Below are 144,179 nucleotides of genomic sequence, written 5' to 3'. Positions count from 1 at the left end.
AGTGAAAACAACACGGGCTTCAAATTCAGGTGTGTGATTAAATCCAGGCTTCCTCACTTCTACAAGGGTAGCCTAGGTAAGTTACTTCTTTGAACTCTTAATTACTTTATTTGCAAAATTAAGGAAATAATGGTATGTATCTCCCATGACTGAGGAATGTAATTGAGATCATATAAAGAAATGCTGGCATACTGCCATTGCTCAACAAATGGTAATTCTTTTTCTCTACAGTGTTGTGTGTAGGTTTGCTTTGAATTTCTGAAAACACGGGTACCGACAGGCTTTGGAAATTCCCAATTGTTCCTCTGCTTCAGACCTGCTGTTCTTTATCATAAAATGCTGGATTCTCTAAAATAATTGTCTTCTCCTTCCCGTATGAGCAAGCAAAAACAAGACTACTAAGGCAACAAAATGAGGGAAACTCTCAATAAGTTTCAAACCTCCACATCCAAGACCCAGAATCCTTCTTACATGGCCTTCAGTTCTGTCCAAATGAGGAATTTCTTTTCTTTCATTAAAATGCAATTTTGGTTAACTCTAAAATCCTTTAGCTGATGGATCTGGGTGAAAAAGCTCCCCTGATAACCAGGGGACAGGCCAATTCTCTTAAGTCCAAAGGCATTCAGGTTCCTACTTTGCAAACCTGTGTCTTTGAGCCAGCAGAAGAATGCACGCCCCCCCACCCCGCTTGGCAGTGCCCTTTCTCCAGTGGAAGTGCTCACTGTAGACTTTAACCCAAAGGGCCTCACAGGTGGCTGTGGGAAAACCTCTTGGACGGCCAGATGGATCGGCTCTGTCGTCATTTATTCCTTTGCCTTTCAGTTTAGCACTCCCTCTTCAGCAGTCACTACAGAGCGGCTTTGCTGAAGTGGACTCATGCTACTAGAAATGGTCCGGAGACCCATAACTCATTTCACGGCAGCTGCCAAGGAGCTGTCAGACAGTGGTTCTTATGGCCACGGGTCAGATCTGAAGCTGTGACTTCAAAGAAGCGCTCGTGCTTCACATCCATTAAAAGGAGCCTGGGCTACACAGTGGCCCCCGTGGAGTCCATCAGCTTTGTTTCGGTTCCTGAGCCACAGCTGTGTTCAGAGAACAAAAGTTGTAGCCTTTCTTAAAAACTGGGATTTCGCTCCTAATATTTTTCCCACTCAGCAAGCACTCCTCCATTTACTTCTACAAGTCAGAAAAATTACAGTTCTCACTCTACAATGCAACCTAAAAAATGTAAGCCAAAGTCAACCCAAGAGGCAAGTCAACAAGTCCTCAGGAACGGCCGTGTGGAACAATACCATGAGAAGACTAAAATTAGGAAGGGGCTGGTCAATTAGCAATGTCTTCTATAGATGCAGGACTGGGAAAAGACAGCAGTTATGCCATCTGTTTACCGACTCCAGTCTGTGAATATCTTTTTTCTGAGCTATTGTCACTGCCTCCACATCAGCTTTCCTACCTGCAGGTCTCCACACTCCAGTGCATGTCTCCATTTTGCCACCATAGTCAATCATCAACCACCCACGTCGAACCACATCATTCCCACAGTCCTTAGTGTGTTGTTTAATGCTACATAACATGGCTCCAGCCCATCTCTCATTTTTCCTCACCACAACATGGTGCCCCCATTACCCCAAAGATTCTCCCTTTCCCTGAAATGTCCCTCCTCTTTTCATATGTCATCCTCCTTTTACCCATACTTCCAAGCTCAATTCAAATGTCCCTCCTTTCCATCCAACATGCCCCAAGAACTTCTGTTCCTATAACCATGATTTTACTCTTTACATCATAGTCTTACTGATGAGGACTCTCATTCCAAGTGATAGAAACCAAACTGGAGAGTAAGACTTAAGAAAAATACCAGTTCTTTTAGAAAAGGATTATACTATTGCCTCACATTAACAGAAAATTTGAAGATAAGGTCTTGAGATATGACTGGACTGAGGTGCTCAAGTTCATCTTCACAGCTGATCCCTCCATTTCTAGGCATTCTTCTTTGCGTTGACCTAACTCCAAGTGCTTTGTTTCCTGTGGGGGGTTGCTCCAGCTCCAAGCCTACATATGGCAAGCTTTCTACAAGTTTCAGTAAAAGGCCCAGAATTGAGTCTTATTGCCCTGTCTTAGATCATATGCCTACCCCTAGACAAATCCTTGTGGTTGAAAGGACAGAGTTTGCCGACTTTTCAAGTCTGGGTCACATTCCACCCATGAAGCAGGAGGGGTAAATCAATTCGACCTGAACTATATAGATTGATGGCAGCAAAGACTGGGTTCATCAAAAGGAGATGGCAGTGTTATTTCCAGGAAAAGGAGGCATCATTGGTAGTTAGAGAAAAATTAACAACTGTACACTCACAGTGATAAATTTTGGGTTTATATGTCCCTCTTCCCCAAAGAGAGGAGTCTATCTCACCCATTCATGGTACCCAGTGGCAGAGCTTCAAGGACAATATAAGGATAAGCACTTTTCCGTAACTCTTTGGGACACTATGGGAGCTCCATTTCAGTCTCTCAGGAGCATGATTATTAATTGTCTGTATTTACTGAATATTTCCTCTATGAAGCAATTTAGGAGTCTTGGTGCAGCTTGCAGGACAAGCATTTCTCGAGTCCTTGCTTGACAAGCACAGAAGGGAATTTATGTGAAGTGTTGTGTGATATGTATTATATTTACTTGCTAATGAAATTTATTCCAGTTTTTGTATTTATTTATAGCACACAGATTCAGAAATGATGCAGTCATTAAAAATGGCTTATATGTGACCAAGTTAAAATATTTAAAATCTCTTATTTTACCAAAAGACAAAGGAGTTAAAATGAGTTAAGAGAAGCTTTTGCTAATGGCAAAAGACAAAATAGGAAATGAGAAATCTCTAGTGAATATAGATATCTATGCATTGTCCTGGACCTTTATTTGAAATTATATTTGCTTTTTAAGTCTCACTACACAAAGAAAATCCCTGATCACTCAAGAGTAATCCCTGCAAAGTCTAAGAAGCTTGCATGAATATTAGCCTTACAGTTATTATCTTTAGTGGGTTTTTTTTTTCCTAACTCCCTGAAGTGTCCCATTCTGTGCCTGATATAGGAAACACACTGGCTTTCCAGTTTTAAGACCTCCATTTAAATTCCAGCCTGCCATACACTGGCTTTATTATCAAGAAAAAGCAACTTGCTCAAAAGTATTCCCCCCTCAATTATAAAGTATACAATGACATTGATACAAAGTGGCAATACTGCAACTCAGACACATTGATCTAATGGCAAGAAGCACATTATATTTACAAACATGTCTAGCACTCATTTTGTGCCAGGCATTTTTATAGGTACCTCAAATACTTGTTCACTCATTTAATCCTCACAACCTTTGACATAGGTACTAATATTATTCCCGTTGTATAGGTGAGGAAAGTGACACGAGGCACCTAAGTAGCTTGCCTAGGATTTCAGTCAATAAAGTGGTAGGTCTATCAATTGGATGTGGGCACCTGACACAGCAGTCCATGCTTTTGACCATGTAGTAATTGCTTCTTACTATGCTATCCTGTATCCTTTATCTCCAGCAAAGTGGCTTTGGAAGGAGGCAAGCCTAGGGTCAAATTCCATCTCTCTTACCTACTAACTAGTTAGTGACTGTTTCAAGTTATGATCTGACCCTAGATCTTCATCTGTTATAGGATGATAGTAAAGTCACAATGTAAATCCCTTAGCACCATGCCTTGCGCTCAAATGTTAGCCTTCTTCCTGCAGTCTCAAGTATGCTAATTGCAAACAGGCTTTAGTGCCTAACTATAGCCGCTACGGGCATATGGCCTTTAGGAACATATTCAAAGGAAGGTACGTGGCTAGAAATCACCTAGTGAGTTCAGATAGGACAGAAGGGGTTGGGTTGGGGGACAGTATTTCAGGCTTGATGCTCAAAATCAAGTTTTGGCATTAAACCATCTGATCCATTTTGGGAGTGTCAAGCCAGCTTGTAAAGAGCTGCCAGTGGTCCACAAGTCTTAGGATTTGGGGAAAGAACCAGGCTCTTGATCTTCACATTCAAGAAATATCAAAGTTGATTCAGTGTTCCCTGAAACATAGTAAGTGAAAAAGCACTGCCAAAATGATCCCCACAATCATACATGTGAAAACCTTCCACAACAGACAGGCCATAACCAAAGGAAATATTTGGCTCCAGTCACCACTCAGCTAGTGTTTTCTGACAACTTATTAACCAAAATCAATCACCTACACAACCAATCTACCTAAATGTATTGAACTGAAGCGTCAAGGTGGCAAAACAACACAAACAAAAACTATCCAGGTGATCTAGGGCTCATTTCTATGTCCTTACAAAACTCCAAGAATCAAGGTAAATCAGTGCAGAAAAAAAGCTTAACTTTTTTGTTTCCAAACAATCGGCTACTATATGACCTATAGACACGGGGTCGTAGGTAATCAGAGTTCACCCTAGCTGACCCAAATATAAAGATATTCATCTCCATAGCAACAACTTATTGAGCAACTACTTGCAAGGCACTGGGCTAAGCACATAAGGTGCACTCAATAATAAAATATCCCCAACTATATTTCAATGCACCCTGTGTAACTATTATCTACATTACAGATTAAGAATGTGGCTCAAAGACAAAAGTTAGCTTTCCCAAGTCCACAAGCTGCTTAATTGGATATTTTCATCTACAAATAGAAGAAACATAAGTTTCTTTATTATTTTTTTATTATTCCACATAACAGGAAGGTCAGAGGCAGTGTGAGCTCTGCAGATGACTGATTCACTTGACAGCCTAACAGAGCTATCAGAGCCTAAACCTCCTTTATTGCTCCCAACTCCACCACCCATAGTCGACAGCAGTTCTGGGTGTCTTATCCAGAGTCACTTCCAGTAGATTTCTCTTATAAGACAAATTTTCCTCAGAAGTACATCCTCATGCTCCCCGACTCCCTATACTTTTCACTGGCTGGAAATTTATCACATACAATCCAGGAACAAATTACTTAGGAAAAGGAATGGCGTTACCTTTAATTGGGGACGTGAAGGCAGATTGGCACTGAAAAATATTGGATTGTGAATACTGGATAGGAACCATTGGATAGGAAAACAAAGAGCAGACTGGATGTTGGCTAAAAATGAGCAGCAAGGATCAATGCAACTGATGAAGGTCAATAAAAGACGACCAGGGGTGCTGTCCAAAGCTGGTGCTCTTCCCTAGCACACTAGTTTATGTAGAGTTAGAGCCCGCTGTTCGGATGCCTTCATCCCAATGCTACCAGACCACAAAGGACTAAACTCCCGTTGACTAGTCATCTTGGGAGACAGCATTTTTGGACACACACCCTGCTGCAATTGCCCAAACTGAACTACTCACTCCTGTCCTGTTTCCGTCCCGCCTGTTTCTCCTGACAGCCCAGATAATCTCACTGAAATTTAAGCCTGGTCAAGCCACTCTCCCTGTTAAAATCCTTCCATGGCTGTCCATACTTAATAGGATAAAGACCAAAACCCTGAATGTGGCCCAAGACCATGCATATTTTGCTGCACCCCACCCCACCCCACCCCACCCCCGCAACCTGCCTCTCCAGCCAGCTCCCCTTCCTTCTCTGCTCTAGTCACACTCGTTTCTCTCATATCCTCTTCCCATAGGATTTCTACATGCTGGTCTCTTCTCTTTGCAGTTCTTTTTCCTCTACTCTTAACCAAATTTACTCATTCTTCCTGTCTCTTCTTCAAAGAAGCCTTCCCTGACTCTTTATGTTGCCAAACCTCACTTAGACTTTCTCATAGCACCATGTACCTTGTTTCCAGAACACTCACCCATTTCATGTTGCATTTATCTGAGAGGTTAAGTGATTAACTGCATCTTGCTCATTAGCCTGTGTCCTAGTCAACTTGGGATTCTGTAATAAGAGAGAATAGTTTACACATTTAGTTCTCACAGTTCTGGAGGGTAAGAAGTCCAACGTCAAGGCAATGGCAAGTTGATGTCCAGTGAGTCCTGCTGCCTTCTTCACAGGCAACCAGCTTCTCACTGTGTCTTCACATGGCCAAAGGCACAAAAGAGCTCTCTGGGGTCCTCTTTTATAATGGTACTAACCACATTCATGAGGACACCACTCTCGTGACCTATTCACCTCCCTAAGGTCACACCTCCTAACATGATCACTCTGGGGATTAAATTTCAAATATATGAATTTGGGGAAGGACATAAACATTCAGGCTCTAGCCACTATAAGGTCCATGAAGATTGGGATACTGTGCTGGCTGATTTGTAGCTCTGGTGTCTAGCACACTTTATGGCACATGACAGGTGCTTAGAAAAAAAATGGATGAATGTAAAAACAAATTAGAGATCCCAAGAGTTCCACTCTCCTTTCTCTTAACCTCTACACTACTGAAATTCCTAAGTAGATTCACACCTTGACCAATTTCCTCCTGATTGCCAGTCTCTGTCTCCTTTGGCTCCACAAACTCCAAGGAGTTGATCTCAGCCCCAGGATCTTTGTAATTCATGCATGGTGTCACCTGGGCTGGATCTAGGAAACAACTAAAGTTTTCTCAAATCCTTAATTTTGTACTGTAAATAATGAATAAGCAAACAAGTAAATAAATTGGCAGCACAGGATATGATTAAGAGCTCAAGCTCTGCAATATACAAATAGTATGATGTTCCTATTATTAGAATGTGTACCTGGGTTGGTTACATAACTTGAGCATCCGTTGTTTTACCACAAAATGGGGATAATGATACTGATCTCCTAAGATTTTTGTACATTTTCAATAAGCTAATATATGCGAAACATTTAGCCCAGAAATGGGAGCTATTGACAAATTCCTTTAACTACAGAAATGTTCTCAAAGTTGTCTTTATGATAAGCCGAACTCTTCAATAAAATGATAGTATGACTTTAGGTAAAAGAAGACCTATTGCTATAGGGATCCCAGGCAGAGGACGTAGTTAATATGAATAATTCATGTGGCAAAGTGCTTGACTTTTTGAACTCAGTCTATATGGTGCTCAGAGTTCCAACAGAACTTTCAGGTCCAAAACAGTAGCGAAATCGAGGTCAATTCTTCTGTTTCACAGAGTCCAGTCATGGATTAGATTCCTTCCATTAAAATCTTTCTGTTAGTGCAATAAGTCAGATGGATAAAGGCAAATACTGCATGATTTCCCTTGTATGTGAAATCTTGAAAAGCTGAACTCAGAGGAACAGAGAGTAGAATGGTAGTTGCCAGGGACTGGGTGATACGGAAATGGGGAGATAAGGACCAAAGAGTACAAACTTCTAGTTACAAGATGAGGAAGTTTTGGGGATCCAATGGACAGCATAGTGATAATAGTTAATAAGAGTTAATAATACCCTTTTAAATACTTCAAAGTTGTTAAGACAGTGGATCTTAAATGTTCTCACTACACAAAAGAAATGGTTAGTAAGTTATTTGATGCACATGTTAGTTAATGCTGTGGGGTAATCATTTTGCAATATATAAGGGTATCGAATCGACACATTATATGCCTTAACCTCTGCAATGTAGTATGTCAATCATACCTCAATAACACTGGGGGTAGGTGGGGGGAAACTTTGTTACATTGAGTAACTCACTCCCTTTGTTAAACTTGATATTACACTTAGTTTTGACAACAAACAGCAATGTAAATAGCAGAATTCTGCAGAGCTCTCCCATTAGCTTTATATCACAAGTCAAAAACAACATTTCCAATGTCTGTGCAAGACTCTGTGGCCCATGAACGTTCACCAGCACCTCACATTCATGCAGACATTACTAATCAGAGTGTTCTTTCCTACTAAAACCCACGTGGGGTTTCTTAATCCTTCTCAACACAAAGCTCCAGAAGTTATCACACCCCCTTGGTCACAGCAGATGTGTGAAATATAACCTAAGGAAATGTTCTGTAAGAGACCAGAAAGCACATTATCATAACTAGAAACACAAGTGTGAACCTTAAGAGGCACCACCCATAATGACTAGTCTTAGAATGTTATTGCAACCAAAGAATTACAGTCCAGAAGCAGAAGTATTAATTTTAAATTAACTCAAGGTCTTAACTTGCATTCTAAAATGCCCTGAGTGGGTATATACTGAACTCAAGAATAATTTAAATTTTCACTTTCATTTCCCTCCACTTCCTTCATATTCAACTTCTTCCATGGCCTATTTGTTCAACTCTTCAAAATATTTGTCACCCCGATCTGCAACAGGCCCTTCTCACCCACCTTGTCCTCCCAATTTCCTCCCATTTTGCATTACCAAAATGCAGAAAGCCAGTCTGGAACGACTTACAAGGGGAAGTACTGAAAAGGGTGAAAAACAGTATCATCTTTAACAGCAGGAGGAGAGAAGAAATGTAAATTCTCACACTTTATAAATTTTTTGATAGCTCTAACATACGATTTTGGACCATTACTTCACCACTCCTCCATTTTCAGAATCAACATTTTCCATTATCAGTGCTGGAGTTTGCAAAAGGGTCCCAACAAGCCAAATCTAAAAGCAACTTTGGCATAAGGAATGGCTTTTTTTGAAGCTAATGCTCAAAATCCCCCCACAGAGTCGGGGGGGGGGGGGACAGCCACTTCAGATGATAAGAGCTCATTTCTGCCTGTATAGGTACTTCTCTCTCATTTCTTCTTCATGTAATAGAAAATGTGGAGGGAGAGAAGGAGACAGACTACCTCAGAGAGACAGCCTTGATTTCACTCACTAAAGGCACCAAAAATTCAGAACAAGTAAAAATTCCATTGGCTTTTACCTCACCTCAAAACAGAAAGGCTCTGAGTAATGAAAAATTCCATAAAAACAAGAAAAAGGACTGATAGAAAATACAAACCACAGCCATTATTTCCCTAATTTTAATCCTCCCAAGATGATCTTGATCTTTCCACTGATATACAGAATTTTTCATCCAATTTTGGAAAACAAAAACTTCCATACTGACATCCTTTTTTTTTTTTTTTTTAAATTCTTAAACCTTTCTAGGATATGTACCCTACACAGCTTCGAACCTCAGGAAAACACATCCTCCAGGATAGCTCTTTCTCTAGTTCAGGGCACAAAGCACCACATTCTGATGCTATGAGCGAAGAGTAAGACAAAAGTCTAATGTGGCACCAGAAAAACTCACACAAGGTCAGACACCTTAGAGTTGGGAAGAATGTGCAGAGATTGTGAAGTCCACCAGACCTACTTGGCAAGAGACACAGTCAAATCAGCAATGTGCTCAATAGAGGTCTCCTCACCCAAAGTTGTAGGCGTGCAACAAAAGACCAATGGCTGCACTCCAGCATTTCAGGCGCTAGCTCTCAGCTCCCCTGTAGCCTCCATCCTGAACCAGCTTGCTGTTTTGTTATCTTCAGTTTCTATCCCATTATCTCATATGTGTTTTAAGTTTACTCCATGAAAGGAGGTACAAATTTTACTCCACAAAGTCCATTTTTTATAGCTCTTTATCAGGTGGCTATGTTGGTAATGGGAAATTCAATTTAGTAAAGCTGAATGGAGTCCCTTCCCTCCCTCATATGCTCGATGACATGGGTAGTTCAGAATATTTGGAGAAGGACTCTTCAAGTGTCCACTAATTTGCAATGTTAAGTCCATTAGAAGTATTTTCAGTGTCTCTTGAGTGTAAATGGCACTGTAGCTCCGCTGTGAAACTGGAGCATAGGATGTTTGCTAAGAGATGGACCCCTGAGTCCTAGTGACCAGACTCACGGGTAAACTAAAAACTGTCTCCTCTGTTTTCCCCTAGGGAGCTGACAGTGACCTACTGCTCTCCACAGTGGCAATTATCTCTCCATTTATAAAACATTTACAGTGTCAAAAATGCCTTCAGAATGTTCCATGCTAGAAAAGTAAAGAAGTTACTGAAACAGAAGACCAAAGTCGTTCTCTTTCATCTATCAAAATGTGGTCTGATTCCCCAACCCACATTAGTTCTCCAGGCTCTGCACAAGGAAGAGGTAGAATAAGGTAGGAGTAAAGATGGCGCCATTTTCCTTGTCTGCATTTTCAGGAAAACCCCATCAAAATGGAAAGAGAGAGAAAAGAGCATAAATAAAGGAGACGAAGCTCTGTGACTGCCCTCTAAGTATGAATTAAAGGAAAATGACATCGCTTCAGCATCAAATTACGATAGACGTTAGGGCAGAAGGGTGGAAAGGGGAAGAAAAGACTGCTAGCTAATTTCAACAGTGTTCCTAAAAGGGAAGCACTAGACACTCCCCGGAAGACCGTAAGTGTATCATAAAAAGGTGTTCACCTAAGGATAGCCACTAGACCAAAATTCTAGACCTTCCTAAATGCCAAAAGATAGGAGGGGGGAAAAAAGCAAATAAGAAAAAGCAAGCAAAGCCCACTGTTAAGTACTATATACGGACCCACACATCACATTATGTCACATCACACCACATAAAATGGGACACACTGAGGTGAAGCACTTCAGTGAATGTAAATGGACTTAACACACATACACAGTATTTTCAGATTGGCTAACAAAGCAAACTCAATACATCCCTGAGACATACCCAAAGGAAACACATTAGGACATGTTTTAAGTAAAATGATGGACATATGAGCAAAAATCCTATTAGAAAGACACAATGGAAGGGAAAACCTCATTTTATAAGAGCAATAATGATATCATCACCATAGTAACAATAATACCTCGGCAAAATCCACAGGAGAAAAATTTAAATATTTCTGAAAGACACAAAAGTCAAGTTAAGCAAATAGAAAGACTTTCCATATTCTTGGTTAGGGAGAGCCAACATCATAAGGTTGTCAATCCTCCTAAATTTAATTTTTATACTTAATGAGCTCAAATTAAATGCCATCAGGTTTTTCTTTTCCTGGCGGTAATGTTGATTACAAAGCTCAATTGGGAAAACTATGAAAAACATGAGAAATAGGCGAATATGGAGGGATGAGTTTGATACAACATTTATTTAACCTGTAAAAAATGTTAGATGTTCTATTGGTACCGGAATAGACAAAAAGACAAATGGGACAAATAAAAAATTCAGAGGCCACCATTTAAGACCTAATCACATATGGAAATTAAGCATTTAATAATTTATGTAACTGAACTTTTTCACTAATTCAAATTCAGCATATCAAATGAACTGGCAAAGTACAAATGGCTAAGTGCTACTGGAATAACTTGTGAAGTGTATGGAAAAAGGTAAAATTGGATCCATTCTTTACTCCATATGCCAATACAAATTTCAGTGGGTCAGAGATTTAAAGGTAAGAATACTATGTAAGCAAGAAAAGAAAATAGAGATGAATTCCTCTAAACCTCGAAGTAGAAAACACTTTTATAGGACTCAAAATCTAGATGTAATAATGGTAAAGTTTGATATATTTGACCTGAAAAAAATTAAGAAATAAAAACCGTATGGCACAAACTCTATAATTAAAAATAAAAAATGACAACCTGGAGAAAACCATTTGTCACTTTCTGCCAGGATAATGGGTCCACATTTTAAAGATAAAGAAGAAATAGATCAATAAATTACAGAAAAATGAGCAAGAGATATGGACAGTTCACAAAGTAATGTAGATTGCTCTTAACCCTGGACGAAAAGAAGCTCCATCTTGCTCGTAATAAAAGTAAAGCAAATTAAGACTATACTTAATCACTCACTCAAAGTGACAAAAATCTCAAAGTTCGACAAACTACTCCTGCAAGATTGGAAGAAATAGGCCTTCTCATATATTGCTGGTTTAAAGTAGAATGAACCCATGGAGCAGAAATCGGCAGGATCTAGAAAAATTCATAGGCCTTTACCCTTCAGGCACTTCTAGAACTTCATCCCAGTGGCAAAAATAGCAAAGATGTACACGACTATATTGCAGTGTCACTTATTTCAGTAAAAGTCTACAAACAGACCAAATAGCTATCAAGCAGTAACGGACTCAGGGGTGAGCAAACTACAACCCTCGGGCCAATCCACGAGTCTGTTATTGTACAGTCTTTAGGTTAAGAGTGGTTTTATACTTTTAAAGGGTTTGGAGGGGGGTGAAGGGGAGAGGGGACAAATAAGATTCTATCTTGTCCTTACAGAAAAAGTTTGCTGCAACCCTGAGTGAATGAATCATCATGGTACATCCACGCAGTGAAGTTCCACACTAACAAAGAACAATGAGGACTAAATGCAATAACCACAATAGATGGAACCATAGAGAATGTGTCTCAAAACATAGGTTGATAATAACATTAAAGAAACCAAAAAGAAAACCATGCATCGGTCACTTTGTGAGGATACGGTTACAGACTGAACGTTTGTGTCCCCCCAGGATTCATATGTTGAACTCCTAACCCCCAATGTTCCTACATTTGGCAATAGGGCCTTCAGGAAAAAATTAGGGTAAGTGAGGTCATGAAGGTAAGTCCTGCTCCAATAGGAACAATGTTTTTATAAGAAGAGATACCGGAGAGCTCTCTTCCTCCATGCCCAGTATCAAGGAAAGGCTGTGTGAGCACACTGCCCAAAGGCACCACCTGCATGGTGAACAGGAGCGTCTCACCAAAATCTGAACCCTGCTGGCACTTTATCTTAGACTTAACCTTGACCTCAGGAACTGTGAGAAAATCAGTTTCTGGGGGCACCTGGGTGGTTCAGTCTTTAAGCATCTGCCTTCAGCTCAGGTCATGATCCCAGGGTCCTGGGATCGAGCCCTACATCGGGCTCCCTGCTTCCCGGGAAGCCTGCTTCTCCCTCTCCCACTACCCCTGCTTGTGTTGTCTCTCTGTCAAATAAATAAACAAAATCTTTAAAAAAAAAAAAAATCAGTTCCTGTTATTTAAGCCACCCAGTTTATGGTGTTGTGCTATGGCAGCCCATGCTAATACCGATGCCAAAGAGCCAACTTATTTTCTAAAAGGAAAATGAAAGGAAAAAAAAAGCATTTAACCTGGTTCTCCTGAGTAATCAAATAATGTTATAGAAATACCCCAGCTAATAAATGAAGAAATGATAAAATTTAGTATCACGATTTCTGTCATCCCTAATAAAATGCTGTCTCTAGGCCATTATCCTTAGTGGCTGCTACCATTACAAAAAGGAACAAGACATCATATGCCTCCAGATTTAAAAAAACAATAATAATAAGTAATACACACACACACACACAAAAGCCTTAATCTGATTAAACCTTTAAATGTGGTAATTAATTTGTAGAAAGCACAGGGGACAGAAAAGTGCTTTTAATCACACTACAGAAATAAACTCAGTAAAACTCAGACTGTGGGAATTTCTACTGAAAAAAGTGACCAGATTTTTCAAAAAATGAATAGCCAAGAAGATACAGAGAAGGAGCGCCTGGGTGGCACAGCGGTTAAGCGTCTGCCTTCGGCTCAGGGCGTGATCCCGGCGTTATGGGATCGAGCCCCACATTAGGCTCCTCCGCTATGAGCCTGCTTCTTCCTCTCCCACTCCCCCTGCTTGTGTTCCCTCTCTCACTGGCTGTCTCTATCTCTGTCAAATAAATAAATTAAAATCTTTAAATAAATAAATAAATAAATAAATAAATAAAAGATAGAGAAAACCTAGAGATCAAAACAGATTTAAAAGACCTATAAATCAATTAAAGGACATGGGCCCTGTCTAGATCCAAAGTCAAATCAATTGTGAAAACCATTTCTGAAGCAACTGAGGAAACGTAACGTTTAAAATTATGAAATCAACGCCTGTCAGAATGGCTAAAACTGACAACACAGGAACAACAGGTGTTGGTGAGGATGTGGGGAAGGGAAACCCTCTTGCACTGTTGGTGGGAATGCAAGCTGGTGCAGCCACTCTGGAAAACAGTATGGGGGTTTTTCAAAAAGTTAAAAATATAACTACACTACAATCCGGCAATCACACTACTAGGTATTTACTGAAAGGATACAAAAGTACTATTTCAAGGGGATACATGCACCCTGATGTTTAAAGCAGCATTATCGACAGTAACCACACTATGGAAATAGCCCAAATGTCCATCCACTAAAGAATGGATAAAGAAAATGTCATACACACACAATGGAGTATGATTCAGCCATCAAAAAGAACAAAATTTTGCCGTTTGCAATGATGTGGCTAGAGCTGGAGGATATTGTACTAAGGAAAATAAGTCAATCAGAGAAAGACAAATACCTCATGATTTCACTCACATGTGAATCTAAGAAACAAAACAGATGAACATAAGCTAAGGGGAAAAAAAGAGGGAAGCAAACCAGAAGAGACTCTTAAGAATTGAGAACTGAGGGCTGATGGAGCGAGATGGGCAGGAGGATGGGCTAGATGAGTGATGGGTATTAAGGAGGTCACTTGTTATGATGACCACTGGGTGTTGTATGTGATGAATCACTAAATAAAATTATTAGCTGCTGCTTGGTACTTTTAAAATGGTTTTTTTGTTTAGTTAAAATGTTTTTTGTTAATTTTTTATTAAAAATGATATTTTCTAGCCCCCCTCAAAAAAAAATCGTGTTAGCATCATGATGGGATGATGGTATTGATAGTATGTTTTTTAAAGAGTCCTCATTTTTACAGATTGAAATATTTATGGCAGAAGTGAGGTCCCGTCTTTTTTTTTTTTTTTTTTCAAAATCTACAAGTTGGGTGGCAGTAAGTTAGAGTAGAAAGGAATAAAATCACCATGAACCAATCATTGTTGAGTCTGGATAATGGATATATAGGCATTCACCCTGCTATTTTACTTCCATTTATAATCAAAATTCTTCATACGAAAATGAAACCAGAAAAAAAGGAAAACTGGAGCATCACCACCACTCCCCTCAGGCACTGGGGATGAAGTATGAATTGTGAATTTTCAAATTGGTAACCACCTATGGTTTCATTAACAATTAATCACCGAGCACGAACATTGCTCTGAAAATTCTGTTCTTCTTGGAGCTCAAGTTGTACATCATCCACAAAGATCCCCCTTTCTAAAGTCACCGTGCCTTACATCCCACAGACTTTTCCATAAACCACTGGCTCCCAAATTTGGTTATGAAGCAAAGTCACCTCAACAGTCTTTTTTTTTTTCCCCAAAAAATATAGATTTTAGCCCCATCCCAGCTCTACTGAATCAGAAACTCCGTGGGTGGTGTTCTTCAACCTCTATTTTTAACAAGTTTCCAATAATTCTCATGGAGTTGCACAGAACTTACTCTTGCACTAAAATTTAAACCAATATTGCTCAAGCTTTTACCATCCATGTCCCCTTTTGATAACCATGAAGATCTTATATCTACCTTTAATGTTATTAATACAAGTATAAAAATTTAGAGAACTTAAGAACTTTTATTTAGGAGTGTGTGTGTCTACATATGCCACATCACATGTCCAAAATTCACCATCCAACCCTTGAGTGGATCCTCAAATTATTTCTTTAATATTAAGACAAGATAGTTTAAGTCATCTTCAAACAAGTACTATCCCGTATCTCTTTCATCAGCTTCTTCATCGCCATTAGCTTCACCATTTGGCAGCGTAATTAATTCTCTCATTCAAGAACCATATCCTAAATACCTAATTTATGCCAGGCATTGCGCTAAGGATACCACAGTATATAAGACACAGTCCTTGCCCTTGGGAAACCTGCATCCTAGCACAAATGAGACAGCTAATAAGATAAGTCAAAGTGGTGATGACTTCTTTGAAGATAACATGATAGAGTGATGTAATTGGCTGATTTTTGAAGGGATCTCTACTTTAGAAAGGGTATTCTGGAAAGATTCCTATGAAGAAATTAACGTTTCATCAGCAACTCTACACATTGAGAAGCAACTCAGTTATGAACTGGTAGAGAGAAGTTCCAAGTAGAGGAAATGGCAAACATAATGTCCTGAAGTAAGTTCTGTATTCAGGAACAGAAGGATGATGGGTCAGACTTCAGCATGGGAAGCATGGAACTGGGTGACATTTTGAGGCATTAATTTCTAATTGATTGCTGTAGGAAAATGTGAAGAGTAAATGCCATTTTTTTTTCTCACAAACATCAAGAAGGGAACAAAGTGTTGAGATTTTTTTTTTTTTTTGCCCTAAAGGATGACCAACAATTTTTGTCTTTCAGAAACTAAAATAAAAGTTGCCAGATTCTTCAAAAACACTTTCCTGCCTTGCCTCAGGCTGTTATACTTGGGGGTGGGCAGGGAGGGTGGTCAAACCAACAACAGGAAGACTTCTCAGCCGAGGGAAATAGAGAACATAAGTTGTAGTCTGGGGAACCATGGCCAGAGACCTTCAAACCCAAACTGAACTAAAAAGATGGACAGGCACCTACCTTCATGGGCCAAGAAGGGCCTGGACAAGTTCATCCGTGGGGCAGAGTCGGCAGAGGCTTAGAGAGCTTTCTCCAATTGCACAGAACTGCTAAGATCTACAGAGACTTTTCACACCCTTGGAAGGGTTAGAAGTCTTTAGAATATAACCGAAATTGAGTATCTCTCCTAGAAAAATACAGAGATCAGAAAAGGCAGTATAGGGATGTACTGTATGGTGACTAACATAATATAATAAAAAATTATTATAAAAAATTATTAAATAAAAAAAGAAAAGGCAGTATAAATCAGAGAAATAAAGAGATGTGACTTTTCCTGCACTTGAGAATTATGCAAGACAATTCATAGCAACCACAGTAAGTCGGAACTACCATTAAACCCACAACAAAACAAGAATACCATGTGCTTGGTGCTTTCTAGGTATCATTTCTAGCTTTTACAATCATCCCATGAGTCAAGGGTCTTTACTCCTCCCCCCTTACCCCCAGTTTGAAGAGGGGGCCACTGAGACTCACGTGAAGACGTTTGATAAGGTCATAGCTAATAAACTATAAAGCCACTTACGTACTAGCACTAAGGACAGCGCTAGGCACATCGTTGGTACTAGTACATTTATTTCATTAATTACCTAATTGGCCAGTTGAAGAATGTCTGACTCAAGAAGTTCTGAACTAATTAGTTGGCTGGTTTACTATGAGCCACTGACGTGTTCAGTAGGTATGATTCAGGACTCTACTATGTAGGAGATGCTATAATGTTAAGAACCATAAAATAAGACAGATACTGTTCTGAGCAAGCAACAGTCTATCAGGAGATAAGAGCACACGGACAAGTACAAGAAATCAAGAAAGACTGAAAGTCTCTGGGAAACTGGAAGGGAGGAAAGATCACTTTTGCTTTGGGACACCAAAGAGAACTCTCAGAAGAGGCATGAGACAAAGAATTAATTTTAGATTCCCAGTGACAGAACCACCCAAATCTTGCTCACACTTTGATGAGAATGCCTAAGCAATCATCTTGTGTATCTGAGTACCGTAAACTAACCTAATTAATGCAAAACATCCCAACCTTCTCTCTCAGCGGTGGATTTCTTCCTGAATTATAGGGATATCTTCATTAATTCTAGTCTTTATACAGCTCACTGAACCCTATTTTTCCCCCAAAAAAGGAAATAATCAATATCCATAGACATTGCCCTACTCCGGACAATACTGATTCCAAACCAATATAAAATTATGTAAGATTACTTATATATGAATACACAATTACCTTGTGACTGCCTGTCCTTTGACTTATTCTTTTTCTGCCAAATCCACCCCACCCATTGGAGCTGTGGACAGGATAGAGGCCTGAAATTATGTCCATATTACGCGACCCTACCGCCGCTGATTAGACCCAGACTAGTAGCTTCTTTTGGAATCTCAAAGAAGATGGACATTTGGGAATTATGAAATGCCTTATTCTGGCATGAACATATGAAAACAAACAATTGGCTGGGAGAGAGAAAAAGTCAACAAATCTGAAGAAACAACCAAAAACATAAATCCATGTAACCCACAAGAGATGGAATTACCAAGAGAGTAACTGCCTTGGCGCCTGATGATTTTTCTGCTCCTGGATCTAGTCCCTGAGATTCTTATCACAAATTGTCCCTTGTTTGCTTCAGCTAGTTAGACCGTTTCTGCTACCTGCAGCTGGAAGAGCACGGATATTTACATGGGGCCAAAAGAAAAGAATGTGTGACGCAGACTGAACATGGGAGAAATCACTTTGTTCCATCTGGTGAAGCAAACAAAAGCAATTCCATCGAAAGGCAAGAGTTCCTTTGATGGCATGTTTCGGTACCTGACAGCAGGGCCCGTGAGCTTTTATGCGGGCTAGGACTGCCTGTGCCCCAGCTAGGACTGGGAAGGCGCTGTGTCTTTCACACCCTTGTGATCACAGCAATTTGAGAGCAGAGACTAATGAATCCCGCAGTTGGGGTTGGGAAGCTTTTGCCTCCTTCAGCACTGGAGAAAGCCCAGCTGGCTTCTTCACCGAGCCATGGTGGGGGTGGGGGGGAGTACACAGGAGGAAGCTGGTTTCCCAGGTCAAAACAATTACTGGAGAAGTCTATGCAGGAGCCATGTCCAAAACACAATGTGCATGGTAGGCAGGGAACAGGGAGCTGTGAGCAAAAACTTATGTTTATGTGTCCCCCTCGGAGGACAAATTTTATTTCTACTGGGTCAAAATCTTTCCCCCTTTCGTTAGCGTCTGCTTCCGTGACACGGCCCTCTATCCTGTCTCTTGTCTGAATTTTCTGGGCTACAGACCATGCTGTTTTGTCCTCTTTCTCCCGGAAGTTACACATTCTGAGCAGGTCAATTTCGTTTCCTCATTTTCCAAATTGCGTAGCATAGTGCCTCACACAGAAAACATGTTCAAGAACACAGGCTCTGCCACTTACTGCCTGTGTGATCTTGGAAAATTTTCTTAACTTCCCCAACCTTGATTTTCTTTACCCTTATAACAGAGATAATAGCCCCTCGCTCCTGGATTATGCCTAAGCGACCACTAAGACATAGGTCAAGTACACTACATGGATAAGCTCACTACCGGTACTAGGCATTATTAGCAAGCCCTGGCCTAAGCAGTGACTGAACCAAACTGCAAGCCCTTCTCTCCTGCACATTGTCATCACTGTCCTACCTGCTATTTTAACTCCACAAGCGCCCCAGCACCAATGACTCATCCATTCTACCAGTAGGGGGAACCAGGCTAGGTAGAAAGCACGAGATAACCACGGTAGTAAGTACAGGGTCAATGACTGTCTTGTGCCCAGCTTTGAACTGTGCAAAAATTATACCTGCTTATGCCAAATTAGAAACGGCTTCTAAGTGCCTGGTGCTACATTCATCACTGTGTCCCAGAAAGATGCTGACTGAAGGTTTTCAAAAACTTCAAAAGACTCTCGAAATAATTGCATATTCATTAGGCAAATCAGTTCTAGATTATTTTTAAAACCATAACTTGGGGGGGAAAAAAGATCAACAAAAAATTCAATAGAATTATGCAGGAGTTGTGTTTAGAATACAAAAATGTAGAATACTATTCATTCTTTTTGAAAGCATTAAATGATTTTTTGAGAAAAAAAAAAACAGAAGAGGGAGAAAGGAAACTAAAAATAAAAAGCCACATAGAGGAAAAAAAAAATCTCATTATGAAATTCAGACCTTGGGAAGTATACAGAATTTCTCTATCAGTTTGGGTTATAGGAAAACATGCGTGTTGCCACCTCTGATGGGAAATATCATTGTGAAAATAAGAGCAACTCTCATCATAACATTACATAGGCTGAAGTAGGTGATTAACACAGTCTGACCCCTTAAAAAAGTGTCTGCTGTGATCTTGTTCATGGAAGAGCCACAATCTGGTGTAATAGACTAGGCTACATTTTTTTAGATTCCATTATTCCAAAAATAAGCAGCTACCACTTCACCCGCACGTGTTAAAAAGGTGGAGAGTCAGGAAAAGCAAAGCTACCAATGTGGCATCAGGTGGCTCACAGCTTCCTGCCTTAAAGTACATTACAAAATGGAAAAACAAGGCCCAGAACACGGGCTTAGGCAGGACTCTTCATGACAGGAGCAGCAAGGAGTGCAGACGCTGGTGTTCACCACGTGGGAAGGTTAAATGATGCACTCCACTCCTGAAGCCACATGTGGACAGTATTAAGGTATAAACTGAAGAGCCCAGCAGTAGTTCCGGTTACTTGCCAGTACCCACAGAGGTTGATCATTTCACCATATGCAAAGAGCTGGCTGTCTTTCACCTGGCAGAGAAATCAAGAGGTTCGTTCCAAAATCAACCCCATCTTCCCTGATTATAAGCACAAAGCTACACTATGGGGCTACTAGAGGAGGTAGAAATTGAAAAAATGATCAGAGAATTAAATTTATAATTACAAACCACAGCTAGTGCTCTGGAGTTAAAAAAAAAAAAACCAAAGCCACAAAGAAAACTAAAGGGGGAGGGGGGTGAACAGGCAGAGAAGACCAGCATTTTTTGGAAGTATAGTATACTGGTTAAGAACCCGGACACAGGTGACCAAAAGATTTCCCCTTAAATCCAAAACTATCCCCTTTCCAGCTCTGTGACTTTGACTTTGGGTAGGTCATTTCCCTCTCCAAGTTCCACTTCCCTCATTTGCAAAGGTGGGAATAAGAATACCTAGATAATACCTAAAGGTATCACGGTGTTCTCTATCTTACCTCTGGTGTTTAAAAGCGCTTATTCAGTACAATTGTCATTTTCAGACAGGAGAGTCTAAAGCAGATCACGCTGGTGTAATAGTTTGCTTAAAGCTATCGCGTAAATACCACAGACACGGTGGCTTCAACGAGAGACACTTTTCGCACAGCTCTGGGGCTTGTAAGTCCAAGATGAAGATGTTGGCAGGGTTGGCTTTCCCTGGGGCTTTGCTCCTTGACCTGCCGATGACCACAGTGGGAAGGTGGCAGTCTCTCTCCTGTGGACAGACACATCCCTGGGGTCCGCATATCCAAATTTCCTCTTCTTAGAAGGACACCAGTGAGATTGGGTTAGAGCCCATTCTAGTGGCCTCACTTTAACTTAATCACCTCTCTACAGGTCCTATTTCCAAATAGTCACTTTCGGAGATACTAGGAGTTAGGTCTATACTAATTTGTATGGTGGACAATTCAACCTGTAACCACGGGTTGACCACGGAAGCTAATGGACCAGAAAAGATGCCGCTTAACCCCCATCTAGTCAGAGCAAATGCTGATTGTATAGAATCAGCACAGAGAACTGACACAAACAGGTTATTGTTCCTGTTATGATTATGACCATTCAGTGAATTTTATTAACACTGCCTTTACTCAGGGACATGCCGGCTTTTCAGGCAGAGCAATCCAATGTTTCTTAGAGGCCAGATTCCTGGAAGCCAAGCACTCCTCAGCCAATGTCAAGTTCTACATCCTGCCTGCCCCTGGAATTAGGGACATTACCTGCAGGCTTTCTAAGTTACCTAGTGAGAAGAGGCAGGGCAACAACAGTTGCATGGTAAAGGAGAAGGAGACCTAAGGAAAACTGGTATTTGAAGACAAAGACTAAGAAGAAGTGGAGGGAAGGAAACCACCATGAAAAGGGCTAAGACAGCCCGGGTGCAGGACACTTCAGGAGGTTCACGTCCAGCTTTGGTTTCCATCCAGGGTTCAGAAGTCAGAACTCTCCCGTGGTCAAGGAGGACTCCCCGCACACCTTATTCACATCCTGCTAAAAGAGATTCTTCCTTTTCCTCTGAACCCAAATGGCCTCTTTTGTTTTCCCACTGTGTGGTGTCAGAGTGAAGAAACCATATCACCATCTTCTGTGGTATCTTCTTATTTGTCTCCTTCTCCTGGGTCAGCCTTTATTCTGTTCTGCCCATGTGCCGCATTGCATCTCTCGTTTACACCTTCATTTCATCCCCGTGCCCTCAACAGCTCTGCTATTTTACAAGTAATATTTAGTGAGTTGCAAAGGGTCACACTACAAAGTAAGTACAGAGCTAGGACATGAGACCAGATCACAGTTTCAAATCTGTGCTCTGAAGCACTGTGATCTCCAGTAACAGTACAGCCAGGACAGAACAGGTGTCAGAGGACCAAGCCTGGGGCCAGGTAGTGAGCAGCAACAACAGGTAGAGGACAGACTGTAGCCATGGGGGCTGTCAGCACCACAGGGGCACAAACAGGACCATGGAGCCTGAGGTCAATACCGAGATTTGAGGTAATGGTGGTATTAGGAAGAACTGAGGACGCGGGAAAGCTTCCAAGTGTAAGAGCAAGGCTGAGATACAAGGTTAGGCTGTTCATCTTGATTTCCTCCTCCCTCTCATTCTCCACATCCAATTCATCCCAAAATATTTGTCTCACCTCCCACATAGTTGTCATTCTTTGGCCTCTCTTCATCCCAACTACCGCCCACCTCATCCAGATGTCTCAGTTGGTCTCTCTGCTCCCAGTTTTGCCCCACTAGTACTTTCACCCTCCTGCCACCTTTTTACATGTGTTCTGTCGTGTAAATCTGATTCTAGCACTTTCCATCCCATAGGTCTTCCGTAGCTCCCCATGGTCCTTAAGAGATGAAGGTGTTGGATGGAACGCTTCCAAGGCTTTCTGTGGTTAAACCCTTTCCAACCCCATCTCTCACCTGTGCCCTGTTTCCACTCTTCCATATCTCTGAAGTCATCCAGAATGTTCTCTCTAGTCTCCAGGTCTTTGGCAAGGTTCTGCCTACTGTCTAGAGCACATTTCCTGTCACCATGCCTCACGTCTCAGCTTGGACAGCACTTCTTGGAAGCCTTCTCTACAACAGAATTGGGAAGACAAACTTCGTCACATTGGAAGCTCCCCCACCACCATTTCTTTCTACCCTCAACAGTTACTACCAAGGCAACTATAATTGTATGATCTCACATCCATTTCATGAGTGTTATGAAAAACCACGGGTGTAGAGATGGAAGTTATGCATATGAATCAAAAGAATAAAGAGACAGAGACCGGATAACAATTACCTATAATAAATATTAAGTAATTATCACTGGAAAAGACGAGAAGAGGTTTTGCATATGGAGAAGGACAGAACTCATAAAGGGAAACAGATCTGCTCTTCACAGAGCAGTATCACTGGATCACCTTGAAGAGGAATCAAAAAACTTGAAAATCCTCCACACCCCTGCCCCTGCCAGCTTCTGTCTCAGAATTCTGAGCAATCTCCTCTGGGCTTTTCTGTGGAAGAACCCAGAAGAGCTGCTTGATTTCTCTGGTCACACTGGTCCCTGATATAACCATTCTTTGAAAATCCTTAGCCATTAGTTTTCTAAGTTCAATGCGAACGGACAGCATGGAGATATCTAACTTTTTAAACAAGCCAAACTCATTTCTGCCTTTGTTCTTTTCCATGAGGTAAAAGTAGCCATCAATGAGAAAAATACACATTTAAGCCCACCCACTCTACCTCCCTCCAAGCCTGATTAAGTGCCCCCTAGCCTCCTGTGGTTAGCCTACACAATTGCCTCATGAATACCCCCACATACCTGGGACTAAGTTCTCGGAGAGTGGGAGCCATGTCGGAGTTATTCACTTGTTAAATCCACTACCTAGCATGGCGCCCGTGAATGGTGTGTTCCACGGGTGGTTTTGAATATGTGTTTATGCCATCAACAGCCCACACATGGCCATCACTGTTCAGCAGTGAGACATCGATACCTGAAGTATTTTCCCCTCACTGCTCCCCCCCCACCACAAACTGGCAACAAAAGCTAAATGCGGGGAGGGTCTTCCCTCAGGCACACCTAGAGACATCCTCCTCAACTGCTTTAGGGACAAAAGAAAAAAAAAAAGGCTTAACTAGAAGTGAAAAAGCTGTGAAATGGAGAATTCATTTAGGGCTGGTTTGGACATTTTTTTAAATAACATCTAGACAAATTTTTAAACGCACTTGAGGTCCAATTCGTGAAATGGGAAGTAGAACATGGGCTCAGAACACCAATTACTTGCCTCTTTGTCTCCCCCATTTCTTTGAGAAAATTTAGTAAGCTAACTCCTAGCATGCCAATATAATAAAGTACCCAACATTTGGGTAAATTATAGATTAGCTACATCAATTGTTCAGCTTTTAAAAAGAAATTTCCAAATAAAAAGTTTTTTTAAATTTTAGTGCATTTTGTTCAATGTCCTACAGTTTTGAAAAACACATCATAATAGAACTGAAATTGTCTCATGGCATTTTAACCACACTTGGTCTAATTTTCCTAATGTTTTTCCCGTCTGCTCTATTAAAGCAGGACAAATTGTCACCTTGAGATGAAAACAAAGTGAAGTAATAAAATAACTATTTTTTTTCAAATATTCACTCAGACCTAGAGGTATTAAATGACAACCAAGCACAGAGCCAGGTTTAATTGGAAAGGAGGTGTCCCCACTGGTTATCACCACTGCAGAGCTGCTGTTATTTCATAAGCTGGTTGTGTCACCAGGACAGCTCTTCTGGGGCTGGGGCTACAGGGTCTTCGGACCTCTGAGCCTCCCAGCCGATTTAAAAGAAAAGTGTACAAGACATGAGGTTAGGGGCACCTGGGTGGCTCAGGCAGTTAAGCATCTGCCTTCGGCTCAGGTCATGATCCCAGGGTCCTGGGATCAAGCCCCATATCCTGCTCCTTGCTCAGTGGGGAGTCTGCTTCTTCCTCTGCCCCTGCCCCTCCACCCACCCACTTGTGCTCTCTCACTCACTCTCTCACTCTCTCAAATAAATATTTAAAAAAAAAAAAAAAGACACGAGGTCAGGCTTAGCTGCGCCATTTGCTGGCTGCATAGTCCTAAAAAGCCCATTGTCAGAAAACAATCAGAGAAACCCGAACAGAGAGACCTCCTACAAAACAATTGGCCCAGCCTCTTCAACATGTCAATGTCATGCAAGTCAAGGAAAGGCCAAGGAACTATTCTAAAGAAAAGACAACTAAAGAGACATGACAACTAAACTCAAGGTGTGATCCTCGACTAGAATCCCCGATCAGGGGAGAAAAAAACATGCCATAAAGAACAATGGCAAGGCAACTGACAAAATTGCCATTCTTCTGCTGATTTGTTTCCTTTTCACATTTTTTCCCTCCCAGGAAAAACTCCATAAAGAGAATAACATTAAAGGTGTCTGCTTATGCATCACCAGCATTTAAGTGACCTTCACTGATGTCTACGAACGGATGAATGAATGTCTGAGTGTGATCAGCTCTGCCAACCCCACCATTTTCCACAAACTACCACGACTTCTTAATGCAGTACTTTACACTCAGTTATTTCTTTTCGTTCCCTTCAAATCAATAAATCAAGCGAAAGAGGGGCTATCGGCTCCGTTTTTCAGATTCATCATCACACCATCTCACCCAGGTCCCTAACGCCACTGATAAAACCGAGATTGCAATGAAGTTCTGGCTCCACAGGCTTTGTCCTTTCATCATATGGAACAGCCCCACCAGGAAAGCAGGCACGTTCAGTCTTCCCCTCTGATCCAACGCCTCGCAGCAGCATCCGGAAACTGCATGTGTGAAGACTTGACAAGGCTTCATTTTCCTCTGCTGCTTATCTTTGACACAACGCCTTCAGCGGCTGAGGGTGATGGGAAGGCTTTTAACCTGGTGAATCAATAGCTGATCCCTGTCCACCTCCATCACTGGAGTGACACGTGGCAGCCTCAGAGACATCCCAGGTCTTTAAGGCATCTTGTTTGTTGCCCTTGAGTCCCACTTTGGCAATTTTCACAACATTAGCTGTCCTCTGGATAGGAGATGAAACCCTCAGTAATCACACAGGGCGTGACTTGTGTCAACAGCGATGGTAGCTGCGTTTTTGTCCTTGCTCCAGCAAAGTACAAAGCAAGCACCGCAATTTTCTAAGGAAGTCCTGGTCAAGTATTTATTAAGTTACCTATGAAATTCCAGGTACCGCTTACAAGGAGTTTGCAGTCCAGTGGGGGAAACAGGCAATCGAACAGTTAAATGAATGCCTTCAGAAGCAAAGGACAGGATACCATGGGAAGGGGGAAGAAATCAATAAAAAGCCTTTCCATAGAAAAAGACACCTCTACTGGCATCTGAAGGATATGGGAGAGTTACCCAGAAGAAAGAGGGCTAAGTTCTCAGTGTCCTTAGCAGGAGGAATAGCGCATTCAACTGTCTGAAGGTGACAGAGCAGGGAACACCAGAAGAACCTAAAAGAGTTCCCCGTGCCAAGAACTTAAGGTGCAAGCTAGGCACAGCAAGAGATGTAGCTTTAAAAGCAGGCAGGGCCCGAGCACTTAGACTTTATCCTGACGGCAATGAGAAGCCAGTATTAGCCCTCCAGCGGGATGGTTTTTCTTCAGGCTTACTTGGAACGATCACTGGACAATACAAGTAGACTGGGACTGCTTCTATAGGGGTCTACTATCAAAGCTATCTTCATGGAAAGAATTATTAGTCAAATGTTGGAAAAACAAAGACCAAAAGGAGACAGGGAGCTATCAACATAGTAACTGCCAGACACAGTTGCCATTTCAAGGGCCACAGAAGCAAAGAAGCTGGAATTACCAAGACATGTAAGCTGAGGAGAGGGGCACAGTAGAGTTCAGCCCAACTCTGAGGAGAGGGTGCTGCCCGGTTGCAAGCTGCAAAGATCCAGCAGACTGGGATTTAAATTTCCAAAGCAAAGCTGGCTGGGAGGTACAGAGGTTTCCGAGAGGCCACCATGAGAGGGGCTGTGCCAGTGTTAGACCGAAAGACTGGAACCAGCTCTCAGTAGCAAGGTGAGGAAACACTGTTGTGTTACATGAAAAGGTGAGAGCAAGGGCCTTCTTCCTCCTCCAGCTTCACACCTCCTTGGCTCCCCTCCCCCACTGGTAGAGCCTCCCAAGAAACCATGTGACAAAAGCGGTCAGCAGAGTCCCAGCCCCAGTATCACCAAGCTGAGCAACATGGGCACTCCCAGAGCTAAGGGACAATAGCTTATGGACCGCCACCTCCAAGGTCTTCAGGCTTCTGTTTCCAAGGAAAGGGGAGCAAAAGAAGGAAATGAAACTCATCCTCGTGGGCTAAAATACGGGGGAGGAATCTGGGCATTGGGAGAATCATGGCGGCCCTACTTCCATGGACCGCAAGGGTTCAGTTTCATGAGGCTCATCTGAAGGCCACATACTGCCACAGGCAGTTTACCCTAGGGGCCCTTCAATTTCACCTGTAACCCCCACTCCAGATGCTCTCCTGAAACTCCATCTTCCCCCAACAATGGCTCTGTCATACAGGTGGAATCCAGAACTTCCGTTCCCCTCCGGGAATCCACCTCTTCTGACTGCACTTACTGTGAAATACCAGCTCAGTCTAGCAGAGAAGCACCTGCCACAGGCCTGAGCGCATCAGAACGCCACCTTCTCCCGGCCACTGTGAGTGCTTCAGGAGGTTCCGGGGTCCAATTCAGCCCCGTGAGACTAAGAAACAGGCTCTGCTCTGCCGTATGAAGTCGGGAACTGGTGCAGCCACAGAACCACCACAGGTGGAAAGCCTATTTGAACATGGGACTACAGCATCAAAATCCAAAGCCCAGCACCCAGAAATGGATCCTGGTGACATGAATGGAGCCTTGAGCTACAACTGCAGCCAAATCTGCTGTCTGGAATTTTCAGCTAGGTAAACGATTAAATGTCCTTTTTTTACTTATGCCTTTTGAAGCAAGGTTTCCTTTCACTTGCTACCAAAAATAAAATAAAATACAACATACTAACGTAACACCAGTGTCTTCCATCTGTCTCTCGACTTCTCTCCATTTGCAAATAATCTTTTCCTGTCCTCCTTCTGAATCAGTACCAGCAGGAAAACGTCTTCATACAATCCAAAACACTATTAAAGCGAAACTTGTTTAATTTCACTAGTAAACAAAGAAATGCAAATTACAAGGAGGATGAAGTCTTCTTAAATTGCCCCTTAAAAACAAAAAACAAAACAAAAAAAAACCTTTAGAGGCACCTGGGTGGCTCAGTCAGTTGAGAGTCTGCCTTTGGCTCCGGTCATGATGTCAGGGTCCTGGGATGGGGGCCCTGCGTCGGGCTCCCTGCTCAGTGGGGAGTCGCTTCTCCGTCTCCCTGTGTGCTCATGCTCGCTCGCTCGCTCTCTCTCAAAAAATAATAATCTTAAAAAAAAAAAAAAACTTAAAAAATGACAATAACAACCCTAACAAAGTTATGATAAAACACGTGCATTTATGGAGTGCACATGACTGGGTAAACTGGCATAGCTATTTGGACAGCACATTGCACTTGTATTAATGGTCTCAAAGTGCTCAGAAGCTTTGACCTAGTAATCATACGCTCATACATTTAGCCTAAGAAAGTCATTGCAGAGACAATGCTCTATCTGGCTGGACCCTCCTGATAGACCTCTAGTTCATTCATGTCCTATCTGAAGACATTACTTGAACTGTACACCACGTTCAACATGTAGATTACAGTGTTCCTGCCCGTTTTAAGGATGCTGCATGGGATTTCTGTCTGTCCTAATGAAGCATGGGTTAACTTTCCTTCTGGAGTTTCTACTAATCTCGCTAAATCTCTTTCACATGTAACAGTTACTCATATCCTGAGTCGTGAGTCCTTTGCATGTTTGTAACTCCTTTCTCCAAGAAGACTCGAAGTTCCTTCAAGTCTTCACTCTCCTCTTTATAACCATCCAACATTCCAGTGAACAAACGCTTGGCACGTACCTACTACATAGCACAAGCTGCATGGTAGCCAGCACAGAACCAGGCACAGTTGGGAATGGATCAGGAGACTATGTGCAAGGTCTTTCTGGGAATATTTGCACTCAAAAAAGGGCAAAAATAGAGCCAAGTCAAATCCCAAATGCATCAATCCTAATAGAATTCCCAGCAGCTTCAGAAATTACCTCAGACTCCTGGGTTTCTCTCCTGGTACTAAAACCTTAACACAACGATGACCAATGACTGCGTGTATTCAGTTTTCCCTTTGTGGAGCCCCAGGATAACCAGAATACAGACGGGCTCTGCGGGAGCTCAGGCTCCTTGGACTGCAGGAGTTCTTAAGGACTGAAATTTCCTCATACTTCATGCTATTTTATAACTCTGTGTCTTTCAATATTTTCCTCTCGGTCTAGAATAACCTTCCTCACCCTGGCTACCTGATGAATGCATTCATCAAGGCCTAACAGCAGTGAGGCCTGCTCTGTGCTGTTTGCTCTAAACCTCTCCTTCCCAGGATGCGGAAAAATGCTGTTCCCTGCATTTATTATTATTATTTGTGATGACATAGCATGGCCTCCAATTACTTCTTTACCTGGCTACAGTTTCCAGAATACCATGAACTCTTTGTCTTTTATCCTTGTATTCCAACATTCACTGTAGTACAAACACACAGTATGCCCAATACTTGCTTGTTTAATTAGCAAATGTATTTTACAATGATTGCACCTGAATGTTTTTGAGAGTTCTAGCTGTTGGGGTAAAAATGTTTCTATGTACTCTGGCCCAGCCAGTTCTTCAAGTCTGTAAGCACACAGACACAGACATACATGCCCAAGCCCCAAGGCCTCAGGTATACGCTCCAGGTGTTCCACCACGAGCAAAGGGAGTACTTGACCAGCCGGAGACTCACCCCTGAATAGCACCATGCATCAATCACAGGAGTTCGGGCTGACGCTTCAAGAGGTAAAAATGTTCAGTGTTTTCACCCAAAGCATGACATTTTGTCTAATTATGTTAATTTTGCACCATTAACACTTTATACTACCAAGAAAAAAAAAAAAAAGGAAATGCGTGTCAGGTCAACAGTTACAAATGGCTAAGGAGAGACAGATTAATTCCTGCAACAGTGAGTTCGAATTACCCAGAAGACAAGTATTTAAAAAACAATTTGACACAGATTAATTAGCTCTGTGTCTTTATAAAGCAAAATCTTCCATTTGGCTTGAAATAACACTCTAATCTGCGTGGAGTGTTAAGTATACAGCTATGGTTTACTCTACTCAGTCTTTACCTCAATTTTCATTCTGAGTTTTCCACTCTCAGAGCTTTACCCCACAGTTACATAATGCCTCCATTAATGAGCATGTTTTCACTTGTAGGTGGCTGGTTACCAACCCTTTTTTCAGAAGCAACCATTTGGCCAGAGGAAATGCAGGGGGACCTCACTTGAAGACATTCATGAGGCAGCTGCCTCACACTCCAGATGTATTAAAAAAAAAAAAAAAAAACCCTACTTGTCAAAATCGTTCCCCATAAATTCCTTAAATTACTGTATATACTCATGTTGATCTTTACATACCAGTTTGAGAAATCATACCTAACCAAGCCATCATAGAGGTGTGCATGTATCTTCGAGTTGCTTTTTTGTAAAAGTATTCACAGTAGAAAAAAAAAAATGAACCAATTTTTTCTTACATAGAATTGGAGTATTCAAGTACTCCAACACTATTTAGCCTTTACAAGTAATATTTCAAGAGAACACAGGATCATTGGGAAGATGTTCTTGATTCAGTGATAGGAGAGAATTAAAAAAAAAAAGTCATGAGCAATATTTGGAGGCAGCAAAAACTGTGATTAAGGGCATGGATTCTGCAGCGCCTGGGTGGCACAGCGGTTAAGCGTCTGCCTTCGGCTCAGGGCGTGATCCTGGCGTTCTGGGATCGAGCCCCACATCAGGCTCTTCCGCTGGGGGTCTGCCTCTTCCTCTCCCACTCCCCCTGCTTGTGTTCCCTCTCTCGCTCACTGTCTCTCTGTCAAATAAATAAATAAAATCTTAAAAAAAAAAGAGCACGGATTCTGGAGCCCAACTGCCTTGGCTCAACACCCAGTTCTAGCACTCACTAGCTGGAGGGCTTCAGCCGAATTACTTCACTTCCTGGTGCCTCAGTTTCCTCCTGTGAAATGAGGTAATACTAGCACTTCCATCAAGTGTTGCACCATATAAATAAGGATAAATAAGGCACTTAGAAGAGAGCTTTTCACATAGCAAGTGCAACATCAACACTGGCTCTTCTTAACGTTTAGAGTAGGTTTGTTTTTAAATACAATGAAAATATTACAAGAAAAAAACTTGACCGAGTATGTCCCCAAATATTAGCAATGAATAAGTCAATGGTGTTAAGGGCAATTTTTAGCGGTTTTTTTTTTCTTTTTTTAACTCTCCTAGAATAAAGCTAGCACTTTTTTGTTACTTTAAATGTTTGTAATTTTTAATTAAAATCACCTTTCCATCTATGCTTTTGCTATTAATAAAACACCATTTTTCTAAAACTAGCACATTAGAATGTAATGGATCTGCAGATTTTACTTGAAATTAAGCACGAATCCATTGTACAAGAATTTGAAGTCTATGGTATAAAGTAAGGTATGACTGTGGTTTTAATGTTTTATTCCCTGTTACCAATTATTCCTACATGGCACTCAAAAATGTCACTCATTTATTCACTTAATTATTTTAAGTATCTACTCTGAGAATAGAATACACAAAAACCCTTGCCCTCAGGTATTTTACATTCTCTTGGGGCGGGGGGGGGGGGGGGACTGAAACAAAGTATCGGTAAAATTTGTAGAAAATTAGTAGATAATAATTGGGTCTGCCAGCAACAAAGCAGAACTCCAAGGCTAGGGCAGAGTGGAAGGAACCAAAGAGAGAGCCACAGTTTTAAAAAGGGGAGAGTCCCTAAGCTCACCAAGAAGTCGCCAGAACGGATGAATACTTTTCTGGCAAGTACAAATATTCATTCCATCATTCCACCAAAAGTTACTGAGCACTCTGTCGATGTCAGGTCCTGGGCTGGGAGCAAAAGGATCCATCGTGTCCGAGCGGTCGCGGGAGCTGCCCGACCCAACTAAGTCTAAACGGTCACAATACAATCTGGCCCTTTACAGGAGGATTTTCTTGACCCCCCTGCTCTTAACCATGATCTCATTGGAAAAACTCATTTGAGGATTTGGGGAAAATCATCCTAATGGCAGTCCATTTAAATAAGAACATTCACAGTGAGTTGGGAAATGCAGACTGTGCCTTTAAGGTTTAATACATTTAATGCTTGAGAGGAATTACAAGAAGACATTTTGTGACATTTGAAGCTGTTTCGATTTCAGCTGCCAGTTATCTGACACTCCAAAATAAAAATCACTAAGAATTTGCAGCCTACTTTACTTCTAAGTTCACACAGCAGACCTGTGATTCTCCCGATGCCCCTCAAACCCTCAAACGCAAAGATCCTTTAAAAAAAAAAAAAAATGTGGTTTGCGAGGCAATGAAAAATTGTAATTTCAGGACTTTGGGTATTACTAACTAAAAATAGTATCCACACCTTTTCGCAAGCTCAAACGCAGAAATCTCCATTTTAAATCTAAAGGAAATTTAGGTTTCAATTACATTCCACAAAATCTCAAGTATTCACTCATTTCAAACTTTTTACTCAAAACCTACTAGGTGCCCAGCATTGCCACGGCTTTCAGATCAGTTACATTTCAGCCATCTGCAGTCTGTTTAGTATCACATACCCCTCACCAATGCTATTTTCACTTTTTTAATTTTAAAGTTTTTTTTTTTATTTTTTAGTCATCCCTACACCCAATGTGGAGCTCGAACTCACAGCCTCAAGATCAAGAGTCACATGCTCCTCTAACTGAGCCAGTCAGGCAACGCAAGATTTTCATTTTTAAGTGAGATGAAACAAGTATGTCCCTATTATCTGGGAATTTCTTAGTATACTCAGTAACAGAGAAGTCACAGATATAAATAATTCTAGCATTTAAATTGTACAGAATGTGTGAAGAAGGTTCTAGAGAATAAGAGGACATCTCAATCTTATTTGAAGACTAAGAAAGCTTCTTGAAGGAGGTGGCATCTGTGATGGGAACAAGATGGGCAGGGTCAAGCCAAGTAAATTATACGGGGAATAGTGCCCTTGTCCCTTGTCCCAACATGTACATACTGAAATGCTGATTTGGCTAAACTGGGACCAGGACAGAGTATTTAACATACTTCAGCTGGACATTACAATTTTACCCTTCTCCTTCAAACATGAACTTACCAATAGTTCAACTGAAGCTGGAAAAACAGCCAACACATCCACTGGCCCAGAAAATGGCAAATCCTAGATCAGCCTCAGCTGGGCTCAATGGCCAAAGCTTTTCATTGCCCCGTAGTGCACCTGTTCCCAGCTGCTCGACCCTAAGGAAGCTGGCCTGGCTTGCAAACACTGCCTAGCTCCCATTTCAGTTCATGGGACACTGGACTACTCGAAGAAGAAACCAATTTCAGAGCCATAGGAGTTTACTTTAAGATTTCCAAATGCAAAGAGAAGAAAATGTCAAAAGCTGTCATTTAAGCTCAACCCCATACTCTCTACAACTCGGGCAGCCCACTCACCCCGCCCTCATTAACACAGCTGCTTCATGAATTCCTTTTCTGGCAAGAAAACTTAACCACCAATTCTTTGGACTCTTGGACATTCTGAAAACAGATACTGGTGTTTATGAAATGCCATCTCCCCTTTACCTGCTTTCCTGGTCCTGACACTACTTCTCCCTTGCCAGGGATGCAATACGGAGCTCGGGAAGCGGAGTGCAGGATCTGCAACTTCCGCAACCACCCAAGTAGAAAGCCGTTTTCCCTTTACAGCAAACACATACGCGGAAAGACACAGCCACACATCTATTCATGGTCATTTAATTCCCACTTGACAGTGGAGGAAAAAAATGATTTGAGAGGAGCGATGTGACCTCCACAACTCTGATGGTTATTTAGAGGATGTTTCTTAAGCATCAATGGTAGCCAGAGGTTTTTCTAACCATCAACAGGGCCCCCAACTTTCCCTCACTTCTCAACATGAATCTGAAATGATTCTGGAAGCAACAGAACTGGATTCAAATCCCCAATCTTGCACACATTGGCTGTGTGACCTTGGGAAACCGAAGTGGTAAAGCTAAGCCTCAGTTTACTCATGCCACATGCTCAAAAAATATTTACTTTCCTGTATCCCCTTCGATTGATATTCCACCGGTTTTCATAAACAGGGCAATAGGGATTTTAAAAATACTAGATTTATCTGTCGTTTTACTCAAGAGCAACTACCTTGAGCTTTCCAAGGAACACCCCTCCCAGTATCCCCCAATCTCTCCATAATCCAGCAACAAAAGGCTAACTCACACATCTGGGACCTCTAAGACCCCACAGCTGGTATCCTTTCTGATTCGTTGATGCCTGAGACATTCAAAGTGGCCTCAAAGTATCTTGCTTCCAGGGATCCCCAAGAGTTAGCCATGCTTCCCCTATGTACTCCTCCAGGCCGCAGGATCCCTTGCCATCATGATGCAACCATACAGGGCAGCCAATCCACTATGCTCCCATAGGCCAGAATGTGTCCTGACTGCCACAGTGGGTAGGTATGCCTTTAGAGGCGCCGTAACCACTGTAACCCAGGTGAGCAAGCCCCCCATGCCTATCTGGCCCTCGAAGGCTTTGACTCCCCACCTTGGGATGATATTCCCTACAATGATCTCTGTGGCCACTTGTGGGTATTTCAGCCACTGTCAGCCAGGTTCTGAGAAAACCAGAAAAGGATGGGTAGAGCAGATGGTCAGGCCAGGAGATAAGAGTCACTGCAGGCTCGGACCAATGGCAAGAAGTTCCAACTGGGTGGCTCACACTGCCCGGGGAATATAGCCAAGACCAAATATAAACCTGGTCATCTCAAGACAGAGGGTGAAAGCTTAACCTTCACACTGCACCACCTCTAATTTGCCCTTAAGTTTATTTTCAATTTAATTAAACATGACATTCTAGTAAACGATTTTCCTGGCTTAGTTAACACGACAGATTTGGCCATCTAAAAATCTTAAGCAACATTTTAAAATCTAGAAAAAAATTTTAATGTAATTGCTTAGTTCAGCAGAAGCTTAAAGAGGACCTTAAACAGTATTACTGATTTTAAAAAGAAATTCTGTACTTTACTGCAACTCACCTAATGACTACCAGTCGAACAAAACATATCCACTCAAAAAAAAAAAAAAAAAAAAAAGAGTGGATACAAGACTTGGATGTAATACCCTGTCAAACCACAAGGTGTCATTTAGGACGTGACGGCCTATGCCACCAGAAGAGCACACCAATGTCTGAAAAAATTTTCTAAAAAATCCTCACAGGATCAGTGAATTGTTATTTTAATGAACTATGTGTGTTACAATTTCTTTCTTGGTAAGTTTTTTGACTTCGGAAATTTAAAAAGAACACGTTTAATTTTTTTATGTATACCGTGCTTTATACATTAACTGTATTACTGTAATGCTTAAGTATTTTTACATCCCACCACTGCATTTACTTTCCGAAACAGTGTGTAAGTGAGTCAGCTAGCAAAATTATCATCTGAGTCGTTCCTCAAGCACCACTTTGCGCAATACAGGCCTCCGTGTCTGCGAGTCCCGCAGACCACTCCTTGTCTATGGCTGAGAGCAAAGCTGTGCACCATTAGGACTACCCGATCAAGGTCAAGGAAACTGATAGATGGACGCTTTTTTTGTTGTTTTGGGTGTGGGAGGGGATACTCCCAGCATTCCTCCTTAGGGGGATCAACTCTCCCATACTTCATGTAGTCCAGCCAGAATTCATCAGGATACTTTCTGTGGCCTACAGTCTGAGTTGAACAGCATTAAAAAAAAAATTTTTTTTAAGCAGCCTCATACCACAGTACGAAAGTCAGAATTTAGTAACATCAATCTTACAACTTAAGAATGCAAAAGGGAAAGCAGTTCAATCCCATCAAGGTATCCCATTCTTGAAAGACCTAAGAACCTTTCCACAGTAATTCCCACCTCCAGCAGGCTTCCGTTTTGTCTTGTTGGCCAGAACTGAGCTACACACACCTTCTAAGCCAACCGCTCATGTGAGGGAAGAAAGGGTCTCAATGACGTCATTCGGGATACTCCCTACAATCCAGAGCACCCCTAAGGCAACTTCAGCCAGAAGTCTAAGGATAGCTCTTAGACTTGAGTTCTACATTCATTACACAAATTCGTCAAGGTAGAGCTTAAGAATGCAAATCATTTAATAGATTGATATATATATTTCTGTTTCTGTCAAAAGACAGCAGATACTGTAAAATAAACCAACCACTCACCTTTCAACCCTGGCAAAAATGTATACTAACTATGCAAATGCGAAGCTGGGTCCAAACTGTGGGCAAGATTCACCCTTCCTTTACTTTCCACGCCGTACCTGCTGGCCATCAAGTAACAAGTGGGTTAAGCCTTTGGAAGAAGTCAAATTACCAAGCAAACAACCTATTCAGAGCAGACAATTACATATACTACTTGCATCTGATTAGGCGGGTCTTTTTAATGCAAATTGTTATAACACAGGCTAAATGACTTCAAAAATCCACCCGGGGTAGGCTTTCAAGGAAACCTGTGGATTCATCCTCTCCATGGACTCTTGGCATCTCATCTTCTCTTAGCTTTTCCTCCAGGGGGGAGAACTGCATCATCAGACTCCATATGGTAGACATGCCATCTGTATAATCAACAGCTCAAACTTCACTCTTAACGACAAAATGGTTACCTCAGATTTAGACCCCACATCCTATCATCAATGATCTGTGGAAAACAGTGAGTCAGTTCATAGCACATAGCCGGGTCTTGGGACCTTCTGTTGTCCAGAGCAGACGTATTTGGCTAAACTTAAATTAGTAAGTGCAACCGAGGGGAAGACTACGAAGGTTGGCATGGGTTAGTCATAGTGTATCTTCTCCTCTGTCAGTGGGATCAGTCCCACCCCCCAGCCACACTTAAGTGGGTATGATCAGAATATAGTCCAAGGAAGGGAGGAAAAAGTCATGGTTATTGGCCCGGCAAACAACAAATGCTCCTCCACATCTGAGTTTGTACTTCCTTAAAGGAATTTTTCCAGCAAGCCTCCAATTTCCAGGACTATTTCAGAGCTACACTGTACCGACTACATGACTCATTTTATTCATTCAACTTAAGACAAAAAAAAATTATTAAAAATCATGGCATGTTGTAATTAAAAAGGACCCAGAATCAAACTCAACATACCGGAGGCATCTTCCTCAGTTGGTTTGTGAAGTTTTGTGGCTACAGCTCTCACAGATGAAACGTCATGTCAAAATGGTTTCTGGATTCATGCTCCCTGTGCTACAAGCATCCCTAATCAAGCTTGGAAATTTCATTGCTGGCATTACACACAAAGATATGAAACAAAAATTGGGCTAAGGGATGACATGCCAGCCCAAATTAGCACATGGATCATTTTCACGAGTCACACTCTGAACACGGTGGTCAACCAGGAGAAAATTCCAACACCTGCATCTATCCATCCAGCTCCCAGCTGCAGCCTAGACACAAAGCAAGAAATACAGAGGGAATCCTCAAGGATCTACCAAGCAAGGAGATGAAAAATGAGGAAACCATGACCTGTGGCCCCAATAGGATGTTCCTATTCCACCATCTCAAGTCCCCAACAATCGATGAGCGGCAGTGGGTTGCACTCTGAACACACCTGGGATTGGAGTCTGAAGACTTCTTTGACAAATTACTTTGCTACTCGGTAATTCATTAGGTATCTCTAAGTCAATTTCCTCTTCTATAAAATGGGAGCAATATGATGAAATCGGTTACTTTTGAAGCACTTGTGTAATTCACAATTACTCCCTCTTCACTACCCCCCCTGTATAGAGGAGCCATATTGTGAATAATTGCCCCAACAACCGTTTTCATAATTGTTGCAGATGATTGGACCAGAAGTAAAATCTGGCCAATTCTGAGCCACCTGTATCTGTCTCCCACATAGTATATAGAATTAGACCTGAAAGGAAACAATTAGGCTCCTTGAGAGTGGTGGGACCAGGAACATGGAACCTCATGCTGTCATCAGGCAGAGTTCACCACTTGTACAAACCAGCAGAGAAAAACAGTCTATGCAAGAAGATTTGAAAAGACACACAAAAATGCTGAAAGGAAGTCAAGAGAGTCCCAACTGCTTTCTAGGCCCTTGCAAGAAGCCCAGCTACAGTCCTGCCTAAGTGTTCCGTGGCAAATCTCTTAATCTTACATCAATCCTCCTCAATACCCTGCTCTTGTTTAAGACATTTAAGTTGGTTCCTGTTACTTTCAAGCAGAGAATTTTTAAGAATTCCTCGTGTCTCACTCACTAGCCAACTGAGAACTAAGTGAGATAATGATTTGTAATATACAACCTACTATAAAAAGGATGATCCATTTCATGACTGAAAAATAGGACAAAAAATGTATAGTTTAATGAAAAACAAATTATTCGGCAGAAAAGAATTTGTTAACATATAAAGATGTTTAAGATTTGTCATTAAGGTGATCATCAGATTACCAAAATAGAATTTTGTACTAGGAGTCAAACTTTTTCTATAAAGAGCCAAAGAGCACATGAGTATTTCAGGCTTTTTGGGCCACATGATCTCTGTCCTAACTACCCTGCTGAATCAAGAAAGCAGCCATAGGTAATATGCCAACAGACAGACATGGTTGTATTCCAGAAATACTATTTATGGACAACGAAATGTGAATTTCATATAAGTTTCACAGGTCACATACTTGTATTCTTCTGATTTTTTTTTCAGCCATTAAAAGATATGAAAGTAAATTCTTAGCTGTGAGCTGTAGACGCATACTAACACACACAGCTTTGAAAATAGTACTTCCCAGGGCACCTGGGTGGCTCAGTCGGTAAGTGCTCGACTCGATCTCAGCTCAGGTCATGGTCTCAGAGTTGTGAAATCAAGCTTCCCACCCCCACCCCGCAGGCTCTGTGCTGGGTGTGAGATATTCTCAGCTAGGCTTGAGATATTCTCTCTCCTCTCTCTCCTCTCTCCCTCATTTTGCCCCTCCCCCCACCCCACCACCCCACCCCACTCACCCGTGCACATGCTCGCTCTCTCACTTGCTCTTTTAAAAAAAATAAAAATATTCATTTCACAATGTTAGTCTACATTAAAGTGCTGGGTTTCAGAGAAACTTATTTTCTTTTTGATCACATATGTTTTCTATTTTCCTAGCATAGGCATGTATACTTAAATTAGTTTTAGTTACATTTAAGAAAAAAAAAAAGGAAAGTGAGGTCATGAAATATCATTCAAAGAAAAGGAGAAGGAAGAAAAATGTCAAGGATGGAATGTGCAAGCCCTTCTGCACCCCCCGGAATGCTAGCATCTTCCTGGGGGCTGGGCCAGACTGAAGTGTCACTGAAAACCGGGACTACACCCCTCGGGAATGCAGGAAATCCTGTCTGAAATGAGCTTCCCACAGGAACACAGAGACACCTTACCCAGCGCACAGCTTCAGCTATCCCAGCCTCCAGTTCCAGAGGTTCTATTAAAAACCCACAGCCTAGAACCACACAGTTTCCAAACTGTGGAGCCACATGATGAGGGAGTAGTTGCTTTTCCTTTTAGAAGGTCGCTCAAGGGAGCATCCACGCTAACTAACCAAGACCCACAGAGCAGCTCTTTCCGATTCTCCCCCAGCCAGGACCAGGAGGAACTTGAGCACGCCCCGAGTCAGCATCGGGCCTTACCTCCCGTGTGCCAGGCTCTATGCTAGGGGCTATTCAAAAGACGCACTCCCTCCAGCAAGAGAGCGGCACGACATGTTCTCCACATCCTTCTCCTTAGGGCTCACTTTAATAAGTATGAAGTTAAAATCGCGCTAACAGTAATGGTGCAAGGTCTCGTTTCAAGCCTTCACTTGACCTTTGAGGTATAATCGCCCCAGTTGGGACAAAGAGGCTCAGAAAGGCAGTGATTCACCCCAGCCAGCAAAAGGTCAAGTCAGGATTCAAAGAGATCTTCAAGTCACTAAGCATCCATGGCCTAGGGCCTGCGACAAACACATATTTGCAGGCCCCACCCACAGCCCTGACTGTGAATCTGCATTTTGACAATCCCCAAGTGCAGGTGTCATGTGCCCAATAAAGTCACTGTCCTAAGAAACTTCTCCAGATTACGAGGAGAGGAAAGAAACAGGCTGTACTAAGTGCCTGTGGGCTGGGCATTGTGCCACTTGAATAGATTTTTCTTTTAATCACAAAATAACCCCCATTTCATACCTATTACGTTACTATATAGGTCAGGACCTGGAGGCTCAGGGAAGTACTTGTCCACAGTCACAGCCTGTGAGGAGTAGGGCCAGGATTTGACCCCAAGGACCCCAAGACCTCTCCATTTGCCCTTCTTGCTCTCGGGTCTGGGGCCCACGGGAGGTGGAGGACCACACAGCCAATTTGGAAGATGGCTCAGGTGACCTTCGGGAATTGAGTTTACAAATGATGTTGGGAATGGAGTCATTTCTTTTTTTTTTTTTTTTTTTTTTAAGATTTTATTTATTTATTCGACAGAGATAGAGACAGCCAGCGAGAGAGGGAACACAAGCAGGGGGAGTGGGAGAGGAAGAAGCAGGCTCCCAGTGGAAGAGCCTGATGTGGGGCTCGATCCCAGAACGCCGGGATCACGCCCTGAGCCGAAGGCAGACGCTTAACAACTGCACTACCCAGGCACCCCTGGAGTCATTTCTATTTTATACATTTAAATTTTTAATAGGCTACACTAGGGCACAAGAGGTTTCAGATACTTAATTTTGTCCATCAGAAATTTTTTTTAACCTCCTCTAATTAAGGATGTATAGCATCCTTATGAGGTTTGTCCAAAAGATGCTGAAATGGCAGCCTTTGGTATGGTCAAGTTCCTCATCTGTAATAAAAGTGGAAACAAATTAGTCTCAGGACAACTATTCAACCTTCGGTCAGCTAAAGAGAAATGGCTCTGAATGAGCACGGAGAAGTGTTGGATCTTTTCAAAACAAGGAAAGACTGAACTATTTTCAAATCAAGTCAGGGGGATCGGGGGGGGGGGGGAGGACTTGCAGGATAGTTTATGTTGGGTGTTGTCCTGACTCAAATCTTAACGGGTATCGCAAACGGAATGGTAGGAGTGGAAAAGGCTATCACAGGCAAGCAGAAGAGAGACTTCACATACCCTGCACATCTTTGTTCTGTTCAAGGTTTTACTCCTTTCACCTCAAAATAAGACTGGCACATCGTAAACATTCAGTCAACTGTTGACAAGTAAATGAGTAAGTGGTATCAGGCAATGATAACTAAATACATGTAACATTGCCCCAGGCAATCCAGGGGGTTCCACAGGGGTGTCTCTAGAGAATGCGGAGGGATCTTGGGTGGACAGAACAAGCCCCACATCCAACTACAGCGTCACCTCTTTTATGTACCTGGCTTGTAATTAAGATTTACCCTGAAGGGTCTCCTCACTATCAAGTCACTAAAATGTTGGAAATCCTGGTACAAGAAAACAAGATGAAGCAGGAAAGAAAAGGATTCTAACTCTGACGATTAGCTGTGGAACCCTGAGCAAGTGGCTTCACTTCCCTGGGCCCCAGGTTCATCCTTCATAAAAGAGTTGGAGTCTGGTTACATTATTTTTAAGGTCCTTCTAGTTCTAATGTAGTTTTATTTCATCATGTTAATCACCATCCAATTTCATTTTTCTTCTTTTCTTTTGCTTTATTTTCTTTACAAGAAGCCTTTATTCTTTTGTAGGAAGACTTATTTTCAAAGACATATAAATTAAATTAAACTAAAAAAATCCCTCCCAAGTATTCCCTGAATTTGCATTGCTTTTAACAAAAGCTAGCAGAGATGTTTTCCACGTTCTCGCCTGGGGAGAAGAGAATTTAAAGTCAAGCTGTAGGGAGAGCTGGAGCCTTCAAAAGCAAGTAATGCTTAATCTGTTCTATTTCTGAAGCACAAAATAAAACCAAACAAAAAAGAGAAATAAGCTACCGTTTCGCCAGTGCCAAGTTTCCTCATGCATAAATAGAGATCCATCCAGAAAAACAGCCTTCTCAGTCGGGTGGGACAAATCCTTGTGTGCTTTTGTGGAAAATTCCCCAAACTGGCATCAAGGACACGGTCTACAGCTGTCGCCATGTAGGGCCAGAAAACCACACAGAAGTTGTGAGATGTCATGGGTTCTGCTGGGGCAAGTGAAAGGAAAGGCTGCTCCATCCCTTGATTCCACGGAGTGAACATGGGTGACAGTTCTTGAGCTGACTCCAAGACCATACTGAGCAAACCTTGTGTAAGACAGGTCTGATATTAGACCTCCAGTTGCCATTTTTGTGTGTATGTGTCTTTTCTTGGCCCACCAATGCCCTTCCCACACCTATCCGACCCACCATGAATTTGAGTGGTTAGTGCTGCTTCCCCACGGACCAGCCAGGCTAGTCCTGACCACCAATCTCCAGTAGATATCGAGTCAGGTACCAGCACAAAGTCCGGCCATACATTCTTGTACTTTAATTACCTGCATAGCTCTTGTCCTTGATTTTTTTTTCTTATTTGGTGCTTTAAGTCTCAGAGTGATGTTAAAATGCAAAATCCAAGAACTTCCCCATTGTTCACCATAGTTTATGTCAAACACTGCCTCGCACACAGTGAGATCTCAATAAATAGGCACTGAGTGAATGGATGGTCTTGACTCGCCCCTTGTGGAACCACACTGACTTGGTGGGGGCCCCACTCCCAAAGCGCTTGGGAACCTCTTTCTCATCTTCAAGGGCAAGTCAAGACTTTCTCCCTCTCTACATTTCTTTTTAATGTAATACTGCTGTAACATTAAAAGTATTTTGAAAACATAAAAAGGCAACCCATAATACCATCATCATAGCAAAGCACTTCTGTTCACACATATATTATTTCCTTTCAGTTTTTATTCATAAGCAGACAGTTTTTACAAAATTACAGCCAAAGAATGTACACTATTTTACTGGGTTGCTTTTTATACTTACTCTTATAAACATTTTCTAGGCTACTGTTTATATTTATAATATTAATGATAGCTAACATTTCAGAGTTTGTCAGGCATTGTTCAAAGCCCTGGTATTATCTTGTTTTATCTGCACAATAACTTAAAGGTGGGTAGTATTACTTCCATTTTGTAGATTCCCCTTCTAGACAAGGCCCTTACACATGCACACTGTAGTTATCAACCAATTTCCGTAGGCCATTCTTTTTAAGAATGACTGGCTACGACTTAGATCCATCAATGGCATGTGTCAATCAACGATGATGCAGCTCGTCTGTAGGGATTCTACCTCTTCTAAAAATAATTACTTAGAAATACATAAGATAGGTTCAAAGTAAGCCAAGTAGAAAAAAATGTAGATGTACAAACAAAAACATGGAAGAGAAAAAAAGGATCCCATTAAGACTTATTTTAAAAAGTCATGCAGAGATAAAACCACATATTGTTTAATTCCATTCACACAAAACCACAATGGCGGAAATTTTAGGAGTGGTTGCCAGAGGTGCAGGGAAAAGGAGAAATGAAGACTGACTACTAACAGACACAAGGTTTCTTTTCAGAGTGATAAAAATGTTCTGGAAGTGGACACTGGGAAGGATTGTGTAATTTGAAAACACCCTTATAAAGCACTGAACTGTACACTTGAAAATGGTGAGGACTTCTTGCTATGGGAGTGATATTACAATGAAGAACATATTTAAGAAGTAACTGAAGAAGTGGTATAATACATACATACATAATTAAAAATCAAGAAAAGGGATAAAAGGATGCACAGAACATGGTTCGTGGTAGAGGAAGGAACTGGAAGCAATAACAGGAAGAATTTCTTCCCCTCTAGTTCTACATTTTCTCCACGGCTTTAACATAATACTACACTAAAAATATACACACACAGGTGCTGCCAGCTGTCCAATAGATCACACTGAACCAGAAGGGTAAGGAATATTGAAGTTCCTGGACAGCCAAGAACAAATCTAACACTGGTGTATCTTCCTACTTTCATCTCACTCAAAAACACAAAATAAAATGCTCAAAATCCATGAGTGAGAAAGTGGACAAAGTGGAGGCTTTTTGTGTCAATTACCTATGATCATCTACTTAGAAAAACCAACATAATCTAGAGACAAACTATGAGAATAAATGAGAGCTCTGCAGCGCTGCTAATACATGACTGACCTACAAAGATCAATCTTATTACTCAACATCGGTAATAACCAGTTAGAAAATATAGTATGAGAACGAACAAAAATAGAAGGCATTTAGGAATTAAGTTGAGCAATAAAACAAAATACCTCTCTAGAAAATAATTTTAAAATCTAATGAAGGACAAAGATGGTCATTTCAAAGATGGGAATTTCAACAGTTTTTTTTTTTTTTACATGTAAATTCTGCCATCACTAATCTGTAAATCCCCAAATTTCAACATCTACGTTTGAGAAATAGTATTTATTTAAAATTCACATAGAAGAAAGACGCATAGGCCCATGTATAGCTCAGTCAACTTTAAAATAGAAAGTTGAAAAGCTGGCAAGCAGATGCTAAAACACACTATAAAGTCATAATAAAATAAACAAATGGAGCAGAATAAATATCTTAGAAACCCTTACGTGTATATGAAAACCTCTTATGTGACAAAATCCAAGTAAATAAGAGAAGTGTTGTTTAAAAGAAGGTGTTGAGAAAATTTGTTCACTACATGGAGGAAAAAAAAAATAAAGCTATAAAAACATCGTAACACCATATAAATAGGGAGACTCTGGATAGGCTTGAGACACAAAAGCAACAGAACTATGGTGTTAACTGAAAAAAAAATTCTTGAGCTTCATAAACAAAACCAATAAAATAAAAACATACACAGGGAGCCTGGCTGGCTCAGTCGGTGGACTAAGTAACTGTTCATCTTGGGGTCATGAGTTTGAGTCCCACGCTGTGAGTAGAAATAACTGAAGCAAACTTAGGTTTAAAAAAAAAAAAAAAAAACACCTACTAGTCGGGAAAAGAGGGAAAACAAGGTTGATTTGGTCGCATCACCACCGGGGGGGGGGGGGGGGGGGGGGCGAGGACAAGGACAGCATTTGAATCAGAATCACTGCACGATTTTCCTGCAGCACACAGATTAACTGGAAGAACTAACAGAACCACAGACAACTCAAGACTTCGGCTTTACTACGAGATCAACAACAGTAGCTCCGCCAGCCAGCTTTTGTGGAAAGTGACAGGAACCCCGAAAAACCGGGGAAGGACAGACAAGCGAGTACTGGCCCTAACCACAGAGGGCAGGCGGAGAGGGGAGGAGGCAGGCACGAGCCCCTCCACACTCGTGGGGGACAGAGCTAACAAACGAGAGAACTCACCTAGGAAGCTTCTCTTAGACGCTGCCAGACGGAGAACTCCACCCCCAACTGCCCCATCTGGAGAGTTTATAAAGCGGCCCTAAGCGGGTTCCGCTGCGAACACCACACAGATGTCCTCAATGGCGCAGAGCGCTCCACACTGCGCCCTTGGAAACAGCTTCAGCTGCGGGAAAGCTGGGAGGAAGGGCGGAACCTCCCACTGCCAGGGTTCCAGCCCAAGGGTCAACCAAAGGTCACGACCTCTTGATGACCTCCTCCAGCAGGGTGTAGTTGCCGAAGGTTGAATTAAAAGCACTTCCAGAAAGAAAAAGTCCGTACTAATTGTGACAAAACTTAATAAGAAGAAAAGACTACAGAAAAGAGGGTTAAAGGTGTGCAGGACTTAAGGTGGCAGCCTCAGAAAGGTACAACATCTGAAGGGAGAAGAAACACTTTAGAGTCTGGGTTGGTAAGGAAAAGAGGAAGCATGTGGAGGAAAGCCGGTATCCTATGAGACAAAAATACATTAATTGGAGAATACCTGGCAATTTTCCTGCTATGATAGATAGATAGATAGATAGATAGATAGATAGATAGATAGATAGATAGATAGATAGATAGATAGATAGATTGCATCTCACTTCACGGACATAAAAGGAAGTTCCTGAAATAAACACTTGTAGTCTTCCCGAACCTGATCCACAAAACAGACTCTACGACGATCTACGTTTATACGAACTTGGAAGTATAAACCTGAAACTTAAAATTGAAACATTTAAACTGGTGAAAAGTCTCCCACACCACCCCCAAAACCACAGCAAAGCAGAAGAAACTATATAGCACAATGCTCCAGGTCCGGTGTTTTCAAGCAAGCACCTGGGACTATGAAGAACACCTGAATCAGATTATCAACATCTAAGGAACCAGAATGGACATAAAACAGGAAGAAATAAAGTAAAAGTGGATGAAATGAAATGGAAGAAAAAAAAGTCATCTCAGGAACCAAAAATTAAATTGCAATTTGCCCTACGAAGTTTAGAGTCGAATGAACATTTAATACATAGAAAGGAAACAGAAAACCAAACAAGAAATAAATATAAGATAAAAACATAAGAAAAGGTCAAAAAGAAAGTAGTCTAAATAGAAGATGAACAAAGGAGAACCAATTACACATAAAAACAAAACAATGCAGGGGCACCTGCCTAGCTTGGTCGGTAAAGCCAGCAAGTCTTGTGATTTGATTGGAATTTGGAGCCCCACATTTGGTGTCAAGATTACTTAAAAATAAAATCTTAAAAAAACAACAATAGGGGCGCCTGGGTGGCTCAGTCAGTTAAGCGTCTGACTCTTGATTTCCGCTCAGGTCATGATCTCAGGGTTATGAGATGAGCCCGGCATTGGTCTCCCCGCTCAGCAGGAAGTGTACTTAAGATTCTGCCCCCTGCCCCTTCCCCCCAACTGCTTGCACACACACGCTCTCTCTCTCTCTTAAAAAAATTATAAATTTAAAAAAATTTTTAAAAACACAATGCAATAGAACTAATATTTTAAAATATAATCCATGAAAAGATTCAGGAAATAATAGAAAATCTAAAATCCACATACTAAACAGGCCCACCAGGTACCTGCGAAAATTAGCCCAGAATAATCAACCCTCAGATATATCCTAACAAAACCATTAGACTTGAGAGATGAAGAAAAAAACCGGAAGCCTCCACTCAGGCAAAAAGAACTAGAAATTTTAAAAGAGCAAGAAAATTCACCTGGGATCACACTTCCCAAGAGCAACATACAAACCAAGGCAGGAAGCAAGCAATATTTGCAAGAATTCAAGAGGGAAACGCAAAACAAGGCTCTTCTATCCAGCTAGGCTGCTCTTCAATAACAAGGCCATAAATACACAGTAACTTAAAAGACATTTTTCCACACCCAAGAATTTGGGGAATATTGGATTCAGGAGTCCTTGAAGAATCTGCTAAGGGATGCATTTCATCCAACCAAGTTATGACTAAGGAAGTTTAGGCAAAAGGAGTGACAGTAAGGATTTAATACATCTAATTTTAGATTTAGAGCTAAAATAAAAATGGACATAAGAGTAGAATAATATACAATGCCATCTATTCCAACAAAGGCAATATAAGGTGAAGAAAAAGTGAAAGAGAAGGGAGAAGTAGAAAAGAGAATGAATTCACAGACATTGCCTAGTACTTCTCGAACTTTTGTCGTCTGAAATCCTTTACATTTCTCAAATTTTTGAGAACTTCAGAAGGTTTTTGCTTATTAAATTTTTTAATTTAAATTCAATTAGCCAAGGTATAATACATCATTAGTTTTTGATATAATGTTCAACGATTCATTAGTTGAATATAATTAATTATAGGTAGCAATATTTTCCATATTAGCAGTTAAACCTGCGAAGTTATTTATTTACTTAGAAATAACAATAATAAACCTGTCACATGGTAACATCAATAACATTTTTATGAAAAATAATACTTTTCCCCCCAAATACAGTGAGAACAGTGGCGTCATCTACGTTTTTTTGCAAATCCCTTTAAGATCTGGCTTAACAGAAGATAGCTGGGTTTTCATAGTGCTTCACACATTTCATTAGCCATCAGGGTGATAACATCATCAGGCATCATGTAGCCTCTGGAAAGCGTTCATGGAAATTCATGAGAAAATGTGAGCAGGAAAGCAAAATGATGTCTTGGTGTTATTAGGAAAATGGCTGGACTCACAGACCCCCTGAAAGGCTTTCAGAGGCCTCAGGGGATAACAGTTTGAGAACATTCATTGTGCGCATAAAAGGGAAGAGTCAGAGGCTACATTAGAAACTGACAAATTAGGGGCGCCTGGCTGGCTCAGTAGGTAGAACATGTGACTCTTGTTCTCCAGGTTGTGAGTTCAAGCCCCACACTGGGTGTAGAGGTTACTTAAATATTAAAATCTTAAAATAAAAAAGAAACTGACTAATCAGATAATGAAGGTTAAGGAAATAGTGGAGAAGGGCATTTAAAAAGGTGTAAATACAAAGGTTATCACCGAAACACCTAATCCTTGTCCCAAAGAAAATTTAAAAATTAAAAAGCAAAACAAACGTGTCAAGTAGAGAAACAGAAAATACAACACATACGGTAATTACAACTGAAATAAAATGAAAGAGTAGAGAATGTAACAAGCATTTCAGTAAATGTGAATTGGCTTAAATCATCTTTCAAAATAAAAATATTTCCAAAACGACTCACAAAGAAATAGCAAATCTACGATGTATATAAGAGTTACACCTGAAAACCAGCGAATCGCAAAGACTAAAGGCAAAGGGATGGATACAGACACAACAGGCAAAGGAAACCAGTAAGAAAACAGTGTTTGCAACGCTGATATCAAAGTAGAATGCAAGCCAAAGACAAATTAATGAAACAAAAAGACCACTATTAATACTAACAGCTGCAATTCAAAACAGAGATATAACATTTAGAAATATCTATAAACCAAATAACACAGCAACCATCTACAAAAGCAAATACAAATACACAAAAGCACACTGATAACATACTTGAGCAAACTACTCTCATTGTAACATAGATCAAGGGGACAAAAAATTAATGGGGCTAGAGAAGGCCTAAATAACATTCTCAGTAAAACAGATCTTACAGAAGCACCTGGGCGGCTCAGTCACTTAAGTGTCTGCCTCCAGCTCAGGTCATGATCCTGGGGTCCTGGGATGGAGGTCCCGGTCGGGCTGCCTGCTCAGGGGGATGTCTGCTTCTCCCTCCCCATTACTTGTGTTCTCTGGCTCGCTCTCTCTCTCTCAAATAGATAAATAAAATCTTAAAAAAAAAAAAAAAAGATCTTACAGAAACATATCGAACATTAAACCCCCCAAATAGAAAATACATTCTCCTCTCAAACCCACATGGAACATTTACAAAATGGATCAACTATTAGGTCACAAAGAAAGCATCAGTAAGTCACACACAGAATAAATAGTATAAACAACACTCTCTAATTATAATGCAACAAGGAATTGATAACACTATTTAAAAATAAGAAAACATTTCACCTGGGAATTAAAAATGTTCTCTTAAATATTAGGTGAAAAAGCAAACACGGGATGCCGGGGTGGCTCCGTCAGTTAAGCGTTTGCCTTCAGCTCAGGTCATGGTCCCAGGGTCCTGGGATCTAGCCCCACCTCAGACTCCCTGCTCAGCGGGGAGCCCGCTTCTCCCTCTGCCTGCTGCTTTTTACTTGTGCTCTCACTCTCTCTCTCTGACAAATAAATAAATAAAATCTTAAAAAAAAAAAAAAAGCAAACACAACCCCAAATTTCAAATTCTCTAAAATGTAATGATAATGGAAATACTGCATGTCAGAATCTATGGAATACATTCAAGCAATAATCAGGAAAAAAATTATTGACCCATATAATTATATCAATTAAAATAAAATAATAAAAATTAATGAATTAAGTTTCAAACTAAAAGTACATTTTTTAAACTCCAGGGGGACCAAGTCATGGCAAGGGAGGCCCATAATACTCTTAGGGTTACTTCCAGAAAATGTTTTTTAAAAGAACGACCAAGTTCACTAAAATAAAGCATAAAGAACAAAATAATAGTTAAAAGTAAAAATTAATATAGTAGAAAAGAGAAATACATGAAATCTAATTAATAAATCAAAATCCTGGTTCTTTGAAGAGTATTAATGAAGTGGGCATATCACTAGTTAGCCTAACCAAAAAAAAAAGGAAAGAAAACACAAATATATAAATAAATAAGAAATGGCCACTGAGATAAAAGAAAACTTTAAAAATCATGAGATTACTTTGCATATCTCTATGTAAATAAATTTAAAAGCCCATATCAAATTAATAATTGTTAAAGACATACAGTTTAGTTGGGGGGAAATGCAAGCTGGTGCAGCCACTCTGGAAAACAGTGTGGAGGTTCCTCAAAAAGTTGAAAATAGAGCTACCCTATGACCCAGAAATTGCAGTACTGGGTGTTTACCCCAAAGATACAAATGTAGTGATATGAAGGGGCACCTGTGCCCTGATGTTTATAGCAGCAATGTTCATAATAGTCAAACTATGGAAAGAGCCCAGATGTCCATCAATAGATGAATGGATAAAGAAGATGTGATACACACACACACACACACACACACACACACACACACAATGGAATATTATGCAGTCATCAAAAAATGAAATCTTACCATTTGCAACAACATAGATGGAACTAGAGGGTATTATGCTAAGCGAAATAAGTCAGAGAAAGACAATTATCCTATGATCTCACTGATATGTGGAATTTGAGAAATAAGGCAGAGGATCATAGGGGAAGAGAGGAAAAAATGAAACAAGAAGAAACAAGAGAGGGAGACAAACCATAAGAGACTCTTAGGAAACAAACTGAAGGTTGCTGGAGTGGAGGCGGGTGGGAGGGATGGGGTGGCCAGGTGACAGACATTGGGGAGGGCATGTGTTGTGGTGAGCACTGTGTATTGTGTAAGACTGATGAATCACAGACCTCTACCCCTGAAACAAACAATACATTATATGCTAATAGGAAAAAAAACAACAACACAGTTTACCTAAATTCTTTAAGTATAGTTAGAAAGCTTTAATGGGGGCGCCTGGGTGGCACAGTCGTTAAGCATCTGCCTTCAGCTCAGGGCCTGATCCCAGGGTCCTGGGATCGAGCCTTGTGTCAGGCTCCTCTGCTGGGAGCCTGCTTCTCCTCTCCCACTCCCCCTGCCAGTGTTCCCTCTCTGCTGGCTGTCTCTCTCTCTGTCTGATAAATAAATAAAAAATCTTTAAAAAAAAAAAAAAAGAAAGAAAGAAAGCTTAAATGGGCTAATTTTCATAGAAAAAAAAATAGAGAAATGTATCAAGTCTATAGAGCACCAGGCTCACAGGTTTCACAATGAAATTTTACCAAACTATCAATAACCAGATAGTCCCAATGTAACAAAACTTGTCCCTAAGCACAGAACAGAAAAGTACAATTTTTGAAATCATTTTACAAAGATAATGTTGATAGCCAAATATGACATAGTCCAAATTTTTTAAAGATTTGTTTATTTGAGGGGGGGTACATAAGCAGGGGGAGGGACAGGCAGAGGGAGAAGCAGACTCCCTGCTGAGCAGGGAGCCCAATGCGGGGCTTGATCCCAGGACCCTGAGATCATGACCTGAGCCAAAGGCAGATGCTTAACAGAAGGAGCCACCCAGGTGCCCCAACATAGTCCAAATTTTTAAAAATAAAATTACCAACTATAATTTGTGACTATTGATTCAAAAATATTCAATATTTATTAGCAAACAGAATCAATCACCACACTGTGAAAATAATATGCAATAACCAAGCAGGATTTGTTGTAGGCACTCCAAGTACACTCAATATGGGAATTGTATTAGCAGAAAATACCATAAATCTGAGGAGAAAAATCATGTTATGATCTTCATAAATGATGTAAACTTCTTTTTAAAAATTCAACACCCATTTCCAATAAACACACGTACACCATGATTCCAAAACTCTACCTTATGTAGTGTAAAAACACTACAGATATGTGCAAGATGTGTACCTCCAAGATGGCCTTCATGATCACCATACCCATGAACTCACCTCTTTGTATAGACCTCTCCCACACTGAATAGTGCTCGTCTGTGCACCGGATACACAAACCACAGAAACGATGTTGCGTGACATCCAAGGCTCAGCTATAAAAAACAACTGTAGTTTCCACCTCGTTCTTTCATTGGATCATTTGTCTGGTGAAAGCTCCCTGCCGTGTTTGGAGGACACTCAAGCAGCCCTATGCAGAGGACCACACGGTGAAAAACTGTGGCCTCCCAACAGCCAGCACCAACTTGCCAGCCACGTGAGCGAGCGTCTTAGAAGCAACAGCTTAGCCTCAGCTATCTGCAGCCCTGGCCACCATCCTGACGACTACTTCACGAGACACCCGAAAGCCAGAATCACCCAGCAAGGCCACTCCTGAATTCCTGACCCACAGACAATGTGTGGGCTAATAAATGCTTATTACCGCATTCAGCCGCCAAGTGCAGACATAATTCGTTACGCAGCAAGAGATAACTAATACAACCTGTATACGAAAACCTTAAAAACACCCCTGAAAGACACAAAATCAGACGTGAACAAATGGAAAGGTGGCCCTCGTTCTTGGACAGGACAGCTCAGCATCATAAAAAAATGACTTCTCCCTGCACTAATTTATAAACTTGAGGCAATAACAATAAAAATACCTAACGGGTTTTTTACGAAGCTAGGTAAGTTGCAACAAAAGTTCACAAGGAAAAATAAACAGGCATGAATAGCTAGCTATTGCAAGCTATGAAAAGGGACTAGCCCTATCAGATACTAAAACGGTCTATGAAGTAGGGGTGCCAAGTGGCTCAGTCAGTTAAGTGTCTGCCTTTGGCTCAGGTCATGAGCCCAGAGTCCTGGGATCGAGCCCCGCATCAGGCTCCTTGCTCAGCAGGGAGCCTGTGTCTCCCTCTCATCCTTGCTTGTACTCTCTCAGTATCTTTCTCTCTCTCTCTCTCTCAAATAAATAAAATCTTTTTTAAAAAGTCTATAAAGGTTCTATCATTAAAATGGTGTAACAGTACCGCCACATGAACAAGCAGGCAGACTGGTGCAAAAGCAGAGAGCAGGATGTCCACAGAAGGACCCACGTACCTGTGGAAATGTTACATATGATAAAGGAGGCTCTCAAACCCCTGCGCAAAGACGAACTTTTTTACAAAATGATACTGACGCGACCGGAGAGTCTTTTGGAAAAGATGCAATTAAATGCATTCCTTTCATCATACGTAAAAATAAACTCCACAAGGATCCCGAGATACAAAATGTAAAATTTATTTATGCAGATATACAGATAAAAAATAAAACTGTACAAGTCCTAGAAGACAACATGGTTGAATTTATCTATAACATGAATATAAGAAAAGTTTCTAAAGAAGACTTAAAATCCAGTTGAAAAAACTTCTTAAAAGATAAATGTGACTATATAAAAATCAAAAAAAATTTTAATGGAAAAAACCCACAGCCGAAGTAACATGACAAATGACAAGCTGGGGAAGAATATTTGCATCACAATAGATCACAGATAAAAAGGTATTATCCTTAATACTTGAAAACTCATAAAGGGGAAAAATGACCAAAACCTCAATAGAACGATGAATTAAAGGCACAAACAAGTCATAAAAAAAAAATGTACAATGGTCCTTAGTCACATGACACTATTTTGATTTTACTCATAATAAGAGAAAAGCAAATAAAATTACACTGAGAGACCATTCCTCTTCTCACGGGTTGGCAAAAACTTCAAAAGCTTGGCACCATATTGGGCTGGCAAGGCTGTGAGGCACTCTCTCTCATTGCTGGTGGGAAGGCGGATGATAGAACCCTCGCCCTGGGGAAATCGGCAATCTCTAACAAAATTACATATGCATTTCCTTTCCATTTAGCTATCCCAGTTCTTGGAATTTGCCCTGAAGATACACCTCTAACAGTAAGAAAAACGCATGTGCATTAGGTCCCCCAATGGAACATTATTTGTAAATGCAAACTATTGGTAATGACCTGAATGTCTCTACATAGGGCATTGGTAAAATCAATGATGATCCATACACACAATGGGGTGCTTTATAATAAAGAATAAAAAAAGATCTCTATGAACTAATATAAAGTGAGTTCAGCACATATTGATGTGACGAATGCAAAATGCAGCTATATTCATATTCCCTTATTTTCCCATAGACACAAAGTGTCGATGTAAAAGTAGCTAGTTACAAAGGGAAAAAAATGGTCATTGGCAGAGTCAGCTTAATTAAGGTTTCATCAAATTCTCAAAGAGGTGCAAGATCCCACCAAAATGTCAGGAATCTCTGAGCCAGGGGTGAAAAACCTCAGAACATCAGGGATGGAAACAGAACGTGGGTTGGTTAAATAACATAATAGACAATTTTTATCTGACACAGTTGGGATTGACAGTTGGCTAGTTAACCAAGAAAGTGAGAAATTTTATCCAAAAGTGAGAAGACATTAAAAAAAATAGTACTCATACATTTACAATATTTTATTTCAATTTATAATAAATGAAAATACATGTATTTGCCTTTTCCAATCTTCTGGTGTGGAGCCAGGGACTTTCCTTTGTGAATGAGTGCACTGACTAGATTTCTACATTGTATTTCTTCCATAAATCAAAACCATAAAGCTTTTTCTGGTTTCCAGTGAGTTCTCTAAGTGGAGCAAGAACATAAAGACACTTCTTCTTTTTTTTTTTTTTAAAGATTATATTTATTTATTTGACAAAGAGAGAGACAGCCAGCGAGAGAGGGAACACAAGCAGGGGGAGTGGCAGAGGAAGAAGCAGGCTCCCAGCAGAGGAGCCTGATGTGGGGATCGATCCCAGAACCTGGGATCATGCCCTGAGCCGAAGGCAGATGCTTAACGACTGAGCCACCCAGGTGCCCCATGAGCCACCCAGGTGCCCCCATAAAGACACTTCTGAAGCAGTCTAAGTGTGGAATCCTCATAGACTTTCCCAATTTTGCCAAAATGTTACAGCTATCTAACCCACATGTAATTCAAAAACAATTATTTTCACTGTAACTTTGCAAAGCAAGAAACTGGATTCCATAAAAATATCCTCTCCCTCTTCTCTCAAATATCAACAGATGTGGGGGGCAAAACAAATGCCACCCACAGGTGTCCATGCTCTAATCCTCAGACTCTATGAACATCTTACTTTGCAGGACAAAAGGGACTTTGGAAATGTGATTAAATTAGTAATCTTGAAATGGGGAGATCATGCTGGATTATTTGGTGAGCCCAACGTAAGCATAAAGGTCCTTGTGAAAGAGAGAGATGGAAAGCCAGACAGAAACTGAAAATACTTCGCTACTGGCTGAAGATGGAGAAAGGAGCCAACCACAAGTCAAGGAATGTAGGTGGCATCTAGAAGCTAGAAAAGAAAGGGAACAGATTCCCACCTAGAGCCTCGGGAAGAAACGCAGCATCTTGCCTCTAGTTCAGTGAAACCCATTTCAGACTAAACCCCAGTAAGATAATAAATTTGTATTGTTTTAAGCCACTAGGTTTGTCCTTATTTATTAAAGCAGCAATAGGAGACCAATACACAGTTTACATAACAGTTAATTAAATGATTATAAATGAGCATAAACTGATTTATGATGCAAACAACCCTTGCAAAACATGTAATTCCATGAGTGAGACCAGAAGTGTACAAACATGAATGAGATAAACCAGCAATGATTATTCAAGATCATGTGGGCATCAATTAGCACGTTCTTGGGAAAATGGTGAACATTCAGCAATCCAGCCAACCAAGCTCTTAATCCTCAGACAGACTATTTTACTGGCTCTTTTTGAAGTGGTCATTATATGTCAGGCCCTGTGCTAATCACTTTACAACAATTCTATAAATATACACTAATTTCAATTTTTTTTCACCAATGAGGAAGCTTAAATTCAGACTTTAAATGACTTGCCTCAGACCTCATAGCTAGTAAATGGCAGACTTACTAGCCAACACTTGCTCTGTGACCCATCTGATTCAAAAGCATAGGCTCTTAAGGCCCCTTCCAAACCTGAGTTTTTAGAATTCCCACATGCTAACTCCAACACCTCAATTTATAGATGAAAAATATTGCAATTAGTCTAACCATTTCTAGCTCTATCACCATAGCAGTCAAGATCACAGCAAGAAACGGAATAACTAAACACGATAATTTGAAAGGAGGTGTATAAAGGACTTTTCACAAAACATGTTTTACAAACACTCACATCAAGTGAGGGGTGCCTGGGTGGCTCAGTCAGTTAAGCGCTGGACTCTCAGTTTTCGTTCAGGTCATGATCTCAGGGTCGTGGGATCAAGGCCGGTGGCGGGCTATGCGCTCAGCATGCAGCTGCCCTCAGATTCCCTCTCCCTCTCCCTGGGCCCCTCCCCCAACTCTCTCAAGAAAGGAAGGGAGGGAGGGAGGAAGAAAGAATCAAAATGGAGTTTACTCCACCTCAAGGAAAGAGTGCAAATGAGATCACATGACAAGAACTTGACATGGTGTAAGTAATATAGTTTGTAATCAGGAAATATAAACTAAGAGCTATATAGACATTTTCTTCAATGTATCTAGCATTACACAGCATTACTATGAAATTTCATTTGAGGTTTGATAAATATGTGGCCACACAAGGACTGCAGTTCAGCCACTTACTCCCTGTGTCCCTTAACCCACAGTTGTAGCCTTTGGTTCCTCATCTGTAAATTGTCTCCTACCGTCTTCACAGGGTTGCTTCAAAAACTAAGTAAGATAATGGATATGGAAGTGCTTAGTAAAGAAACCAAAAGGTCCCCTACAGATAAGAGAGACAAAGATCAGCATAACCAACTATGTCATGAGATGAAAGCAGTCTACTAAGGGCTCCCTCTAAAGTGAACAGAATTTTAGTTCATCAGAAAAATGCTGGGTTTTGTTTAAAACCTTGCTGATGTTACAGGCTTGTCACCCAGGACCTCTCATCATGGCCTCTGATGTCTGGGAAATGCAAATTAAGTATCATTTTAAAATAAAACAAGATGACAAATTAAAGTCCAGACAGGTTCCTTTGAAATCACAGCCTAACACTGCAACTGGTTCTTGCTAAAATGGTTTCATTAAATCCACCTGTTCAATTCCCTTTTGCAATGTGTGGGATTTACTGTTGCTATACAGTCAGGACACACATGCATTATAAAATTAAAATGCCAAAATCACAAGCACTTCGGCCTTTGTTTTTTAGGTTTTACTCAAGTTCTTTCGAGTATAAACAATATAATGATGACTGGGCTGCTCAGATTTCTTTTTCGAGGAAAGTGTTTTTGTTTGAATGTATGAACTGATGAGTCAGAATAGATGCTAAGTGAATTGTGAAAAGGATTATCTTAACTTTTTATCTCTCATACTCCTGAGCAAAATAATTGTTAAATAAGCACTAGAAAGGAGAGGGTGCCAGGGGGGCGAGCAACTGATGCAAAGAGGCAATTCACAAAATATATGTAAATGATCAATAATTCTAAAAAAAACAAAAAACAAAAAACCTTCAACAACAAACTCCATGAGAACTTGGGCTTTGTTTGGTGAACTGTTCTATATCTACAGCCTCCCACAGAGGGTGGCACATAGTAGATACTCAATATTTACTGACAGGATAAATGAACTTTCCTGATATTCAAATCATTACAAAATAAAACTGTAGTTAAATTGTCATTATTTATCTAACAGATAACCAGAATTTATTTTGCTTTTCATGATGAAACCCGATGTTGACAGGGCACAGAAAGAGAAAATTTCAGCATGATTCTATTTTGGAAATTATTTGGGAGGTGGAGAGAAAAGAGAATGAATGAGGGAGAAAGAAGGAAAAAAGGTAGAGATTGAGGGTCTTTAAACTCATCTATTCCAGCTGCCTCATTCTGCAAATGACAATGTCACTCATTTGTTCAAGGTGGGACCAACTCCTGCCCTCAAGAAGCTTACAGTCATACGGAGGAGCAAGACAGTGAACAATGTTATTGCAAGGAGAAACGCAAAGAGCTGCGGAGGAGCGTAATGGGCCACCCAGCCTAGTGTGCAGAGTGAGGAGAGGTTCCTGTAAGTGACACCTCGGTGAAGACTTAAAAGAAAGATGGACTTAAGTGGAGAAAGAAGCCCAAAGACTCTGGACTTTAAGCAGTCAGTGGTGGTACAACTAAAACTCCTAGACATTATATTTGAAACGACGTAAGATGACTAAGAAAAGTGGAGCAAGGAAGGTAGCCCATCTAGGGAACATGAGATCCAACGAACAACACTGCAATGAGTTTACTGGGGTTTTGTTTTGCTTCACGTATGTGAGACTGAGTGCTGGAGAAGCCAGCAACCTAGAAATGCCTTTTTTGAGAAAAATACAACAGCAACAACAACACTCTGCTCTCTCCAGGCAAAGTAGCAGAAAAGGGGTCACACCCAGCAAGATAGAAAACATTTAGAAGACAGTCACGGTACTCCATGCCATAAAAAATACTACGGCTGCTACCCCAACCCACGTCAGCAAAGGCCAAGTGAGGAGCCCAGACTTCCACTCTCACTGGACTTTAACAGAGGTTCCCGATTCCCTTGCCAGGGTGATGTGAGAGAAGACTGAATAGGGAGCTGGGACTTTCATCCCCACCAAGTGGTAATGAATACCCTCCCATCCCCTCGGTGGAGACTATGTGAGAGGCCTGAACTTCTACCTCTACTTGGCAGGAAGGAGGTACTCCCCCCCCTCTCTGCGGAGGGGGTGTCAGGGGAGACCCAGGGGAGAGTTAGGTATTCATCAATTCCATAGTATCAGTGGAGATGAGATGGGGAGCAGTAATGAAGTACTCTTACCCCTCCTAGCCAGGAAGATATCAGTGGGGACTAGTAGAGAGCCAGAATCCCCAAACCCACCACACTGTAACAGGAAAGGTCTCCCCTCTACCTCAGATGTCTGTGGAGACTGGGCGGGGAACTTTTACCCCATGTGGCAGTTAATAAGGCAGTACTCACCCTTTCCCCTGCTGGAGTGGTATCACAGTAAGCCAACTAAAACAGACTGTCTAAACAAGACCCAGCATCTCCTAACATAATACCCCAAATACCCAGATTTCAATCAAAAATCGTTCATCAAATTACAAATCAGAAAGCTCTCCAAACAAAAGCGAAAGATAATCACTAGATGCCAACACCAAAATGAAAGAGACATTAGAATTATCTAGCAAATATTTTCAAGTATCATAAAAGTGCTTCAGTGAACAGCTACAAACACATACGACACAAATAACAAAATAGTCTATGAAAACAAAGTAAGACTAGAAAGAACCAATTAGAAATGTTAGAACTATAAAACATAATAATCAAAGTAAAAAGCTCCATGGATGAGGCAAAAGGAGAATGGAGGAGACCAAAAAAAAAAAAAAGAACTTGTAAACTGAAAGACACGGTAATAGAAATTACCCTATCTGAACAACAGAGAAAAAATAAAATGAAGGAACAAAAATAAACAGAGGTTCAGGGACCTATGTGACAATAAGAAAACATCTAACACTCATGTCATCATAGTTCCAGAGGAGAGGAGAAAGAGACTGGGAAGTACTAAAAAGAGTACTTAAAGAAATGACTGAAAACTTTACAAATTTGGCAAAAGACATAAATCAACAGGTTGAAGAAACTGAGCAAACACCAAACAGGTTAAACCCAAAGAAATCCACATCAAAACACAATGCAGCCAAACTTTAGAAAATTAAAGACAAAAAAGAAAAAAAATCTTGAAAGCAGTAGAGGGAAATGACAACAAGGAAAAAAAACAGAACAAAGGAAGAAAAAAAAAACAGAACAAACAGAGATAAAAAAATAAAATGGAAGACTTAAGCCCTTACATATCAATAATTACTATTAAATGTAAATGGTCTAAGTCAGAGATTAAAAGAGATTGGCATAGTGCTTTAAAACAATGACCAAACTGTATGCAAGAAACTCACTTCAAATGTAACCATACAGGCAAATTAAAAGAAAAATAATTGAAAAGCTATATTTTACAAATACTAATAAAAAGAAATATATGAATTCCTACTAAAGGCACTCCAGCTAAAGGAGACTTCATGGCAGTGAAAAATACCAGGGATGGAGGATGATATTATATACATAATGATAAAAGGGTTAAGCCAAAGATATCTCAAACCTGAATGTGTACGTACTGAACACAGCTGCAAAACATGTGAAGCAAAATTCAATAGAAATAAAAGGAGATGTAGACAAATCTACAATTGTAGATGGAGACCTCAACATCTTAACAATTTATAACACAAGACAGAAGATATGTATATGTAAATTTTGACACTACCATCAATGAACAGGATCCAATCAACATCTGTAGAATGTTACACCCAACAGCAGAAGATCCATTCTTTTTCAAACACCCTTGAAACATACACCAAGGTAGAATACACCTCTTGGGCCAGAAAACAAGCCTCACATTTTTAAAGAAATGAAATTTTACAGGCGTGTTCTCCAACCAGAGTGGAATCAAAGAGCAGAAAGTGAAATGAATAGCAGAAAGACAGCTGGAAAATCTCCAAACAATTGGAAAGTAAACAACACATGCCTAAATAATTCAGGGGTAAAAGATAAAGTCCCAAGGGATATTTTAAAAACACATTGAATGGAATAAAAATGAAAATACACCATATCCAATGTTGTGGAACACAGTTAAAGCAGTGCTAGGAGGGCAATTTATAGCACTAATATATACATTAGAAAAGTGAAAAAGTCTCAAAACAATAATCTAACCCCCCACCTGAAGACCTAGAAAAAGAACAGAAAAATAGATCCGAATCAAGCAGAAGACAGAAATAATAAAAAGCAGAAATCTATAAAACACACCAGTAAAGCAATAGAGAAAATCAATGAAAAGGAGAGCTCGTTCTTTGAAAAGATCAATAAAACTGACAAACACCTAGCAACTGACAAAGAAAAAAGCGAAGACACAAATTACTAGTATCCGGAATAAAACAGAGCCTATTATTAAAGACCAAGAAGGCATCGAAAGGTTAATATGAAAATCTATAAACAATCCTACACATGTAAATTGGACAATTTAGATAAAATGGATCAATTCCTCAAAAACACAAATGACCACAACTCACCCAAAAGAAATACCACATTTGTAATTAAAAATCTCCCTCGAACAGAAATCTTAAGCTCTAAATGGTTTCACTGGAGAATTCTACCAAACATTTAAAGAACACCAACTCAACACAATCTCTTCCAGAGACTGTGGAGTGTTTACCATGTGCTAGGCACTGTTCCATCAGTTTTTACATGTCTTGAGCTCATGTAATCCTTTCAACAACCCTACAATAGAGGCCCTATTATTACTCCCTCCCATATGAACAAAACAAAGGATACCACATAACCAGAACTCCAACTTAGGTTTCTGTGATACATTTGAACAAATCAATGCTCAGATTTCTTGTATTTTAGTCTTCATCTATCACCCAATACATAGTCAAATTTCACTTTTGGAAAGGAAAATTCAGATCTGACGAGGACGTGTTCTTTCAACAAAGAACTTGGGACACTACCATAGTTGGCATTCTCAATAGAAATATGTGTTTTGTAAATAAAAGTAAAGGTTATTCCTGCTGGCAACTGCCGTACAATTTCCATCTAGATGACAGTTAAAACGTATCTGAGAGAATACAACCAGAAAAGAGGTTTATTATTGGAAATGGTAAAAAGCTTTGCTATAGGAGAACCAGCCCCACCACTATAATTACAAGAATCAAGAATCAAAACACTGCTTCATTAATTTTTTCCTTGTGTTTGTTATTTTACCCCATCAAGACTAATTATACCCCTTCCCGTGGCTTTTAACGAGCACCGTAGACCGAGCGCTTAGAAAAGCTGCGGTACATAGGTGTATCTGAACTGCCTCCATTTAGGGACAAAACCGTATGTCAAACACATTATACTGACAAATAAAATTTGCCCGACTAGTGTTTTCACAAAAGAGGAAACACGACTACCTTCCCACAGACGACAGAAAAATAACTTAAGCTTTAATATTTAAGAAATACTCTTCGTACTTACATACCTCCTTCTCGACAACGAAGAGTTGTACGTTCACTCGGCCCTCAAAATAATCCGTGACGCCCCCGATGGCAAGGCTCGCCCGGGTTTAGAGGATATTTGCCCCATTCTGTGTCACAAGATACTGGCAGGCGAGGGCCGTGCTGCTGGGATGCAAGGCCGCCTCTGGGGGACACGGGAAGTCTGGGAGTTCCGGGGACTGGGGTGGCCTACAGCGGGGCTTCCCAAACTTTTCCAAAGAGGAACCTGACTCCCGCTAGCAGAAGAGAGCCCTGGGCATCTGGGATGTGCTAACTGCCAAGTGCTGGCGGCAGGCCGAAGAATGTGTAATGACCGCTCTTCGGTATTTCCAATAGACTGAACCTCGTGCCGCACCTGCCATGTTCTAGGCAGCACGTGAAGCAGTGCTCCAAGCAAAAGGACTTTAAGGCTTCTGCTTTTTTTCTAAGTTAAGGCTCCATTCCAATTTTACATTCTACGAAGTTAGATGTTTAATATAAAAACAATGTTTCCTACTAATCTTTGAGAAAAAGGAATGCTTTAAGAAGAGCATCTGCCCATCTACCTTCATGGTAGAGGACTTCAGACATCCCTCACAGAGATGACTGTATATTCCCAAGGGTACAAAAACCCCGTTTTGAAAATTACAGGTGACACTCCCCAGGAAGAGGTTTCCAAGGCAGAACGGGGAGAAATGAAAGCCTGGCTGACACTCTACTCCTCCCCAATTCTTCTCTGCAAAATCCTTGCCTTATTAAGGCCCCAAAACATTGTTAGCACTTATTTTTTCCAGGAGAAATAGTTCTCATAGCACTTGACAGAACAATTAACACCTAAGGAAACAAGTTATAAAGCTAGCTTCTGACTTCGCACATACAAAAAGACTACTTTCCATACTGGAATAGTTCCAATTGTAATCTGATGCTTCGTTTAATCCAATTTAAAACTGTAATTAAAAACTGTAGTCATGAAGTTCCTCAAACGTGACTCCAAGTTTTCCAAAGTCTTTAGATCCAATCATGAAGACACCAGGAGAAAGCTGCATTCAACTTTTTTTTTCTTCTGTGTCTGTGAATATGCACGGAGAAAGGAAGACATGAACTGAGGCTCCAGATCTCCATGGTATGTCCTCCAATTCTCTGAAATGTCATTTGTGCAAGAAAGTACCAGACAACCAAGATCTCCTCATGGTCACCCTAACCTACTCAGTGACAGGTACAACCTTGATAGTTTTTTTTCCCCTTTCTCTCTCCCCCTCTCCTTGTCCCATAGCCCGTTTGCAGCAACAAAGACCAGACTCTGGGGTAATGCATTCATTAAATTCCTTCTGGGTGCTTTAGGTAAGCTTCCTATCCTGGAGACCAGGGCAACTTTTTTTTTTTTTTTTTGACAGAGTGACAAGAATGACTTTGGTTTTGACGAGATTAATGACTACATCCCTAAACACAAATAACAGAGGAGCTTCAGTCCAGAAAGTAATTTCCCCCAAACCTCTAAAGAAAATCGACAATGCGGTAATTTCCAAGTTGGTGCAATTGATGGACTTCTGAATTTAGGGGGACATCTAAACTCACAGTAAGAAAACAAAAACATGCAAGTGAACAGTTCACATTTTCTCCTTTGTCGTCGGATCTAAAAGTCCAGCCTGGCACCAACACAAAGAAGGAATGATTCCATCAGCAGCGTAACAGATGGCAGGCACGAAATGGCTGTAACCTTCTTTGAGCACGCTGGCGAATAGCTCCATGGAGTTTAATATACCAGGATGGGGTCTGCTATTTTCTGCCTGGCGCCTCCTGCACGGCAGGCCTGGCCCCAGCTTGGAGAGCTGCGTCTTAGGGTCCAGCCGTGCAGGTTCCCAGGTTAACCCTTCGAGACAAGCAAGGGTCTTGAGTTACTACGGCATCCTTCTTCTGCACTGGATTCTCTTCCAACAAATGCAACCCAAACTTCTGATCATAACAAAGCCAACTGCACACGGTGGAGTATTTTTAGGATCGCTTTTCTTCTACTAGCACTGAAGAGACACGGGAGCACTTTTTTCTTGGACAGTAAATCACATTTTTCCGAAGGCCTAGAGGCAAAATTGACCCAAAGGGAGAGGTCTCCTATTGCCAACTCCCTCCTCCAGCTAGCTACGTAAGGGTTCCCACTTATGGAAGAGCAGACATTATTTCTGAAGGTGGTAGGAATTTCCACCCGTGGCTTCTGGATCAGCCGGGGAGCGTTACACGCTCCTGATGCCAGGGCTGCGACCTAGAATCTCTGGGGCGGGGACACAAGCATCAGTAGGTTTTAAATCTACCCAGGGGGTTCTGACTGGCCATCAAGGTATGCAAGAAATACTGCATTTAAATTTTTAAATATTGCATTTTATATTTCTAGAAATTGTTGCAACAAGTTAATATAATTTCTATTCTGAGCCCCCATCACACTGGGCTTGTCATTGTTAGGATTCTTTCTCTATGTGCCAACCTCTCCAATGCTTGTGTGAAGGTTCTCTGGGGCTTGCAGAATTAATCCACACTAGTTAGCATGCCCCACCCAGACGTCAGGGAAATACTACCCTGCAGCCAAGGAATGCCCTTGGACTGGGCTGTGATGAACAGAACAGTCTGAAAGTAAGGATGTTTCTGCCTGAATATCCTGTACAAGCATTATGCGAAGTTCCTACGTGGCTCGGATGAGGAGGCGGTCTCCTGCGGGGCAGCTCCCCCTTTTTATACATAAGGCTGATCCTACAGACAACTGGTTGTCTTCCAAAAGGTATGATGTGCCCCTCACTAATTCAGACAGGATCATCCACACCGTGCAATCTGCTGGTGAGGCTTCAGGGCCACCAAGCTATACGTGTTGATCTCTCCACTATGTGTCCTGGGCTGATTTTTTTCGGCATCCTTTAAATAAGCAACCACTGTCTGATTTACTCAGGAGGTTCGTGCATCTGGTCTTCCCATCAACTGGTGCCCACCGTTGCCATCTGTCCGTAGAACGTCAGTGCAGGCCTCCTAGAAACCCCTGGATCAAGTCAAAACAGAAGATAAAGGCTGCCTTTTCTTGAATACAACAGGTGCTCCACAAATGCTGGCTGAACTAAGGTGTCTACCTCTAAGGGCACCGGGGCTCTAATAAAAGAAAAGCATCGACAGGGCCTGGACAGGGCATTCTGGAAGCAAGGCACAGAAAGCCACTCAAGTTCATCTAAGTGAAAGGCAGACAGGTGAAAGGATCGCGTGCAAATCTCACAGAAACAAAGTACAGAAAGCAGGGGCTGGGGGCGCCTGGGTGGCACAGCAGTTAAGCGTCTGCCGTCGGCTCAGGGCGTGATCCTGGCGTTGTGGGATCGAGCCCCACATCAGGCTCCTCCGCTATGAGCCTGCTTCTTCCTTTCCCACTCCCCCTGCTTGTGTTCCCTCTCTCGCTGGCTGTCTCTATCTCTGTCAAATAAATAAATAAAATCTTAAAAAAAAAAAAAAAAAAAAGAAAGCAGGGGCTGTGTCTCCCACGCTCTAGGGGGTCACATGATTTCACGCTGCTGTGTCTGCACTGTGCTTCATTCCTTCTCTCCTGGCCCACCCTGGACCTTTGCTCCATTTGCACACGGCCCACTCAGATCACTCAAAGGAGCCTCTGCTTGTTTCCGGGAGAAGTGCAACAGCTCACCTTGGGGGACACGGGGAGCTAACATCATCTGGCTGGTGTAACACTCGCAACTGGGGCTGCTGTAAAGGACTGGGGTCATCACTACCAACCATGGACACAAGCTCTGCTGGGTGACGTGATACCCCAAGAAACTAAAGATCATGCATAAGAACTAGTCATAACACCTTTATTTCAGAATGTCTACAGGATCGAATCTCATAGCCATACAACTAATTTATAGCTCCAAATCACAATAATACTGAATCAAAAATACTATGATTACACAAAAATGTGGCCGAGAGATGTTCGTTTGAATTTAATGTACTTAACGTTTCACACCATACAACTCCACATACAAAAACACAAACACGGCTGCGGGAGACAATGGCTTCTAGGTCAAAAGACATCACTTTCAGCAACATCTCACTTACCTTGAGGTCAAAGATTTGACAAGTGTAGCTGAGAAATCAGGAAGGTACAGGAAAAGAGTACAATATTGTCACCAGGTCAATGCAGCAACGTTCGTTCGTTTTACTGTTCTCAGAAAAGCCCTTCGAATCCTGTTTACTGTTACTTGAGACGTACAGCATGCAGTGACATGAGTTCCCAACCCCAGACAGAACGAGAGGAAGCTTCCCAGGGGCAGGCGACAGTAACCACTGCAGAGCTCAAAGAGCAGAGCCATTTGGTGGAGGGGCTTTAACAAACCCAAAGAGGGCCTGAAACAATGAAAAACATAAAGGATGACCTTAACATTTTTTCATTATTTCTACGAGATTGTACACAAAAGCAGGGAAATGTATACTAAGAGTTACAATGTAAATGGTTCAAATAAAGGAAAAAAGATGTGTGACTTAAAAGAACCACCTTGACTTGTCTATACCACGAACCCTACAATGTCTGACAAATGGGATATTATTACCACATATATACTGCTTATAAAATACACAAAGCAATTTATATAAAAAGAATACAGCGCCTTTTTTATCCACATATGATTGAAGCCATAAAAGCACCTTCATGGTAAAAGCACCTCAATCATGAAGGGACAGCCTCAGTCAGCTTACGTCTGCATTAAGAACTTTATATTGCGTCCTGAGCGGTCAAGTCTATTGATCGGTGGGCCCAAATGACCGCAAAACCTTTTTACATGCTACGAAGGCAAGAACACGGCCCCGAAATCAGTGTTTCTCAAAATATGGTCTGTGGAACAGCACAACTGAATCTCCTGGTGAATTCGCTTTAAAATGTAGATCCCCCGGTCCCAAATGCAGTTTCATGAATCCTAATCTCTGAGGGAGGGTCTGGGAGCCTACAGTTTAGCACTCTTCCCCGAGGATTTCTGGGACAAGTAGAAGTGTGGCCATCACTCTACAAAATCATCTTGAAGTGTAGGCTCAACGGCACCGGGGTGGCTCAGTCGGTTAAGGGTATGACTCTTGATCTCAGCTCAGGTCCTGATCCCAGGGTTGTGAGTTCAAGCCCTCGTTGGGCTCCAGGCTGGGCTTTTTTTTTTTTTTTTTTCCCTAAATGAAGTGTAGGCTAGGCCGCCCAGTCAGGAGGCAACTGGCCGGTCTGTGAATTAACCCCTTCCCACACTTATTCCTAATATGCCCAGTAGGGTGGAACTCCTGGTTTTGACATTTCTCACAGGAAAAGGATTCTGACATAAAATAAAAATAAACTCTAACAAGGGGCGCCTGGGTGGCACAGCGGTTGGGCGTCTGCCTTCGGCTCAGGGCGTGATCCCCGCGTTAGGGGATCAAGCCCCACATCAGGCTCCTCCGCTATGAGCCTGCTTCTTCCTCTCCCACTCCTCCTGCTTGTGTTCCCTCTCTCACTGGCTGTCTCTGTCAAATAAATAAATAAAATCTTTAAAAAAAAAATAAAAAAAAAAATAAACTCTAACAAGCTCTAATTAATTTTAAAAAGAGCATAAGATTTCTAAGCCATATATGTGAAGCTCAAAGCAATGGATGCCTGCAGAGTATTAAAAAAGAAATACTGAGTGACCAGAAGTTTTCTGGGAATGGGAAGAAAATACATCTCAAAGCTGTCCTGCAGAAGAGGCAGAATGCAGCTGACATCCAGAATGGGGAAATCTATTAAAAATTGGCTGGGGTGTTTAAGCCAGGTCTTAACACTTTTGAGGCAGAGGCTGAAAACTACTGGCAAACACGTTTTGTATGGCCGGCACAATGTTTTAAACAATTGTGAATTATCGCCAACCTGTAAAAACTGGGAGAATTCTTCTCTTTCAAATAATCTGTCTTTTCCTACCAAACTGGAAATTGGAATCACTTGAAAAGCCAGCTACACGGTTACAGTGTGGGGGAGCCGGGCAGCAGCTGCCCACCTTTACACAGGTGTGTGTCCCCACAGTGTCCCAGTGGCCACCTGCCCGAGTGACTCATGAGATCACCTGCCAGGTGCCCAAAGCCATTTGCACTGGCCACCCCGGCTCCAGGCAATTAGGGCAAAAATTCCGTCTCTCTGGTGCTTCACTCTTTCTAGTTCTAACATAAATTCTTGCTACAAAGATCCTTTCCTACTTTAGAAGTGTTGAGAAAGAAATCAGGTAATGTCTGAAAATCACCTAGAATTCACTACAGCGTTCTCATCCCTAGCTGCCTACTGGAACCACCCAGGGAGCTTTAAAAAATACGGACGCCGGGTTCCACCCCCGGAGATTCTGCTATATTGCTCTGGCCAAAATCCGGGCAGCAGGGGGTGGTACCTAGAGCTCCCCAGGCGGTTCTAATGAACACCCAAGGCTGAGAACTGCCGTCAGAGGATGCACGTTGCTGAGTATGAAGCATTAAGTTCATTCCAATGTCAACCTCCAAATACGGATTTCTAACCTCTCACCTTTGGGATAACTGACATCACCTTTTATTTTCTGAAATGGGCTATTATCCCAAAAGCCTACCAAATGCCATTTACAACCTGGAAAAGGAAGTCAAAGTGTGCTCTGGTTTCTACCATTCTTTTTCCCTCCAACACACCTGAAGAATGAAAAAAATGAGAATTATCCTAAGGGACAAAACTCAAGCAGCACAAACAGCTCAAATACAGTAAGAAGCAGCTCACGCTGGCAGGCTTGTATGAAAAAATGAAATTGCTTTGAAATTCATCACTTGCACTAAGTGGAAAAATTTTCAAATATTAAAAAAAAAAAGAACAATTTCCCCCAGTCTTTCCAGTAATGGCCCAATTTTTATCTTAAGCAGATAAATTCCAAATTACTGCCTCTCTTCAAGCTTTCTGTTACGTAGTGTGCGTTTATATTTTGGCTTCCGATCACGGGAAATGCAAACTACCGTCGCCTAATTTTCAAACAGTAATACTACTTTACAATACATCTGAAAAGTACATTTTCAAAATGGTTTCACATAATAATGACTTCTGTTTACGAGACTTCTACTCTGCAAGAGGTAGTAGCATACTGCACTTGGTAGATGTGACCTCGAATCAGGCCAACAACCTCACGAAGTTCATCCTATAACCCCGTTGTACAATTAAAAATAAGGAGCTTCAGAAAGATTGAAAATTATGTAAATGATCGATCACTGAGCAGTGGGTGGCAACACCTGCACTCAAACACAGGCCTGTCAAATTGCCACACCTGTGCTTTTTGCAATAACTCCCCACCACCCCCGCGCCCTTCTGTGTTTAATCATCACGAGACAGACATCTGTGCCCAGTTCTCCCCACTTGCCAGTGAAACACAGAGAGGGATCGGCTCCACATCTCACAATGCCAAAGTTACACTCTGCCTCCCTGCTCTCCACGCAATGTTCTTTCAGAAGACCAAATCCCACAGCTGACATGTTACGTTACAGAAGCTATACTGATGGCCCTCGGGTAGTACTTATGGGTAGATATCAAATGCTCCCGATTTCTGAGAATCAAACATTACTCTAAATCTGGCATAGCTTCAACATAGGCCCGGTACGTTCCTTTCTGTTGTAGGCCACCTATGCATCAAGTATCAGGTTCAACTCCTTTATCGGTCCCAAAATCTTCTCATGAAACCTATGAGCAATAATGCTGATAACATACGGGCACAAGTGCCACTTGCCAGGCCTCTAGCCCGTCCTTGGCTTCCCTGACACCATCACCAGGCAATCAGCAGGACATCCTGAAGAAGGGCAGACGTCACCTTCTCTGGATTTTTTCCTTTATTTGTAAATCATAAAGATACTGTGTCATAAAAATCCACCTAGAAGGTCTCATGTCCAAGAGGGCCACTAGCTGAGTCAGGCTCCCAGGGGAGGATAGAGTTTCACACCCTGGCACGGAGGTCTCCTCTTCTTTAAGCTGCCGACACTGTATCCTTAAGCTTGTATTTGGAAAACTGCATCAGTGATGTGTTACGGCCAAGAAGGGATTCTCGAGCAAAAGTAGCATAACACAGCTCCCCTGCAAGAGAAAGCAAACAGGCCTTATTACCTAATAAACATGTCTCGCCAATCAATACTTATTTGCCTCTTTTCTGAAGCAACTCTTAAAAGTCACTTGAATTCTAGCACTATGGATAATTCTTGAAGAAACTGCATTTCTGCCTCCTAATGATCTTTGAACAAAGCTAGCACCTGATTAAGTCCAGCGACCCAGAGGAGCTGGTTCAAAGGGGAGTTAAGACAGAGCTAAAACTGAGGGCTTAATCATTCCAGTGTGAAAGAACTCTGCTATGTTATCAAACCTCACCAAGCTGCCGGAGGCAAGAACAAACAGATGTCAGGGCTATTTGTTTTATTCAAAAATGACAGGAAATCAAAAGTCTATCAAATGGATATGTCAGCAGCAACACCATGAGCATATTGGTTAGTGAGATTTACGCACCTCCATTCTGGCTCATGACAAAATCACCTTCGAAGCTTTCTAATTTTCAAATGCCCACGTGGATACACAGGCCAGAGAGTTCTGGGGAGTAGCTTGAGGACTGGGCACCACATACAAGATGGTCACAGTCTATGTGAATTTAAATCATGCAAATCTGAAATGTGGTATGATATAAAAATAGTAAATAATGTCTCCCCGTGCACAAATCATCCAAATCCCACAGAATTTTTTTTTTTTTTAAATTAAGAACTGCAAAATTCCCGACTGGCAAATGGAGCCCACCGTACACAGGACCTAGACTCCCGCCGCATCGCGGGGCTGCTTTATCTGCTAAACAAAATGCCTACATTTCTACTCCATGATGCATGTGCACTGGGACTTCACGAGCAATGGTAACGATGACTGTTGCTGCTAGTTTAACTTCACTGTTGTGATCATTTCAATGCTTTTTTAGGCCTTAAAATAAAATCATCCGAGTGGTGAGGTTAGCGCTAATACAGGGAGACTAAACTGTCACACTATTAACTTTGAAATACAGGTAACATGCGGTCCAATGCTATATAAAAAAAGCTAAACAACCACCACAAGGCTCCTTGATCCTTAGGATGGGGCATGCTCGAACCTAGGGGATAGAAAGCTTTTCCTTAAAGGATCAGACAGGAAATATTTTAAGTCTTGCAGGAGGCGAGCTCTGTCACAGCTATTGACTCGGCGGGTCTTGCAGTCCAAACAAAGCCAGCGACATAGCTGTGTTCCAATAAAACTTTATCTACAAAAGCAGAGAGCAGGTTGGATTTGGCCTGAGGGCAGTAACTGACTGACCCTCTACAGCCTTAGACCTGATACCGACCCCCCTCCTTTAAATGTGACATTTTATTGCTCATAAAAACAACCATTCTTCCATTTTAACAACCATTCTTCCATTTTCCATAGAGCCAATTTTGAGAAAAGAAGTTCCATTAAAACAGGCATATTTCAAGCTTGCCAAAACTTTGTAATAATAGTCAACAAAAAAAAGGGAGCAATAAGCTGGCAAAAACACGGCCAGCAACATCAAAGCCTTAAAATGTTCTATATCATCTTTTTTGCCATGCTTACATAACTATGTATTTGTCAAAACTCACCAAACTGTACGCTTAAAATTGGTCTATTTATTTGTACATAAATAATACTTCAATAAAATGGATATTGAAAAAATGCTTATAGCCTCGGCAACACATTCTAATTTGGGTTAGATTTATGTGGTAACAGTGTGTGTGTATATATATATATATATATATATATATATATATATATATCCCTTACTTCACATTTGCCCCCCTGGGTCATGAATTAAGAGAGCCTGAATTATGTAAATCCTTCAAAACCCCTGTTGCATTAAATGCCCTGAATACAACTGTCCCACACTAAAATCCCGGTAGTCCCCAAACCTCAACCACTTCACTTGAAAGACAGTAAGTTGGTTTTAGAAACAATGTAAAGCCCCGAGTTCATGGCTTGACTTTCAATCACAGTAAAAAAAAAAAAAAAACAGAGGGGCGCCTGGGTGGCTCAGTCCTTAAGCCTCTGCCTTCGGCTCAGGGTGTGATCCCAGGGTCCTGGGATCGAGCCCCGCATCGGGCTCCTCTGCTGGGAGCCTGCTTCTTCCTCTCCCACTTCCCCTGCTGTGTTCCCTCTCTCACTGGCTGTCTCTCTCTCTGTCAAATAAATAAATAAAATCTTAAAAAAAAAAAAATAAAGAAAAAACACAAGAACATGGGTAATTTATGGCAATAGGTGATGCTTGTTGAATTTCCTCGTTTCACTTAAAATCAAAAACACAAGTTGGTGTGAGGGTCATCTCTGTTCTTTTCAGCTGTCTTTCCTCCAGGGTGGAGCATGTCACCACTTAAGAAAGAAAAAAAAAAGTTAAACAGCACGTGGCTGGGATGCTAACATCAAGGAAAAGACACACAAGAAAATCATTCCTCCGATTAATCTAAAGGCAACAAAATCCGTGACGACAATTTGAAGACCCCAGCTATTAGCTTGCTCAGGGCCCTTGTATTTCATCTGTCTCCACTCAGAGACGAGACCTCATCTAAAGCAACTGTTCTCAAAGCGAGAGCCCTGGGCCAGCAGCATCGCCATCACCTGGCAGCCCGCTAGAAATACAAATCCTCGGACGGCACCCCAGACCTACTGACTCAGAAACTCTGAGAGTGGGGCCCATCGCGCTATGTCTAACAGATGCCCCAGATGATTCTGAGAGTCAAGGACGCTCCAAATCATTAATCTGAAGTTTGAAAAACAATATATACTTGTAAGTGGAGTCCCGTCACGTTCTCTCATTTAACTTGGAGCTGACCTTAGACCTCACCCTTTGGGATAAGATGGGATCCACACTCCAGGACGTGAGCTCTAGGGCTACTTGCGAGCCTCACAAAAATGCCTCAAAATTCGTTTTCAAAGAACAGAGTAGGTGTAGGAAGGCAGCATATTTCGATTCTGCCTCAACATTTTTGAGCACCTGCCATGTGCCGTGCTTGTGCTAAATGAAATTATCTTATTTAGCCTCCCCAGTCATGAATAAATCTGTTTCCAGGCCTGGCTAGCACGCGTTCAATGCCGAATGAAAAACTTGTACATAAATGTTCATTTTGCTTCTCCTTTGGTTAATTGTTCTCAGACTTTATTGTACATCACAATTAGAGTCCAAGGTTGCTGCTACGAAACCAAGCGTACTATAGTTTTAAGCCAACATAAGGAAATCTGAGGTAATGATGAATTACCCAAGACAATGCTTGCTTTACTCAAGTTAAAAATTCAAGTTCAGGGGCGCCTGGGTGGCACAGCGGTTAAGCGTCTGCCTTCGGCTCAGGGCGTGATCCCGGCGTTCTGGGATCGAGCCCCACATCAGGCTCCTCCGCTACGAGCCTGCTTCTTCCTCTCCCACTCCCCCTGCTTGTGTTCCCTCTCTCGCTGGCTGTCTCTATCTCTGTCGAATAAATAAACAAAATCTTTAAAAAAAAAAAAAATGCAAGTTCAGTAAATTTGGTCAGATGCAAATCCATCGTACTCATTTATTTTAGGCTCTGGTTCTCTCTTAAATAACTTCATTCTGTCCCTTCTGCGATGGAGACCATTCTCCTTCATGTGGACAATAAAATGCTTAAGGGAAACTTAAGGGAAAAAAAAACTAAGTAATTCTAAAAACCCCCTGCTACCTGTGACCCCGACAGGATTTGTCCTCAACAAGAGGTGGCAGGTGCCTTTCCAGCATCCTCCGCACAAAGCACGCAGTGTTAGGCATGGCACCCTTACCCAGAGCCCAAGAATATTCTCAAGACGTCAGAATCCTTCTCTATAGCGTTTCAGGCGGCCACTCCCAACCAGTACAAGTATTTATGACCAATAAAACACACTGATTTCCCTGGCCAATCAAAACATGCCCCTGTTCTGTTTCTCTTCCTGCTTCAAATACAGCTTTTAAACCCCTTCTTTCACTGTTCCCGGAACAATAAAATTAAGCTTCAGCTAATCCTGAACCGCGGTCTACAAATCTATGGCACCTTGAGGGTCGCAATCATGCTGGATTGTGCTGAGCGGTTTAAACCATTTGAATGCAGTTGTAACCCAGCACGTGGTACCAAACTGCTCTGAAAATCAAAGAACGAAGTCAATGAAGGTACTGAAGAGATAACGGACCACCTGTGAGACAGGCTTCTCTGCCCGTAACCGGAGAATGTACGGCCCGAGTAGCCCAGGGAGGCTGATGCCTAAAACAGGGCTTGCAAGCAGGAAAACATGGCTGGAGGAAATAATTCTGATTTTGCTTTTGATACTCACTGACGATTCTCTATTCGGCTAAGGGGGCACCACACTGTTCCTTCAGCAGCATCTCCATTATTCTAATTCCCTAGAGAGAGAAGAAAGACTCATGAGAACGCACAGTTCGCGCACAAGCACTTTTATATCCGTCACGACCCTTTCCCTTCAAGGAATCCAAATCACGGCCCTATATGCATTTCAGAAAAGTAAGCCCATAGTCATACCTTACATTTTCATAATATTTTCCTCACCAGTTTCACCTACCTTTTCTCTACATGGGCTCAGAATTAGTCAAGGGAAGTGGGCACAGGAGAGTTCAGAATCTCCATTTTAAACATAAGAAAACAGGCCAAGAGAAGGTAAGTCACTTCTTGAAAGTAGCCCAGCTGCTAAGTGGCATTGCCAGAGCTGGAACATAATGGCAATAACGAGTATTTATTGAGCACTTACGAATGCGCTACGCTGGCTGCCCAGGTTTTCGTGAGCATGGTCCTGAGTAGTGGGTGCAGGGTGCACCACGGAGACCCCTTCAGCACCGGGCACCTCTTCCCCACCTGCCAGCACTGGAGGCACAGTCACCCTCAGCCACACGGAGCTGCCTTAGCTGAGGCCATGTCCCCTCTCCAGCAGCGGCCCACATCCAAGGACTGGTGGATACAGGGGTCTACAGGCCCAGCCCCCTTCCCTCAACTCCAGCAACCATGAAGGACATCCCATGTCTAGAGGTCCCCGTGGGATCAGCTGAGACCTTCACCACAACAACACACAGTTCAAAGTCTCCTCCTGCCTGACCCTATTTCCCCCACTCCCTCTAGCAAGGGCTGTTCCTGAGGGCCCTCTCCAGTCACCCTCTGCACAAAAGTCTCCATCTCTGAGTTTAATACACACAAAACCCCTGAACAAGTACTATTCTTACTCCCATTTTACAGATGAGTTAGTTAACATTAATTCCAAGAGGTTTAAGCAATTTTCCCAAAATCCTACATCTGTTGAGTAATAATGCAAGGAAAGAACAAAGCCATTCTGTTCTGGCTTCAGAGGTTCCCCTGACCCTTCTCACATGCTCATTCCACAAATGCACATCCCGACCTGTCCATGCACCCACCTTGCCAGTCAAAATCTGCCCAAAGGAAAGAGGAAAGCAGACACTCCCTCTTTCCTCATTCAAGAGCAAGTTCTGCAGACCAGGGGATAAACCTTCACAAAAAGACAGGATGATGACGTAATTATGAACGAGAGGTTTAAGGAGGTCAGAGCAGGGGGAATGGGAGACACTGTTCTCAGGAACTAGAAAGTAGTTTACAGGGAACAGGAATAATCTAAGCTAACTTAAAACACAGGTCCCCAGGCCGCTCCCAGGAAGACTCTGATTTAATAGGGCTCAAGCAGGCCCCAGGGCTGTGCACCTTTAGCAAGCACGCAGGTAAGGCCCGTGATCAGGCAGGTCTGGTAGACAGGGAGCTTCTGGAGAAAGGCGGGGGCTTCCTACCAGGGGTTTACTCTGTGGCACAGCAAGGGAGTGAGCCCCTAGAGAAGACCATAAAATATACGGAGTGCCAGAGTACACCAAACAAAATGTAACATATCCTTGCGGTTTCCGATGCTCCTTCCGCTTGTGGCCAGCCATCGCCACAAAGACTGCCCCGGTCCTACAAGGAAGAAGTACCACTTAAAGGATCCTGACAGAATGCTGAGAAGCACAGAGTGGGGGTGAACCAACGCTGCAAACTCTAAGACCAGGAGCATGGCTGTCAGAGTTGGGAGAGCCGGGCTCTGGTCACAGTACCGCCAGTTATTCTGGGGGTACTTTAGCTGAGTCACTTTTTACCAAGGAGTAACTGCGACTGGAGAGCTGAGGGGACAGCAAGGCCAAAGGGGTAGTGCAGCTGCACACCAGAACTGGGAGGGGGACCCACGGAAGCACACAGGGATCCCCACGCCTTACTGAGACCCACACCGTCAGCATGTCTGGGCCTGGAGCCTGGAACCTCTAGATTTATAATGTATCTCATGTGGTTCTGAAGCACAACTGGTTCATTTACTAGAATTTGTGAATGGCAGCCTGACACCACCTCGAAGATCCCCTCCGGCCCTGCCAGTCTGGGAATGCGTTTCGGAAGATATGATACACATGGTCCTCTGGTCCTCTTGGAGCTACTCTCCTTGCAAAGAAATAGGGGGTAAAGAGGAGAGGGGGGACGAAACCACCAGTGCAATGAAATTTAACCTAATTCTTACCCTAAGATCTAATTGCACTCATTTCTGCTCTCATTCATTCATCAACAGATCCACTCAACAAATATTATGTACCTACTGTGTGCACTGGAGATTAAACGGTGAACAAACAAGACAGAGCCCCTGCCCACAGGGAGCTTACAATCTAGTAGTTTTCATACCCCTTGTTTCCATTTGTTTGTTTCAACAAAACCCTGAACAATAATTAAATGCCTTCCCTCTATTTTCAGGAAGAAGAAAAACGGCCATGTTGATTCCATTGCAACCTCCTTTTTGCATAAATCTGGTGGTATGTCTTTAAAAACAGGAAAGTGCACTCTCTCCTTAGGAAGTGAGCACTGGTGAACTCTACCCATCCGTCTAAATTAAGAATGCCACCACTTACCGAGCTGAACACTAATTGACATAAGTGAAGACTGTGAGGTTTTGCCTTGGGAATTGAAAGACGTTATTTATTGAATCAATTATGTTCACAATGTGACAGTTGATTTTTCTTTCCCTTTTTTCCCCCTCTCTCCTACCACTTTAGTCTTTTTAAGGAGAACAGTTAGAAATAGAAGGTGGAGAATGGGGGCAGAGAGAGAGAGACCTATAAAGTGAATTTAAAAAAAAAAACAAAAACCCTAACAGGGAGGCCAAACCATTATTTATTACCTCTCTTTAGTATGGAGAGACCAAATAAAAGCCCAATCGATAGAGTCCTTTCAAATAAAGTTCCAATGCTTAAAACTCAACCCCTAGGAGATCAGGCTTAAAGAGGCTAAATTTACACGACTTATCACACAACCATGCCTGAAATGCAGAGCAAACATTAAGCGAATCCACCTTCATAGATACGGCTTAAAAGCTTTTTGGACTGACGAACCATAAACCAGCTTGATTTTATTATGCCTTCCCCTCTGAGATTTTTTTCTATTACAAGGCTATCTTCCCTATTGCCAATGCACAGATAAGGGAGCCCTCTCACGGTCTCATTTCCCTAATACCAACACTGCGCGGGCCGAGCACAGCCCCACAAAGGCGTCCCGGAGTCTCACAGACTGAAAACACTTCACAGCTCCCCCGTGCTAAGAGTCTCGGAGAAACAGCTGATTATTGTGGGAACCAAAAAGCTTGTCTGAAGGGGAGCTGGAAGAAACTAGACTAAAGGTGGCTGGATCCAGACGGTGTCTTTAATCTGTTCTCCAACTGACGCTTCCTTAAGAAGTCCTGATTGACCTAGGAGGTCCCAAAGAGAGTGCTAGTTCTCAAGCAGCTCTCTAACGACAAAACAAGAACTGCTCACTTAACTACCACAGCAATCAAAGATGGGTGCAGAATCTGGCACACAAAAGGGTCCTTGTTTTGATGGATTACAAGACTGATAAACTGATTACTTTCGAAGGCCAGGCTGAAAGAGTCTGAATTTTAGCATTACAGCAGCGTCCTGCCCGGTAGTTAGCATTCTTCAAAGTGCAGTCGGAAACAAGCACTGCCCAGGAGATTGAAGAACAGAACAAGGAAAGAATAAAGAATGAAAGTATTAGAAAAAAAAAAAGTGGGAAAGAATGATGTGAAAAGAATTTGACAGCAGAGGTAGGACCTAAAATGGGTCCCGAAGAATCTGGATTAGCCACGAGGGGTTCACAAAGTGCAATAATGTCAAATGCTGAAGGTCGCATTATAAAACCACTCACACCTTCGATAAAAACATTTACATCAAGCTGACCTCACTTCTTTTTCTATTTTTTTCATTCTGTTGGTTTACACAAAACTTTCTTCGAATCTTTTCGTTTACTCTGTGTAGAATCATAACATATGAATAAAATGAAGGATGAGAATATGTCACTCCCTGCTGCAACCCTTCCAGAGTGTCCCACTGCTCTTAAAATACATGCACACTCACTATCATGGCTCCAGGGATTTCCCAGGCCGCTCAGTGCCCTGCGCAGACACAGGCCTGCTTTCCATTCAGGCAACAGGCTCAGTTCCTTTCTCTTTCACACACTGCTCCCTCCAGCAGGAACATCTCCAGATCTACCAGTGGCGGACTACCTCCTTGCCATACTGAGATCTCAACTCACCCAGCACCTCCTCAGAGACATCCGACGGCCCTCGCTACAAAAGCCTGGCCACAGCCTGGATCACACAGCTTGGTCCTACGGTCTTTACAGCACTCATCACGATAGAAAATGACCATGCTTTCTCAAATATTTGGTACTGTCAGCCATCCCTTCCCTCCCAACAGAAAGTAAGCTCCAGGAGATGGGAGTAACACCTGGCCAGTGGGCATCGTCTGTGGGAAAAAGGGAGGAATCAGCATTCAGTTTTGTCATTAAAGGTAAGAGAAACACTGCTCAAAGCTTCTCCAAGAAGACATCTTTTGCCCAAGAGAGCATCCTTTAATCTGATGGAGGTTAATTTTTTACATTTAGGTCCTCCTCATCCATAAAACTGGGATAACCCCAAACAATAATAATAGTCAAAATTATGGGCATATACTGTATGCCAAGCACTGTGCTGAGTGCTTTACCTGCCAATGGCTTATTTTATTCTCCTATCTGCCTTAGAGGATTATCTTTTTTTTTTTTTTTTTTTTGGATGAGATCTGAGGTTCAGAAAAATTAAGCATCCGGACCACAATCACACAATAACTAAGAAGTGAAGAGTCTTGATGTGACCCAAAGCAATCAGGACTGAGAGTCCAGGACCCAGGATGTTTCAGCACAAGGGGGCAGAAGGCATAACTGAGACTGCATATGTGAAAATGCCTATTACAATGCTGGGTACACAGCCAGAGTGTGCTCTTCCCTTCCCTATTTACTATGTTCAAAAAGCCTGATAAATAAATCAGACATCCGAGCCCTGCTCCCAACCTAAATGGCATGATCCTTAATATATGAATCAATATTTAATCACCTCTACAAATTATTTTAAATACAATGCTTTTCAGATAATCAGTAGGAATATCTGATAGAATGTATGACCTCAATATAATTTTCCCATAGTAGCTAATAAACTCTTGAGTAAGATTCATTTTTATTTTGATAAGTAACCCAACATCTTTAGGTGTAACTGCAGAACATTAACAGACGTAATAACTCAGATGTCAGTGCTTCAGGTTATAAAACTCCCTCTCCTTAAAGAGAACGTTTAATCTCACAGTTGGTTGTGGAAAAGAATATACCCCCCAAATAATAAAATCTAAAAACTGGAAAGGCCATTGTATTATCTAGTCCAGAGAGGAAAGTCTTTGCGAGGAACTGAAGGTGGCCCACCTGACTTAGAGAAGTGTCCTGGGATCAGATAACAGGATGAAAGAAGATCAAGCCATTTCCATCTTGCCAGTTCTCAAATAAACTCTGACCTGGCATAGACATTTTAGTGGCTAAAAGTCATTTAGGCATTGGTGTTTGCCTATTTTATGAAGTTCCTTCCCCAACCCTCCAGGGTAACCCCATTAGTCTATTTTCATTTACAGTTTTTTAGAACGATCTATATATAATTTTATTTTTCCTGACTTGGACTAAATGGCCTTTTCACTACTAACTAATCAAGAGACCAGCCTCCTACCTAGGGCCACACACCATCCATGACATTTCTGACAAACAATCTTGTTACCTGTTAGAAACCTCCACTGATGGGAGGCTTTCTACCCCTATTCCATCTGTCAGTCCTCATTATAAGACAGTCTTCCCAACTGGCTCACTGAAGGGATCCAGTACCAACTCTTATACTCTTAACAAGCAAGCTAAAACACAAGGCTCCTATCAATTCCCTTTATGGGCATTTATTCACTATTCATCAGATTTAAGTGCAGGCATAATTTCGCCTTGCTTCTTCCCTGTTCTGAGAGATAAAATGATTACTAGCATGCTTGTTGTCTCTAACAGAATAAACAAATCCACTAGATGCCCAGATAATTCTCCTTTTATCTTTGATCTCTTCCCGTCTCTTCACCCACATTCACACTAATTTCTATATGTCAACAATTTTCTTTACATGTAAGGCCAGCCTACTGTGTCTTCAAATCTTGTGTGTCTTTTGAAGAAAACATAATTTTCCAAAGCCATATGTCAGTCAAAAACCCATCACACCAAATCTCACCAACACTGAGATTATCTCCATTAGTCCTCTCAACAGTCTCCTGAGCTAAGACACGTTCACTCACCATTTCCAGGTAAGGAAATTGGGCCTCAAAGAGGAGATTAACTTGCTCAGGGTCACAGAGCGAGTAAGTGACCAGCCTGGAACTCTCCAGCTCTTTCCGCAGTGAGTATTTGCCTCAGTGAGTTTGTTTCTGGGCCCACACAGTGGGTGGAGGGAAGTGAGCAAGCACGCGTCCGTGCGGGGCTGCTGTGAGGGTTCACTGAGGCAACAGATACAGTTACTGACACATGACAGACTTTTGTCAGACATCCCCGCCCATCCTCTCTCTGGGGCCTGAAAAGCAGCTACTGATTTCTTTGTGGACCCACATCTGACGAGGGGCCTCTCACAACGGGACTCCCGCAACCAGGCACCCCCCCATTCAGTGGATGGTCAGTGACCCAGAAGATATGTCAGCAAGGGCTCACCTCGTGCCTAGACCAGATTTCTCCAAACACATTCTACTTGATCTTTACAGCACCTCTAAGAGTTAGTAAAACTTCTGTTCGACGACACTGAGCCTCGCAGGGTAAACCAGCTTTCTCTAGGTCACAGGGTCTTCAGCAAAGGGAACAGAACCAGAATCCAAGTCACAGGAAAGAACTGTTTATAGAAAGGCTACGGCCCTACGAGGCTGTGCCGAGCACATTATAGGCTGGTCTCATTTAATCCTCACACTCAAAGTACGAGTCAGCGGCATGAAGAAAATGAGACCCAGAGAGGCTGAGACACTTGACCAACAGCACCCAGCTATGTAAGTACGGAATCCAGATTCACACCCAAGTTTTTGTGACTGAGCCCGCAATATAGTGAATCCTTAAAAAGGTACATTTGGGTTTTCTCAAAAAATGACACGTTGCTTTAGGCACAGTCCTTCCTGCCATCCCAAAGTTATTTCCATCTACATCTGGGTGATTTTAATTTATCTATTTAGGGGAGGCGGGCTGAGACGAAGCCACATGTAATTCTTGAAACTGCCCTAAGGATAAAAGCATCTCACCTCATCTCCAAGTGCACTTTGTTTTCTGTTGATACCAAGTGAAGCTCTCTCCTGCACTACGAAGAAGCTGGAGGACAGGCATGTGCACAGGAAACATTTCCATTTTGACCCAATATCTGCCAATCAGAATTCCTTGGTTTTATCGAAAGCCAACTAGTGAGGCTGTTACTTCCCACAAAAAGCCTTTCATTATTTCTTGGGAATAAAAGCCCAGGGAGGTTGAACGAGGTATGAGATTACGGCTTTGGGCCGGAGGGCCGTAATGAATGTTAGCTACGTAAACAGGAGGGCTCACCTCCACTGCCCCTCCTTCACACTACCTGTGCAATGGCATAACCATGACATCCGTGGCAAGTGTAAGCATTTACTATTACAAATTAACACGAGCAACCAGAACAAAAGCTACAAATAAATACTAAATCATAAAATCACTACATTCAAATAACAGTCTAAAGATAAACTACCTGCTGTTTTTAAGAGTCATTTATTTGCAAAGGGGGGAAAAAATACCACGTAGTGCTCACAGATGCAAATATTCTTTAAAATCCCCAGCCATTATCTCCATTATCCCCATTATTATCAAATAATAAACTGATAAGGGGAAAGAGAGAGTGAAGAAATGGCTGTAATAACACAGTTGATACTCTTTAAAAATTGTTCTATTTCAATTGCTAACTAAATGGAAGCATTACTGGTTAATCCCTAGGATCCTATCCTTTGTATTGTTTGGTCCCAGATATTCCTTCATGAATTAATAACTCCCACATGGACGATGTTCTAAATCTACCAGCTGCCTTGAATGTTTAACAATGTAATAAAATTCTTCCCTTCAATAAAAAAAGCTAAGGTTTATAAAAAAAAATACATTTGCACATCTTTCACTTGGTGAACTGCAAAGGTGAGACTTTTAAATAACAAGCACCTGTAAGCGATTCGGAGACTGAAGCAAACCCTCCAGGCTCAGGGACACCTGATTCACACCTTGTTTGGAATCTGGCCAAGAAATTCAGGTTCCCTGGGAATCATTTGTTAGACTGCCTGACATGGAAAGGGGCGAGCTGCTGGAACAGTAAAGTAGGGGGGATACTAGTCATCGAGTGCAGAGAATAAAGGTCTGACTGCCTCATGTGAACAAGGGTTCCACCACTCACCACCTGTGTGATTTGGGGCAAGTCGACTCACCCCTCTGTCTCCCCATCTATAAAATGGTCATAGAGTCCTTACTGCAGAGCAGCGTTAAGCAAACTGAAGGAGGTAACGCACGTAAGGTACTGAGGATGGTATCTGGGGCATAGAAAGCACTCAACAAATATGACCTACTATTACCTTTCCTATTACCCCAATGGCTAAAAAGTTCTGCTGCTTTTAAGATTATTTTAAAATAAAATAGGACAGAAACAGGGGCACCTGGGTGGCTCAGTTGGTTAAGCGTCTGCCTTCGGCTCAGGTCATGATCCCAGGGTCCTGGAATCGAGCCCCACATCAGGCTCCCTGATCAGCAGTCCTCTTCTCCCTCTCCCCGGCCCCTCCCCCGCACCGCTCATGCTCACTCGCTCTCTAATAAATAAATAAATAATCTTTTAAAAAACTAGGATAGAAACATTAAGGTCTTCATACATTCAGAAAAATCACACAATACCGTGCACATGTGTTCACTAGCTCAGTAACTATTTGCTGAGCACGGACTTTGCGCTAGGTGCTGAGGCTAGAGTGCCGAGCCCCACACGGAGCCTGCTGTTCACTGAGGCAGACAAAGAATCATGAACAGTCACATACTGGTAACAGTACTTCAGGGAATCCTTTCTAAGGTAATGACACAAAATATGGAAGATTCTGTGTATAAAGATGTTTCACGTGGTCTCGCTTCTAATGGGAAGCTCGGAAACGACTTCAGTGCTCAATCCTAAAGAAACAGGGAAATCAGTTTACGTAACAACTTGATGAAATACTGCGCAGTCATTAAAATGCTGGCTTTGCGGGTTCTACAGTTGCTGTGGTAGGCCTGTGAGATATAGTATCACTTGAAAAGAGCAAGACATGAAATTGTACTTATACTTAATTATGACTGTTTAAAGTCTGCATAGAAAAGACTGAAAAGAACATGCCACTTTGAGCTATAATGGCAAGATGACAGTTATCATTTCTGGAGTATTTAATATGTGCCAAGATATTTTCAGCACTTCTTTATACTAGCCCCTTTTATTCTCCTGCTCAGAAGGTTAAGTACTATCATTCGCATTTCACCAGGGGCTCAATCTGTACACACCCTATGAGGGAGGGGCCAGAGATTTAAGTTCGTTCTGTGACTCCCAAAGACAGGCTTATCATAACCTCTACACAACTCCGTAGCCTTAATAGGAAAAATAAGTTTCCACCTATTTTTCTTTTTAAATAGTAACTGATTATTTGCTGTCTGCCAAGTCCTGTCCCGAGCATTTCATGCATTTAACTCATTTACTTCTCCCACGTACTTGATGAAGTAGGTTGCAATATCATCCTCACTTCACAAATGAGGACAATGAGACTCAGAAAATTAAGTGGCTTACTCAAGGTCACACAGCTGATCAGTACAGGACATTCTGCTGGTTTTCAAAGACATCTAGGGCAAAAGAACCCATATGGCTCTGCTGAAAAAATATATTTTAAAACATTTATGTGCAGGTAGCACCTATCAAAAACATTTTAAACAAAACCTTAATTTTTTTTGTTTTTTTACAGACTGAATGAGTCTTTTTGGGAGAAGTGCAGCCATTTTTAAAATTATGAAATACTCAAACATATCAAGAAGTGAAGAGAACAGAAAAAATAAGCTTTAAAAAATGTTAGTATCTTGCGGCGCCTGGGTGGCACAGTGATTAAGCGCCTGCCTTCGGCTCCGGGCGTGATCCCGGCGTTGTGGGATCGAGCCCCACATCAGGCTCCTCCGCTATGAGCCTGCTTCTTCCTCTCCCACTCCCCCTGCTTGTGTTCCCTCCCTCGCTGGCTGTCTCTGTCTCTGTCTCTGTCAAATAAATAAATAAATAAATAAATAAATAAATAAATAAATAAATAAAATCTTTAAAAAAAAATGTTAGTATCTTGAAAAGTAAAAAAGCTACATCCCCACCAGAGGCCACTGATGGAGAACATTTTTAGGTACAGCCTCTAAATTCTTCTTAAATTGGTGTCAATATAAAAGAAGTTAACTCTCAAAAACCCACCATTTTCCTTTACTAAGGAAACTCAGAGAAAAACAGAAAAACAGTTTAGCTAGAATCTAAGGAAGAAAGCTAGACAAGAAATAAGGAGTCAAGGTGGCTCAGTGGGTTAAATGTCTGACTCTTGATTATGGCTCAGGTCATGATCTCAGGATGGTGAAATCAAGCCCCATGTTGGGCTCCTCAATGAGCCTGGAGCCTGCTTAAGATTCTCTCCCCCCCCCTCCTGCTCTGCCCCTTCCTGACCCCTCTCTCGGAAGGAAGGAAGGAAGGAAGGAAGGAAGGAAGGAAGGAAGGAAGGAAGGAAGGAAGGAAGGACGGATGGGAGGGAGGAAGGAAAGGGTCAAATCCTAGGCAGCAAGTGGGATTCTAAAGAAATGGAAAGGGACAAAGAAATATCACTCCAACAAACCTGGGTTCACAAGTCACAGGCTTCTTTCTTCCTTACCTGGCAGGCACTCCGGCCTTCTTCCCCTCTCCTGCTGGGGCTCTGCCTGGTACCACAAGTCCCACAAAGGGTGGACACAACCAAAGGGTCATTCAGCAAGAGATGAAATTCTCCCACAGAGTGGGGAGACAGAATAAGAAATCACCACCTACAGAGGAGGAAGAATGATCAAGGGGAACAGCTGGACACCTCAGAGAACTCACAGGGCATTTAATTAGTATGCTGCAGGGCTTAAGTACACAACTAAAGTTTAACTATTGGATGTACCTTTAAGAAATTAAATTACCTTTGCAATGCAAGTTGCTCTACACAGAATTCTGTATTAATTCCTGATCTCAGAAGGCTCAATGACATTTTCTTGGCCTTGTTGCTCAAACTAAGAATCTTAATTTAGCACAAAGAACCCAGCTGAATTCCAGTCCAGTCCTCCAACGGATCTGATCCACAAAAGTTACATGCCTCAAATGCACTTAATCCGCACAATCTGCAGACACAGCCCCCATTTTTCCAGTATTTCAACGCCCCCTGGCCAAAGCTGTTTCAGTTTTCAATTCTGCGTCTGCCTTGGGTTTATATGAGGTACGTGAAGATTTATGGTGGCCACAAATACCTATTTTCTCATTGTCTCTGTTTTTGAATTTAGCACAACAGAGTGGAAGAGCGAGCTCAGAGAAGTTAATAGATGGGCTGGAAATTCTATCCACAACAGTGGGGAGAACATGGTTCCCAAATCTCCAAAGATTCCTGGGCAGGTGCAAGAGTAAAGGAACACTAGGAAAGCAAGTCTCACAGTAAGTTAGACAGTAAGTCTCACAGTAAGACAACGCCATTTTCTCTATGTTCTGACAAGTGTTGACTTGACAAGTGTCCTGTCTCCTCAGCCAAGCTCTTTGGGGGAAAAGAGTCTGTCCTCCAGGTCAGGGAGTCAAAGAGTACAGCAGTTAAGAGGATGGGCTCTGAGGTCAGCCCACCTGGAATTCCAGCTCTGCCACCTGCTGGCTGATGACCTGTGCAAGTAAAATAACCTCTGTGCCTCCACTCCTCATCTGTAAAATGGAGCAGTGGGAGTAGTCTCTCTGTCTCTGATTCACTGGGAGAACCCACCGCTCATAAAATAGTACAGGGTTCGGCTCATGGTAAACACTCAATAGATTATAGTTAGTATTACTATAGTATAAGGTTTTTTCCTAATTTCCACAACAGTCTGTTTTCAAAAAGCATGGATTAAAAATAAGCCAACATATCTATTATCAGGTACCAATACCTCCAACACCCCTACGACACCTACACATCTCTGTAATAAGCACTTTATTTAGCTCACCTGAATAGAACTATAAACTGAAACCGTAACATCCCTACCACATGCTTACCACCCCCCTTGCTAACCAGTATTTTATGAAAGCATGTTTATTATTTTCAAATATTTTATTGCCACCATCTCAACCCCTGACCATCTACTTGTTACATGAATTATCTCTGACGGTCCTGGATGCCCACTTAGCTTAAACTCCTGAATTGTTATGCAGGCTTAAAGACTATTTGTCAGAAAAGAATTTTAAATCTTGGTATTTACACATTGAGGGAAAGGAGGGACAGCTCCCCCCAAAAAAAGTATCATGTCAGAATTAAAACCAACCCTCCTAGTCCAATCCCTGATCTACAAAAGATGATACTGAAGTTCAGAGCAACCAGTCCAAGCAATGTGGCCACTGAGCGCGGCCAAGGCAGGGCCACCACGCGGATCGTCTGACTCTTGGCGCTTGTGTTAAATGCCGCGTGATGTGTGGAGACGTGACTTGGATCGCTATGCAAATAACGCCAGTGACATATCTAAGGCTCAAGAAACGCCTTTCTACCATTTCAGCTAAGAGCCTAACTGCTCAGGTTCATCGAGTTTCATAGAAGGCAATGCCCCACAGCTGCAGCTGGCTGATTGCAGGGTTTCCCCCAAGCTTTACCAACGAGCAGTCAATTATAACCCTGATGAGTTCAAATGAGCCATCAAGGGATTCTGGATTCTTAAGTCTCACAGTCGAGGTAAAGGCACTGACTTAAACTCAGGGAAAGGACCAAAGACTGTTATCACTCACGGAATACTCATTTTCACCGAGAGGTTTTCACTACAAAGGCTACACTGCTTGGGATTAAAACTCTAGAGATAGCACGACAAGCTGAGTAGACGGGGAGGGGATAGGTAAGCAAAGGGCTGTTACTATCATTTAACTGATCTAGCAACAAGTTGTTAAAAATCAGAACTCCTGGTAATAGTCTCACATCATCTAATGAATAAATATGGAATAAATCAATCTATTTGAGCACTCAAGAGTGGGATTAAAAAGTATCACCAACAGAGCTAAATTGAGAGCTAGGAAATAAACCCTCTGGAACTAAGGGCAGAACATATTTCATCAGTTCTTTCATGTTGGTCAAGTAATGTAAAAAATCTTGAAAAGATTCACATAACCAAGAAGGAAATATAAGGCTCCAACATGCACTCAGCAGATTATTATACTGATGTTCATATGTCATACTTGTGACTTTTATTTATTCTTTTGAATGACACTTTTATTTGCTGTCTTCCTCTATCTTAGAACTACTGGGTTTTGAAATGTCCACTCTTTTTTAGGGTTGTGACTACCACACACATGTGTCTCCTAGACATTCATTTCACAGATGAGGAACTGAGCAGCTTAGGGCAACCAGTCCAAGATAACACCATTAGCCTGGAGGAGGACTGGGGTCAATTAGTTAATGACAGAAGCAGTAAATTCAACGTCTTTGGAGTAGCAATCAGAAGACTGGGGCTAATAATTTCATTTCCTCTTCACAATAATCCTATGAGGGTAGAATAATGAACCCAGCTTTCCTAATGACAAATGAAGTTTAAGAGGTTAGGTCCTTCATTCAAGTCAGACAGCAAGGAAACTGGTAATACCCAGTTGGCTTCTGGTGGAAGCTACAAATTGGCAAAAATTCTTTTGTCAAGAAATTTAGCAATTTGCATCAAAGGTCTTAAAAATGTGCACACTCATTTACCCCAAAGACACATACGTAGTGAAGAGAAGGGCCATATGCACCCCAATGTTCATAGCAGCATTGTCCACAATAGCTAAACTGTGGAAGGAACCAAGATGCCCTTCAACAGACGATGGATTAAGAAGATGTGGTCCACGGGGCACCTGGGTGGCACAGCGGTTAAGCGTCTGCCTTCGGCTCAGGACGTGATCCCGGCGTTATGGGATCAAGCCCCACATCGGGCTCCTCTGCTATGAGCCTGCTTCTTCCTCTCCCACTCCCCCTGCTTGTGTTCCCTCTCTCGCTGGCTGTCTCTGTCAAATAAATAAATAAATAAAATCTTAAAAAAAAAAAAAAGAAGATGTGGTCCATATATACAATGGGATATTGCTCAGCCATCAGAAAGAACGATTACCAACATTTGCAGCAACATGGATGGGACTGGAGGAGATTATGCTAAGTGAAATAAGTCAAGCAGAGAAAGACAATTATCATATGGTTTCACTCACTTATGGAACGTAAGAAATAGCAGGGAGATTGGTAGGAGAAGGAAGGGAAGAATGAAGGGGGGGTAAAGAGAAGGGGGAATGAACCACGACAGACTATGGACTCTGGGAAACAAACTGAAGGCTTCAGAGGGGAGGGGGGTAGAGGACTGGGATAGGCCGGTGAGGGCACGTATTGCACGGAGCACTGGGTGTTATACGCAAATAATGAATCATGGAACACTATATCAAAAACTAAGGATGTACTGTATGGTGAATAACATAACATAATAAAAAATTATCATTTAAAAAAGTGTGCACTCTTTAACCCAGGAAGTGATGAGAAATACACACAAGTATTTGTATTCATGGATTTACCACAATATTATCTACAATGGTGGAAAAAACGGAAAAGCAACAATAAGAGAAATTCTGCCAATGGAATATTATGAAGGTATCAAAACTCATGTTTTCAAGGAAAAATGTTAACAGCATGTCCATAAATGGAAAAGATAGGCTAAATAAACAGAATACTCCCAATATTGTCTTTCAAAAAATACCATAATACATATATACATATGCCAACATACACACAGAAAAAATTAAATCACAATGTGAAATGTGGATACAATTAGTATTAAAATTACAGATGTAAACAAGTGATAAAAAATAAGTTTTAAAACCCATAAACTGCTGCAATCTAAAATTTTTGTTCAGATAAGTATTTAAGAAGGTATTTACACATAAAAATACCTTTCTTGTCAGAGAACTTCTCTTAATGCTAATAATTCTTGAAGTTTCTCTATGTGCCAGCCATATTTCATATATGTGCCCTCACTTAATCTTAACCCTATGAAGTATGACCACTATCACTTCATTTTAGAGATGAGAAAATTGAGGGTCCAAGATGTGAATGTGACATCTAGGAAGTGAAAAAACCAGAGCATGGACCAAAGAGCACTTCTCTAAAGCTTCACATTCAATCCTTATTGCTAAACACACAGCCAAAACCTTGTTTCATGCTGAATAATCCTTCTAAGGCAGAATATACCAGGTTCAGGAATTGACATCTGGTACATGACTATTAAGATATCTATAATTTGCTCCAAAATATGTCACACATACAGTATCCTATCACGATGCCTGTGCTAGTTCACGTTATGCACCAGGGACACTCAGCTGTCCCGATGCAGGCTTCAGGCTCTCGGGGTTGGGCTATGAGCATTCTAATCAGCAAACCTACTCTCCAGAAACTTAAGTTACCTTTATCCTTGAAAACAGCAGGGGCTTTGATAATTGGAATAAGGAATGTTAAAATTGTGAATTTTCACTGGTAAAGTTAGTGACTTCCTAGTGAATGTGCCACATGGACTCCCATTAAGTGGAACTTAAGATACAGGGATCAGCTCAAAATTCCAGAGATACACCCATCCTTGCACAATGAAGGTCTAAGATTCTATCCAGCAAGCCCTACACCAGCCAACTTTAGGGATGGCACCCAAAGTTTATGCCTAGATGGTCCTATGACCACCCACTGGATCAGAATATTTGGCTGCCTGATGCTATCTTTAAAACAGCTGAATCCTGCCTTTGGAATAGTGTCAGCTCTGCTTTCAGTGCGCTAGCTGCTTATGCAATTCATGGTCAGAGCACCCGGAAGGACAGAGATTTAATCAAACTGATAAAACAGGTATACTATTTTGTGCTACTTATAAACAAAGGGTTAATGAAATGTCTGTATGTGTTGCAGAACTTTATAAGCTGGTAGTAAGGTCGTGAGGGTGCAGCTGACCTTTACCAACTTCTAATTATCATCAATTCCCAATATGCGTCTAAAAGAATTTAACAGTTGTGCATGCAACGTGGCATACCAATCAGCTGAGATCAGTATGGTCGGCAGCGCTGACAATGCTCCTAGTGATTCCTGCCCCTTGGTATTTATGCCCTTGTGTAGTCCCCTTCCCTTGAGTGTGGGCTACATCTAATGACAATACACAAAAAGAAATGGATGTCACTTCTATGATTAGGTAACAAAAACTATGGATTTTGCCTTGCTAGCAATCTCCTGACCCCTCTCTTGCTTGCTGCCATGTTGTGAGAGCCCTATATGGCAAGGAATCAAGGGAGGCAGGTAGAATCCTACCAGCAACCATGTGAATGCATTTGAACTGAATCTTCCCCGTAGAGCCTTCCGATGAGATCACAGACCCAGCCAACACCTTGATTGTATCTTTGTAAGACCCCGAAACAGAAGACCCAACTAAGCCATGCCCAGACACCTGACCCACAGAAACCAAGAGACAATAAATGTGTTGCTGTAAGCTGTGGGGTGCTGGGATAATGTGTTATACAGCCACAGATGGCTCATATAGTTTATAAAAATGACGCAACCAAAAAGTAGCCAGGTTTTGCCCGTTTGGACCACTACAAATACAGTGTCTCAGTGTATGTGTGCATGTGTGTGTGTGTGTGTACTATGTACAGTGTCGTATACATACACACATACACACACATTTATATCTACTGGTATATACACAAGAATAGTATCTTCTGTCTCAGAGAATTGTATTCCACTATTAAAATGGATTTTTATAAACACCCTCAGGAAACAGCATGTTCAGATATCTTTAGCTGTAGCATGTGTAGGCCAGACCTTCTTTAAAGTGCTGTTCAAACTGTTTGACTTGCCCACATTGTTTCAGTGACAACTATTTCACATGCTGTTGAATTCAGCCTCTCTCCACTTCAGCCTCCTGATCAACACAAGAGTTAACGATGCGACTAATAACGGGGCCTTGCCAGGAGAGTGGCTAGGACAACAAATTATTTTATTACACACTGAAAATGTATTTCATAAACTTAAAAAAAAGTAAAAAGGGTAAAACGTCTATGGGAGTGCATCACGAGAGCTCCGCGTTCCCACAGCATTCAGTGTCTCCCAGCACAGAGACAACGGGGCTAACAAAGAACACTTGCATGGCAGGAGTGTAATCACCCATATTATCTCCTAAGCCTCTCCCAGAAGAGTAAACCCCAAAATCTGCAAGAACTATGTGGGAGTTCCCCAAAAAGTTCTTTTGATTTTGGTTTGGAATTTTGGGGGTCAGGGGCCAGGGGACTGGTGAGTGAACTTGGGAGAGATGGAGACAGTTACAACCAGTGCAGTATGAAGCATACTTTCTCAGTGGGAACCATATCAACACAAGGTGACAATTTCTGTTGCGGAGTGAAAAATATCTTACACTTTTTATGTATGAAGCAAAGGCATAATATAGTGTATAAACAGATAATCAGTATATCCATGGTATTAGTATTTCATGGGGAGGGGGACAAAAAGGGAAAAAAAAGTCTAAAAAGGCTCACTGCATATGGGTGGGTGATGATAAAAAAAAAGGTTAAAAACCAAGACCCCAGGGCTACCCGCCAGACAGGGAGAGCACCTGCAGAGCCACACTGCCTGGGGAATATCCCGCTCTCTCTGTGGTGTCCTTCTCCTAGGATCCCTCAGGTGGGACTTGACGGGCCTGGGCTCCACCCAGCTCTGCTTCACAGCTGTTGGCCGTTCCTCCAGGCTGCAGAAACCTGTATGAAGTCTTTCGTGTGTCTCACACTTCCCTCAATCCCTATTTTCCGTCAGATCTTTCTGTTTTCTTGATCTGTTTTTCAATGTGCCTGCTTATCTCAAGGCAAGCTAAAATATTCACTTAAGCGGTATCCAGTGTGCTACTTGTCTGTGGCACTTTCAACACTTCCAACCCATCACGGATCAAAACCGTCCACCAGAACCTGAAATTACGACAGAGACAGAGACTATGGCGGAGTCAAGAGACAACTGAGTGCCTCTCAGACTGAGGAGAGCACCATATGGCAACTCCCTGGTGTCACGAGCCGGGAGTGGAGTATATATAGCACTCTTCTGCACGGACTTGAGAAAAATACACAGTAATGGTACAGTCCCTTGCTGCCGTGGACAAAGATAGCGAGCTACCTCAAAAACAAACTTTTGAGCAGTTCCTTAAAAATTTAAACAGGATTACCATAGCATCCAGAAAAAGAATTGAGAGCAAAGACTTGAACAGGCTTTTACAGACCCCCATATTCATGGCAACATTATTCTCAATAGCCCCAAGGTGGAAGAAACCCAAGTGTCCCGTCGGATGACTACTAAGATGTGGTACATACACATAATGGGATACCACTCAGCCTTAAAAGGAAAGACTGACACACATTATGATGTTGATAAGCCTGAAAACATGATGCTAAGTGAAATAAGCCAGACACAAAAAGCACAAATATTGTCTGATTCCACTTACAAGAAGTACGTCAAGTAGTCAAATTCACAGAGACAAAAAATAAAAGGGTGGTTGCCAGGAGCTGGGAGGAGCGAGGAATGGGGAGTTATTTATTTAATGGCTACCCAGTTATTATTAGGAAGATAAAAAAGTTCTGGATTTGGATAGTGCTGATAGTTGCACAACACTGAATGTACTTAATGACAGCAGACTATGCATTTAAAAATAGTCAAACTGGTAAATTTATGTAACATATACTTCATCACAATAAAAAACCTTTAATATAGTTTTTAATATTTAGGGGGGGGAATCAGGAGATCTTTACTGTAGGTTTACCTCTACATCTTGATTTACGATTTTGGCAAGTCAAATAACACCTGGGAAACCCATGCTTCCTCTTCTCTAACACTCCGCTTCCCGAACTTGCAGATCATCGCATGTACTCAACAGCTGGTCTGTTGCGGCCCCAGGGAAGAGCCAGAAAGTCTGTGTGCAGTGCCTGAATCTGGATTTGATCAGCAGCTCACGAAGTGAAGGTCCTTCCATCCTGAGAATCCATGATTCCTTGAGCTTTCCAACAGATGGATGACATTTTCCATCTCGTCTTCTGTATGTCACCAACCACATCATTCCCAACATCACCTTCACGGGTATGTTTTCCTTTTATTGAGGTATAACTGGCACACAATATTAGTCTTAGGTGAACACATAATGATTTGATATTTGTAAAAACTGTGAAATGATCACCACAGTAAGTCTATTAGCATTCATCACCATACATAATTACAGAATTCATTTTTCTTGTGATGAGAGCTTTTAAGATTTACTGTCTTAGCAACCTTCAAATATGCAGTACGGTATTATTAACTATAGTCACTGTGCTGTACTTTACATCCCCACATCATATTTATTTTATAACCGCCTCTGGCAACCACTGATTTGTTCTCTGTATCTATGAACTCAGTTTTCGCTTTTGCTTTAGATTCCACAAATCACTGAGATCATATGGTATTTGTATTTCTCTGACTTATTTATTTAGCATATCCTCAAGGTACCATCCATGCTGCTGCAAATGGCAAGATTTCCTTCTTTTTTATGGCTGAATAATGTTCCTCTGTGTGTGTGTGTGTGTGTGTGTGTGTGTGTGTGCGCGCGCACACGTGCAAGTGTGCATGTGCGTGCCACATCTTCTTTTTCCACTCATCCACCAGTGGGTATTTAGGTTGCTTCCACATCTTGGCTAATGTAAATCATTATTTACATGGGGGTATAACACCTTTTGAGTTAGTGTTCTCATTTCCTTTGGATAAATACTCGGAAGTGGAATTGCTGAATCATAGGGTAGGTCTATTTTCAATTGTCTGAAGACCCTCTGTGCTGTTTTCCACAGTGGCTTCACCAACTTACATTCCCACCAACCGTGCGCGAGGGTTCTCTTTCCTCCCACCACCAACACTGATTAGTTCTTGTTCATTGACACTAGTCATTCTGACAGGTGTGAGGTGATAGCTCATTGTGACTTTGATGTGCATTTCCCGGAAAATCTGTGATGTTCAACATTCTTCCTATACCGGTTAGCCATCTGCATGTATCCTTTGGGAAAATGTCTATTCGGTTCCTCTGCCCATTTTTTTTAACATTTGTTTAGGGGTTTTTGCTATTGTTTTTTTGTGTATGGTGTAAGAGAGTGGTTCAGTATCATTCTTTCGCATGTAGCTGTCCAATTTTCCCAACACCATTTGCTGAAGAGACTGTCCTTTCCCTACTGTATATTCATGGTTACTCTGTTATAAATTAACTGACCGAATAAGCATGGGTTGATTTCTGGGGTCTCTATTCTGTCCCTTTGATCTACATGTCTGTTTTTAGGCAATTCCATAATGGTTTGATGACTACACCTTTGTAATATAGTTTGACATCACGAAGCACAGGCCTCCAGGGTCTTTCTCAAAATTGCTTTGGCTATCCGAGGTCTTCCCTGCTTCCATACAGATTCTACAACTGTTTATTCTTTTTCTGTGAAAAATGCCATTGAAATTTTCTTTTGTAAAATAAAGATATTTTCAATACAAATAGCACAAAAACAAACCCATAGTCCACAGGAAAGCAGAAAAAAAGGATATATCATTATAGTAAAAGTGGTAGAAACAACAGCTGAACACACCCTCAACCTGTCTGGCACTCTGGAATTTAGGCCAGGTAGAGTCTGGATAAAACCAGAGGCAGGGGGCTCTGACCAGAAGGGAGGACGCTCTCTAGCCACCCAAAAACCCTTAGAACTACCAATATCATAGCCCCTCACTCCCCCGGTCCACTCCAAGTTCTTCCATTGCAACCGAACTCCTCGTTTCTGCATTCCTCCGTCCTTCCCGTAAATTCCACATCGCCTTGCACTGGCTCTAGCAAGCACGCCACATCTGCCGCTGAGTGCAGAGCATGGATGTGGCAGTGGGGTATAATCATTAACCATACGCTCCGGAGACAGCGAGGTTAGGGTTCAAATCCCAAGTGCACCACTCACTAATTCCAGGACCATGAGAAAACTGCTTTATCGCTTGGGACCTCAATTTCCCTACGCATAAAAGAGGAGTAGAGTTCCTATGTCACAGAGTTGCTTAGAAAAGTAATTTGTGGGGTGGGGCTGGGGGGCTGGGTATCTCAGTTGGTTAAAATGTCTGACTCTTGATTTTGGCTCAGGTCATGATCTCAGCGTCCTGGGCTGGAGCCCCACATCGGGCTCACCAGGGAGTCCGCTTGGCTTCTCTCTCTCCCTCTGCCCCTCCCCCTGCTCTCACTCTCTCTCTCTCTCAAATAAATAAATCTTTAAAAAAAAAAAAAAAAGAAAGAAAAGTACTTTAGGTAACGTGTACCATGCATAGTGCTTGGCATCTAGTAACTCTTATAAGTACAGTTGTTTTAATACCCTTGTCAGCACTGATCTTAGTGCTGACCACTGAACGCCAAGTGGAGCTCAATAAATTCTCACTCTCAGCAGATGTTTGTTTAGTGCCTGTCAAGCTTTCCACCCCAAGCTTTTAGATACTTGTGAAATAAAGCTGTACAAGGCACAGGTTCCACTCTTGTGAATTCTCCTTCCTACTTGTGTCTCCAGCTTCCCACCCAGTGCCTGGCACATAGTTGATACCCAAGTGTTTGTGGAACTAAACTTCTGAGTTTAAAATCTACTGTGTGTTCATATGAGTTTGAAGAGAAATAAACAAACATGTAACCATAAAAAGAAAGTATGAAAAAGAAGCACGTGAGTTAGATTTTTTTTAATTCTTGACAACAGGAAGAACACCTTATGTATATTTAACCTGTGTTTTTCAATCTACTGAAAACTTTCAAACATAGTTTTCACACCTATTTGTGGAATGCATTAAAATTCCCACCTTCTGGGGCACCTGGGTGGCTCAGTTGGTTAAGTGTCTGCCTTCGGCTCAGGTCATGATCCCAGAGTCCTGGGATCAACTCCCACGTCGGGCTCTCTGCTCAACAAAGAGTCTGCTTCTTTCTCTCCCTCTGTTCCTGCTCCTGCTTTCTCGCTCACTCTCTCAAATAAATAAATAAAATCTTTTTGAAGACATCTTAAATTCCCACCTTGTAGACAATTAAATTTAGGATCAGAGGGATAAAGTGACTTGTGCCACATTACAAAACCAAGGGGCTTTAGTGGGCTAGAAGTCAGAACAACTTTTATTTCAAAAACACAGTTGCTGACTTGGCTACCAGAGGGCAATTCCCATTTGCCTGCCCACATACTTCCACTTAAGACGAAAGTGAGAAAAATTGAGCTACCCTATGATCCAGCCATTGCACTACTGGGTATTTACCCCAAAGATACAGACGTAGTGAAGAGAAGGGCCATATGCACCCCAATGTTCATAGCAGCAATGTCCACAATAGCTAAATCGTGGAAGGAGCCGAGATGCCCTTCAACAGATGACTGGATTAAGAAGTTGTGGTCCGTATATACAATGGAATATTACTCAGCTATCAGAAAGAACAAGTTCTCAACATTTGCTACAACATGGACGGCACTGGAGGAGATAATGCTAAGTGAAATAAGTCAAGCAGAGAAAGACAATTATCATATGATTTCTCTCATCTATGGAACATAAGAACTAGGATGATTGGTAGGGGAAGAAAGGGATAAAGAAAGGGGGGGTAATCAGAAGGGGGAATGAAACATGAGAGACTATGGACTCTGAGAAACAAACTGAGGGCTTCAGAGGGGAGGGGGGTGGGGGAATGGGATAGACCGGTGATGGGTAGTAAGGAGGGCACGTATTGCATGGTGCACTGGGTGTTATACACAACTAATGAATCATCGAGCCTTACATCGGAAACCAGGGATGTACTGTATGGTGACTAACATAATATAATAAAAAATCATTTAAAAAAATATATGAAAAAAAAAAAAAAGACGAAAGTGAGGTCCGAGTGATATATGAAAAAGTCAGCATTTGTGTCAGAAAGGCCCCGAACTGCAAGTTACCTCCACGTGGTGAAGGGAGGAGAGAAGAGCAATTGCACAACGTCTGGAAGCACAGAAACTCCAGTGACTCACCTTGGGGCCCAGATCCAGGGCTAGCTTCTAACTGACAAACACAAAGATACAAACTTTGTGAGGGCCTCGCTGTGCTCTTTTCTGGATAAAAACAGATATCAGATCCCACCTTTACCAGCACTGAACAGCCTCAAGGATAAAGTCCTAAAGTGAAAATAAAGTGGCCTCAAACACCCTCCCGGTAACGTCCACACAAACTATTTATGCAGGCTCAGCTGGGAAGGTTTATCACGAAGTCAGGCTGATACGGGAAAACATCAGCACTTGGATAAAAGGTACAAGACGATTTAGCATGAGTGCCTCCTAAAATTGAAAAGCTAACTCATTAAACTGAGCCTCTTAAAAAAAAAAAAAAAAAAAAGAGGAAAGTCAGAAAAGGCAAAACCTAGCAGGAAAAATATATTCTTACTTCTGAGCCAAAGTGAGAAAAAAAAGAGGAATCAGTTGGGTTCCTCACTTTAAAAATTTAAAGTCACTGAATGATTTCCAGATCATATTCATCAGAAACCAACTGAGATGCAGCTGTGCATTCTATCTCCTTTCTACTCATTTCCACATAAATGTAGGAGCACTGCCCAAGCGACTTAGGTTGAGGGGAACTAGGATTAAGATTAATAAAACCCCCTCTCTGCCATCAAGAACACAGAATCTACTGTGAGGCCAGGCCGGAAACCTTTGGGAATACTGGCACATCCCACCACCCCCTTCCCTGGGAAGTGCCATCCCTACCCTGACCCCCACACTCACAGCCCAAGGTGAGCCTTATTCACAATGACTTCCACCCACCTGGCCATGCTTGACATATGAAAGGACAACAAGAGTCCCTTTCCAAGAATTTGGAAATGAATGAAACAAGCAGACAGTCCCTTTGTTGGCCAGAACTCTATGTAACACGCATGGAGGACTGTGGAGGCCCACCTCATACTCTACAGTCTGTGAAGCAGAGAAAGAATCAAACAGACGCTTAGTCTTACAGACAAGTGCTAAAGGAGGAATACTGTGGGTTCCTGGCAGCTCTCCATCCCAGGGCAGACCATTCTGAAGCCTGCCAGCCTCACCACCCTTGGACCCTTACGGTGAGTTAGCCTCAAGTAGTTTCTGTTACTTGCAACCCAAGAGTCTTACGTAGTAACTACAGAGGGAGTAAGACCACAACATAATGCGTGTAATACACAGCCCGGTTCTCAGGAGGCAAACATTCTGCTTCATTTACCTGAACACATCTTGCACAGTAAAGGGGCCAAGGAGTAAGACTTGCTCTAAAAGATGGGAATGTGAGTCCAGACTCCACCCTTTGCTAGTCCCGACCTCGAGTAAATCCATTTAGCCTATGCTTCACACAGTGCCTAACACGAAGCCGGTGCTCAGCATATATGGGTCAGAAAAGGGAAGGCAGACTAGTGGCCACCCACACAGCAGGTGCGCTTACCCTTCACGACACTGCTCATCAATACAATGGGACTAATGGTGTCCACTAGGTGCACCTCACAGGATCAGAATACATGCAACCAGTGTACGGTTAAAACTCACTGACAGGTTCAAACTGATGGACAGGTTGAATATAGACCCACCTGAATTAATAAAAGAATATTTATGTATCTAAAGCAGGGGTTGGCAACCTATGTAGCCTACAGGCCAAATCCAGTCCACCACCTGTACCTGTGTGGTCCAGAAGATATGAATGGTTTTTACAAGTGAACATTTGCAATATGACGGTAGGGAACACTAACTTTGAGTCACTATTTAGTTAAATGTTATGTTCCCCCACAAAACAGAATCTCATTTTTCTGATTAAAAGAACTGAACTATAAATAAAATTCAATTATTATTATATTTTAATTTTGTCAGTAAAAAATTCATGGAAATTTGTTTCTCTCTTGTTATAAAGTACCAACATCACATCTGCAGTTTGCCTTTTGGCCCACGAAGCCTAAGATATTTACTATCTGGTTCTTTACAGAAAAAGGTTGTCAATCTTGATCAAAACAATGTACGAGAGAACCTACTCAGCGATATGGCAATGAAGTTATTCTTCTCATCAGGCCCATTAACTTTAGCCCCATCAATTTTGCAGAACACGGGGGGTTTTACACATGCATACTTTGCAACAGCGCAGAAAAACCTGCAGTCATGTCTGAGTGTGAAAGGGCACATCAGATCTTCCAGAAGCTCAGTAACCCACTTCACACTCAGCTTAAACAGGCCGGGCCAGTCTGTGCACCTCTGGGCTAGGAACACAGCATTAACCTGACAGTATTTTTATGGAACACCATATAATATCAAACACTCCGTCATCACTTTCAGCCTCCCAGACTAACACATCACAGGCCAGGTTCCTTCTTGAACCTAGACCTGCAAAGGGAGAACAAAGGTTCATGACCCAGAAAAATCTCTGGGGCAGAACAATATTCCTTCAGACCAGTCATTAAACCTATTATTAAACCTACTGTTCCACAAATAAGAGCCATTAAACCTACCACCATTAAACCTAGTATTCTACAAAACAGAGCAAGGTACGTATGTGTAGTATTCGTCCTGAGTAAAGCGTGGAAGTGATTCTGCCCCTCATCACAAGTAATAATAACAGTTAAAAAGCAAAATATTATAAATAAAACAAGTTAATAAAAATGAATTTGTCAATACTAAAAAACACCTGTAATAGGTATATGATCATGCAAAAGGAAGAGACTTTACCTTAAAGAAGGTTTGAAGATAACGCTGTGAAGGCAAGAAAATAGCACATATATAGCTCTACATCAGGACGGATGCAAAAATACACTAGTACTACTAAAAACAGGGTACAGACCTTAGAACTATAAGAGGGCCTTGGAGTCACCCTCATGGAAGCCTGAGCGCCCCCAAGTACGGAGTCCGAAAACCACAAGAACGGACTACCAGGAGATCATAAAAATAGTTACTTCAAAGGTTTGTGAGGATTAAAAGAGATGATGAATAAAATATTCTTTTTACAGTGAGTGGTACATAGTAAGTGCTCAATAAATACTAGCAATTATCTTTTTTAAGGAAATAGTTGTCATCATACTGTATACACTGAAAATATAATTATTTGTTCTGATGATATTTCTTACATAGACTCTAAGTATTTTCCATATTATTACGTATTCTTCACTGGCATATTTTTCAATTTAATGGGTCACAAATGGCACTTAAGTTTTACTTTGATTTGGATTTATGTAATAATTAGCAAACAATTATTTTTGCATCTATTTGTTTATTTTTATTTATTAACTATTATTTTTTTTCTCATGACGTCTGCTCATGAGCCTTATTCAATAACCCAATGGGAATCTCCATGGTTTCTTAAAATAAATGTTGGTTCAAAGCAGAAACAAGCTTACCTTCTGGGCACCCTGTCTTAAGAATGTGCTGGCAAAAGTTTCCAAAATGCAGTTGAGAAAGCCAGCCCCTGTGATTGAAATCCTGCCTCTCTGAATGAACTCTGTCCTGTAAAAAAACAAAAACAAAAACAAAAACAAAAAAATGCATCTTTGATGTCATTCTATGTTTGGATATTTAAACTACAGAGATTTCCAGCAGCATAATTACCACTTATGATCAACACAAAACAATGTCCATAACAATTCAATAACCGCCTATTACAACAAAATTTTTATTAAAAAGAGACTTACAGTTTATATATACAATTATTTTATTCAAATTAAAGAATATCTGTTTCACATTGTTAAAGAGTAAATTTTAAAAGTTCTCAGCACACACAAAAATATTTTTAACAATGAGAGGTGATGGGGGCGCCTGGGTGGCACAGTGGTTGGGCGTCTGCCTTCGGCTCAGGGCGTGATCCCGGCGTTATGGGATCGAGCCCCACATCAGGCTCTTCTGCTATGAGCCTGCTTCTTCCTCTCCCACTCCCCCTGCTTGTGTTCCCTCTCTCGCTGGCTGTCTCTATCTCTGTCGAATAAATAAATAAAATCTTTAAAAAAAAAAAAAAAACAATGAGAGGTGATGGATCTGTTAAGTAACCTTATTATGATAATCATGTTGTAATACATACATATATAAAATTATATTGTATACTTTAAACTTACACTATGTCAGTTATATCTCAATAAAGCTCAGGGGGAAAAAGAAAAAAAGAGAATATTCCATTATTCTAATTATACCAACTGCAGAATACAGGATTTCTAGTCATACCTAAGACATAATTCTATGATAAAATTGTGATAGTCGAGAGGTTAGTACTCTATCTTTAAAATGTTGTTCTACTTTACCCACAATAAACTTAACTGATTCCAATTAATATACATACTATGATGAATATATATATTCATTTCGTGCAGCAAAATGGCTTCTTAAAATTGAATCTGAGATAATTATCAGATGTATAACTTTGGTTAGATTACTAAAACTCTCTTAACTCAGTTTCCTTATGTGCAAGATGAGAATAATCACAGTATCATCCTTTCACGACTACTGTGAGAAGTAAATCAGTGAATACACATAATGGGAACATGAACTGTTCCTGAGAAACAATGAGCATTCATTAAATGAGAGAGACAGGCAGTACGACAGACTGGAAAGCCAGAAGCCTGGGATGACTTCTTCACTCCTTGACTGGAGAGGGTGGTGATCGTAGATGTGCCACTATGCTATTTAAAGTTCTACCAGGACTGGGTGGTTCAGTCGGTCAAGCGTCTGCCTTCCAGCTCAGGTCATGATCCTGGAGTCCCGCGATCCAGCCCCACATTGGGCTTCCCGCTCAGTGGGGAGTCTGCTTCTCCCTTTGTCCCACCCCTGCTTGTGCTCTCTCTCTCTCTCTCTCTCAAATAAAATCTTTAAAAAAAAAATAGAGTTCTACCAATATTAATTATCTCCATTTCACAAAATGGATTAGATAACCCAGAAAGTGACATCAGAAAGATGGCAGAAGAGAAACCTCCAGGTCCTCACTCCCCATAGAGGTTCCATGTTAACAGTACACGGACCAACTTGCCTTTGGGAGAACTCTAGAAACCCGTTAAGAGTTCGCAGCACCCCAGGTGAGTGCAAAGTCAAGAAAAGCCACATCAAAGTGAGAAAGAAAGGCTGCTGTATTTACCCACCTTAGCTTCCGTTCACTGAGCAAAGCACAGTGCAACTGGGGGAAAAGTCCCCACTTCTGGCTTCCCCCTCCGGAGGCAAAGGGAAGAATGAGATATCCAATATTCTGGCTTTACAAGGGGGCTGCGCGAGGGACAGGTTTCTATCTCATCTGACTCAGAATGCTGAAAAGAACGGCAGTATACTTCGGGGGCTGCTGAGAACACTATGGTGGCTTGTTACAGCACCGGAGTGTCTGCGGTGCCACAGACAGACATCAGGGACAGCAAGAGATCACGGCAACTTGACAACAGGGGTAGACCTCTTTAACAGAAAATTTCACACAAAAACCTAGAGAAGAATCATCTCCAGAAAAGGTTTGAAAGACCCCCAGAATCTCTACCCAGGCTGATTAGTAAAGGTCTTCCACTGCATGAAGCCAGTCCATTAAGACTGGGGGAGGTGGCTGTTTTTTTCAAATGCTTGAGTTTCAACAAAAGATCACAAAGTATACAAAGAAACAGAGAAAAATGGCCCACTCAAAGGAGCAAAACAACTCTCTAGAAACCAAGCCTAAAGACATAGAGATCTAGGACTTATCTGACAAATAATTCAAAACAATCATCTTAAAAATGCTCAGTAAACTAAAAGAGAACACAGAAACTAAACGAAATCAGGAAAATGATGCATGAACAAAATGAGAATATCAACAAACAGTAACCATAAAAAAAAAATTCAGGTGAAGTACACAATAATTGAATTGAAAAATGTCCTAGAGGGATTTGACAGCAGACGTGAACAAGCAGAAGAACCAACAAACTCAAACACAAGTCAGGCGAAATTATGGAGCTAACAGGAGCGAAAAAGAAACAAGAATGAAGTGAGACAGCCTAAGGGGTTTATGGGACATCACCAAACGGATCAACTGTACACATTATGGGAGTGTCAGAAACAAAGGCGAGAAAGGGGCAGGTAGCCTATTTGAAGAAATAGTGGCTGAAAACTTGCCAAATCTGAGAAAGGAAATGGACATCCAAGTTCAAGAAGCTCAATGAATACCAAAAACGATAAAACTAAAGAGACCTACATCAAAACACATTATAATCAAACCATCAAGTAAGAATCTTGAAAGCAGCAAGAAAAAAGCAATTTATCACATACGAGGGAGCCCCAATGAGATTTTCAGAGAAACCCTGTAGACCAGAGAGGAATAATTTAAATTTGCCTTGTTAATTCATGTGTCCCACACACTGACCGGCTACCGTCCGCTAAGCACCTTACTCCATGCTAGAGATCCACAGAGGACAGTCTCTGCCCTCCAGGATCCCACTGACCAGTGGGAAAGACAAAGGGGCAAGTGGCTGAGGGCCACACCAGCTAACGAAGCCAGAGCATGCCAATGAGGAAGACCACCAGGACCCAAGGAGCTTAATAAATTCTGTTCAGAGGAATGACCAGAGCATAAGGTGGGCATGGGAGATATTACGAAAGGAGGCTGAAGGACAAATGGAGACCACCAGACCGCAAATGGTTTTCTCATGCTGCAGAGTTTAGACTTTATCCTGCGGCAACAAGGACTCCCCTTCTGAGGCGACCAAGTAACAGGTATAGATGAACGGTTACATTCGCACCACCGACTAAGCAGCTGGCTGCCACCCTTTGATGCTTTTAGACCATCTCCGATCCTCCACTTGCAACAAAGTACCCACACTCAGGGACCTCAGTAAGCACTTTTTATGTGAATAAATTCATTAATATTAAATTCTTTACAACCAGAAATATCCAACAAAGAAAATACTTCCTATACTTTCTTCTATCTCTAAGGACAAGAGATGGGAGCCATGTCTCCCGTATGTGTATTTGGGTGTGTGTGGGTGTGTGTGTGTGTCTATATATATATATATATATATATATATATATATATATATATAGGCACATTTGCTCACACTAAGAAAGATATTCTGAGAATATTATGGATCCAAAAGGCTGTGATTTTGGTAAAAAAAAAAATAGTTATCATGACTCTTATTAGACCTTCTCTCTGATTCTCTAGTAGCAGTAGCCTCTTCATTCCAATCGTACATTCCATAAAAGGAAGCCTTCAGATCTCTCTCACACACACACACAGTTATCCTAGCCAATCTGACATAAATAGTCTAAGCAAACAGTCAGTCTAGGCAAAGCGGCTTCCACCTCTTAGATTTAAGCCTATTTAAAATGATTTGTTCATGTAAAACTATATCCCAGTGACACTAATCTTTCCTGTCTTTATTCCAGATTAGTCAGAGTAGAATTTTACAGTGATTTTAATATTTAAAAATGAAAAGTTGAGCAGTCTTACACTCTTGGGAGAGATAAACTCTTCAGTCCTCAAGGCAAGTGTAGGTGAGGGATTAATAAAAGTCTCTGTTACATCATATTCGAACCAGTATTTCCTTCTGCTACTTTTGGGAGATGTAAGTGCTCAGAAAAGCACTCTCATGGCTTGCCCACATATCACAGAATAACGGCCGGTAAAGCGGGGTCATGCCCTCACCATCATTGAAATGAGTTTATCCTAGTATATTTTAAGACTGCTAGAGAAGAAAATGTTGCACTTTCCCTCAATAATTCATTGACAAAGCACATCGGACCATTTTCTTCTTACTACACATAGCCAACCTAAATCCCTCATGCTAGATAAGCCTTCTTTTAAGTTCCTTGGCAAAACACAGCAGGTTACACAACAATGTACAGTTTAATTTCAGCTCTCAAAAAAGAAGAAACAACAAGAAAGAAAAGATGGACTGATGGATGGAAAGACGAAAGGATAGAGCTGAAATATGAAAATATCTCTAGACATTAGAATTACAGGTGTTATTTTTTTATCTTCTCCCTTTTAGTAACTTTCTATAACATGTATTAGTTGGTAATCACCAAAACTAGTAATAATAAGGACCCGAGGATCATTTCTATATAAATAAAAAGTTATTCTTCAAAAGTCTCTGTGCTCCCAAGAACCATTCTCAGTAAAGGTACATGCTAACTTCTGACTTACCATTCACTTAAAATCTCATTCAATCACCTCTTGGCTTTCCTTTTCCCACACTACGTAACCTCCGTTTTTTGTGCCTTTTGTCCTAAGACTTTCTACTGCCCCCAAGCTTGAAGTGTTTGATGTTTCACTCAAGAGACATAAAGATGACTGAAGTTTTCCTACATCTCTCTTTTATCTCTGCGAAGCCTAAAGGAAGGACTGATCACATTTATGATGTTACGTACCCAGGGTCACTTTTACTCTTCAAAAACTCTATAGCAACAGTGTGTATTCTGTACCAGACACTGTATTATCTTCTGAGGTTGTTACTCTTAAAACATTTTCTCTCTTTCACACATGAGGAAATTGTGGTAAAAAGAAGTTAAATAACTTGCCCAGGGTCATACAGTTTGGTGGCTGTAGATTCATTATCTGCTGCTTCAAAACCCCAGTCCTGCCCCTATGTCAGTTAATGACACAGTGCTCCTCCTAGTCTAGGATATTAGAGACCTCGCACCATGTTGTATTATTCCCTTCCTAAGCAACCCAAACATTCTATCAGCCAGCAGATAGCGTTTATTTTACTTCTAACGGCCCCTCAACAGCCCATGACATTCTCTTCCCTGCTACTGCCACAGCCACTGCCTGGGGTCAGTAGGGCGATTTTCTCTTTCCAGGACCACAACTGCCTCTCAGTGGGAACCTGGTGTCCGGCGTGCGCTCTCTATAATCCACGCTGCCCACAGTCAGCTTGCTAAGCACCTGCTGATCCTGTCGTAGACGGCTTCCAGAGTCGCAGAGAAGAGCCCCTGATGCTCAGCGGAGATGCAGCCACATCACTGCATGTAACCTGTGTGTTCGTTTTCACCGGCGCATGCTGTTCCACTGTTTGAAAATACTCCAAATTATCCATCCTTCTACTGAAGATGAACATATTATAACGCATCCAGGTAAGTAGGCCCACAAGTGTCTCTTAAATACAGATTAGTTGAATGTCTGGGTCACAGGACATGTGCAATTTCAACTTTAGTAGATGACGTCAAATGTTTTTCTAAATGGTTGTCTTGTGTTGTTTTTTCTTTACTGCTTCAATGCCAACTGCGATGGCTAGCACATGATAGAAAAATCAATAATGCAACAGGAAGAAAAGCATGGAGAGAAGCAGAGAAGGGAGAGAAGAGAAGGAAGCAAAAGAATGAGAGAATTTATAACACCTCTCAATACTATCATCAGGGCAATTGAACAAAGTATCTCGAGATTTTCTCCTGCTAACGTCAGTAGGGGGCAGCGTTCACCTGGCTCAGAGAGAAGGCACCAGAGTTATCAGGAAAATTTTGGTGGAAGAGGAGGCTCACTCATTCGTGTGGCGCCTGTGTCAGAGTCACACCTCTTGCTCTGCCCGTCCACAGGCAGGCTTAATTCAACACAGAACACGATGGAATCCTGACAGAACGCACCCCTCAACCAGGAACATCTTTGTGAAAGTGCATGCCAGTTTATACAATCAGTCTCCTACTTTTAGGTCATTTAAAAGTGTATTTCCTTCTGGATTGGGGAAAATAAAAAAGTTCAGGGGAAATATGGATAAATTAATTCCCAGAGCACGCAGCCACTAGCTCTGAATCCTCAAAACGGCAGTTTCCGGGAAAGCAAAAGCTCTTAATGAGATCCTGTCCTTGAATTATTGACTGGTTAGGTATGGCAAATCTTGCCTAATTGTTTTCATGATGGGAATTTAATTAAAGTGTCTTTGAGGAGGAAGAAAGTTTCCACAGATATTCCTGTGGTGATGACATCTCCGTTGTAATCATGGTGATTCTGGCATTCTCCTGTAACCACACAGAGGGATGGCCCACAAGAAAGGCAGGGTCTGCAGCTCAGATCGCCCGCTCCTGCTCCATGGGTCTCACGGTGCTGCAGAGACTGCCGGGCTCCTGTGTGAACTCCACCACGCCAGAAGACATGGTCTCTCCACCCCGTCTCACCAAACCCATTCCTATCATAATGCTTCCTCGGAGAACCATTATTCGGACAGAGTTCTCAGTAAGTGCTAAGCAGTCTTAGCCTTCACACACACACACACACACACACACACACACACACAGAGGGAGAAAGAGAATACAAATTAAGGATGTAGTTTTTGGATTCACATCTCGTCGCTAACACAGAATGAAAACCTGCCAACATAGGCAAGGATCTAATGCTGCATAGGTTCAGTCTCCTCAGGAAAATGGGATTAATAATACCTACTACATAGGTTGTTCCAAAGGTGAAGAAGGAAATATGTGTAAAGCCCTCAAGGTAATATGGGTAAGCATTCAATAAATGTTAGTTAATAATGCTAACCTGCTACTATTACTACCACTAATAATAATGCCATCTACTACTACCACCATCAGTATTCCCATTCACACAAAGACAAACACGATGTCTGAGAAGGTAAGTGCTCATAGCACAACTCCAACCCTGGTCAGCCCCCAAACCTTTGTCCCTCAGTAAATTCTAGGTGACACTCAATCACCCTAAACCACTTGGCAATGACTCGCTCCCTACCCATTCTGGCATTCAAAGCCCTTGGAGCTCCGGAGCCCTCCCATCTCACCAGCCTCCTCCTCACCTGCCATCACACATCACACTGGCGCACTCTGCACGACAACCACGTGAAACCAAACACCCCACTAGCCTCTCCAGCCCCCACTCCTGGGGCCCTCCCCCTCTGAGCTGCTCTCCTCTAACAAGTCCCAGGAATGGGTTATTAACCATAGCCCTAAATTACTAATAGTGAGCTGCAGCAGGAAATACGGTAATGCTAAGGAATTATCGAGTGTTAGAATCTCAGGAGCCCAACAGCCTAGAGCAGGTACATATTACAGGGCAAGGGGGCTCAGTCTCCTAAAACACGGTACCTAAGAACTGATAATCAATTACAACAGATAACACTCTTTTTGTAAGTAGGCTCCACACCCAGTGTGGAACCCAACACAGGGCTTGAACTCACAACCCTGAGATCAAGACCTGAGCTGAGATCAATCGTCAGATGCTTAACCAACTGAGCCACCCAAGTGCCCCAGATAACACTTTTTAATAGCCTACCATGGTAAAGTATTGTATTAAGTCCTTTGTATACACACATTTCACCTATTTCTCATGACAATCTTATGAAATAATATTGACCCCATTCTACAGATTAAAAAAACTGAGGTTGAAACAGGCAAATTTGCTAAGGTCTCACAAAAATAAGTGGCAGGGCTATTATTTAAATCCACACAGTTAACCTCAGATCCCATATCCCTTCCCCCAATCCTGCTACCTAGAAAAAAATGTCTATTTAGGGCAAGCTTATTGACATCCTGAGTGGTGGGCGAAGTTTCACAATCTACAACAGTTTGCGAACTGGTCCATTCAGAGTCTTGCCTTGGGATGTCAGGCCTCCCAGCGCACACATCCCATTTGGTGCTGGCTTCAAGGACACAGCACCCATGCTGCCGCACAGTGCTCCGCTAGTAGAAGGGCTACGGCTAAATGATCTGATGGTCCTGTTCCTGAAATTCTCAACCACTCTGAACAAGGGGCTTTGTATTTTCATTTTGCATTGGGCCCTGCAAATTACGTAGCTGTTCCTCATCCCATTTCCAATACAGGTCTATACGACACTACCAAATGCCATGCCCTTGGGGAGTTTTCTGAGATGCGTAGCAATGCGTGCTTCAGTTCAGCAATACCTAGCCTAAAAAAGCCTCAAACACATGCAAACCCTGAGACTCATATATCTTCTTCTAAAAATGTGTCCTAAGCAAATAATCTTAGTTGAGGGCTTAGAGCAGCCTATAAAGATATTCATCACACCATTATTTAGAAGAGCATATAATGAGAAATAATGCAAATGCCCAATACAGACATTTAATAAAACACACCAGAATAATTTTATCCAATGAATATATCTAAGCAGCCATAGGAAATCATTTTAAAATGACATATTTAATAAGGAAAGACAGTCCCAAACGTAATGTTAAATTAATGTAGAAGTCAGAATACCATGTACAGTAAGATTCCATGTTTGTAAAAACGATTTTTCTGCAGAACGAGTAAATGAGTAAATAAATTGTAGCGACTGCAGCATGCTCCTAGGATGGAATGCTACACCCCATTGCAACAAGTACGGACACCCCCAGACGAGGCTCCCAGAAACAACAGTTAACAAAAGAAACCGACACAGCAGAGTGCATACGCTGATTCCGTTCCACACGAAGATCAACAATGGGCTAAAATTAATCTATAAGGACGGAGGTCAGAATACGGGTTCCCTTTAGAGCCACCGACTACAAAGAGCACAGACCTAAAGAGGGCATGAACATACTCTGTTTTTTCTTTTATGTATATCGTAACCGTCCTACGGTGAGTAGGCAACACTTGTAGGAAAAAAAGAGGAAAGATTATTTGAACACATGATAACAAAAGATATTTGGAGTAAGATCCATCCAAACTGGAACTACACGAGGGTCAGGTTTTCCTATCTTTAGACAAAAGGCTGCTGAGTCATCCCAGAGCAGAGGGGAGATCAGGAAGCAGCAGCCAAGAATCAGCCCCTCAATTCCTCTGCACACTCCCACCCTCCTGAGGTCAGACACACACGACCTGGAGCTGCCTCCACCTCCAGCACAGGAAATGTCTCAAAATGAAGCTATAAATGCAGGCCAGGAGACTCGACTCCACGTGGCTTTTGACTTTCCATCTCTTTGCTTATTACCAGTAGTACCCGTGATTGGAAAGACGACAACCGAGCTCCCAGGCGTCAATTCTCAACCTGACGTGGGAGGCAGCTCCTCACACAGGCCAGATGGGCATCAGATTTCTGGTTGTCTTAAGACATTTAGGTTGTTCTGCACGGTATCAACGCAGAGTGATAAAATATTATAATTTCTAATACTCAACATATTTACTCACTACAGATGTAAGAAACTAACAAAAGAAAAAAAGAAAGTTTAACCAGCATCTCTGATCCATTAAGAGCAGAGACTGCAACACAATTTGGACACTGGTGTCTCTCCCTTCTTCCTCCCTTACGTCCCCTGAAAATTCCCTTCTTCCATAAACTCAAGAGAGCTCTCAACTAAGTTCTGTTAAACTTTTCAGGAGGGTGCTTCTGCCAAAAAGCGTTTCCTGTTTGCTCGGAGAGCCACGTTATCAACTGGTCACGCTTTGTAAGATTAACAGGAACTTTGTGAAAAGGGGAGTTTCAAAGAGACGTCAACAGTGTGTTTGCTCGCAACTGGGACCACAAGATACGGACTAGGTATCAGGGGCTCCCAACTCTATGTGCACAACAGATTCACCCGAAGAACTTATGAAACACTGACTGCCGAGAGCCAGCCCAGGCCTACAAAACTACAGCCAACACAACAAATCTACCTGTTTAACCTTCCCCCTGAATCCTGCACTAATACACAAAAACCAAAGGGCAAGGAGGATGAAAACAAAAAGTCAACAGGCATTGACTAAGATATTTCCAAAGTTCTTACTTGTCCACGGCACAGAACGCTCCCCTAGCTAAACATCCTTGTTTCCAGTTTAATTGTCACCGCTATTTCCAATAAAACAGCCTATTCCACTTTACAAAGTCAGTCCCTTTAAGGAGCCAGCTCCCTCTGAAAACAGCATTTATTCATCCTTAGTTCCACCAACAACTTCCATGTGTGTAATGCCTTATACTCTCCAAATATAGTGTTCCCATTACCTTATTAAACCTTCACATTACTTTATGAGAGAGTTCAGGCCAGCTTTGTGCCTTTTCCCAGAGTCAAACCGTACATAAGTGACCCAGCATCAAAAACCAGAAGCAAGGTCTCCATATTACTGGTGATTTCAAGATTTCCTCTACCTTGAATTTCCTACCAAATCATCTTGGACTTTCCCAGTTTGCACTAGCCCCCCCTGCCAATCCCACCCCTTTTCACTTCCCTCGTCCCCGTTTCAGCCCCTAAGAAGCACGATCTGCCATTCGGTCAACGAGCAGCACAGGGCATCCCCTGCAAGCATCTGAGCACTGTGCTACAGACTGAGGATACAGCAGGAAGGGAAACAGGGAAGACTCTGATTATATGACGACAAACATAAAAAGCAAATGACTATCTTTTGGAGGGCAGCCCTACTGCTCCAAAAATAAGACTCCTGCCCAGATAGCATATTTACTCAGAAAAGGCCTTGTTGCTCAGTTTCTGTAATTGGCAATGCACCCTGCTAATTGTCTGATCACCCACTGGGGCCCTGGAAATTCAGGTGAATTTAAGCCCAGGGTGTTAACGTTTTAGGAGGAATACAGTGGTATTTGTCTGGGCTATTTGATAACTACACCCTCAAGCCCTTTACTGTCAGGAATGGGGCTTAGAAATAATTCTTAAGTAATGTTAACAAAGCTGGAATATTTTAATATTCCAGGGACAGCAAGTTTGAAGGTCAACCAAAAAGGCTGGTGCCCAACACAAAGAAGTCACCAGACTTCAAAACTGCTACTAGGGGAGGAAAAAAAAAAAAAAAAGACTTCAAAGCAAGGAAAAAATGAACACACACACACACACACACACACACACACACAGAATGCCCAACCATCAAACCCCTGAAACATGCAAATTACAGTATCTGTGATTTACCAGACGAAGACGCAAGGCTTGGGATGTTTCAATCCAGAGATTGAAAAATAAAAAATAAAAAATGTTGTACATCTTATTAGAATGAAGAATATTCATATATGTAACTTCAATTATCATGAAAATTTATTGAACTAAAAACAGCTGCTCATCCCATTAATTTAATCTGGGTGTGAAGTTTGACTTTGGTTTTTTTGTTTCTTTTACTACATTCCAGAGAAATTTTTTTGATATTTTACAAATGTTAGGTCAATACATCCAACCCGCACTCTACTAGGCTGCACATTTTAAATCTCAGAAATAAGGTTTATAAGCATCAATGAATAAGCAAAAAGCTGCTCCACACATGGCTGGGTAAAGACACAGGCCACGAAGGTACTCAACGCTGAGCATGGGAGAGTGATCTTGTTAACCTAAAGCCAAAGAAACCCAGCTCGGCAACATCGTGAATAGAGGGAAGTCTCCACTGATGGTGATAACTAAAACCTTGCTTCACGATAACAGAAAAGTTACTACTGACCACAAAACCCATACATTTACGGTGAAAGAGCAAAGCCCAAGAAAATACTTTTACAAGATGATTATCTTTTTAGAATTGCTTGGGTAAATATCCATCATTAAAGCCAAATCATATTTATATTAATCACATGCCCCCAGAGTACAGTGAAAATCTCTTTTAAGGAAAAGAACCAGGGGCGCCCAGGTGGCTCAGTCAGTTAAGCACCTGCCTCTGTCTGGGGTCATGATCTCAGGGTCGTGGGATTGAGCCACACATTGGGCTCCCTGCTCAGCAGGGAGTCTGCTTCTCCCTCTCCCTCTAACCCTCCCTCCTGCTCGTACTCTATCTCTCACTCTCTCTTTCTCAAATAAATAAAATCTTAAAAAAAAAAAGGGGGGGCGGGGGAGACACATGGGTGGCTCAGTTGGTTAAGAGTCTGCCTTCGCCTCAGGTCATGATCTCAGGGTCCTGGGGAAAACAGGACCAAACACAAAACAGTAAGAAATTAATAAATTTATCTTGGAATGTAAGATTTCAGAGAACAGAAACGATGACTATCCAATTGAGGAGTGTACAGCCCCAGAGCTGGTATGCTTGAGGGAACGTGAAATTATAATGTAACTCTCGCCCAAGAAGGTACCACAAGTGCAGAGACATCAGTGGGAAGCCAAAGCTGAACCTAGGTAAAAAAACACAGATCAAGGCTTAGTCAGATTCTAAGGAACCCTTTTGGAGCCCATCTCTGAATTGAGCCGACAGGCCATGTATAGGGACAGAACGGCACCTGGTTTCCCATCACATACCCACACCTGCTAACCAACACACAGCCTGAGGGTCTCATTTTAGACTCAACGGCTGTGACAACTTTTTCTCTTAAAAAAAAAAAAAAAAGGTTGTCCACATTTCATCTTCTGGGTATAGTGGCTAGCCATCGTTGTCATATTCCCTGGCAAAGGAGGAGAAAGAAATAATGTCTTTTCCTTGATGTCCCCCCAAGATCACCCACTCATTTCAAATGTCTGCCTAAAATGCCTTGCTTAAATCCATGTCAAGAGCTAAGAAAACAAGTTGCCTAGAGTCTGGACCACAGCTTTCATCATATTAACCCCTGCTCAGAAACCTTCATGCGGCTGCTGAAATGACAAGACCCCTCCTCCATAACCAGGCAACCAAAGCACTCTATACAGTTTGACATAAATACATCCTTTATTCATGTCCATATTCCTACCTCACCACGTTGCTCAAGGTGGACCCTGGCTCGGCAACTTCCTCTCACTGTGCATGTTATTTAACCTGAGCTTTAAAATACTGCAGGGGAAGGATCTAGCTTTGACCTTGATATGGTAGGTGTCAATAAATATTGGCCCAATAGATCAAAAATCTAAAAAGAGAGTGTTTGGGCGAGTATAAGAAAATAACAAATCAAAGGAAAAAGGAAGTGTAATTGGTCAAACCCTTTTATAGAACCATCTGATAATATGTATCAAAATATAAAATACATATAACCTTTGACCCAGAAATCCAACTTTGCTCCATCTACCTTAAAAGGTTATTAAATAACTACAGAAATACGTAATAATAGGGATTTCATCACAGCATTATTTGTGACAGCAAAGAAATGCAGAAACAATCTAAATGCCAATTAGGAATGAACTAAGAAAATTCTGTAAACAGACACTATTGCTAGGTAATGAAAACTGGGGTTTTTCCCCCAGAACTGTTTAATATTTTTTATAAGACACATGTATCATATTTTCCAGAATCAAAGTATTAGAAAAATAATTTTTAAAAAAGACACAAAGGGAAAAGGTCCTGAAGTATGTTTTCCTTGGATTCTCAGAGCCAATTATCACTTCACATTTCACTGATAAAGGTCCAGTTCAAACTAGCCAATAGACTGGATCTCTGAGAATACTGACACTAAAACAAGGCGGGTGAAAGGCTTTTGTGTTTTCTGTATAAAATCAGACAACTCAGTCCTTTCACTACTTCTACATACAAAAAAAACCCAAAAAACAAAAGATTCCCCTATACTCTGGCCACGCTTTTATACTTAATTCCAAACACCCACGTTCCATGTGAAGCTCCTGCAATGGGAAAGGCAGAGGAAAAGCCACCACTAAGTGGTCCCAGGCAAATCCGCTCAGAGGCTCGTGAGACGAGGCTTTCACACTCCTTCGGTGTGCGGCTGGAGCGTGTGAGAATTACCACTACAGGACCGAAATTACGGGGAGCAGTAACGATCCGTACAAGTGATGGGGCTCCAGAATGGATTTTAAATTTGGGGGTTTTAGTTATATGAGCTTGAGAGTCTTACTATTTCCATTAAAATGACAGGTGAATAAAAGATTCAAGTCATACAAAAAAATGAAAAACAGTACATGATCCTCTGAAATCAGAGCTCACAGCAATAATCACTATTAACACTTGTTTTGTTTTGCTTTTGTTTTTGTTTTTAAGCCTATCCCAAAAAGGTATTATCGCTTCTCGCCCATCATATTGGCAAACATTTTTTTAAAGTATGTTAATAGGAACTGCTGGCTTAAGGGAAATGAACTCTCGGGCCAATATTTATTGACACCTACCATATCAAGGTCAAAGCTAGATCCTTCCCCTGCAGTGTTTTAAAGCTCAGGTTAAATAACACGCACAGTGAGAGGAAGTTGCCGAGCCAAGGCGTGAGTCCAGGTAAGACGTCCAACTCATTATTTTTGCTATATTCAGAGCTGGGCAACCATCAACATGAGTTCCAGAACATTTTCATCACCCCAAAAAGAAACTCCATGCCCATTAGCAGTCACTGCCCACTCTTTCCCTCCTTGCCCATGGCAACCACTAATCTAGTTTGTCTCTATGGACATACCAACTCCGCGCATTTCAAGTACATTGATTCACATGCTCTGTGGCCTTTTGTAATTGGCTTCTTCCACTTAGCATAATATTGTCAAGCTTCGCCCACATTATAGCACGTGTCCTTCATTCTTATGGCTGAATAATATTCCATTTATAAGTATACCACATTTGGTTATATATTCATCAGTAGATAGACATATGGTTTCCACATTCTGCCTATTATGATTAATGGTGCTATAAACATTTCCTGTACAAGTTTTTGTGTTTTCATGTATGCTTTCAACAGAGCATAAATTGCTGGGTCCAGGGGTAACTCTATGTTTAACTTCCTGAGGCCCTGCTCCATTCCCATTGTCATCAGTGCTGTGTAAGCGTTCCCACTGCTCCCCACCCTTTCCAACACTTGTTACCGTCTATCTTTTTTACTATAGCCATCCTAGGCAGGTTGGAAGTGCTTTCTCACTGTGATTTTGATCGGCACTTCTGGATATAGAATGATGCTGACCATCTTTTCATGCACTTATTGGCCATCTACGCATCATCTTTGGAGAGACAGCTACTCAAATCTTTTGTCCATGTTTTAATTAGGCTTTTTTAAAAAATTCAAGTATAATTAACATGCAGTGTTCTATTAGTTTCGGGTGTACAATATGATTTAACAATTCTATATGTTATTCAGTCTCACATATTATGGATGTATATATATTATCAGATATATGGTCTACAAATATTCTCTCCCATTCTCTGCCTTGTCTTTTGACCTTCTTGACAGTGTCCTTTAAATCATAAAAGTTTTTAATTTTGATGAAATCAATTTCACCTATTTTGTCTTTCGTTGCTTGGGCTTTTGGTATCATATCTAAGAAATCACTACCTAATCTAAGATCACAAAGATTTTTAACTGTTTTCTCCCTAAAAGTTGTATTAAGTCTTAACTCTCATTTAGGTCTTTGATCCACCTTCAATTAATTTTGTTTTTGGTATGAGGTAAGGGTCTAACTTCATTCTTCTGTTTGTGGATATTCAGTTGTGACAGCACCATTTGTTGAAAAGAATATTCTTCCTTCATTGAATAGTCTTGGCATATAGCTTTTTAAAATCTTCCTTATGTGTTCTATAGCTTGACAGTGGCAATGTTTACACAACTATGTCAAAACTCATAGAACTGTACATTAAGAATAAATTTTGTTGCATATAAATAATATACTCAATAAACCTAACAATTAAAACTTCTCCTTTAGAGAAACATTCACATATTGCATATGTAAGGATCATATGCTTCACAAATACTATACTACTGTTTGTAATAAAGAGAAACTGGAAACCATCTGAACCTCTACCAAAAAAAGGGGGGGGGCACCTGAGTGTCTCAGTTAAGTGTCTGCCTTTGGCTCAGATCATGATCTCAGGGTCCCTGCTCAGCAAGGAGTCTGCTTCTCCCTTTGTCCCTCCCCCCGGTTCATGCACTTACACGTGTGTGCTCTCTTTAGCTCACTCTCAAATAAAATCTTAAAAAAAAAAAAAGCTAAACAGATGTAGTATAATCATAGGATTGAATACCACACAACACTATAAAGGAATAAGCTAGGTTTTATATATGTTAAGTGGATAAAGTTCTATTAAGCAAAAAAGGTAAGTACACAATGACTGACACAGAATGAAAGCACGTATGTAAAAAGGTAACAAAACTGCTATACAGGCTCTGTGAATACACATGTAAGTACCTAATGGTATCTCTTAAAAGTCTAGAAGAATCCTCCGCACACTGATAACACTCACTGCCTCTGGAGAGAGCAAAATGCACCAAGACTGGACAGGGTGATCAGAACAGAGCTGAGCTCTGTTATTTCTCCCCCAAAGGGAAATCTATTCATTAACTACTTGTAGGATTAAAAATTAATAATGTGGGGCACCTGGGTGGCTGAGTCGGTTGAGTGTCTGACTCCTGATTTCGGCTCAGGTCATGAACTCAGGGTGGTGAGATCGAGCCCATGCACCGGGCATAGAGCCTGCTTGAGATGCTCTCTTTCCCTTTCCTTCTGCCCCTCCCCCCGCTTGCCCGCACATGCGTATGATCTCTCTCTAAAATAAAAAAATTAATAATGCGTACCTTATGTGAGTTGTAAATGGAGGTTATGAGTATGGAATCATAGCTTTTTAATATATGCAGTCATCTGTGCATCCCTGCACCCAACCTACACACACACGCACGCAGCTCATCTTACCAGTTTGGATTTTCCATACTTTCCCGGAAGACGGACTCTTCCTTCATGGATGCATACTGTGTCCACGTAAGGCAGTGACTCCGGATAGCCATGTTTCTTTCCTGAGGATTGAGCCAGGATTCCTCTTCCAATTGGATATTAGGTACCTTTAACATGCTCACCTGTCCAACAGAGAGTGGACGGCTTTCTCAATTTAGGAAGGGCAAGCTACATAAAGACGAGGTCCAGAGTTGCTTTTAGGCTTGGATAACGAAGAGGACAAGTGACGCTCACGTACACATGAGGGCTCACCAATGGCTGTGAGTCCTCGATAATCAAACACACTATGGCCTTACTAAATGCTGGCGAGGACATGCAAATGGCCCAGGATTTATGCAGGCTGTATAGTCCCTGGCCTGATTTCCCTAACTGCTAAACACCAAGCAAATTATCAGCCTCCTTCGTGTCTCCTCTAGGGCTGGTTATGGCCTTCTTAAATTGATGGATTCTAATTGGGCCCACTTACGGGTTCGCATGCAGGACAATATCAGATAAAATATTTTCTTCATTTTAAACTCTGTCCAGTACCTCGAAATGTACGCTTGCCAAGGTGGAGAAGACATGGGAAACTACAAAGGCAGCATTGTACAAAGTCAGAGGTGTCCTTAAATTATTTAAGACTTGAGAAACAAGACAAAGTTGAACGCCTTTTTAAATAATAGATTCAAAACATGTATATAGGGCAAAGGCAGGGTATACACCCTGTGGAAAAAGCCAATGATAATTTGCTGCACACAGTGCAACACATTTTACCGTGTGGAAAATAAAATGAAGTTCTTTTTCACTGTCACATCAGCTTTCCTTCAAAGAACGTGACAGAGTCTTAATGCACGACAAGGAAGTGACAGAAGCCACCCTTTTTATTACGTAGAGCAAAGAGTACAGCACTGGGATCTACAAGCTAACTGGCTTCTCCACCACAAACGGAACCACTTCCGGGTTGAAACCACCATCTGAGGCATCATAAGAAGTGCACGCCAAGATGCTCTCCTCTTATTTCCTAATGATTCTAAAAGGACTCTTGTCAATAATCCCACTGTGACTTAAGCAATGTTATAAAAAATTCTCACTTACCTTTGCCAACAATCACCAGAGTGCTTAAGAATTTCAAAGAGAGAAAAGAATTTGCTATCATGAAGATTTCATCATCACCACCATTACTTTACACAAGCACACACAGAAAGACTTACAGAGAGCACTGAGAACATTATACTCCCTGAAATAACTATACTCTCTGACAGTGAAACAGAAACTGAAGTTTTTATCTTCCTTGCTAAAGAGACTAAATATTTACCATCTGCCCATTTCTGATCATTCTGATCTAGGAGTCGTATCTTACCACGGACAGATGAGAAAAGCTGGTCACTTCATCCAACGTGTCCAAGGTAGCTTTACAATAATTATAGACCATCTCTATGTCCACTAAGGGCCCTCCACAAAAGAGAAGCAGAAATAGACAGAAAAAACCTATCTCTGGTGGCATCTGCCAAACTGAGGTTAGATATGAGAGTACCTTCTCCCTCTGAGGGGCTATGAGGTACAACTGGGAAAGTTCTAACACTCCTGTACATCAGAAAATGCTGTCTCTTTCCAGGACTACGTGAAAATCACCCAAATTTGGTTAAATTTTAAAATGAATTTACCTTCCTTAAAATTTCTGGAACCACATTCTGACAGACTGCAATCCTCTTTCTATAGATGATCCCTGTTGACACATCTAGAAACAGAAAATTTTTACACTCAAAAAATTTTTAAGGAACTGTATTCTTGTCCTATGTCAATAAAACTTTTCACGTCAATGTCGATTTTCTAAAACTTCAGTAGAATTCCTAGAGAAAAAACGTTTAACTCAAAACTCAGTGTCCCTGACCACTTTTCTGGGCCAAATCATTCCAAATACACTCATCCGTGGTCGAGGAATAAGGGTAAGACAGCTAACTCACAGTGCACATTCTAAAGTCAAGGAGAAAGACTTGCAAACCATTCACTGCTCTGGACTATGAATGTCAACACTCCAGTAACAAGGGCCAACAAAGAGACTATTTTAACAAAAAATGGAGAATCTCATTCTGCCACTTTCTGCACCAACCATGTTTTCGAGCACAGGCTTCTGGCTACAAAATTTAAATCTATAATTAATCATATTAATCATACTCTTTACTCATAGGGAAAAAGCTTCCCTGTGACTGGCACTACTCTGTTTTGGAACTAAGTTTCCAGAACAGCACCAATAATGTAAAAAACACAAAATACATGTGAATTAAGAAAAAGGGAAGCAGGTTCGGAGAAAAGAATAACCTCTGAGGTGTTGTCTTTTGCCCTGTAAATGAATGTGACCCAGCCAAGCTCCTACAGGGTTTCTCAAAGCTCTGGCTAGAGTAGCCTTGAACACTGTGGCAACCGCCCGGACTGCCCAGAAGCCAGTGCCAGGGTGAGAGGCGGGTTCATCTCCTTGCCTGCTGGCATTCCTCTAACCATCCCATCCAACATTTGAAGCACGCATACCTAAAATGGGCAAAGATGGGGGCAAAGATGCCCCTGTCAACGGTAAAAACTATAATTAGTGCTTCTATACCACTTTGGGATGTGCACATTGTTCTCTCATTTGATCTTCACAACAACCTAAAAGCAGGATTATTATTATTTTCCCATTTAATAAATGAAGAACCTAAGCCTTCAAGAAGTGAGGTCATGCAGGTAGTAACAAAATCAGGCCTTGAAATCAGATTTCTCTGATGCCAAATAACACATCTCTCCCAATATTTTTAAAAAAAAGTTTTTAAAAATATTCTTTATAGAATTATGGACATGAAGAAAAGACCCTCACAAGCGAAAGACAGTCTCATGCTCATCAAGCACAGAGAAGACTTCAGAGTCACGTGACGAACAGCGGCATATCATCTGTTTTCTCAGAAGGCTCAAGAGCGTGTCAGAAGTGGGTGTGGGTGTCTCCAAGGGTTTATACACTGATTCTGTCCATTACTAGAGCTTTCTGCATGGCCCCGTTCTCAAGTCCAAGCAAAGACAATGAACATGCTTTCAGTGAGATACAAATGACAGCAAGCAGTGAAGACTCCTACACTCTAATTCGGGGGTGAGTAAACATTTCCTGTAAAGGGCCATACGGTACATATTTTAGGTCTTGTGGGCCAGATGGTCTTGTCACAACAACTCAACTCTGCTGTTGTTGCAAGGAAGAAGCCATAAAGAGTATATAAACAAGTGGGCATGGCTGTAGGCCAATAAAACTTTATTCACAACATCAAGCAGGACAAGCATAGTTCATCAACTCCTGTTCTGGTCAATGTGGAACCACGCTGTCAACTACAGTTATGATTCCATAATCTAATCACTTTATAGTCACATTTGATATACATGTTACTAATCACAACTATTTTGCCATCTATAAAATGATATACGAGTATATTAAAGGGATACAGCCATGTGACCTTGGGCAATTTATTTCACCTCTCTGTACCTTGGTTTCTTCATAGATTAAATGGGAATAATAAAAATATATACACCATACATTAGTCTGAAGATTAAATGAGTTAATAAGAGTGAGAGTGCTTGGCACATATGAACTGCTCAGAAATGTTAGCCGTTACTACTGTCATCAGTTATTAATTGAGAGAGTGACAAGAGCATATTAAGCAAGCCCTCTGCTGCTGTAAGTGCTGGGGACTCTTTTCTGTCACTTCAAATACAGAAATACACCTGTTCATATATCTGTTTAAAAAGTAACAGGTTACACACACACAAACACCTTTACAAAAATCAGTATCACTTAATGATCATCACCAAAGTGAGGTATATTCAGAGAACTTACCTCTTTTTTCCTCCACAATTTTTACAGAGATGACATTTTTATCCATGGGGTTGGGATACTAAACGAAAACACATAAAGAAGAATTACCATTCATCTTTTACCAAAGTGCATTCTTTCCCAGCAACCCCAGCTCTTTGCAGGAACAGTACATATTTTCCAAGGAACCTCTAAGGCCCGTTTTCAATCAAGGCTCTTCACTTTACTACTTGGACCTAGATAAGTGAGAAGCTACCATTACTGAACCTGCAAAAATCCAGGGAAAACCTTCTTGAGATCCAACCTAGCCCTGGGAGGAGAAGGGCGGGTGAGGTTACACTAGGTTAATTATGGAACCAGCCTCACGTAAGTGAAGAGCATCCTCTGTGCCGTGCCCTAGGCTACATGCTCTATTTACCTACAAGATCTTGTTTAAATCCCAAAACAGCCTCTCTGCTGTGACTGAGTCACGCATTATCATGGTCTCATCTGTCAGAAATGGAAACTGAATAAAGATCACAGAGTCCAGGATCACCCTGCTAGTCAGTGGGAGAGCCGTGAAATTAAACCAGGCCTAATACAAAGTGAACCTTTCACTACGATCGTATACCATTGCCTGGCAGCTGGGCCAGCATCACAGGAGAACAATTCTAGAAGTAGTCTACTCCAGGTGCTCAATAAATCATTTATTAAGTCCCCTGAAAGACAATTTGGATATAAAAAGGCTAGAAAAACGAGAGACTATGGACTCTGGGAAATAAACTGAGGGCTTCAGAGGGGAGGGAGTGGGGGATTGGGACAGGCCGGTGATGGATATTAAAGGGGGCACGTATTGCATGGAGCACTGGGTGTTATACGCAAACACTGAATCATGGAACGCTACATCGAAAACTAATGATGTACTGTATTTTGACTAACGTAATATAATGAAAAACTAAACAAACAAACAGGAAAAAAGAAAAAAAAAAGGCTGGGAAAAAAAGCTACCATTTTTGTCCTGGCAGTTTGCATAATTTCAGTTTAATTCTCAAATTAGTACCATGAGGTATATGCTGCTTTCTCCCTTTCACATGTGAAAAATAAGGCCCAGATAAACGAAGTAGTTTGCTCAAAATCACTCAGCTAAAGAGCACCAAGACTGTAACTTACCCACAGATATTTTCTAGTGCCTTCTAAGCCCGCCTTCCTAACCTACCCCTAAATCTCCTCAGAATTACTCAAATCCGATCCTCTCTATTGCTCAGGTGCAAAGAGGAAGACTTCAGGAGTGGAAGTGACTTCCTCAAAGCCACAGGACAAGGTGGCCCCTGATCACGCCTGCTGAGCACCGTTGGGCTTTGTCCAGAAGCTTATACTGCTTCATCGCGAGACCAAACCTGAAAAGAAAACTATAGGAAGTCTCATCCAAGACATCATGAAGTGCCAAGGGGGGACGAAAGCAGTGAAGAGGCTGACAGGCAAGGGAAGAGGAGCCCTCCACTCAGTGAACTTGAGCTTCAAGTCTTTGGAACCCCAGGAAGTGGTATATGCAACTCAGTGAGTGTGGGTCTCCCCATCTCACAGCAGCTACCTGCATGCACACATGTGTGCATGTGTGTGCGTACGCATGTGTGAGACAGAGACGTTGGCTAACTGGTTGATCTTCAGAGGAAAGGGTCCACTACTTTCACACATATTAAAGATATCTGTGGCCTCAAAATACACTGAATTAGAACACAGGGTCTGTGAGAACAGGAATATGACCTACTTCAGTCACTCCTCTATCTCTACCACTAGCAGTATCTGGCACATAGTAGGCACTCAATAAATATTTGCTGAATGAATGATTAGGAAGATGAACCTCGCTGACCTCAGGAGTCAACTTGGAAAATAAACCTCACTTTGCTTGGGGCCTATCTGAGGAGAGAACACAGATGGTCAGTCCTCAGCAGCCTCGACACTTCATCAGGCCCCATGCCATAAACTCTGTCATTCACACTTCCATCCTGGAAACTGCAATCTTGAGAACTAATCACAAAGTGGATTTTTAAGTATTCATTCATTCATTCACTCATTCAATTCATTTTTGCTCCAGAAAAAAATGCTCAAAATTACGATAACTGTTTTCTTGAAGTTTAACCTTCAGATAATGTCCACTAGGGAGGGTCAAGTTCAGCTACTCTGTTTGTGGCAAGGGACCTCACTTACAGAGCACCCTTGAAGCAAGGAAAATATCTCCACCTCACACAGATCCCCTGCATTGTGTGTGTGTTTGTGTGCACGAATAAAAACTTTCATACTAAGGTAAAATGAAAGTTGGAAAGTATTTCCTTCACTAGTCCTAGTTTGCTCATTTTGTATTCATCAATACTTCCTGACTGAATATTACAAACATACTTAAGTTGTAGGAAGATTACTGAACTAAATTATGGAAGAGATCTGAAATATAATCACCGGAGGAGGATAGTGATAAAAGCTTTCAAGTTCTGATTAGTTCACTAAGTTATCAGTGAAATTCCTAAAGAATATAAACTCAGAAACTTCACACTTTCACATAATTTTAAGATTTCTTATTAAGCCAAAGGGCACTGACTGAAACAATAGTGAAAACTGTCTATTCATTCTTCATTTAAGAGGTTTTGAATACCTACCATGCCAGACACAGTTCCAGGCACTGAGGATGTCATAAAGAAAGAAATAAAACTGTAGCCTCTTACAGAGTTTACGTGTTAGTTGGGGAAAGAAACAAAAAAATAAACATTATCAGGAAAAAATAAATTAGACTAAGGGATAATAAGGAAATGGGAAATTGTGGAGAGGGGTCACTGTAAAATACCTAAGGCTCACCCATTAGAAAATGCTTATAAATAATAAGTAAAATGAAGGTTTCAGTCAAACACAAGAGATTCTGAACTATTCACTTTAGTAAAATCATCTGCATGATTCAAGTCATTTTCCTACCCAACTACTTTGGGGAGTTGAATAGACACGAGCCTCCTGTTTCCACATGAGAATGGGAAAAGAAATGAGAGGTTTATTTACAATAGCTAAATACCATGACGTGAAAGGCATATATTCTAACTTTTTTAAACTTAAAGATTTATTGGGCTGAGGCTCCCCCTACCTGGCATTACTTGAAATGATCTGACGCCATCTTGTGGTAACCTGAATATTCATAAGTTAATTCATGAACCTTCTCCTGAAGTCCGGTAATAAGAGGTTGAGAGAGGGAAGGCTCTCAGAGAGGGTCATCACCAGGAATGCTAATTTGAGAAGGCAGGAGGCAGTGGACAGGTTTCTCTGGACACCTTTTCAAACACGGTATGACACTGAAACGGATCGGGCCAGGTCAGGATCAAGACCACCAAAGACTTCGTGAGCATCCACTGATTTACTGCACGGGGTATCAGAGGCTGTCTCATGCATTATCGTATTTAGTACTTACCCAAACGAGTAAGCCTACAACTACTATTAAGACAAGGAGTCTGCGTAAAAGCAAATGGCGTGAAGCCTGCACACAAGCAGGCTCACACACATTTCCCAATGCCCACTCCACACCAGCGACTCCCATGGAAGCAAAAACACCCGGACACCTGCCAAAAATGCTGGCCATCCAGGACCTGGCTCAGCGGATCACGAACTGTAGTGGCAGAACAATCACCACGTAGGGCCATGTACATTCGCCCTGCGTGCCATGTACATTCGCCCTGCGTGCCATGTACTCTGGGGGACTTAGGATTTTCCAAGGTATATTTCACTTCATTTTGAACTTACTTTACTTCCTTTATAGAATGATAAAAGAAATCCTTTTTCTTTCCCCAAGATATAAGTCCACTGCAAAGAACACAGTCTAATGAGGGCAAAATGCAGACTCCTCTACAACGTCATACACCTTTGCTTTCATGTCCTTTTACATGTTAAACGGTAAGAGGCCTAAATAAATAAATAAAAGGGAAGAGGCCCCAAATTGCAAAACACTGGGAAAAAAAGAAAATGTACATTAAGACAAACAAAGAGCTATGAAAAGTGAAAGGCCAAGAAAGTGAGCCCATCTAATTACAGGAATGACAGTCAATACATTTGTGGGAGGAGCTTCATGAAGATACAGCTATTTACCTTCCTTATTGACAAGGGAAAAATATACAAGCTTTCATAAAGCCTTCTCTTAAGAGTAAGGAGTTTTTAAAATAGCAACTTTCCAAAAAGCTCAGAAGTCAATGCCTGCCTTTTCTAACACTGCCCCGCCCCCCAAAAAAGCGCTAATGACCTCTAAAGGAGCCACTGTTTACCAACTTCCAAATGGCATTATCCAAGAGAGCACAAGAGGCAACTGAGCTGACAGATCGGTATGATTAGTCGTACACAGGCCGAGAGGACCTACAAGAAGACTGTATATTAACACTTCTGTTTTACAAGCACTCCAAGAATCTTTGCTGCTCAGGCTGCTTGCAAACAGGCATGTGCAAAGAGGTGGAGCTGCTGAATCTTGACTAGGCCTTTAGCTAAACAAACAAATCACCATGAACTGTGCCAAATTCACGAACTACGCGCAATAGTGTATCTTAGAGGGAAGCAAAGTTGATTTTACACCAAGATCAAAGGAATCGTAGTTAATCAAAATTTCAGTGATCAAGGAAAAACCTATCTAAGTCAATAAATCTTTTGAGTAGTTTGTTCCTTGCCCTTTCAGACCAGTAGGAAGATGAAGTAGGATGAGGTAGAAAGAACAAAGGCCAAGACGTCCAGACCGTGACGCTGCCATCTGTGAAGCCAGGGTGGGGGCCACCAGAGGACACTCAAGGCCCTTTTGGCTGGGACAAGCTATGATTCTAAACAAAGGCCAACAATGTCACATCACCCTTATTCATTCAAAAATGTCCTAACAAGGAACTTGAGTGGCTCAGTCGGTTAAGCCTCTGCCTTTGGCTGAGGTCATGATCCAGGGTCCCGGGATCAAGTCCCATGTCGGGCTCCTTGCTCGACAGGGAGCCTGCTTCTCCCTCTGCCTGCCCCCTGCTTGTGCATTCGTGCGCTTGCTCATTCTCTCTGACAAATAAATAAAATCTTTTAAAAAATGCCCTAATAATTGGCAATGACATAATAAAGTTTTCTGAAGGAAACAGCTTATAATTATGATACAAAGGAAAACCCTCGTATCTCAATGTTAAATGCATACATAAACCAAATGCATTTAAAGATACAAAGTCTACAAAGTAACTAACCAGTACTCTTCAAAAATACCACGGTCCAGAAAGACAAAAGGAAACAAAAAGACTGAGGAACTGCCCCACGTTGCAGGAGGCTACGACATGAAAACTAAATGCAAGGTGGGATCCAGGATTGACTCTTAGACGGGAAAAATGAGATGAGCGGACTACTGCCAAATTTCAGTAAAGTCTGTAGATTTTTTTTTTTTACGATTTTTTATTTATTTATTCGACAGGATAGAGACAGCCAGCGAGAGAGGGAACACAAGCAGGGGGAGTGGGAGAGGAAGAAGCAGGCTCACAGTGGAGGAGCCTGATGTGGGGCTCGATCCCATAACACCGGGATCACGCCCTGAGCCGAAGGCAGACGCTTAACCGCCGTGCCACCCAGGCGCCCCAGTAAAGTCTGTAGATTAGTTAACATTGTATCAATGCTAATTCGCTGGTTTAAAAAATTATACACCCATTTGGGGAAGCTCGGTAAAATAGTTCTTTGTCTGTTTTGCAACATTTTGTAAGTTAAATTACTGTGGACCCTTGAACAACATGGGTTTGAACTGCGTGGGTCCACTTCTATGTGGATTATTTTTCAATAAATGCGGTACAGTACTGTAAATGCATTTTCTCTTTCTTATGGTTTCCTTAACATGTTTTTTTCTTTAGGTTTCCTACCATCAGAATACAGAATAGAATTTGCATAACATACAAAATATGTGTTAATCAACTATTTATGTCATCAGTAAGATTTCCAGTCAATAGAGGGCTACTCATAGTTAAGTTATTGGGGAGTCACAAGTTACGAAGATGCAGAGTTTAAACTGTGTGGGGGCCAGGGCCCCTAAACACCATGTTGTTTAGGGTCAGCTGATTTCTCAGTGAAAAGCTAAGAAATAGGGCGCCTGGGTGGCTCTGCTGGTTAAGTGTCTGCCTTCAGCTCGGGTCGTGATCCTAGGGTCCTGGGATCAAGCCCCGCATCGGGCTCCGTGTTCAACAGGGAGCCTCCTTCTCCCTCCCTCTCCCCCTGCTTGTACTCTCTCTCTCTCTCTCACTCACTCTGTAAAAAAAAAAAAAAGAAAGAAAGAAAGAAAGAGCTAAGAATTAAAAAACAAAATGAAAATACAGAGTGTTGAAAAACAGAATTGAGTTTTAGAATCCAAGAGACCACAGTATGAAGCCCATCTGTGGGAGTCTTGGGCAAATTACTTTAATCTCAGCCTGCCTTAGTTTCTTCACCTGTAAAATTAGGGGGAAAAAATCTATCTCAGAGAGTTGTCATAGAAATTAAAGGGAATAATTTTACATAAAGTGTACACCTGGGCACCAGGCGGGTTCTCAATAAACAGTAGTGGTTTTTTGCTGCTAAAGAATGAAATTAACATTTTTAAAACTTAGTTTCAGGACTTCAGTGTTTATCTCACAATTCACTGTGGTGTGGCATTCTGTATATTCCTAGTATCCTTCTGCAAACCAAACAGATTTAAATGATGACTTAAAAATTATTAGAAGATATTTCTTCTTTTCCAGACTAGAACTTCACGAGCTCATGCTTTACTGATTCAGGGGCCGTGTGACAAGAACTCCTGACACATTCCTCCCTCCTAGCATTAGGGAAGGCATTGCGTCAGAGAAGTAGGAGGACTAGAGAGAATATTTACTTTTTTAAAAAGGCAATAAACTCTAAGTAGTCTAAAAGCTCTCATAGATTTATAATTAAAATACGGGGCGCCTGGCTGGCTCAGTCGGTAAAGCGTGTGACTCTGGATCTGGTGGTCGTGAGTTCGAGCCCCACAGTGGGGTAGAGATAACTTAAAAATAAAATCTCATAAAAAAAATATGATCCTTGCCCCACACTCTGATGTCTGTAATATGCCCCTGAGAAAGCACTCATGATAAAAATTAATGTATTTTCCTCTGTCCCCTTAACAGTGAGCTCCTTGAGGCCTCAGGCCATGTTTTATTTACCTCCTCATCTCCCAGGGGCAAAATGATACAAAGACTTATTATAAATGTCCATTAGTAGACATGTGAAAGTTTTACTATTACTGCTTTGATAGTTAAAAACTGCCCTACCTTCTATAACCTGATTAAGCCACGGCCACCACTAGATAAGTTTCCAAGCACACTTTTGCATCATTTAAATAACATTTAAAAAATAAGTTATAATTCAAATGTGCAACATTATTCATGCTCTTTCTTCTCTTTATTACTCCAGGTTGGTAAAGACTTGTGCAGACTACTTCACCCAGCTTTTTATTTTCAGGTTCATGGAATGAGTGTAAGGAATTATTATTGTTAGTATTACTATCAGGATTTTTAACATGTACTTTAAAGCACCTACTATGTGCCGACATGAAGTTAAGTGTGTTACATGCAACTACGTGCGTTATCCACTTAGTTTCCCCCAGCAATGCCAGAAGACAGTGACTATTACCATATTCTGCAGATGAGGACCCGGAGGCACAGAAAAAGAACTGACTTGCCCAAACTCACACAGCTAGAAGCGCTCCGTCCCCCCGTCTGATGTCAGAGCCCGTGCTCTTCCCGTTTGCACCATTCTGCTTCATGTCGGACCTAATCTTCTTCTAGCAGGATTGAGGATAGGAAGATAAAAGAAAGACTATTACAGTGTAAGTAAAAAGATAAATAACCATTATGTTAAACTAGCCCTATCATTTGTCAAATCATTTATTTTGGAAATATGGGTTCACCCCAAATAATTCAGGAGCTTTTCAGGAAGAGATGTTCCCCACAAGCAAGTGGCAAATTTGCAAGGGAGAAAAGATAGGATCAGAAATGGAAACATTATTAATTACCCAATCAACTTTCTACTCTAAACGGAAATAGCCATTCATAAATCGCCTTTATGAGTTTAAGGGTAAACACTCAAACCATTTTGTTCAGCACATCAGGCTCCCGGCAAGAATAAATAAAAACCCAAGGCCACTGTGTTGAAGCAAAAAGAAATTATTTTAATCTGTCCATTTTATTACAGAGCCGTAAGTAAGGACATGTTCCTGAACCCCGCACTAACTGCAGTCTGAAATTACACAGGGCTAAACTCCACAGTGGTGTGCTTCATTCACCCACTCCACAAGGATTTGCTGAGCACCTACTGTGTTCCAGGATCTCTCTGGGTGCTTGGGATGCATCAGGAACAAATGAAAGCTCTCTGCCCAGGAAGCTTACACCCTATTCACAATGACTCCTTTGCCTGCAGCACAGAAAGAAAATCAACCTCAACAGCTCTATAGTAAGAAAAATCCTAACTTCTTTGGCCTTAACTGAGAATAAACAAGAAAAAACAGTCAACATAAGGGCCCTCTGAGTCCTTTTTAATGACTTTAAATTTTAAGTAGACAAAACTGAAAGAGTGTTTGAATCCAGCTCACGAATGCAAGCCCAGTAAACAGGCCCATGTGAGCTCGTAGAGATGAGTGAGCTTCCAGCCTGCAACCAGGCAGCCTTGCGTGCTCTTTGTGGGTGGTTTTAAGTTAAAGGGAGGAAATAGCTGTAAGTGGTAAGAGCTAGAAAGCTAAGAGTCATACAAAGAAGCCTAAATGCACTGTCAGGTGCACTGACAATATAGTGCATGGAAACTACAGTTTAGCATCTGATGAATAAACCATTTTGGGTTTCATAGCATTCCCCCAAGAAGGGTTCACTGAGAAACACTATATTCCATGAACAAAGACTTCTGTGGTGTTTGTTTTCAAGGTGCCACTTAGCTTTGAAAGCATGTAGCTAATATTTTGCCTCTGGTATCCAACAGGCAGGTGTAAGAAGAGCAAACATTCTTCAGGTTTTAAAAATAGTAGTATATAATAACTTGGAAGGCGAGTCCTAACATACCAAAAGACGTACATCAGTAGGCTCTATTTAAAACAGAACATCCTCAGTGCTGAAACAGCTTCAAACATACCACTGTGCAAAATCAGATTAAATGCTTCCAGAGATCCTCATATGATTATCCCTTCTGCCACATGCGTTCCTTTCAAAAAAATACATAAAGACTAAAAAAAAAATAAAAGTATATTTAGCCACAAAGATCATTCTTACTACCTTACACTTATAAAAAGCTTATGCTTGTCAAACTCTTAGACATTTGATCCTCACAACAATCCTGGGAGATAGGTGAGGTATGTGGCATTATTGTTACACAGATACGAAATTAAGATAGTAGGGTTGTCATATACAGTTGTGCATGTTGCTCCCTGCACAAGGTCTTCCAGTCAAGCAGGCGAGTGGTCACAGGGCTACAGCCACCTAGTGGAAGGACCGCTGAGACAGAGCAGGGACCAGACTTGGGTCCCCACACCCAGGAACTGGCTAACAAGCCACAATAATCCAGTTTTCTAGCCCTGCCAGCAGGTGCTGCTTGCCTTCAGAAACTAAGGCCAGATGCCGGAAGCCACAAGCGCCAAACAAGCTCCCCTCACCCAGCTTTCAATCAGTCTGATCCACTTCAGACACCGTGCAAACCCTCCGGCACCTAAAAGGGATGGCTGGCTGTGAAAACCGAACCAATCTAAGCCAAGATGGACCCCACTGATGACCCTTTTTTAGCCTAAGCCTCTTTAAAACTCTCCCAGGCCTCTCCTTGGGGAGCTAGACTACAGAATCTTTATTTTGTCTCCCCTGTACTGGAGCATTAAGCCCTGGTAAAGCCTTGCCTGGAACTCCCACTCAGCCTCCATTTCTCGGGCTTACACAGCCCAGGAGCCTGAGGGTAACAGCCCCTCTTGCTAATTTGCATAACTAGCCCCACTGACTGTGAGCTTGTGGAGCCCACCACCTAGAGGAGGACTCTGTAATTTGCACAAAGGCAGAGTACAGACTGGTGAAAACTGTGTCCCCAAGGCCACCAAAAACTGCTTTTAGTGGGGAAAGCACAATGATTAGAATCCAGATCTACCAACTTCCAGTTCATGGCTTTAAGTAATGTAAGGTGAAAATGCTCACAGCAAGTGGATTAACTGACATCTCATAATTTAACAGAACCCCTCTGAAGCATGGCTTTGTGAATAAAAAGAATGGAAGTGTAGTGTCACCCATAGTGTTTACACTGTCCCATTGCTAGGCCTTTTCTGAAAATACTCTTTCCCTAGCCCTACCTTCCAAAATATCCTATTAATTAGGCGCCAGACCCCTGGCCGAGTGTTGTATTGTATAAGAATGCTAACGCACTGTAATTGAATGCAGCTCTATAAATGACCTCAGCTGTAAACACATGGCACACAAAAACCAGCCAGCTGAGCGCAGTCCACCCACAGAACTGTAAGACCCAAAAGTCTACCTTTGGTTCAATCCACTGAGTCACAGGGGTGATTGGTTAAAAGCAACAGAAAACTGAAACACTGTATTTTCTCAGCTTAGCACACATCAATACTATACCCTTACATCAGGCACAAAGGGTCCAAGATGAATAACCGTGAGAGAAGATTAGGCAAAACACAACTGAGACTGGATAAAGAGCACAGCAAAGATGATTCTGGAACATTTTATTCCCTCAATAATCAACTGAGTGCCTATTATGTGGCAGGCAGCAGAGCCCAGGGACTAGCGCTTGAGACTTTGGATTCAGGTGTGCTGAAATCCTGGCTGTCCCAACTGCTGGCTGTGGGAACTTAGAAAAGTTGTTTAAATGTCTCCGAACCTCATTTTCTCTAGGTAGTGAAATGGAAATCGGTCCTAAGTCCTTCCCACAGCTGCTGGATGGAGTAAACATGATAATATATGAAAGCACTTCCTCCCCGCCCTCTTTCTTCCCTAAGAAACTCCTATTCACACTTCAGCCATCATTTGACAAAGGCCACTTTTTTGAGAAAGCCTTTCCTAATGGCCACCCTGGGGGACTTGAGCAGGCCTTCCCTGCTATATTTGGTCCCAGCAACAGCAATTTCTCTGTGTAAATACACATCATCAACTGTAAGTATGTGTTCATTACTTGTTCATTTATGTATGTCAGTCTCACCCACTAGAGACCATCAGCTCCATGATGGTCTCTCTGCTGGGCCCTAGCACCGAGCCAGGCACACGGAAGGAAAGGATCTCTAAACACCTGCTGAATGAAAGAAAAGCATTCAGCCCAAAAGCATGACCACACGCAAAGTACCCTCTAAAAGAGAGCTGGCGCTGTGCTCTGTGCTTCTGCAGGAGTGAGTCCTGCCCTCAAGAAGCTTAGAGTCTCATGAGGGAAAAAGATACGTGCAGAAGTAACGATCCAACACGAGAAGATGATTAGTGATGCCCGGATCCAGTGCTCCTCCAGTTCTGGCAAAACGGAGATCAGCTCTTGGTAAAGAGCATCCAGAAAGACATTCCAAGGGAGCAGTGGCATTAGAGAATCCACACTCCAGACTGCCAGTCCTAATAAAAAATGGAGTGTTGACTTTTCTCTTTTGGGCCCAGAAGTCTGGCCTAAGGCAAAGTCTCCACCAGATCCACAATCATGTTTTCATTCATTTATTCATTCATCATTTACCAGTTTTTACTGAGCACCAACTAGGTGGTAGGCACTATTCTAGATACGGAGGATCAATGAACAAGATCAACAAGCTGACATTCTCCTGGAAAAAACAAAACAAAAAAGGCCTCGATGGCAACACCATGTTAACCAGCGTCCTCATCAATCCTTGTGACCTGGGTCCCCAACTGCATAACCTGCTCTCATGGAGATCAGGTCTTATCACTTAAAAAATTAACTTCCTCCTCCCAGCACCTCGGTTTTCCTTCTGGGTTGTATAGGGAGCATACTGCCTGGTGGGTGCCACCCGAGGCCAATGACAATTCTGGCAAATCTTGCTTTAAAAAGTGAAAGCTGAAGGGGAACCTAAAATATCTTCTGATACAAGACTCTATCTTAGATGCAGAAAGTGAGGCCTGAAGAGAAGATGACCCTTGACCAAATGAAGTAACTACAGGCAGAGACAGACTACAGTTCAAGAGTCTCAGCTCCCAGGACTGGGTGCTCTCGACTTCTTAAAGTTTCCTATTCTATTACCACGAGCATAGTCCTACGAGGCGTCCCTGGGATAAAGAGGACTACTGAATATCGAGCCTAGGGTGCAGTTACAGTAGTACAAACAACTATAACATTTTGGAGGCCTAAGCACCAGTCCAAGCACTTACACACGAATTATCTCACTTGATTCCTCACAACTAACCCTTGGCGTTAGTACTTTTATTTCCCCCATGTCACAGATCAAAAAACTAAGGCACAGAGAGGGTAAGTTAGCTGCCCCAAGTCCCACAGCCGTTTCATAAAAGAGAAAGTAGCGAGGTGGTTAGAGGGGCAGTGCTGAATAAACTAGGGTGATCGCTTCCACAACTCCCACTGGCTTGGGGGGAGGGGGATGATGTACTAGAAAGATCGGCAAGTCATGTGTAACCTCAACCAGGCTCCAGAACTTGCATTTCCTACGGGTGTGGAGCAGGGTGTGAACGTGCTGCCGCTCACGGAGCCTTCCTTTCATCCCAGGGATGGGTGGGGAGCCTTCGAGGAAATCCACCTCCACGCCCACCCCGCACATCCCGAGGCAAAACCCGCAGCTGGGGCGCGAAAGCGGACTCCCGCGGGGGCAGGGGAAGGGGCAGGGGCAGGCGACTGGCGCCCCGGAGCGCGGACGGCTGGGCCGGGGGTCGGGGCGGCCCCGGGGGAACGCGAGCGCGGCCCGGGCCGGCTGGGTACCTTGCGGAGGAAGCTGGCGACCACTTGCTCGAAGGGGTACTTGTACACCTGGCGTACGTCCACCGTGACCCCCATCCCCGCACGCCAGGCGCCTGGGTGTGCAGCGGCCGCAGGCGTCCACACCCGCCCCACCAAAGGGGCGTGGGAGGTTTTTTCCTCCCTTTTCAAACTTTCGAAACTTTATTGTCCTCCCGGAGGAACTGACAGGCGGTGACGCCCCGCCCCCTTCCGCCAGCGCGATGCGTGGGCGGCGGACGCGCGGCCCGGGCGGTCTCGGCCTTGCAGGAGCCCGGAGCTGCAGCTCCAGCTGCGGCCCGCGCGCTGAGGGTTGGGCCTCTGCGCCTGTGCTTTTCTGTCGTCACCTCGACTGAGCTTCGGACTCAGCAGCCCTAAGAAAAGTGATCATAAATACGGCAACTGCCCGCCCTCCACGTTTGGGTTGTAATATAACCCTCCGTGTTGCTGAGGCCCGTGGGACAAAGGTCAGCAACTGCATGACACTCAGGACCGGGCAGCTGCCTCAAAAGCTTTAAGTTGGGCCTCAAGTATAGTAAAAATTGCCCCATACGCCCCGGGAGTGTTCAGGAAGTAAAGAACCACGGCTTAGCATATCTGACCCCGTAAGGAAACTCCTATGCTCCTCAAAGTTGAGACACCATGGAGCAAGGAACAAGGCGACACGAAACGAATGTGAGTACTTGTCACTGGACTGTACAGATTTTGCAAGAAAGAACAAGTGAATCTGTTTATTCAATAAGTTACTCAAGGTATTACTTACTGAGCATCTGCTCTGTGCCCAGCACTGGTGGGCACTGCACATTCAGTAATAACTAAAGCATGGTCCCTGCTGGCAGGTACTTGGGTGAGCCCCGTCATTTAACAGCCAATAAACAAAACAGGAAAACAAACAGGATAATGGATTAACGTTATGGGGGTGGGGCCTGATTTTAGCTAGGATGAATGAGGAAGGTCTCTGAGGTGGTGACTTTCACATTTACAATTTTATAATCTCGCTTGCTACTGACGCACACAGTCATACTGGCGTTGCAAAACCATACGCTTGGGTAGATGCAGCTCTCCGTTACTCAGGGCTTCACTCCCTCCACTACAAGAGACTGGAGACAAATATACACCCATCCCAACAGGCCTGCTTTTAAATTCATAACCACTAACCTCAAGGGGCCTTTTAACAACAACAACAAAAACCCTTACATTTCTCTCATCCACTTGTCCCACAGTCTTCTCACCTCAAACCCCCAACACTTCCTTCCCAGCCTTAGTCTCAGATGACTACCTTGCTTCCTTTTTCACTTTGTAAATAGGAAACCTCTTTCTGCTACATCTGTCTACTCACCTGTACAAATGCCCTGCCTTCTCTCCTGTTCCTGTGCGTGAACTGTCAGTGCTTACTTGAAGGCCAGTTTCTCCACTGGTCCACTGAATCCAGCAGTGGGCTCGCAAATGGTTAACAAACAGCTCTCCTTCTAAAAAAAACCATCAAAACAAGGTCCTGATATCTAATGATTGCAGTTGTCACATAAATACTCCCATCATGGCCAATTTCAAACTACCAAAGTGATGTCACTAACCATGGAGGTGGGAAAGACACACCCAAAAATGGGCCACTGTGGGTCCCTGGTTAAGCGTCTGCCTTCAGATCAGGTCATGATCCCAGGGTCCTGGGATGGAGTCCTTCATCAGGCTCCTTGCTCGGCAGGGAGCCTACGTCTCCCTCTCCCTGCCACTTCCCCTGGCTTACCCTGCTTGTGCACTCTCTCTTTCTCTGTCTCTGACAAATAAACAAAATATTTTTTTTAAATGTGCCACTGTGTGGTATTTCTACGTAGCATCCACATGTAGCAGACATGACTGCAAGAACATAGTTAATGCAGCCAATGCAATCTTGAGAAGGAACAAAGCTGGAAGTATCACAAATTCTGGATTTCAAGATATACTAAAAAGCTATCATAATCAAAACAGTATGATACATACACTGTTGGTAGGAGTGTAAATTGGTGCAGCCACTATGGAAAACAGTATAGAGTTTCCTCAAAAAGGTAAAAATCAAACTACCATATGATTCAATAATTCCGCTATTATTTACCCAAAGAAAATGAAAACACTAACTCGAAAAGATATATGCACCCCATGTTTATTGTAGCATTATTTATAATAACCCATATATGGAAGCAACCTAAGTGCTCATCAATAGACAAATGGATAAGGAAGATATTGTGAATATATATAACAAAGTATAGTTGGAAGAAAGGCAAGCAGGGACAAGCCCCAAAACTACCCTTAGAAGGAAAAAGACCCCATCCTGTTATTCTAGGCTATACTCAATGCCCCAGCTTTAAGTTCTCCTCCTGGGAGGACTTACAACTTGTCCGTAACAGAAAGGAAGGGAATGGCCCCAGACCCAGGGGCCAGCTCAAAAGCCAGTGGGACTTTTTTTTAAGGTTTTATTTATTTGAGGGGGGGGAAGCGGGGAACCTGACGTGGGGCTTGATCCCAGGACCCCGGCATCATGACCTGAGCCAAAGGCAAACACACTTAACCAACTGAGCCACCTGGGAACCCTAGCCAACTGGGTATTTAAACAAAGAGCTTGATCTGGCAGCCTGCCCCCAGCCAGCATGCTTTACGGCAGTGGGGGCCACCACCCTCTTGGTCCTGGAGGCTATAAAGCACCATCCTAGAAGGAGCACTCCACCCTTTCCCATGGGAACCACCACCTGATAGGTAGATGAGCACGTGGACAAAAACCTGATTGGGTGACGGGCACATGGAGGGTTAATCAGATTAAAACAGGCCACACTAGAGAGCCCTTAAGACCCCTAGATTTAAACTTCAAACCAGCAACCCTCTCAGGTCCCCTCCTTCTTCGGAGGCTTTGTAATATCGCTCAATAAACTTTGCTTTGCTGCCCATCACTCTTCGGCCTACCTCTTCATTCTTCGAAGTGGCGTGACCAAGAACCACAGGCACTAAAGGAAAAGAAATCCTACAACATATATATAATGGAATATTCCACAGCCATAAAAAAAGATAAGATTGTGGCATTTAAGACAACATGGATGGAACTAGAGAGTATTACGCTAAGTCAAACAGGTCAGACAGAGAAGACAAATACCATATGATTTCACTCATATGTGGAATGTAAAAAAAAAAAAAACAAAAAAACCCCAAATTAACAAAAAGCAGAAGCAGACCTATAAATACAGAAAACAAATTTCTGGTTGCCAGAACAAAGAGGGCTGGTTGGATGGGCAAAATGGGTGAAGGGGAATGGGAGATAATAGGCTTCCAGTGAGTAAGTTACGGTACTGAAGCGGGAGAGCTAGGTTCTTGTCTCACTGAATCGAAGAATTAATCTCTCAGACAACCTACAATGGAGAGTGAGTAAAGTGATAGAAGTTTATTACGTGAAGATAACAGAAAAACCTCTCAGCAGTGAGAGGGTTGCTACTAAGGGCTTTAGGGTAGGTCTTTTATAGAAAGCTAACCTGGGAACTTAAATCCTTTTAACATTTCTACAGATATCACCATTGAGCCAGGACTAGTGATAACACCCTCAATGGCTTATTTCTTTTTTAGTGTCTGGCTATTCTTCATCAGTCACAGGTGATTATCATAAAAAGACACCCACCCCACAAGCCTAGGGCAGGGCGGTATGACCCTCCCACATGCCTAGGGCAGGGTGGTCTGGTGTGTCCCCTTATCTCTGGTTTCCCACACCCCGCGTTTTGGGGATATCTGTGAGCCTGATTACAAAGCCCCCTATCTATCACTCCCTACCTAGCCCCACCTGTCCCTTACTCAGTAATAAAAGGTACAACACAGGGAATACAGTGAATGATACCAGAACAGGGATGTATGGGGGCAGTGTTACTCATGTAACACTGTATGTATGTCAACTATATTCAAATAAAAAAAATCTTTCTTTAAAAGAATACAGGGGCGCCCGGGTGGTATAGTCGGTTAAGCACTGGACTCTTGGCTTTGGCTCATGTCATGATCTCATGGGTCATGAGATCAAGCCCCATATAGGGGGCTCATTAGGAGAGTCAGCCTGAAGATTCTCTCCCTCTGCCCCTCTTCCCACTTGTTTTCTCTCTCTCTCTCTAAAATAAATAAATAAATCTAAAAAAAATTAATGGTAAATGTAGTGATACAATTTAGAAGGGACGAGTTGGGTTTTTTTTTTATGTTTACACTGGATAATTTAACCAAGTAGTAATTCTTTTTATTTTTTATAATTTTTATTATGTTATGTTAGTCACCATACAGTACATCCCTGGTTTTCGATGTAAAGTTCGGTGTTTCATTACTTGCGTATAACACCCAGTGCACCATGCAATATGTGCCCTCCTTAATACCCACCATCAGCCTATCCCAATTCCCCACCCCCTCCCCTCTGAAACCCTCAGTTTGTTTCCCAAAGTCCACAGTCTCTCATGGTTCATTCCCCCTTCTGTTTACCCCCCCTTCATTCTTCCCTTCCTTCTCCTACCGATCTAGAAGGGATGAGTTTTGAAAACTTATTACCCTTTTAAATAGTTTATTTAATTGTAATTTATATAATTTAATATTTAATAATATCTGTTTAACAACCCTCCAATAGGATTCAGAACACAGTAGTCCAAAACATGGCACCATGGCATACTGAATATCGTAAGCTGAAAGAGTTTGAGAAAATGGCGGAAGCAGGAAGTTCTCTGACCTTCCCCTCCCCTTCCTGCCTGAAGCGGGTCGTAAGACTATCTTCTAAGGAGTGCTCCCCACATACCAGAAGGAAAGTACCATCCTTATCACCAGGATGGGAATTTTCCAAAAGAATCCAAACAAACATGCCTTGCCAAGTTTCCCAACATTGATAACACTTACCTTATACCCTTTGTCCTCCTAGATTTCTATACTACCACCTGCTCTTCATCAAACCTGGTATAAAAACCCTCAGGCACAACCATTTCTTCAGGTCCCCATTTCTATATGAAGGAGCCCATGTCCCACAAAACTTAAAGTAAATGTGTATGCTTCTCTCCTGTTTATCTGTCTTTGTCAGTTTAATTTTCAGACCCAGCCAGGGACCCTAAGACAGTCAAGGAAAACGTCTACCGGCCCTACACAGCTGTACTGCATCACTAAAAAGTTCCTTGTTCCCTTTTTGTCCAAGGACATCTCTCTATCCATAACTGCCCTTTCTTACACCATCAGTTTTGCCTCTACTGGATCATTCCAACCAGCACACACTACAGGGTATGCTGTGATTTCTTCCATCTCAAAAAAATCCACTCTCAACCCCATACCATCCTCCAGCTCTAGTCTAATTCTCTGCTCCATTTGCCTATAATGTCTTGAACCCATTCCAATCAGTTTGGGCACCTGCCAGTTCCCTGAAACTACTATTGTTAAGGTCACCAATGACGAAATGGCTAAATTCACTAGTTAATTCTTAATCCTCACCTTACTACACCTAAGAGCAGCATTTCTTTGAAATACTTATGAGGAGTGGAATGGAGGGTTGGATGTCAAAGCCCTTGAAAGTTGACTGTACGTAGAGAGCAACTCCACTATACATACTGTCCAGAAAAACAAACACCAGCCTTCCTAGGGTACTACAGAGACCCACAAAGGAGAGATAACTGACTTGAGGAGTTGATGGAGTTGATGGTGACCCTTATCTGCCTCCGCTATCAGAGAATAGCTGGAGACTGGGTGTGAAACAGGAGACCCCTGCCAGGCTGGGTCCTATACCCTGACTCTGCTCTGACAACTTCTTTCTTCCAGAATGTATCCTTGGGCAGTTGCTTGCCAACTCCTGATTAGCTGCCCACAAAAGGCCAAGGTTGTGTCCTGAAAGATTAAAGGACCCAGAACCTGTTGGCTTTAGCTGGGCTGGTTGGCTGTAAGAACAGAGGCCACCTGCCTACTTCAAGGACATCAGGGTACTCTGAAGGTGGAAACATGTGCCAGGCTTGAGAAGGGAAGCTACCGCCAAGGACTCTTGTGGGTCAGAATCCCAGCCAGCTTGCACAACAGTCTCACTTGCTATGTCCCCAAGGAAGAGAGAAGGAACCGCAAACAAATTCCCATTGCTTCAAACCTGGGGGGCTTAACTAATCAGGGACTCGAGTTTGGAAATTTGCAAACCTCACAAGTTCCTCGTTTGGTCTTTGAGATACCAAACTCATCTTTGTATCTTCAAGGCAAGGCACAGTGGCTTGAACATAGTAGATACCCAGTCCACTCTGAGGAAGTAGACAGATGACTGGCTCTTTATAAATGCCGTGAGGCTGAAGTGGATAGGGGCTTCAGCCCTGACCCTCTCCCCTCTTTGCTTTCTCACCCTCTTCATGCTGGCTCACTATCCTCTTCTCACCATCCTGACCATCTCTCCATCACTGATCTTTTTCACCCAATCTTATAATTGTCTGTTTGTAGAAATTCTCCACTGAACTACAAGGGTCTGCAGACTGGAAAGAACTATGTGTTTTTCACTCCTCCCCATCCGGTGCTGAGGAGGAAACCCCCCGTCCTGCTCCTGGTGCCTCCTCCATTCCACTGCTGCTACCACACTCACAACACTTTTCACACCAGGTGTGGGGGTTTTCCCCATGCCACGTAATGCCATGACACCAGCTGGGTGTCCTACAATTTAACTCTGTCTGGAAATAGTGCCAGATCCCACACGTTCAGGGCTCAGTCCTACGAGACTGCCCCTCCCCCACATCACTTCAGGTGCCAGTCACAAGTCCAGGTTGCTTCCTGTGCTTCTGACTGAGGGGCTATAAATCAAAGCTTTCCATGACTTCCTCCTCAGTTTGATGTACTTGCTAGAGCAGCTCACAGAGCTTAGGGAAACCGTTTACCTACTGTTTACCCATTTATTATAGGAGGAGATGATAAAGGATACAGACGCACGTGCAGATGGGAGAGAGGCGTAGGACAAGGGAGGTAGGTGGGAAGGAACACAGATCTTCTAGGCCCTCTCCGGGTGCATCTCTCTCCAGAACTTGCATGTGTTCACCAACATGGAAGTGCTCCCAAACCCATATTGTTGGGATTTTTATGGAGGCATCATGGAGGTAGGATTGATCATTAACTCCATTTTCAACCCTTCTCCACTTCCTGGAGCATGGGGATGAACATTCCAAGTTTCTCATCATGGCTTGGTCTTTCTGGTGACCGACCTCTAACCAGAAACCCCCCCGAGTCACCTCGTTAGAACAAAAGACATTCCTATTACCCAGGAAATTTCAAAAGCTTAGGAGCCGGGTCAAAAAACAAATATTACAACAAAAGATGCTCCTAGTACTTTTATCGTTTAGGACACTACAAGGGTTTTAGGAACTCTGTGACAAGAAAGGAGTGAAGGGGAGAGTAGAGAGTGGGTAGAGGGGGAGAGGAAGCAGAGACCAATATTTTCTATTATCTCACAAGTGCCCAGCAAAATATCTGGCACATAGTATATGTTGACCAAATTCATGAATGTACCTCACAGAGATTATGACCTTGAGCAAGTTCTTTCTTGCACCCGCACCTCAACAAAGTGACCAAGAGGGCCAAGACTATTTCTGAACTCCTTATACTCCCTGAGAATTCAGATGTGAGCTAGAGACTCAGGCAGGCAACATGGATAGAGTTACCAGAACCAGGGTACAAAGCAGGAATTTGCTGGGAGAACAAGGCAAAATCTCAGAGCAAATTCACAGTATCAGGGCAAGTAACACCTGTGGCATCAGTGAGCCAGACTTTCCTTCCCTCAGTTAAAGATGAGAACGATCAGACAGTTTTAAGAAGGTCAACAACTTCAATCAGCCAGAGAGGACCTATTTCAGGGCAAGGAGCTCCTAGGTCATCATACCATCCTACATGTTACAGAAGACTTAGAAGTTCTATCACATTCCAGTGCCTAGCAAGAGAAATATGTAAAACATCTGGTATTACACAAGTAAGTAAGGATACCAAGGAGAAAAATTAAGAAAGAGAAGAAGGATGATGAGTGGGGGTGGCACAGAGGGGAAGACCTCCCTGACAAGCTGACATTTAAGAAGAGTTTAAGAAGAGAGGGAACAAGTCACACCCATGTTTGGGGGAACATCCTTTCCAAGCAGAGGGACTGGCCAGTTACAAGGCCCTGAGACAGCAGTTCTTTGCCTGGTGTGTTTGAGAAATGGGAAGAGGCCAATGAGGCTGGAGCAGAGTCCTGGAAGATAAGGTCGGAACAGCAAAAGAATCTAGGCGCACAGAGTCTTCTAGGCCCCTGTGAAGATGTTACCTTTATCTCTGTTATGAGATACGGAGAACTTTGAGCTGGGCAGAGACATGATCAGAACTCTGTTTTCACAGAACCATTCTGGCTAGTAATGGTGAAGTGACCTTGGGGAGGCAAGGGGAAGACAGAAACCACCTAGAAGCCCACTGTAATAATGTGGATCAGAGGACGAGTGATCATGGAGGTGCTAAGGGAGCAGGGTTTAGATTCTGGATTTTTTTTGAAGGTAGAGATGGAAAAGCATGCTGACAGATGAGAAGGGTGTGAGAGAGGAGCCAAAAACGTCTCAGCGCCATATCGAACACCACATGGGGAAAGCCCACCAGACTGGAAAAGGACATAAAGCCAGATGCATTCGTGTCCCAGGGCTGCCTAAACGAAGTACTAGAAACTGGGAGCTTCCACAGAAATTTGTCGTCTCCCAGTTCTGGAGGCTAGAAGTCTGAAATCAAGGTGTCGGCAGAGTTGTTCTTTCAGCGGGCTGAGAGAAAATCTGTTCCAGGCCTCTCTCCTGGCTTCTGATGGCCTCCAGCATCCCTTTGCTTATAGATGGTGTACTATCTGTCTTCACATCATCAGCGCTCTATGCTTGTCTGTCTGTGTTAAAATTTCCCCTTCTTACAAGGATACCAATCACTGGATTAAGACCCACCATAATGACCTCATCTGTTATGTGCTGAATTATGACCCCCTCAAAATCTATATGTTAAGCCCTAACCACCATACCTCAGAATGTGACTATATTTGGAGATGAAGCCTTTAAAGAGATAATACAGGTAAAATGAGGTCATATGGGTGGGCCCTCCTCCAGTATGACTAGGGTCCCTATAAGAAGAAAAGATGAGGACATGGACCTGAATGGAGGGAAGACCACCCGTCTGTAAAGCCAAACAGAGAGGCCTCAGAAGATACACACCTCCTACTTCCTTTTAACATTGGGAGACGTATATATGATTTTGTAGCCTTTTGCCATGTTCTCTAACAAATTGAGAGCATTAGCTTCAAAAATATGATTTTAATTATACAAATCATATTCCATTATATGAATGAACCATCATCTTAAATTATGTTTTTTTATATTATTTTTTGTAACTACTGCTCACGAAAATCCTTGTAGGTAAATTTTTATCACCATATTTTATTGCTTTTTTAAAAGAGAGTCCTAGAAGGGTAGTTCCTGGGTAAAAAGAGAGGACCATTTTGAAGGACCATTTCAACCCTGTCAACACCTTGGTCTTAGACTTTTAGCCATCAGAACGTTTTGCAAGTAAATTTTGGTTGTTATTATAAGCCACCCAGTCTGTGGTACTTTTGAAGCAAGAGAGCTAGATTCTTGTCTCACAGAATGGAAGAATGAATCCCGTGGACAACGGAGAGTGAGTAAAACGATAGTTTTATTAAGCAAGGATATAGAAAAAAAGCCCTTGGGAGTGAGAGGGGTCCCGACAGGGTTGCCACTGAGGGCTTTTAGGGTTGGTCTTT

The 144,179-nt window shown here is 42.0% G+C and overlaps 1 protein-coding gene across 8 annotated transcripts; it reads right to left on the bottom strand.

Annotated features, from left to right (window-relative positions):
• Window positions 1-59,252: 59,252 nt before the first annotated feature.
• On the bottom strand, window positions 59,253-134,755 carry PRELID2 (PRELI domain containing 2). Of its 8 annotated transcripts, XM_087862163.1 has the most exons (10): window positions 134,420-134,732; window positions 129,846-129,943; window positions 129,223-129,314; window positions 121,571-121,628; window positions 119,385-119,458; window positions 117,703-117,863; window positions 100,767-100,872; window positions 100,102-100,125; window positions 74,056-74,125; window positions 67,076-69,804 (listed from the first exon to the last, which is right to left on the bottom strand). In XM_087862163.1, the coding sequence occupies exons 4-9, from the start codon at window positions 121,614-121,616 to the stop codon at window positions 74,066-74,068; spliced, it is 471 nt and encodes a 156-aa protein (XP_087718289.1). In that variant the 5' UTR covers window positions 121,617-121,628; window positions 129,223-129,314; window positions 129,846-129,943; window positions 134,420-134,732; the 3' UTR covers window positions 67,076-69,804; window positions 74,056-74,065. The 8 variants fall into 8 exon arrangements, 5 of the variants coding, with proteins under 5 accessions (XP_087718289.1, XP_087718288.1, XP_045650328.1 ...); XR_015724525.1 differs by lacking the exons at window positions 129,223-129,314; window positions 129,846-129,943 and adding an exon at window positions 59,253-64,758 and having other exon boundaries at window positions 65,814-69,804; window positions 134,420-134,730; XR_015724526.1 differs by lacking the exons at window positions 129,223-129,314; window positions 129,846-129,943 and adding an exon at window positions 70,228-70,381 and having other exon boundaries at window positions 134,420-134,733.
• Between the last annotated feature and the right edge of the window lie 9,424 nt (window positions 134,756-144,179).

Source organism: Ursus americanus, chromosome 5, assembly GCF_024610735.1.
Source record: "Ursus americanus isolate L20-20 chromosome 5, mUrsAme1.1.p, whole genome shotgun sequence".
Taxonomy (NCBI): Eukaryota; Metazoa; Chordata; class Mammalia; order Carnivora; family Ursidae; genus Ursus; species Ursus americanus.
The sequence above is the reverse complement of the archived record's forward strand: the minus strand, read 5'-3'. Positions and strand labels throughout refer to the sequence as shown.

Coding starts and splice junctions, on each gene's coding strand:
- PRELID2 (XM_045794372.2), bottom strand. CDS start 134,494: ATGGGGGTCACGGTGGACGTACGCCAGGTGTACAAGTACCCCTTCGAG. Junction 121,629..134,419: donor TCGCCAGCTTCCTCCGCAAG/GTACCCAGCCGG, acceptor GTTTTCGTTTAG/TATCCCAACCCCATGGATAA. Junction 119,459..121,570: donor AATTGTGGAGGAAAAAAGAG/GTAAGTTCTCTG, acceptor TTCTGTTTCTAG/ATGTGTCAACAGGGATCATC.